This window comes from Nothobranchius furzeri, chromosome 18, assembly GCF_043380555.1.
Source record: "Nothobranchius furzeri strain GRZ-AD chromosome 18, NfurGRZ-RIMD1, whole genome shotgun sequence".
Taxonomy (NCBI): Eukaryota; Metazoa; Chordata; class Actinopteri; order Cyprinodontiformes; family Nothobranchiidae; genus Nothobranchius; species Nothobranchius furzeri.
The window spans coordinates 23383518-23510068 of NC_091758.1; the positions used below are offsets into that span (position 1 = coordinate 23383518).

At 42.5% G+C, this 126551-nt stretch overlaps 4 protein-coding genes across 10 annotated transcripts; 1 reads left to right on the plus strand and 3 right to left on the minus strand.

Annotated features, from left to right (window-relative positions):
• The first annotated feature begins 3163 nt into the window (after positions 1-3163).
• On the plus strand, positions 3164-17367 carry LOC107392088 (synaptosomal-associated protein 23). 3 transcript variants are annotated; one of them, XM_015969663.3, is made up of 8 exons: positions 3164-3297; positions 7740-7854; positions 12169-12210; positions 12383-12431; positions 12861-12978; positions 13466-13636; positions 15853-15997; positions 17291-17367. In XM_015969663.3, exons 2-8 carry the CDS (start codon positions 7798-7800, stop codon positions 17351-17353), a joined length of 645 nt encoding a protein of 214 aa, XP_015825149.1. In that variant the 5' UTR covers positions 3164-3297; positions 7740-7797; the 3' UTR covers positions 17354-17367. The 3 variants fall into 3 exon arrangements, with proteins under 3 accessions (XP_015825149.1, XP_015825148.1, XP_015825147.1); XM_015969662.3 differs by lacking the exon at positions 3164-3297 and adding an exon at positions 3358-3495; XM_015969661.3 differs by lacking the exon at positions 3164-3297 and adding an exon at positions 3976-4202.
• Positions 17368-20769: 3402 nt separating this feature from the next.
• On the minus strand, positions 20770-64077 carry sptb (spectrin, beta, erythrocytic). Of its 3 annotated transcripts, XM_015969660.3 has the most exons (37): positions 63879-64077; positions 59329-59592; positions 51241-51392; positions 50948-51121; positions 46961-47058; positions 46601-46681; positions 46404-46519; positions 46192-46304; positions 45933-46120; positions 45010-45127; positions 44408-44566; positions 43828-44130; positions 43493-43643; positions 42411-43281; positions 42170-42307; positions 41078-41837; positions 40691-40893; positions 40038-40128; positions 38663-38809; positions 36791-37057; positions 36266-36490; positions 35787-35876; positions 35260-35550; positions 34914-35044; positions 34606-34810; positions 32812-33035; positions 32520-32670; positions 30640-30884; positions 30293-30431; positions 29848-29932; positions 29574-29770; positions 29400-29482; positions 29258-29321; positions 28872-29122; positions 27933-28106; positions 21434-21476; positions 20770-21193 (listed from the first exon to the last, which is right to left on the minus strand). In XM_015969660.3, the coding sequence occupies exons 2-37, from the start codon at positions 59486-59488 to the stop codon at positions 21002-21004; spliced, it is 7080 nt and encodes a 2359-aa protein (XP_015825146.3). In that variant the 5' UTR covers positions 59489-59592; positions 63879-64077; the 3' UTR covers positions 20770-21001. The 3 variants fall into 3 exon arrangements, 2 of the variants coding, with proteins under 2 accessions (XP_015825146.3, XP_054598139.2); XM_054742164.2 differs by lacking the exons at positions 59329-59592; positions 63879-64077 and adding an exon at positions 56622-57355; XR_011517191.1 differs by lacking the exons at positions 20770-21193; positions 21434-21476 and having other exon boundaries at positions 28069-28106; positions 28872-29141.
• Positions 64078-66608: 2531 nt separating this feature from the next.
• On the minus strand, positions 66609-105947 carry stard9 (StAR-related lipid transfer (START) domain containing 9). Of its 3 annotated transcripts, none has more exons than XM_015969664.3 (32): positions 105741-105947; positions 101362-101431; positions 99590-99706; positions 88017-88133; positions 87843-87875; positions 87712-87773; positions 86237-86349; positions 84844-84986; positions 84604-84671; positions 84381-84478; positions 84088-84297; positions 83914-84011; positions 83747-83824; positions 83441-83518; positions 83167-83346; positions 80318-80369; positions 79951-80076; positions 79369-79451; positions 79194-79246; positions 78673-78866; positions 78083-78551; positions 71971-78006; positions 71676-71879; positions 71329-71512; positions 70985-71131; positions 70740-70830; positions 70366-70532; positions 69311-69375; positions 69008-69210; positions 68392-68471; positions 67907-68065; positions 66609-67478 (listed from the first exon to the last, which is right to left on the minus strand). In XM_015969664.3, exons 1-32 carry the CDS (start codon positions 105785-105787, stop codon positions 67359-67361), a joined length of 9945 nt encoding a protein of 3314 aa, XP_015825150.3. In that variant the 5' UTR covers positions 105788-105947; the 3' UTR covers positions 66609-67358. The 3 variants fall into 3 exon arrangements, with proteins under 3 accessions (XP_015825150.3, XP_070402937.1, XP_070402938.1); XM_070546836.1 differs by having other exon boundaries at positions 71329-71539; XM_070546837.1 differs by lacking the exons at positions 101362-101431; positions 105741-105947 and adding an exon at positions 101194-101300 and having other exon boundaries at positions 71329-71539.
• A 439-nt stretch (positions 105948-106386) lies between these two features.
• On the minus strand, positions 106387-117444 carry cdan1 (codanin 1). The gene is made up of 27 exons (XM_015969665.3): positions 117317-117444; positions 115830-116533; positions 115540-115740; positions 115250-115437; positions 114952-115147; positions 114743-114863; positions 114541-114650; positions 114186-114275; positions 113812-113887; positions 113511-113716; positions 113165-113306; positions 112942-113085; positions 112655-112821; positions 111863-111944; positions 111698-111787; positions 111555-111609; positions 111221-111357; positions 111034-111137; positions 108986-109135; positions 108772-108835; positions 108578-108656; positions 108030-108256; positions 107731-107838; positions 107573-107636; positions 107225-107436; positions 106809-106916; positions 106387-106718 (listed from the first exon to the last, which is right to left on the minus strand). Exons 1-27 carry the CDS (start codon positions 117392-117394, stop codon positions 106596-106598), a joined length of 4026 nt encoding a protein of 1341 aa, XP_015825151.3. The 5' UTR covers positions 117395-117444; the 3' UTR covers positions 106387-106595.
• Positions 117445-126551: the final 9107 nt, after the last annotated feature.

Below are 126551 nucleotides of genomic sequence, written 5' to 3' on the forward strand. Positions count from 1 at the left end.
GTTAACCGCAGCTTGAGCGGCTAATATCCTTGTTGGACAAGAGGAAAACGAAGAATGTTGGAGCACTAATCACATTTCTGAATGTACTGGGAATACCCGGACTGTGAAAGAATGCCAGATAGACCTATAGCTTGTGGTCTTTGTCCTTGCCGCTTTGGCCCTTACTTATGAATGAGGCCTTTATTTGTGGCCTCTATAAATAAAAAGTAATAAGATTCTTTGGCCAAAACTTTGTCTTGGATCCACTTTTTCAAAACTTTTATGTCCCTTATCCTGCAGCACTGCCGCTGCATTTGCTTGATCCTCTGAGTTCTCCGGTTTCTTTCTTTGGCTTCAGAGAAAAAGTGAAAATCATAACTGTGGGGCGCCTCTGCAGCTCACCTTTTAGAGTATGCACCCCACGTAGAGCTGCTGAGTCCTCCCACATCGGGCTGGAGCTTGATTCCAGCCCAAACCATTTACTGCATGTCACCCCCACTTTTCCCTGCTATTTCACCAGATTTATCTAATAAAAGTTTTGAAGAAAAAAAAAAGAAAAGAAAGAAACGAGCACCTGATCGGGGCATCAACTTCGCCAGAGAGACAAATAACCACAACATATTGAACCAGGATGCCACATTTCAGGATTTATTCTGCTTTTTATGAAGTATGTAGTCGAACTAGCTGTCAGCAGCGGTTTATTTTAACATTCATCATATCAATACGTGTAAATTTGCTGTTTTGAAATATAATTCTAATTTTTGCTTCTTGTCAGTGTAATTTGCTGTGCAAGAAACATTTTTACAAACAACTATTTAAACAGCCTGTCAAACTGAAATCACACACACACACACACACACACACACACACACACACACACACACACACACACACACACAATCTCTTTTTGCTGCAGCCGGCATAACATTTTAAATTTTTAATTGCAAAGATTCCCTCCTTTTCTAACCTTCACGGGTTTTCACCAGTCCAGAAAAAAAACTGCGAGACACAATTGGCATTTTTCCCTCGCACAAGCTAGTGGTAGCTTGAAACATTTATCAGCTTTGCTTTAAAAGCGTTATTTGAAACTACTGACTTGTCAGATTTGGCAGCATGATGCAAAAATAAAACGAATATAAGAAATGTTGTTTTGGGGGTAAAACTGAGGTGCATGAATAATAAATGAGCCTTGGCTTGCCACGTTTGGCCCTCCTGCGCAAAGCAGGCTAATGGCTATTGATGTCTCTAGTTTCAAACAAATTGCTTCATAGGAGAGCTCAATTCAAACGGAGAAAGAGTGGATTCCAGTGAAAAGGAGACGAGGGCATAAAATTATCTCTGAATATTTAGATGCACGCTTGGTCAGCCGATTCTTTGTCCTGACAAGTATCAGGTACCGGCGGAATTAGCTCAATGTAAAATTAAGCTCGATCAAGCAAGGCTTCGAAACGTTCCCATGTCTGGATCCTGGTGAGAGGAAAGATGGATGAGTGAAACAACTGGGGCAGAGCCAGGAATTAACAGATGTGCTGGTTAAAATCATGAGAAAGTGGTCTGGACTAAGTCACTGACACACACGCAGCTATATCTCTGTTCCCCTACTCCAGATCTAATTAAGCACTTGATTATTTTAGCGCTTTTCATTAGCTGGCATACACGTGGGGAAAAAAATTGGCAAGAATAAATCTGGCCTATATGATGTTGGTTTTGGCAGCACCCAAAAGACAAAGCCAGGAAATGCAGATGGCAACCTCTCTCCATTCTTTTCCTCTTTGTTTCTATCTGTCTCTTCATTTTATCCTCTGTTTCTTCCCATTTCTCTCAGACACATCATTAGGCTGTAGGCTAATCCATTCTCCTTCCCCCCCCCCCCCCTACCTTTGTCTCCTCACATTCAACTAACAGGCATGATTTAGGAATTATGGAATTAGGGCAGCACTCCCACTCTACTAATGAGGAACGGCATTGTAAAAGAGCTTGATCCTGAAATTTTCTAATACATGTTCTATCTCTATTCTTTCATTCACCACTTTACTTTCTCCCTCCATCCCTTTCCTGTCTCACTCACACATCCTCTGACATATTATACCTTAGCTGTAATTACAGAGGAAATACTAATTTTTAGCTCTCCAAGAGCTGTTGGATGTGGCGTGAAATTATGGCAGCAGGGGACTTATCTACGGAGCATTCACTGATCCATAGAAACACATGCATGCAAACACACAGAGAGAGAGAGAGAGAGAGAGAGAGAGAGAGAGAGAGAGAGAGAGAGAGAGAGAGAGAGAGAGAGAGAAGTCCAGATGGCTTATGTGTTATTGCTGAATAATGCATGCTATGTAGACTCTATAAAAGTTACATGGGCGGAGAGAGCCAGTCATCATGCAGGCACTGAGGGCCCTTTGGTCTGGGTAACTTTGCTGCATCATTTGTGCAAATCTGTAGCAACACATGGACTTTTCATCTGGCTGGCTGGTGTTTAGTTGTTTGGAAACGGAGATAGAAACACTTGCCTTTTAGACACTGTCAGCTGATATGTTGGTTGGCTCATTGCCTAGTATCTTTGGAGTCACCTTGAAAAGGCTTTTGTGGTTTAAAGCGTAAAGCTTGGGAATTACACAGCAGATTCATTGCTAGAGGCTCAGATTTCAGAGCATCGCTTAGAAGCTCTATGGAGAAAAATGTATCTGGCGTTCTGTCTTCATGTAAAATATGGGGGGGGGGGGGGGTCTGGGTGAAGGGTAAATGCTGCACTCATGTGGGGAACTTGAGCAGTGCTCTTTTTTTCTCCTCTCTGGAGTCCTATGACAGCACCATCCTGTGCTGCATTCAAGTACTCGTCGTTTTGGTTTTAGATCACCCAAAGCACAAGAAACATAACTACCAAAAGTTTTACACAGTCTGGTTAAATACAGTGTTTGTTCCTATAAATAAACGAATTTAATATGATTTTCATTCCTCTTTTTAAAGAGCTAAAACTAAATACCTTCAGATATAAACAAGCTATTAAAAAACAAATATGACTGAATTTTGATGTAGTGAAAATAATGTGAAATTTTTGAACGCAAAAAAGATTTATAATTATCACAGTTAGCTTCTGAACTATTTTAAACGTGTTTTTATTACTTTTAAGAACTTCTGAAGCGTCTCACCTTGAAGAAAGCTATATTTCCGAGGGTACATGAATGCACCAACCGACATACTTTCAAGTCCCCAGACGACGAACTCAGTGGAGGAATTCTGGTCAAACCAGTGCCAAGTTTACATACCGTGGCGAAAGGAGGAGTTGCGAGTTCGGTCTTTTCACAAGGAAGGTTAACAGTAAGTATTAACAGACCTGATAAGTATCTCTTAACGTTGTCCTCCCATCAAAGTTTGGGTGTTGTCGTTAGGGGGTTGACAGGGAAGCGGAACTAACAAAACTAGCAAGCTAACAGCACGTTAGCTAGGTGAACAAGTTGCCCAGAGGATCTATTTCCTTTATTAGAGCTGGGGAGCTACTGCAACTTTTTGGACAATGTAAGAAAACTTCATAAAGTTTTATTTTTCCTCTGTTTAAACTTATTTATGACGTTTTGATTATTGTTAAGGGCATAACTTTTGCTAACGTGGGTGTGTTATTTTCAGGCTCAGGTGTTTTGGTTAATATGTCTCTTTCAGCTGAACATCACCTGTTTCTCAGGTGATACTTTCTTGTCATGTGAGTGCACTGTTTTACAATATTTGACTTTTGTATTGCTCTTTTCGACATAACCTTTTGTCATGGCAAAGGAGTGGAAACAAAGTAGCTCCTATTTTAAATATTGCGGAAATAAATAGCCAGCTGTCAAGTTCACACTCAGTGTTTTGATACTTTTGGATTATTAGCGTCATCTATAAATCTGGAAATAAAAGGTCATGGTTCAGGCAATGGAAATACACCATGATGTCATTGGTCAGCTTGTTTTTGAACACTGGTTCTCGGTTTATTTACCTATTGAAATAAAAACAAATTAAACAAATTTCTTGTAAGGTTTTCTTATAAAGGTAAGCATAAAGTTGACCAGAGAGTAAAAAAAAGGCAATAAAAAATACGAGGTGAACGTGATGAGAATAAGAAAAGACGTCACTTTGTTCAGCATTAGTTTAGATCTGGAGGAACAGGTTTGAGTAGAATAACCAGAAACGCTTTTCTCTGTTGTTTGTCACTTTCTGTTGTTGCTGTGAGGAGTCTACAACATGAGCAGGTATGTCCCTAAAACTTCTGCATAAACCTTTACATGTGCGCCTGTTAATTCAGGTCTCTGGGTTATTTTCATGTCTATATTATAGTCCTCACTAAAACTAGATTATATTAAAAACTTAATTAGATTAAGTATTTTATAAATCCAGCATACCTGCTTGATGTGTGCTTAACCAGTTCCCTAAAAGGAGTTATGCAATATCTACACACGAGTCTGAGTTTTCACGAACATGGCGATCAATAACGTACGCAATACATCAGCTGGACGTTATCATTTGAATTTTCCTACACCTGAAGCATTTTTACCTGAACTTTCTTCTAATTCCTGACTAACTGAGCATGAAAAGTTAATGTTATTTAGAACGCCAACAAACACAGAATCACTGTTAAAATGTGTTACAACTAGAAAATGTTCATTGATTGGATTTACAGCACAAGCAGGTCTACGGGGTGCTCTAAATTCACTGGTTTTAAATTAATTTATAGGAATGCAGACAAATGACCACATTTATTTAAAGGGTAACATCATTAGAGAATCATCCATATTTGCTTTGTTTAATTTTTTGATAATGCAGCTCTGACCTGCTGATACAAATTTTGGCAGTTTGCAATTAACCCCATTTTACAGAATACATCTTTCAAATTTCAGATCAACGGCCAATCAACTGATTTGATTTTGGGGTGCGTCTCTAAACTTACAATCAGCTCAAACTGACCCTATTGACCGGTTACATTTCTGTTGTTTACAGCTCTTGTGTATTGTACGTGTAAATAAATTTAGTGTTGGAGTTGTAAAGTCACACCAGTGCTCTGGGAAGAAAGAAAAAAAACTGTCACGAGTTGTGTGAACCTTCTGCGCTGTGGTCTAATAAAAAAAGAAAACAAAAAATGCAGAGTCAACAACATTAAATCCCCCGAACTATCTGCCAAGTAGACTATACTTTTTCCGTCTCATTTTTTTTCCTGCTTTTAACAGGGAATCTTGAAGTCCAGAGGCCGTTTGCAAAACAGGAAAATGTCACTTGAACTATAAAGGAAAGCGGTCTGACAAGAGCAGAAACAGAAAAGCGGATAGAGCTTTACTTCCTCTATGTTATCAAAAACGTTTGGGTGGGAATAAAAAAACGGGCCGTGTTTATGCCTGTGTCAGAGAGCAGAGGCTTGAGCCTTTTCCTGTGACAAACTAGCTCTCGTGTCATGTGAAAAAGTCTGTTTAAGGCTGCTGCTACACCAGATGTGTCACTCCAGCCTTAAAGATAGTCTCTTTTAAACTGTTGTCATTTTTCTTGTTGTGATCCAAGTTATTAATACCATTTCTGGGCCTGGCCTCAGTGACACAACACCTATCACCTAATGCTAATCATCTGTCTTCATCCTCCATGTTTGCTCAGACTTTATGAAGTCCGTTCATGTTTTTGTTAGATGAAAACTAAATTCAGGGTGCGAAACGTCCGGACGTTGACGGTTCCTGCTGTAGTCACCAGCTTTTGATGACGGTGGCGTTTAAATTCAGATCTGGACAGAGCCTGCTCTGAGCTGTCAGCCAGTGGTTACGGTTATCCTGATTTGCTCAGCAGCTACATGTTGAGTCACCAAACTGGCGTAAGTGTCCAGCCTAAATGGGTTTAGCTGAGATTGCATAATTAACATTTAGACTCATGCATGTTGGACATTTTCTCCACTTCCTAGTGTCGTTGTTTCTAAAACAGAAGAAAACGGGTAAACAAAAAGAATAACTGATGAAATTAAAAGCTCAGAATGCTGAAAATAACCCAAACTGGTGTGCAAAGTTAAACAAACCGAGCAGAAGTCATTAATAATTAACTTATTACTTTGGGAGCCACCAAGAGCGACGCTGCACAGCAGTAATGTGGAAAAACAACCTCATTTTAGAAAGGAAAATAATCACATTGTCAAAATTTTACGACCTGCACATGATTTATTTATTCATATTTGTTTACAAAATCTGATCAGCGACATTAATCAGGCCTGACATTGTGTCTCTGTGGAGTTTAACACATTAAGGAAACAACTTCTTACAGTTTGAGTTTCTTCTTCACTCACACATCTCCCTGTTCGGCCCTGACTGCTTTAAGCTTTACTTTGTGCCGTCAGAAGCCACCAGAGCTGCAGTAGGGCGTAATAGTGGGAGTAAAGTATAAACATGTGAGGCTACTAATATCAGAATAATACACACAGCTTAAGTCACATCAGATGTGGCCTTTATTCATGTTTTGTTTACATGGCTGTGTCTTGTTTAGCGTTCGCTTTTAATGGAGTTCATGTCAGAAAAACACCGTCTGATGTTCAAATTCAGTCCAATTAGTGATGAAAACATTTATATTATGTTTCTTTGGTTCATGGATGTGCTTTACTATTTACAGGGTAAATACAAAACATTGTTACACACCTAACCCCACAGCATCTACATCTGTATAAACAATCATGCTTTTATTGATTTGTCACTCAGTAATGCTTAGGATTTTGATCATTTCTCTTTTTAAACCAGAGTAAACTCCCGTTAAACATTTAACAAGTATAAATTATCAAAATATCTTTTATTCTGTCTCAAGGCTGATTTCTTTATTTCAACCTTCAGCTTTCTTTTTCCTTCTCTGATGACTCAAGTAATCGTTTCAACTTCACTTCATCTTCGCTTTACACACACACTATCAGTAAGAACCATGTGTGTGTGTGTGTGTGTGTGTGTGTTCAGTCTCTTAATGCTACTTGAAGTTCAAACAGAACCTGCTTTGTTTATATTTTGCATTTTGCCTTTTCTTTCACTCCATAAACAGAGTAAACTAACGTGTTTTCCCTTAAATACTGGGGGGGGGGGGGGGGACACATAATAAATAAAATATCGGGCCATTAATTTAAGTTTGGTTTTGAGATTGTAATGTTACGTTTTGAAAACTTGTGTTCTGTTAAAATGACTGTTTTTTTCCATTTCTATGTTATTGTGTTAGATTCTGATATAGGATAAATGATCCCACAGCTGCTTTTTAGTCTTTTTTCATTTGTCCAGCTGTAAAGTATTCAGTTCATTTTGGGGCATTATATTAAAGCCAAGTCATCTTTGCATTTTAAGATTTCAAACCAGTAAGTGTTTTGTGTTCTTATCTCTTTAATAATTAATGCATCCAAGTGAGACATCAGTCAATAAATCATCCTGCCCGTCCGCTGGCAGATATTGACGAGTGGTGGATATATTCGTATCGCCGCACGTGTCAGCGGATATGTTGTGGGATGTTTTTGTAAAAATGGTAGAGGTCGGGTGAAACGTACGTCATTTAAACCCTTTTGTTTCAACAGAACGCTCATTAACCTTTTTTCATCACTTGAGGACTGTTAGCTTCTCATTCGTGGGTCAGAAAACTTGGCTATGTTTTACATAAAATATTACTTGTTTATTGAGTGTAATTCCTAAAATGTCTTTAAAATGTTTCATCTCCATCTACAAGAGAGCTGTTCATTCCTTCGTCTTTGTTCAGATACCTTCTGTTGAGCTGCTGTTGACTGAACTCTGGTTTTGTTTCAGGCCACAGAATATCGAGCTCAGCGCCAAAGGAGGAGCCGCCAAACAGGACACCAGCAACATGGCAGACATGAGTGTGGAACAAATGGCTATTAGGGCCAACCAGGTGACAGACGAGGTATGGAATCACACACACATACACACACACACGCTTGCTTAGTTTAAATGTACAATTAGTGAACGTTAAAAAGGTTGCGATAAATGTGGTTCTCAGGTTTAGAACAAAATCAGGATCTGCCCATTTGGAGAAGCTTCAGCAAAAACCAATAATGTATCAATAATCATTAATTCCATTTGACCGTTAGTGTTTAGTCATGTTGTCTTTAGGTGTACAGGAAGTCAACTCAACAAAGACTTGTTTGTAGGCAAGTCAAAGATGTTTCTGCATTTTAAAGGGAGCATGTTATGCAAAACTCACGTTTTTCATCCACTGCCGTGTGGGTCTCTACTGCCTCTATAAACACTCCAAATGTAAAATTTAAAAAAACTATTCATCAGTTTTCTGTCAGGGTTTGGTTTTCAGAATTGTGTGCCTCAAACAAGCGGGTTCAAAAAGTCAGACTCTTGTGCAAGAAAGAGCTGCTGCTAGAGGAGCAGTTGCTCTAGTTTGAGCCCCTCCTAGATATCAGAGCCTCTCGGCTTATAGTAGCCTGAGTAGGCGATGGGTAGGCGTGGTCAGCAACAACTTGTTTTCTTAAAGTGACAAAGCCTTGAAATGGCTTTCTGGAAGTTACTAAAAATGTCAAGAATCAAACAGCTGGAATATTTCTTACATTTCATCGATGAACAGATTGTTTGAAAAAAAAACATATTTTTACAAATAAGAGTTGTTTAGGGAAGTGGGTTTTGCTGTTGCTGTAACACAGGGCAGCAGTAGCTCAACAGGTTGAGTGGGTTGTCCAGTAATCGGAAGGTTGCAGGTTCGATCCCGGCTCTGGACAGAGAATTCTGCTGTTGTGTCCTTGGGCAAGACACTTAACCCACCTTGCCTGCTGGTGGTGGTCGGAGGGACCGGTGGCGCCTGTGCTCGGCAGCCTCGCCTCTGTCAGTGCGCCCCAGGGCAGCTGTGGCTACATTGTAGCTCATCACCATCAGTGTGTGAATGTGTGTGTGAATGGATGAATGATACACTGTAGTGTAAAGCGCTTTGGAGTCCTTACTCTGAGAGGCAATATACAAGTGCGGGTCATTTATCATATATAACACTAAAGAGCACACGCGAACACACACAACCATCGCAAATCCTGGTTCTTTACATCAGAAGTTAATCACTTTTAAATTGGGCCATGCCCCACATCTGCTACAGTTTTCATGCATATCAATCCAGAGGTTTTTTTTTCCTTGAGTAATCCTGTAAACAAACCATAGAAAACACACAGCCCTCCTTGGCAGAGGTTGTCATCCACCAACAAGCAACCAGGACAAGTCTTTCATCTTAGAAGCAAACCTTATTTTTCAAATGGAAATCAGACTGAGTTAATGCAGTATGAATATGCAATGTAGAAGACGCATATCCTTCTCGATAGCCCGGCTTTATCTAAAGATTAAAACAATCCACCACCTTCTAGTCTGCTGCTCACTAATTAATACTTCAGATCTCATTTGTTAGATTTACTCCAGAACTGATGCAGGCTTAGCTAATCGCTTGGTTTACAAATAAGAACCTTAAAGTGGTTTCTGTTATCTCATTCTCATCCATAAAGCAAGACTCTTCCTATAATGTCCAAAAGCTGCAGCGCAAAACCGTCACTCACCTGTTTTAACAACATTACAATATTTGCCGTGCCGAGTAAGATCAGCCTGTTAGGAGATAGTTTTAGTCGTAACTTTGCAAAAGTAAATTCTGGCATGAACTAGTAGGAGAAAACAGACTCGCACACATAATCTGGGATTGTGTTCTCTGACAGAGCCTTGGTGGGTAATTAGATGGAGATTGTGTCTGTTTATAGAGACGGTATCACAGGAAGTGTGAGAGGCTGGGAGCTAATTTAGTCTGATAGCTCCCCTACCTGTCGCTGCTCTTACAGTGCAGTCGGCTAGATTCGTTATTGTCTTAGAGATTGTTTAATCAGCACTTCAGGGCATCATATAATCAACCACCTGATTCAGATGGAGGGAAAGTGTTTAACTGTAGCTGTGATGTGATTTCTGATGTACAAAATAATCTTCTGGGCTGAAGTTTCACTGCTCTTTTTGATTTCTGACTCTTGCTACACGTCTCCTTCATCTTGTCTGCTGCTGCCTGGTTGGTTCTCCTCACCTCTGGCTCTGGGTAACTAACCACTCTCACTTTTAACACTGTACACGGATGAGAAAACGAGCATTAAAACATTCCCCAATGAAATATTTGACCCAGCTGGATCCAGATTTGTGTTATAATAGACAGATTCCAGCAGGAATAACGTTCCTCCTCATGAGTGATGTTCTGGATCAGTCAACAGAAGCTTGGCTGAGCCGAACACGTCTCACAACTCCTGTTTGTCTGCTCCTCGGCTCTCTGAGTGTGTTCAGAGCAAACAGCAGAGAGGAAATGAGGAATCTAGTCCTTGCTCATTAATCATCAGTCGCTCCCTTATTTCCTTTCTTGCTTCCTTCCTTCCTTCCTTCCTTCCTTCCCGCCCTCCATTAGCATCCTCTCCTCTGTGTTTAAGAGGTGAGGCCCACCTGACCTGACCACATTCCTGTTGGCTGTAAACACCTTTTGTCCTCCTGTAGGTTACTTTCGTCTCGGCGACTCTCGCCTGTTTGGTCACTACTGAGACATGACATCATGTGGTTTTCAGCTGCAGAAATATTCTCAAATATCAGACTTCCGATGGCTTTCTGTTTCATTCAGACTTTTATTATTGTAGCTGACAAGATAATTGGACACAAAAGAAATGTCCTAACCAGATATTTAAATAGTAATTTGAAGATTTATTGGTTTATTTTTCCAACCAGACATAATGATAATGAACAGAATTAAAATGCAGGCAATATCTCTTTCTGTTAGGCATATTCACACAACTGTCATTATTGGGACGATCAGTTTGGCGCCTCCAGCAAATAAAGTAAATAATCCACAAAAAGCTTCTGATCTTATAATAATTAGTTCTAAATGATAAAATCTCACTATAGCAGCACTGTTTAACACTTGTGTTTTCTTTTGGTAATTATTAAATATTAATTATCAGCTGCTTGTGTGTTTTTCTTGTCTGCTATTCAAAATTCTCTCATGTTGTTTTCTCTTTAGGATCCTAATAAATAAAAAAAAACACGATCCATCAATCAGAAACTGCTTGTAAACAGATTTATTCAAAAGCATCAAAACTTAACAAAGGCTAAAACTAAAAAGCATCTAAATGTTTTTACAAGTCGTTCTTTCGTGACCTTTGACCCAGCTCTCACCCTGGATTCTCATGTCAGTTCTCTTGTTCGCTCTTCCTTCTTCCATCTCAGGAACATTGCTAAGCTGAGTCCCATTCTGTCCCGCTCTGAACTTGAGACAGTTCTCCACACCTTCTTCTCCTCACGCTTAGACTACTGTAACTCTCTTTTCACGTGTCTGAGCAGAACCTCCCTGAACCGTCTACAGGTGGTTCAGAATGCCTGTGCTCGGCTTCTGACCAAGTCCTCCAAACACACCCACATCACCCCGCTTCTCCTCCAGCTTCACTGGCTGCCAGTCAACTTCAGGGTTCATTTCAAGATCCTGGTTCTGGTCTATAGGGCCTTACATGGACAAGTGTGGCAAGGTGGAGAAACGAGGGCCCAGGCGGGATTCGATCCCCAGACTCCCGGGTGAGAGTCATACGCTCTAACCAGTCAGCCAAAGGGACATCCCCTTGGCCACGTAGCCAGGGCGCATGATCAATCGGGACATTGTGACAGGACGCTCACACTGTCACACAAGCACCGTCATACATTGGTGATCTTCTTAGTCCCTACACCTCCAGCAGGTCCCTGAGGTCCAGTCACCAAAGCCTACTGGTTGTGCAGCGCACCAGGCTAAAGACCAAAGGTGACAGATCATTTGCTGCTGTGGCCCCCAGACTCTGGAACTCTCTCCCCCTGAGCCTGAGATCAGTGGACTCGGTGAACTCCTTCAAAAAGCAGCTGAAGACTCACCTGTTCAAGCTGGCTTTTGTATGACCTTCTTCACCACTCTCTCTTTATTCTGCTCTCCCCACCTATTCCACCTTCCTCAGGATCCACTGATTTCCCTCTTTCCTAGTCACTCTCTCTTTCTTAACATTTTTTCTTTTAAATCCCAATAGCCTGTTTTTGCTCATTTTAAATATATTTTTAAACATTTTCTAAATCCTTTTTTATATTTTAAATTTTTGTTTTTGTGAAGTGCCTCGTGATTTTTATCTTGAGAGGCGCTATAGAAATTATATTTTCTTCTTCTTCCCTCACCAGCCTCTGACACCTTCTGTTTTTTCCTCCACAGTCACTGGAAAGCACACGGAGGATGCTCCAGATGGCCGAGGAGGTGAGACTACCGACACGATTATGTGTTTTAGAAAGCAAGGAACCCACATTTAATCATGACTTAATCACTATAATGGCCTTTGAGTCTTGAGTCGCATCCAACTTTAATTATTTTATTCTCTTATTATGTGCAATATCTAAATTTGTTTTGCTGTTTTTCTTTTCTCTTGAAGAGCAAACAGACTGGCGCCAACACCATGGTGATGCTGGATCAGCAGGGAGGTAAAGACGCTACATTTAAATGTAATATCATGCAGGTTTTTTGTGTTTATTTATTATGAAGTAACATTTGCAATCTTAATAAAGGAAAAAACTAAAGAAAAGGTCAGTTATTAAAAAAATTAGAGTTTATTTGTTCTCACTAAATAGATGGGTACTAGAGAGGGGTTGCTACTAGCTAGAAAACTGAGGAAATATACAAATTTAGTTGGAGTCACTGAATTTGTGCAAGTTGTACACGTAACTAGGACATATGCGGTTTAGAATGTTTTGGCAAGCAAAGTCTCATTCATGGGATATTTGGGATTTTAGCCATAAAGGACAACACCATATCTTCTGAGTTTGAGGGAGGAAACCTCATGAAAATAATTATTTGTAGGATTTAAAAGGGAATAAAGTGAGCCTGACATGTTGTGTCCTTGTGTGATCCAGAACAGCTGAGGCGTATAGACGAAGGCATGGACCAGATCAACGAGGACATGAAAAAGGCCGACAAAAACCTGGCTGACCTGTCCAGATGCTGCGGCCTGTGTGTCTGCCCCTGTGACAGGTACACTACACGCTCCAGGTGGCTCACAGCTCCATAGTACTGCTACTGGGAGGTCACATGGTTGGTTATAGAACTCTTATTTACTATTTCACTTTACTAACAATCACCTGCCTGAAACAAGGCCGGTGTAGTTAGAGCAGAAGTTAATATTCAGCTGAAATCTGATGGTAAAAAGTCTCTCGAATGTGAAACGATGGCTGTGTCGTGGTTGGGAGTTATGTTGGATCGTTTTTTTCTAAAAGATCATGTTTGGTTCTAAATATGGAAAAAATCTTTTTAAAATGCTTTCGCTTTGGAGAAGAGGAAACTTTGATTACCGTGATATAAGGTAGGGAGTCTTTTGTCTTTATTGCTTTATTGATCAGCCTCTGCAGTGGTTGACCATTAGTTTTACATGGCTCCGTCTTTGTGCAAGCGTGTGTGTGTGTGTGTGTGTGTTTAGATAAGCAACTTAATTTTTTCATGTATTCTAAATTTTACCTTCCAGACATTCATCCATCGAGAATGAATCTCGTTACAAGCGCACGTGGGGAACTGGATCGGAGGGGGGTGGCGACGGCAACAACTCAAATGTGGTCTCGAGGCAGCCCTCGGCTGTTCGCAATGGCCAGACTGTCCAGGTGCAAGCCTCGGCCCCGTCTGGTCCGTACATCAACAGGTCAGGTTCCTTTGTGTTCCTAAGAGTTCTGTTGGGTGGGGCAACAAACATTTTTGGCAGGCACTGATTGTGTAAGTTGTCCCACCTAAAAAGATGAGAGGTCTGTAATTTACATCACAGGTAAACATCAACTGTGAGAGACGGAATGTAAAAAAAAAAATAAAATTAAGCAGGATCAGTCCTCCTGTCCTCTTTGCAGAAGAGCACCCCCAAAGCATGATGCTTCCATCCCCATGCTTGGGTATGGTGCTCTTGGGTACAACTCAGCATTCTTCCCCCTCTAAACATGGCAAGTGGCGTTTATACCAGAGTTCTATTATGGTCTCATTTGACCACAATCCTCTTCTGGATCATCTCTGCCAAACTTCTGACGGGCCTGGACATGTACTGGCATAAGCAGGTGGACCTTTTGAGCACGGCAGAATTTTAAATCTGTGATGACAAAGTGTATTACTTATGGTAACCTTTGTTACTCTATCTGCTTCCTCTTCAGCACATCCTGAGCTCCTTCAAAGGAATCTCCTACCATCTTTATGCAGAAGACATCCAACTGTACATCTCCTTTAAGCCCCATGAGACATCTCAGCTGCAGATGTTACACACCTGCTTAGACTCTATCAAAACCTGGATGGCTGGGAGCTTTCTTCAGCTGAATGAAGATGAGACTGAGATCCTCATCTGTGCCCCAGACAAGCTGGTTCCCAAAGTCAGAGACTCTCTTGGTCAGCTTACTTCTCACACCAAACCTTCTGTCAGGAATCTTGGCGTGACCTTTGACCCAGCTCTCATCCTGGATTCTCATGTCAGTTCTCTTGTTGCTCTTCCTTCTTCCATCTCAGGAACGTTGCTAAGCTGAGTCCCATTCTGTCTCGCTCTGAACTTGAGACAGTTATCCACACCTTCATCTCCTCACGCTTAGACTACTGTAACTCTCTTTTCACGTGTCTGAGCAGAACCTCCCTGAACCGTCTACAGGTGGTTCAGAATGCCTGTGCTCGGCTTCTGACCAAGTCCTCCAAACACACCCACATCACCCCGCTTCTCCTCCAGCTTCACTGGCTGCCAGTCAACTTCAGGGTTCATTTCAAGATCCTGGTTCTGGTCTATAGGGCCTTACATGGACAAGCACCATCTTACATTGGTGATCTTCTTAGTCCCTACACCTCCAGCAGGTCCCTGAGGTCCAGTGATCAAAGCCTACTGGTTGTGCAGCACCAGGCTAAAGACCAAAGGTGACAGATCATTTGCTGCTGTGGCCCCCAGACTCTGGAACTCTCTCCCCCTGAGCCTGAGATCAGTGGACTCAGTGGTCTCCTTTAAAAAGCAGCTGAAGACTCACTTGTTCAAGCTGGCTTTTGTATGACCTTCTTCACCACTCTCTTTATTCTGCTCTCCCCACCTATTCCACCTTCCTCAGGATCCACTGATTTCCCTCTTTCCTATGCATTTTCTCTTTAACATTTTTTTAATCACAATTGTCAATTTTTTGCTCATTATAAATAAATTTTCAATCATTTTCTCAATAATTTTTCATTTAATTTCAATTCCACAATTGTTTTTGTGAAGCGCCTCGTGATCTTCATCTTGAGAGGCGCTATAGAAAAGATATTTTCTTCTTTCTTCTTCTACTGTGGTTCCAGGTCTCTTCAGGTCATTGACCAGTGTGCCCCCCCCCCCCCCCCTCCCCTTTCCAGGTTCAGGGAGATTGTATTTTTTCCCTCATTTTTTAAAAATTGTAGCAAAAGCTGATCCCTTCTCACCAAGCAGCTCGCTTATTGTAGGTTGTCTCGTCCCCGTCTTGCGCAGGTGTGTAATGTTGTCCTGGGTGTCGTTAGACGGCTCTGTGGTCTTGGCCATGGTGGAGGTTGGAGTCTGAATGTTTGAAGGTGTGGGCAGGTGTCTTTTATACAGAGAATGGGTTTAAACAGGAGCCATAAGTTGAGGATAGAAGAGGTTCTGTAAGGGACAGAATTCCTTGTTGCTTATTTTCTGCACCATTACAGCAGTAAAAGTCATACAGTGTGATTTATGTTTATATTCTGTCTCACAGCTGAAATGTAAATGACATTATGATGACAATTACAGATCTCTTTCATCTCTTAAGGGGGACATCTTGCACAACCAGTGGTTGCCAGATCCATTTGTGCCCTTCTGACGGTGAGATTGTGACGTTCCTGTTGGATTCTTAGGTGTTAAACTTCATGTCTGATGTGCAGGATAACCAACGACGCTCGAGAGGATGAGATGGAGGAAAACCTGAACACGGTCGGCAGCATCGTCAGCAACCTGAAGGACTTGGCAACAAATATGGGCAACGAAATCGACAAGCAGAACGTGCACATCGACAACATCACTGAGAAGGTGAGAGCATTTTTAAAATTTTAAATAGGCACAATAGTAATAACGTAAAATGTTATTATTGTTGGTGAATTCTTCTGTTCATCATTTTACTCCTTTGGAAAACAAACAAGGAGTTAACACCTGCTGTAAAATGACACTAAACACAGCAGTTGTTTCACATCAGCGCTGTAGAGTGAATGAAAGGTGCATCATCACAGGAGAGTCCCCAGTGGTCCCAGAAGAACCCCACTGTGGTCTAATACCAACCTCCATCTGTGCTGAGGCACGATGCTGGAAGCATCACATTACAAACAGTTTGGGGGGGGGTGACGACAAACCATCAGGACAACTCTGGACCAACTTCAGGACGTGTCTCTGCCTGTCCTGCAGTGGCTCAGCCAAAGCCAACACTTTAATCCCTAAATCCCGCCAGTGTGCTGATTCCTGAGGACGGCGGTTCGGAGTAGCTCTCCATCCAGCCTCTGGGATTTTAGGATTATTTGCCTGGAAGTATGAGATGAACCGGCCAAACGCGGAAGCTGGATCAGGACTTTTCCAGGAGACTTCTTGCTTAAGGTGTTCAGTCGGAACACTTTAAAGAAATGGCAATTTTATCTAAATTTGAACAACACAATGAAATGTGGAGGAGAATCGTTCCAGACTTTTGCTTTTCTGATGTTTGTAAATTCACATATTGAGATAGTTGGTCATCTGATTATTTCATTAGATCAGCAACCTTCCTCTGTTTATGTTTATGTATTTAGCAGACGCTTTTGTCCAAAGCGACTTACAAGTGATAATCGGCGTGTTGCCCTTGAGGCTAATAACAACAATTACAACAACAACAACCAATTTCCAGTCAGTCGTAGGTGGCAGTGAGGCAGCATGATGAATCATGGAGAGGAGGGAACAAGGAGTGGACAGTAGAGAGGGGGACGGGTGCAGGGAGGGTGCTAGTTTAGAAGATGCTCTCTGAAGAGCAGGGTCTTCAGGAGTTTCTTGAAAATCGAAAAGGAAGCCCCTGTTCTGGTAGTGCTTGGTAGGTCATTCCACATTTGTGGAACGATGCATGAGAAGAGTCTGGATTGTCCTGAGCGTGGTGTAGGCACTGCTAGCCGACGATCCTGTGATGACCGGAGCGGCTGGGCCGAGACGTAAGCCCCGACTCTGTGCTGCTTGATTTCAGGAAAACATGCAGATCCGTGTTAAGATGTGCGTTTGTGCAGAGAAAAGCTTTTGAAAAGTTATTTAAATGTGTTTGCAGATTCCTACAACATGACAGTTTGTTTACATCTTCTGTTTTCTCTCCTTTAGGCCGAGTTGAACAAAATACGCATTGACGTAGCGAACGACAGAGCCAACAAGCTCATCAAATAAACACAGAATCCTGCTCCTGCCTGTTTCCTCATCACGTCCTGTTGCTACGTACATGCACATTGTACACTTCTGCACATGCACACACACCTTTTCACTGTTTAATGAGCTGGGTCCTGGAGACGGCGGCGGCTGCATTGTGTCGGTGACAACCAAAGAGGGAGCGACTGAGCGCCCAGCACAGAGTACACACCAGGCCTGTGACTACATATCACATGATATTCACAAAGTCAGCTGTTTTCTTATTCCTGTCTGTCTGTCTGTGTGTGTGTGTGTGTGTGTGTGTGTGTGTGTGTGTGTGTGTGTGTGTGTGTGTGTGTGTGTGTGTGTGTGTGTGTGTGTGTGTGTGTGTGTGTGTGTGTGTGTGTGTGTGTGTGTGGCTACTGAGATGCTCTCATCACAGCTAGTTTCTAAAGAAATCCAAACACACAAACCCGATTAGTTATCCCGCTCACTTCCTCCTTTTGTTCCATCGTTAAATGTATGGTTGTTGTTTTGAGTTCATATTTAATTATTCATGAATTAAGCTGTTTTTTATAACTATTCACTCGTCGTTTCTGCTACTTTAGATGTAATCAATATTTCAAAAAGTCATCCTAAATGCCGTGCTTTTGGAGTGAGTTGTGGCAGATCTTTTTTATGCTGGAATTCTAATCTGATAGAAACAAGATGTGTTTTTTGTTGTTGTTTGTTTTTTTTAAGCTTCAGACTGATGGGAAGTCGAGGTTTGACCTGCTGATGCACGAAGCCTTACAATCTCTTGTTTCTTTTGCTTCAAATGTGACAGAAGGTTCTGGTTTACTTTCTATCAACACGATAAACACAGCAGGGCTTTAACCGTTGTCTTACTCAATGTAAAGTCTCATCAGGTTGTTTTCTCTCTGCAGTGTTGATGTAAATATGAAATATTCTCTAAGTGTGTATTAAACATCGGCAGTCGCTCTTGTTAATCCACTTTCATCTCTTTGTTACATCTGAGTTAATCGAGATTAATAGCTCCCTAGTGGAGATTTAACGGCTCCTATATAAATCGGGTTACAAGTGGAAAATTAATATTTGTTAAACTTATGAAAACAAATGTTTTCTTGTATCATTTGTCATATTTGCATCTCACCTAGACATCGTCTTTTTGCCAAATGCTGCAGCTTTCTGAGGATTTAGGAGCTATTTCATTAAAATGTCCTTTGTTTCTGCTTTGCAACTTACAAGGTTGTGTTGTAACAGCCGTTCGATCACAGAAATGCCTTAATCTGTTTTTACTACAGTGAAATAATCACTAAGTGGTAAAACAGCGTAATTTAAATTAGTCAGGGTTGTCGTCGGGCTGAGGGATTACTGCTGGCAGCAAGATGTACAAATAAAGTCGGTGTGGAAGTGAAATTTGTTTTCAGGATAAACGCGGGAGCTGAGGAGGGTCTGTTAAAGGTCTCACTGGGTAGAACTGGATGATGAGTAATATTCCTCTTGGCTTATTTGTTTTGAAACCAGGGAGTTGTTTGTCTGCGCGGCTGCAGGCGCACACCTATTGAGTTTGTAACAATTGAAATGAACTGCTATCCAGGGCTTTGTCGTGCTACAAGTGATCATCTTCAGCCTGTTAAGAGCGAGCTGAGATCTAATTAGCCTGAAGCCGCCTCGCTGTCATCTGTGATTCTTTTTCCACCAGACAGCTGGATGTTAACAACCTTTTTACCGGAGAACCGTCTTTTTCTCATGCATGCCTCTGTCGACTCGTCTGTAACCAATAAATGTATCCTGAATTAAAAGTTTCATTTGTTTTTCTTACTGGCAAATAAACCAGACCCGTTTCTCTTTTAAACTTTATTCTCTCAAAACATTTGTTTTTTGTCAACATGTCTGAATATTTTACAGAGCTATTGAGTACAAAATGCAGATTTATAAACCACCGAACAGAAAAGGTGAGGAGAGTGAAGGAATAAAAGTGGCTGAGGGTGAGAAAGTGTCAGGATCAAAATAAATGAACTATCCAAACTATTTCCAGGTGCGTTCATGGGAGAATTAAACTTCTGGTACCTGTAGGAAATGAGTCATTTAGATGGATTTGTAAATAAAATAGACGAGATCATGATGCTGCAACATCTTCTGGAGCTGAATGATGTCATTTATGGCTTTTGTAGAGGTCACTTGAGTGAGACGGCTGTTTAATCCATAATACAAGACGACGATGGTAATCTGAGACTGTTCATCATAACATCTCCTTATCTGTTTATAGATGAAAAATCCTGTTACTGTACATTAAAAACTCATTAAAATGAGCTGAAATTATGTAAATCCTGATCATACGTAAACATTTGATTGTCTTGCATTAACTTGTCTTATTAATAAACCCAACCAATGAGGTGGCAGGTTTTTTATAAAGAATGGATTTTAATTTGGGAGGTTTAACATCTCAATATGATTATAAGTGACTAATTTACCTTTCAATATGCAGTTTTTATTCATTTCTGACCCCATACCAATTCAAATCATTTTGAAATTTAAATGAAAACAAATTGACCAAAAGCAGGTTTTCAATCTACAAATGTAACTGAAATCAACAAATCTATCTCCTGTTACCATGGATCTCTACCTAATAAAACATATTAAATCATTACTATGTTAATTCATCCAGGCATCATGCTTCACAGCAGAACCCTGCAGCAAAGCTGTGTTTGTAAAAGTCTGAGCTGCTGTTTTCTCCGCAGCATCCTGACACAAACGCTTGTTTTGGCGGCAGAGGCTACATTTTCCCAGCCTTGGTGTTTTTCAGCTGAACCGTGGTCTAAAAGAGATTTTATTTCTCATGCTGCGCCACGTTAAAAGTGTCCTGCCTCGTCCTGAAAATCTATTCACGTTTGCTTAGTTTATGGAACCCCCCTCTCCACTTTATGCATGCTAGCGTTGTGTCACTGCAAGCACGAGTCAAACACAAATAAGGCAATTCAAGTGGGTCAAGAATACCATCATAGCACCAAATCAAACCAACGTATAACATGCATCTCTAGCTATATATAGTGTATATGTTATTACATAGTTATAGAGTTTAGTAGACAGGTGTGGAGTATAGTTTAAATCCACAGATCAAACTGTGTCACATGACTGCTTGTACACACTCAGTTTTTTGTTTACATGAGTGTAGCTGGTGTGTGTGCACGTTACAGCCCTCCACTCTGCAAATCTGTTTCAAATCATCAGACTCTAGTAGCCGCTAACAGCTCACGCAGCACAGTATTACAGTTCACAACCATTTTCTCAGGCAGGCTGATGAATGTACCGCCCGGACTCTGGGGTCTAGATGCCTCCTTACGCCACATTTATGACAAAGCAACAAACTGCAGCTAAACTAACAAAAACAAATTTTTGCAAACATTCTTTGGTTGAGTGTGAAGCATCCCTGTGCTTTAATCGATGCTCTAGGTGAGTTAAAAACAACACAAAAAGAGAATACAGAAAAAGGACCTTTGGAATCGTACACGGGCTTAAATACAGGCAAAGGTGACGGCTTCCACTCAAACTTCACGATTTTTTCATTTTCACAAAATAAACATCTAGTGATTAAAAAGCTCCACTCTGACTGATTGTACATAAATTCTACTTTCTCCATCCAGGTTGCCTAGGCAACGCTCCCTCCCAGCGGCCGGCTCGTTTGTTTCACTTCTTCTTGGCAAAGCGGTTGAACTTCTTCTCCTTGTCTTTCTTGGCAGAGCTGGTTTCAGGGGGTGTAGCTGAGGAGGGGGGCGCGGGGAGGCTGTGGGTTTTGGCCCCCGAGGGCCCTAGTTCCTCCTCTGCTTCCAGGGTCTGAACGGCCTTCTCCATGGCCTCGCTCCAGCGCTGGAGCTCTTCCTGGAATCAAAACACACAATGCATCGTGTTACAAAGTGAGCCGTGTGTGTGTGTTCCTGTCTTGTATTTGGATGACTGAAGGAGTTGGGGTGTTTGTGGGATTAAATCGAGGTAATAATCTCTTTTGTTAAACTAATTTAAAAGAAAGGATTCACGATTTACCCTTAAATGTATTATGAAATGTAAACATGTACCTGCTGTAACCAGGGTGAGTTTGTGTATTTGATGTTTTGAACTTACGTCGTCTTTACACTGGAACAAATATTCACTTCCATCTGCAAGACTGAGAAAGGAGGGAAAATCTGAATTATTATTAAGTTTTGATTATTAGAAGCACGTTTATTCCTTTAGTTCTATAATTCCACATTTATCTTAAATTACACACCTGTTCCTCTAAAGCAGACCTATTCAAAAGGTGGCCCGTGGGCCACATCCAGCCCGCGGGCCCTACCCAGCTGGCCCACCTCACCCAATCCCCCAACCACCAATGGAAAAAAACTGTTGAAAAACTGTTTTAGCATGCAAGTTTCTAAATTCCCACACTGATATTGCACTTGAACACAACACCATTTTAGCAATCACAGACATATTTACGTAGACGCCCCGTGGACTGGTGCTGTCTATTGGAGCTGCCATAGTGTGGCTTCTACATATTCATGTGTATCTTAGCAGTGACCCAGCAATGACCCAGCCCTGCCTGAATGATTCACCTGCAAGATGTCACTAACTGGTCAGAAACGCAAAATTGACTGGGAAAATAGGCGATTTGGATGGACAAATATGTATTTATTTTGCCTGACAGACTTAATGCTAAACCACTGTGCTTATTATGCCACGAAAGCCTGTCTGTATTGAAAGAATACAATATTCGGAGACACCACACGGAGAAACATCAGGCATTTGGAGCTCAATTTCCCGAAGGAACATCAGAGAGGGCTAGCAAAGTGCAGAGCCTGCTAGCATCATACAACTGGAGCTCTTCTACAATAGTAAGGACATGTACTGCACAAGAAAAAGCAACTGCGGCCTCTACGCGTGTCATTGATTTTAGCAAAGAAGAAACGGCTCTTCACTGACTCTGAAACTGTTAAAGAATGTATGTTAGCCTTTCTGGACGAGGTGATCAGCGATGAGAAAATTAAAACAAGCGTGACTGCTGCAGTGAAGAGCGTGCCTTTGTCAGATACATCAAACATACAGCGAGTTGAAATATTAGCAGTGGATTTGTTTGACCCACTTATCAAAGACCAATGGTCTGGACAGAATAAATGGACTCGCAGCGCGCTGGTCAGCTGTTGCACCGGGGATGAAATCCTTGCACTGTATTGTACACCAGGCAGTGTTGTGTGCGAAACTAAGTGGACACTTCAAAACTGTAATGGACAATGTCATGGCCACAATAAACTTCATTCATGCAACGTCCAGCCTTCAACACCGTCTCTTTCGGCAGCTGCTTTCTGATGTCTCTGCAGAGCACAACGATGTGAGGTGGCTCTCCAACGGTAACTCTCTGGAGCGTGTCTGGGAGCTTAGGGTGGAGATAGAAATGTTTCTTCGTGGGAGCAAACAAAAAAAAGCAGAGGCACACGTGACCCGCTTGATAGACAACAGTTTTATGTCAGATGTATGTTTTCTGAGTGACTTATTCAAGCTTAAACCAGTTAAATCTGGGACTACAGGGGAGAGACAAGACGGTGATTGAGCTTGTGGAGCAAACAAGCGCCTTTCAGGCAAAACTAAACGTGTTCGCAACTGACTTGACTGGTGAAAGAATGCAACATTTTCCCACACTCTGTAAAGCCACCTCTCCTCCGAAAGTCACGGCAGAAATGACAGGTTTAGTCGCGAAACTGAAGGACAACTTCGCCAGTCGCCTGGAGGATCTGTCACTTCCTACAGAGGCGATGCAATTAACGAAAGATCCATTTGCTGCCATCGCTGAGGAAACATTGTCCATCAAAGCTAAGGAAGTGGTCTCTTCTATCGATGAGGGACAGTTCCTGCTGGAGTTGGTGGACATGCAGTCATCACTTAAGATGCCACAAGAGCTGCGCACAAATGGCCCCGCTAAGTTTTGGAGTCAGATCAATGCCCATCAGTTCCCAAACCTCAAGAATGTAGCTGTGACTGTTCTCAGTTTGGATCACCTATATTTGTGAATCCAGCTTTTCCCATATGAATGCAATCAAAACAAACCTGCGCTCCTCTCTCACTGAATCCTTTCTGCACTACTGTCTGCGCATTGCACTCAGCTCCTATGAGCCAAATATTCCATTTCTTGTTCAAAACAAAAAGTGCCACCTCTCGCACTAAAGTTGCAAGAATAACGGTCAAGCTATGGTTATTGTTAATGTTTATTTAGTAGCTGCGACTGAGTTATTGCAGGTTAATAAAACAAATGTTTGTATTACCAGCTCTGCAGCTGGTAAATTAATACAGATCATTAAAGCAATAAAAAGACATTGTGCATTGCCTTTTTTGTCATTGTATTAGTGATAGAGGTAATATCGGTCAAAATAATAAAATTTCATATTTAAACGTTGTCTGTAAAATACATAATAAAGATTTGGGTATCCGGCCCAAAGCTGATCCACGATTTTGAAATCTGGCCCAGTAGGGAAAGTAATTGAATAGGCCCAAGGCTCTTCCTCTTTAACAGAATTAGTACATTCCTCAAAATAACCGTTGACCCCTGCCCTCTGGTGGAGGATCCAAGAACTACAGGTGGCAATAATAATTAGATGTTTAATAGGCTAACTGATCAGCCAATCAGAAGACGAGGTGAGAGGAGAATGGCCAACTGGTTCTAGATACTAGAAAGCTCTGAATCAAAGGAAACGAACTCTTCATATTGATTTTTAAGTTAAATGAACCCAAAAACATCCAAGCTTCTCTTCACGTATAACTTCAGTCATCCCTCCAGACACGCAGCAGCTTTGTTTTATTTGGCATTTGATGCGAGGCTCTAAAGCTTCAAATGTCACCTGAAATCAGACTTTTCCAGCAGGTCCTGGGTGTAGAAGTTCTTCCCGTTCTTAGAGATTTAAGATGTTTTCCACACACAGAGTTTAAGCTCCACACACTCTTCCAAACGTCTCCTAAATTTTGGGGGTTTCATGTCTGCTTTGGATGAATCTTCTGCCTCTTTTTGATGTTTTTACTCACGATTTGCTGATATTTTGTGAAGTCGGTGCAGCCTGTTCTGTCACTGGCTGTCAAGGGACCCTAAAGCTGAATATTTCCACCCCTGTATCTAACGGCGGGGAAAGAGTTTTTGTCAGAAGGATCTCGTTTTATCCCTGGATTCTTTTCTCCACGAGCTGAATGCTAACATCACCTGTCCGCAGTAGTTTAGCTCATCCTTGTGATGGATCTACAATGGAGAGAAAGGTTTGTGTAACGATCCACCTTCCTGCAGGTCCTCTGGTTTTGCTGCTCTGATGTGCAGCTTTCAGTAAAAGCCTGATTTACAGTTTTACTTGTCTTCTGCACGGCTGAAACCACAAACTGGAACAGTTCTGACACTTTCATACCCCACCCCTGCCGTGAAGACGACATTTATCTTAATCTTTAAATCCTCTGTCTGCTACTGAGAGGAACCCCGAGCTGTTGGAGGAAGTTTAAGCCCTAAGCTGTAATTAGATGACACGTCCTATTGATATGAGACACGCTGATATTTAGGTTAGATGTCTTATGCATTATTTAGGTTGTGTAGAAATTAATTTTAATACAATATTTTTTAAGTTTCTGAAAAAAATAAAAATATGATTAGGAGGTGTTAAACAGCTCCCAGCATGCATTTCACCCGAGAACAAGGAGCTGAGTTAAGCTCAAGCTGGAACAGACATTTAGATGTAATAATGTTATATTACATTACATTACATTATATTATATTACATTACATTATCCATCCATCCATTTTCATCCGCTTATCCGGAGTCGGGTCACGGGGGCAGTAGCCTAAGTCTAGAGGCCCAGACTTCCCTCTCCCCAGCCACTTGGCCCAGCTCCTCTGGGGGAATCCCAAGGCGTTCCCTGGCCAGGTGAGAGACATAGTCCCTCCAGCGTGTCCTGGGTCTACCTTTAGGTCTCCTCCCAGTTGGACGTGCCCAGAAAACCTCACCAGGGAGGCGTCCAGGAGGCATCCTGACCAGATGCCCGAGCCACCTCAACTGGCTCCTCTCGATGTGGAGGAGTAGCAAATCTACTCCGAGCCCCTCCCAGATGACCAAGCTTCTCACCCTATCTCTAAGGGAGAGCCCAGCCACTCTGCGGAGAAAACTCATTTCGGCCGCTTGTATCAGCAATCTCATTCTTTCGGTCACTACCCAAAGCTCATGACCATAGGTGAGGGTAGGAACGTAGATCGACCGGTAAATCGAGAGCTTCGCCTTCTGACTCAGCTCTCTCTTCACCATGACAGACCGGTACAACGCCCGCATCACTGCAGATGCAGCACCAATCCGCCTATCGATCTCACTCTCCAGTTTTCCCTCACTCGTGAACAAGACCCCGAGATACTTAAACTCCTCCACTTGGGGCAGGACCTCACCCCTGACCCGGAGAAGGCACTCTACCCTTTTCTGAATCAAGACCATGGTCTCAGATTGAGAGGAATTACTTACGTTACTTTTTGCGTAAATTCCTTTTTAGAAATAAATCAGTTTGAATTAAACACAAAAGAAATAAACTACATGACCTTATAGAAGAAAGTCAAAAATGTTGAGCTAAAGTTGTTTTGAATAAAATAATTCACCTTAAATAAAAAGCATGAAGTTGTGCTTTCAAAATATAGACGCAGTGATAAGAAGTTGTTGGTTTTCTTTAGAACTGTTTCTGTACAGAGCAGATGAGCTCATATAATATTGGCTCAACAGTAAAACATGATTATTGTAACCACTTTGTGACATTTTGACCTACTTTTAGCTCATCTAGATACTGGAATGATGGGAAACAACCGACATCCATCCATGCACTTAATGCAAAAGATTTGCACAAAAACTGCCCTTTTCTTGTTGCTAGACTGCAGAAACATTATTCAGGGTCTTGTTATACCATACCATACCATACCATCTTTATTTATAAAGCACATTTAAAAACGGCATGGCAGCCGACCAAAGTGCTGTACAGAATAAAAAGTAAAAACACAACATAAAACAATACACGGTCAACAATAAAATGCACAACAAGGCAGATAATCACGGTCAATAAAAGACACATAATAAAATAATTAAAGTCAGGGATTTAAGAATGCCTGGTCGTAAAAGTGAGCCTTAAGCAGCGATTTGAACCGGAGAAGGGATGGGGCCAGCCTCACTGAAAGAGGAAGAGCATTCCAGAGTGTCGGAGCAGCGTAGACAAAAGCACGCTGCCCCCGCGTTTTGTATGTCATTGGTGGAACGCGAAGCAGCAGGCAATCAGCAGATCTCGATGCCCGGTTTGGCACATAACGAGTCACAAGGTCCGACAGGTAATCCGGAGCCAGACCGTTCAGGGCCTTAAAAACAAAAGTCAGGATTTTTAACTTGACTCTGACGTTTACGGGTAGCCAGTGGAGCCGCGCCAGTACAGGTGTGATATGGTCTCTTCTAGGGGTGTTTGTTAAAAACCTGGCTGCCGCGTTCTGTACGACATGAAGCCTGTTAAGAGCGGAGGCAGGTAAGCCAATTAGAATGGAATTTGCATAATCCAGTCGGGAGGTGATAAAAGCATGAATTACAGATTCCAGGTGCGCTCGTTTCAGGATCGGTTTTAAGCGAACTAGTCTGCGCAGCTGGTAAAAACACGATCTGACCACTGCGTTAATCTGAGGGCCCATGGAAAAGTGTGTATCCAGTTTCACCCCCAGGTTGGTAACACACTGCTTGAGGTCATATGGGAGAGTGGCCAAATCAGAAGACATGTGTGTGGTTTTGTTAGGGGTCATCAGGAGTGCCTCAGACTTAGAATCATTCAGCTTAAGGAAATTGTTGGCAAGCCAAACCCTCACTTCAGCCAAACATTGGTCCAGAAGAGAGAGGGAGCCTGGTTTGTTCAAAGCCAGGTAGATCTGGCAATCATCTGCATAAATCTAGTCTGTCATCAGGAGCCACGTCAGGTGGGCTGAAGAGCCACAGGTGGCCCCAGAGTTTCAGGTAGCAAATCCACGATTTTGGTGAATTTTACTGAACCAGAATAATCAGGGACCTATAGATAGTTTCATAAAATAAATGTATTTAGTGAAAACTAATGAGCATTTTAGTGTTATGATCTATAGTGAGGAAAAAAAATCTAATCCAGACATGATTTCTTTGTATTTCGTTTGGGAAAGGCCTCTTGCTGAGTGCTGAATGAGACCGACTTTCATATTTCTGTTAAAATGTAAAAAAACAGAAGTCAGATGATTTAGCTCTAAGATCAGTTTAAACAGCAAGACTGCTTCTGTCAAAAGCCGAAGAGAAGAGTAAATCAAGTCTAATTTTCTGCCCCCTAAAGCCTTCAGTCTACAGCTGATGGCTGCAGTAAGTGAAAACAACGGGTCGGGCTGCAGCGTGGGGCTTAGTGTGGGACGGTTTCTCAGCTGAGAGGTGAAAGGTGAGGCTGTACTGTTCTGGATGCCTGTAAGCTCCAGAGAAACCTCCAGAAGGTCAAAAAGCTGTCAGATATTAATAATCATTTTTTAAAAGCACCTTTCTTTAAAAGCAGAGCTTCATCAGACAACAAATAACACAGCTCAGGTAACGACGGGTGGGATTCTTACTGCAGCTTAGCAACGTGCTTCTTCTTCTTGTAGCTGGTGAGGATCTCCCAGCCGGCGTCTCTGAGAGGCAGGGGGTCCTCGCCGTGGTACGTCGTCCCATGACCAAAACTTTTATGGTCCTTGTAGACTGAGAGCTGACCGGACTTCAGCACACAGTAAAGGTTGTTCCACGACCTGAGAACCGGGAGGAAAAGGTTTTCTCAGGCTCATTCTGATTACAATAAACAGAAAATATGTCAGGATCTTTTCTTCTTTTATTCAGTGGAAGTCTGGGATTTTATGTAGAACAGCACAGAGTTTAAAATAAGTAACTTTTTGACAGTTTATTTGCCAAAAGTGTTTTTTTTGTGAGTAATTAAGCTTTAATTACATGAAAGAACAAAAAATTATCTTTTAGTGTCTGAAATTGTTCCTTAAAATGTTTTGACTAATTTTTAACATGTTTTTTTTCTCTTCAACTTTAACAAAGAATAAAATATATTCTTTATGAAACAGAAGCAAAAGCAGATTTTAGACTTCATAATTCTTGAAATGGCAAAAATGTGTCAGCATCTCAGTTAATAATAATTACTGTTGAAGTAGCCTTTTTAAAATGAAGCACAAAGCCTGTTATTTAGGATTTCTAACTACGACGTATTTCTAAAACACATTGTAATTCACTTTATTGTTGATACCTTACTTATTAATAATGTTAAATATCACAACATAATAAATTACTACATAAACAACAGCTGTTTCTATTATATCTATAATATACATTTATTTAACTACATTAAACTATTTTTTCCCACAAGAAAAGCAACAGTTTGTTTATTTTAATAGAAAATATGAGCAGATTAAGCTGGAGAGGTGGGGAAAAGTCTGTTTTTGCACCACAAAGCCCACAGACTGAATGAATAAAAGTAAAAAGCTGAAGTGGTTTCCTTCTGTGTGACCCACCTGTTGGAGGCCTTCTTCCCCGAGCCCTCTAAGTCTTGCTTGCGGCACAGCGTGCCCTCCTGCAGCACGGCCAGGCTGCTGAGAGGTTCTGTGGGCATGGTGGCCGCCCTCTCGGGCTCTTTAGGTAAGACTAGAGAGAAGGAGGGCTCCAGCTCCAGGGATGCACTCTCTCTCATCTCTGACTCTATGGGCACCGTGGAGTCACCAGCAGTCCCCTCCTGCTGGCCTGAACTGGGATCTGCTGCCCCAGACTGGAGCAGGAAGAAGAAACTGATCAGCGGATAAATGTGGGAGATTGTTTAAGCATTCAGATCTACCCGTATCATACCATAATCAAAAGGAGCTCTTACAAAAATGCAGCTGTGGAGAGTTTGAAAGTGACTGACCAGAGTTTGCTCCTCGATGGTGTAGAGTTGTGAGGATTCTTCTGCAAAGCCAGTGTCTTCCCTCCTAGGAGAAAGAGTCGCCAAATCAAAGGTTTAAGATCTCATTGAGCAGATTTGATAAAGCCCGTGTTCCTGCTCGTACCTGCTCTCCCTTTCTGAGCGTTGCTCATCTTTCATGAACTGCTCCATCTCCTGTTGCTGCTTCCTCAACGCCAACAGCTCCAGCTGCAACACGGCGATGAAGTCAGATCAGTCTTCAGCAGTTTTACGTCCCTGACACGTCTCCAAACAAACAAACAAACAAACTTGTCCGTACCGTGGTGAGGCGCTCCAGCGCAGAGAAACGTTCCTCCCAGCTGGCGGTGGATTTCTCAAAGTTCTCGTGCCTCTTGAGGAGCTTCTCGACCTCATCGACGGTGTGACCCAGGTCTCTGCTAGTCACGTAGGGCTCCTGAGCGACCAGCCAGGCCTCGGCGACGGAAGCGTCCCGTGCGAACTGACACACTTCCAGCACTGGACACAATCAAGTCGGCAGTTAGAGGATCGTTTTAATAAAACGGCTAACGCAGGAGGTGTGTAGCTCCACTCACAGAGTCGCAGCCAGTCCCATCTGTCATCCCACTTGAACATCATTTCCTTCCTTTTCTCAATCAGCTGAACCAGCTTCTCTTTGATCTGAAACAAGCAGTTCATCCAGCTGCAGTTACATCTCAGCAATACTGAACAACTCAGCCGAGGGCCTTCTATTATTCTCCATGAATTAGTATTGTGAAGTGATTAACGGTTCGGTACATTCAGGAAGGGGTCAACTGCTCATTTAAATTCTTTGGCTTTTTCTATTTCTAATTAGTGTTTTCTTTTTAATCTCCCCGATGAACGTAAGAAGAGTGAAAGTTGTTCTTTGGTGGTAACCAATTGGTTCCATTGTGCCAGACGAGAACAATTACTCCCAGAAAAGTAATTAAATCTAATAAAAACAGCGATTGAACACCTAGCCGGGGATGAAAGGAGCCTTCTCTGCTGCTCAGGGCGTACCTCAGCAGGGTCTCGGTGCTTGCGGTTCAGTAGGGCCTTGCCCAGGTCGATGCAGTCTGTGAACTTTGCTCCTCTGGCTTCGATCTCTGAGCGAATCCCCTGGTGGTACTTCTGCAGCAGCTCCACGGACGAGACATCCCTTGAGAAAATGGAAAATGTGTTAGCAGGTACAGAAATTTATAAACATTTTCTATTGTTATTGACTTAAAATAATATTTAGGCTGTAACATTTGGATTTGGATCTTTTTCCTCCTTGTTGAAGCCTGGAAGACACAAACGATCCCCCTTTTCCACAGAAACATCAACCAGGGAGCATTTGCTTTTAAAGCTGAGTCAGTTGTGAACACCTGGGCTTCTCTTGAGTCTCGATCTGCTGGATGATGCTCTCCATCCAGGCCATCAGGTCTCGGACCATGCTGAAGAAGCGGAACTTCTCAGCCGTGTCCACCAGCTGCGTCCGGCGACCGTCTGAGGCATCGAGCAGACCTTTCCAGGCCTCCACCACCTCCCTTTCGGTGGCCTGAATGGCATCTGCTCGGTCTCCGGCGTACTGGGCGTGAAGCCTTGCAGCTGTTTCCTGGAACAGTTGAACCTGGACGAAGAACACGGCTGTTAAACGAAATTATTTACATGTCCGGGCTGCAGAATAAACCCCACATTGCCTCTAATGGTGACTTTCATCCCGCAATAGCTGTAGGAACAACCAGCTGAGTGTTTTGAATATTAACCCTCTGGGGTCCAGGGTGTAATTTGCCGTTTTTGACTAATTTAGAGTTTTCCTTTGTATTTCCAAAAAAAAAACCATAACCACTGCCTTATGTGGTATCAATCTTTTCAGCACAACCAGGACTTTATCAATCTATACTTATTTTTTATATTTGGACATAAAGGGGTTGCATATTAGACCTTAAATCACTCAAAAACATAAAATCCGAATTTTTAAAAAGTTGCTTATTTTACTGGGAAACCAACAAACATTTATGACGAATGTTTTTCATAATTCAGAATGGTAATCTAGACTGTACATTTATAAAAAAAATATGACTAAATATAGCAAATAACAAATAAATAAAAAAATTATTAGCCCTCTGGGGTCCACGGTGTAAATCACCGTTTTTGACTCATTTTGTTTTTTCTTTTGTATTTTCTAATAAAAACAATAAATATTGCCTTATGGGGTATCTTTTATTTTTCAGCACAACCTGGACTATCTGAATGTATACTTATTTTATTAATTTGGCAATAATGTACATGCATTTTGGAGTGGGGAGTGGCTCTGTCTCATGCCGCGGAGATCGAGATCTGATAGCTGGGCGGCGCCGCCCACTCCTCTTGTTGGATCTCGGAGGAGCTGGATCTCTGCCTTCATCTTCCACCTCATCATGACCCAACTCTTCTATGAGGAAGGATGGATCTGCCACATCATCATCAACATCCTCGCTATTTGCCTCAGACTCCGGCTGCGAGTCTCCGTCCACGTCCTCTGCTTCCAGTTCAAAAAACAGCCGTACTATCTGAACTGCCTGGTGGACATTTATCCTTCTCATCATCCTTTATATAAGCCTAATAAAAGCCTACTAAACTGCAGAGACAATATATCTGTCCGGATCGCTCCAAAATATGAAGTTTACCGTCAATATCTGTCTAATTGTTTGTTACTCCGTTCGCTCCACTCCTTTCCCCGCGAAGCGGCTCCTTTTTGCGCACATCTGGTTACTCGTGCGGCCTTCCTATCTCTCTCTCGGCTACACAATGATACTCTTTATCAACTGAATATGTGAGACTTGCACCAACAGCAAAAGGATTTCATGTTTTTGTGGGTTTTTTATGTTCACAAGCACATTCCCTCTCACGGATTACTAAACTGCTGTTATCAGATTGTCTAAAAATAGGTCGTTTCTTAGTTTAGTATAACTCCGCTTTTACGTTGCCTATTAACAAAAATTAAAAACTGGGGTGTAGTTTATAATCTCCTTTTTAAAGCTGAATTGAAACCGAAACTAAGGGAGGCGGAGTCTTGCTGCTACAGCGTCCCAAATCAGACCTGTTCAAAAGATGCGGATACGCGTCCATGGACCCCAGAGGGTTAACCTCATCCCCAGTCATTCAAACTTGTCACTTTTTTGCAGGTTTTGCAGAACTTTCTGCCCGCATCAGATGTGAATCATCAAAGCTTGTGGCGTGCTGCGTTCCCTCGGAGGAGAAAGGCTTCGCTGGTGTGGTGTACCTGTTTGCCCAGGGCGGTGATGTCTCTCTCAAAGGCAGCGTGCATTCTGTGGAAGGACTCTGCTTTACTGAAATCTTCACCCACGTCTTCAGGCAGCTCCTTCTGCTTCTCCTGGATCTGAGTCACCAACTCCTTTCCATCATCAAAGTACCTTAGATTAAAAAGTAAATGCATTCCTCTCTTAGTCATCATCCAGCTCACCATAACAGAGGTTTTATTTACAAATACATTAACTTGTTGCCATTTTCTTCCTAAAACTGGAATTTCAGGATTAATCTGCAATATTTCTTACTTGAGAAGTTCGTAGGAAGCCGTGAGGAGCTGAGAGCGGGTGTCGATGAGCTCCAGCAGGTCCGCCCAGCTCTCGTTGATGCCGTCCTTCCACTCTGCCAACGCAGCTGCCTCGCTATGTCCACCTTCGATTAGCTCGTCTATCGTCTGGTTGACCATGTCCACTCGCTCCTGGCCCACCATGCCCGTCTCCCGGGCAAAGTCTCTGAATTTATCCCTGAGAAGCTGAACAGAAAAGATGGAGAATGGTTTTAAAAATTTAAAATCATTCATATTCATGCACCAGATAAATAATACATCAGCAAAATTGTCTCCTTATTTTTAATGTATCACCTTTGTCAAAGAGAATCAGTATAAAGAAACAAGGGGACATGTTTAGAAGACACATGGAGTCTCAGCAGGTATAAAATCTAGACGTTCGTATCAGTGAACATGTCTGTCGTGTCTAAAACAGACTAAAAAGATAAAGAGCTGAGCTGTGAGGTGGGTTTAGCCGTGGCTACAGAACCATCAAACCCAGAAAGAGGGCTTTGATGTCCTGGTCCACCTGGGATTCATTTTAATCCCTACTATGCTCTTAAACTGTCCTGGGATCAGATTCAGGGCTACACTGTGTTTGGACTGAAACATCAGACTATCTCCGTTTTATGATGTTGGTTCTTCTTGTTGGACAAAAATGGCCCATTTTACTCCTCTCTCAGGCTCTCGGCCATCTCTATCACCCTAAAGATGGATGCAAACAGCAGGATCTGGACCTGTGGGAGTTTGACAGTAAAGTGTAATTTATTTTTTTCATGCCTTGACACATAAAGAGTTCTGGTTTCATACAGGAATACACACCTTAGATCACAGGTGTCAAACTCCAGATCTCGAGGGCCGCTTTCCCCCATGTTTAAGTGTTTTTCCATGTTTCACCACACCTGATTTCAATCAGCAGGCGATTACCAACCTTCTGGAGAGCTTGGAGCTGCTGCACAGGTGAATCAGCTGTGTTGGAACAGGGAAACCACAGAAAGATGCAGGATACCGGCCCTCGAGGACCGCAGTTTGACACCTCTGCCTTCGATGAACTGAAATTAATTTGTGACATCAGAATGATTCAGGTAAATGTTACAGATGCACCGAAAAGCTAAAATAAAAATAAACGTGTTTCTACAACTTCTATCTCCTGTGCAGCAGCAGAAGCTGCCTTCAGGCTTCTGTTCTTATTGGATAAAAACCTGAAAATCAGTCATTCAGAGTTCCACTTGTCCCTTTTAACCTCATTCTTCTGGATTTGTTTTTTTTTATCTTTACTTCTAATCAGCTTGACTTCATGACATGTGAAGTATTGTTTGTCCTCTATAAAAACAAAAACATAAAAACATCAATAAAGTGTGTGGCACACTGGTGTGTAAACACACACACCCTCTTGTTCCTGCAGGATCACAGATGAATGCATGACATGACGCTGAGGTTTGTCATCGTATGTTCCTTGGCTCTAGGCGTTACCGTGGTTACATTTAATCTTGTATTATTAACAGGTTTGGAGTACTTTTTCATTATAATTTTGAGGTGATGCAGAACAGCAAAGATCCTCGGTGTGACTGGCTTCAACAAGGCACTTTATGAAATCTGCATTTTTAACTCTGAACTAACAAATGTCCTCAAACAAATCCTCACAGAACTACAGAAGTCCAGTTTTCTGTTCTCTGAACCCGCTAGGCTTCTCTGTCTGAAAAGATGCAACAAGCACCCCATTCACAAGTCAATTTCACATTTTTCCAGCTGTTTCTTTTTGATCCGTGTATGTTACCGTGACGTGGTCCAGGTCTTGTCCCATCTCCTGAGAGGAGGCCACCACGTCTCTCTCTGCAATCCAGTGTTCCAGGTCCTCCACCTCTCTGCTCAGAAGGAAGTGATGATAGGTGAGGTTCAGCTTCTTCCTGCGGTCCTCTGCCAGCTCTCTCAGACCTGCATATTGCTTATCCACTTGGCCCTGTCGCCTAATGATCTCCTCGCTGCAAAATCACACACAGACAACAAAAAAGAGAAAAAAAAAAACGTATGTCAGACTGGGTTAACTGTCTGGGAGTCGACGGGTAAATGAAGATGCAGACAAACCCGTCAGGATGGTCCTCTGCAAACATCCTTTGGGCTCGGTCGGCCAGCCTCCGAATGGAGGCAGAATAATCGTCTACTGCCTGCTTCAGGATCAAGTGGCGCTTTAGCATCAGCATGGCACTCTGCTCATCCTGGAGAAGAGGCAACATCCAAGGTGAAGCATGAAGATAGTCAAGAAGAACAGTAAATGAGTTAAAGCAGGAGCATGAAAGCACAACAGATTAGTCTCAGTGAGCGGTGCGGTTTAATCGTCCTGATATATTAACGCTGACTGATGAGCTTGGTAGGATCTGATTGTTAAACATCTGTGATGACCCCACTGACCTCCTCCTCTCCTCTTCCTCACCTTGGCCTTCTCATCAGCAATCATGTAGAGCTCCTGCTCCCAGATCCAGGCCTCGGCCTCATCAGCATCATTATAATACTGCTGGGCCAAGTTGGAGCCATTCAACCTCTCCCGCCACTTGGCCATCTCCTGCTGCAGCCGCGTCCACGCCTCCTCCAGCTCGTTCAGCTGGTCCGTGATTCTCTCCGCCTCGGGTCTGTCCTCGGCGCCGGCGGCAGCTGCCATCCTCCTGCCTCGCTCAACCACCTCATCAACGCGGGGCTGGTGGCCCTCGATTTCTCTCTGCAAAGTCTGATCACAGATAAAAGCAACACATAGCGTAGCACGTCATACACGTGGATGAATTCATGCCTCCAAATCAAATTGGATCAGTTTAGAAAACTTTAAGGCACTTCCAAAAACTCTATCAAGTCTTCTATTAATATCCTGCTGTTTTAGCTGGACGACACCTACGAGCAGCTGTTGATTTATCATTAAAGTAAATCATTTCCACCTCAGAAGACCTCTGTGCTCAGAAGAATCCCCACCTGGTTCCTATTTAACAGCATCTGCACGGTTTGGAGATTGTTGCCGTGCTCTTGTGACATTGCCAGGGGCATCCTCTCCTCAATCCAGAGCTGAAAGAGACGAAGAGGAGGGGGAGAAAATAAGGAGATTGTGACGATAAAGAGAATCTGAGAAATTGCTTTACAGAGCTGTAAAAAGAATCTCCACAGCCATCTCCTCTATAGCGGGGTTTTAGCCCGCCTCAAACATATGAAACCGTAAATCTCTCAGTTGATCTCTACACCTGACTGTGGATCTTAGCAGCAAAACAACAAAAAAGGGATTTTAAGACTTTATTTTAAGAAAGAGTAAAACACCTGTTGAAATCCAGGCTTTATTCATCACATCCAACTCCTAATCTGACCCTTGTTATTATAATTTAGTGTTATCAATCACTCCGAGTGAACATTCGGGGGCTTTGATGCTTTATAATTCTCTTTAAAATTGAAGGTATGCTCACAAGCTCATCGGCCAGGTCTCTGTAGAACTGATGGATGGATTTGGCAGCCTCCAGCTTGCCCCGGCGCTGGGACAGAGGTGTGAGGAGCTGCTGGAACTCCCTCTGCAGGGCTTGCTGCTCCGCCTCCAGCTCCGGCTGGTCTTCCTTCCCGCCGCCGTGCTTCCTGACGGCTTCCTGGAGCTCCTCCAGCTCCCGGGCACGGTCACGAACCTGGTTCTCTGTCATCTGGCACGGGAAGAAAAGATGAATGGCCTTTCAGGAGCCTGATCAGGATGCAGCGGAGGATAAAAACTAAAAGCTGTTTCTAACTTTTATGTGTTAAACTAAACTTTGAGCCATTTTATTTATTTATCAGTGTCCTTATCACCTTGACATGTATAGTCATTTTTATGTTCTAACACACTTGAGTTTTCTCCAACGGTACATTATTTATTCCAGTGATTAAAATGTAGATAAAATATGAAGAAACCCTGAAAAAAAGGCAGAAATAGTGAGTATGTGTCATTTTCTAAACCGTTTACAGACCTGGTGCTTTTTAAGCAGAATATTGGCATTCGTCAGGTCCTTTACATCCTCGTCTCCACTCTGTAGGTGCTGCTGAAGCTGGCCCAACCACTTCTTCATATCAGCCAGGCTCTGGTCGAACAGCTCCGAGCGGTTGGCGTCAAACAGCAGCCGAGCCTTCTCCTGAGTGGTGGACTCCAGTTTGTCCCACAGCTCATGAAGCTTGGCCAGACGCTCCATCACAATGGGCTCAAACTCAGGCTTGGACTCCATCAGCTCCTGACCTTCCTGAGACAACACGGGGTAAAGAGCTCAAAATTACAGGAAAAATGACATCTTCTTCATTTCTTTCTAGCGGTGCAGCAGAAATTGGTACGTTTAGCTCAACAATTTTTTTTCTTCTGCAATTCATTGACGATAAGTTGATAAGAATTTCTGCTAGAAGAAGTTTCTCATCCTCAAATATCATCCGTTTTCTTCCAGAGCTAATTTCACCACCTGTGAAAGAATATAACTTATAAATACTTTTGTTCACACTTGCAGATTTTTAACTGTAACTGAATAACACCATTCTGCATTTTAAAGCACATCGTATAAAGTGTGCGATCTTTTTTCCACCTCAAATCTCTGAACTACTGCAACACTTCTAAACATTTAGAGGTTTTTATTTGTTATTTTAATAGAAAAAAAAACGTTTTAACACCTAAAGGCTTTTCTTGAAGTGTATTTTTGTGGAGCTTCCTGTAGATAGCTTCCTGAACATCTTCAGTTTGTGTCCTCCTGATGAGCTAACAGCTAGTCAGAGGGCTGCCATGGTAACCCTTGAGAAACCCTTTGGAAATATGAAACATTGAATGTATGACTCAAGAAGCAATTTTGCAGATGCTAAAATGGATTGTGACACCAATGTTACCCCGGGTTTTTAAGGGTTAAAACATTTCCTAACCTCTAAATGTCACAACAGTTCATGCAAATGTTCGTTTGCCTTTAATTGTTTTTTTACATGAGTTATTTTAAAGAAACACAAAAACCAGCAGGAGCTTCAAAATGCAATTTGGACCAACTGAGGGTTAAATCCAGCAGGACTTTTTTTCTTCTTCTTTTTTTACCAAAGCAGACACATTTTTGAAAAGAGGAGACTGTGAAAAGTTTTATAAAATAACTTTTGCACTGTGGTGAGACTTAATGATGTTGTAAGTAATTAATCTGCTTGTGTTCCGACTAGCTGTTAGCTCATCAATCCTGCTGGTCATAAACCTTATTTCTCCAAACTGAGACATTCAGGAACGCATCTCTAGTGAGTAAGAAGGTAATTACTCATAACTTCTACACACAAATACATCAAAATGGCTAAAATATCCCTCTGCACATGATTTAATGACTATTTAACTACACAACATGATAAATACTTGGTAAGTGAGTGATGTAATCTTAACCCAACAGACAGAGGCTTCTCTGTCTAGATTACAGTAAACAACGCTAGCTGCACTGCAGAGAACCACAGATGCTTTAAATCACTACAGACTCATCCCACCCAGGTGACTGACTGACTGTTGCCCCTCCCCTCAGGAGAAAAGTCCATCAGACTGAGCAGCTCCTTCCCCAGAGCTCTAGACTCCATTACATCCCCTTCACTCAGACACTAAAACCTCTGAAGACAGCAAATGAACCTGCCTGTCGTTTCTACCTAAGCTAACACTTTACATCTTCACGTTACCACCGCTACAAGCAGATTAAAGGGAATTATGTGCTTTTAATATAAATTATAACACTGCAAATGTTTTTCTTTTCATCTTGTTATATGTTGAATTTAATTAGCTTTGCTGTTTTCTTCCTAGCCATGGCTTACAGCTCAGGTGCACCACTAAACACAACCTCAGAGCCTTTGCTGACCTGGTCTACTTTGTTGAGCCAGTCCTTGTTGGAGGCCAGCTCAGCCATGAAGGCCTGGTGTTTGAGCCATTTGCTGTGGAGGTTCCTGGCCTCATCATACGAGGTGTCCTGAGCAGTCAGCATCTTCTCATTGATCCACACAGTCAGCTGAAACGTGACAACAAGTGGGGTAGATTACAGAGTGAAGCCCGGACCTTCTGTGAGGGAACAAACTAAAACCCATACAAGACCGGTAAGATCTACGTACATCAGAACTGACCATCTGACCTTTACCCTGGACTTAAACAAGGATAGTTTTAATAGTGCACTGTGTATGGGGCGCTGACTGTAAAAGAAATAAAAAAATAAAATATTTCTGTCTAGATTTTGTGTAATTAGCTTTCGAGCTACGATGGAAAATCTGGAAAACAAATTAGCTTAAAACAAATTTTTCATGCCTCCTAACATTAATCTAACACGGTATAGCTTTGATTACAATCTGGAGAGTAAAAAAAAATAATAATAATAATTAATAAAGTGGTTTGTCTAAAAACCTCTGCCAATAACACGGCTAAGTGAACCCCACATTTGGACTGGTGGTTATCTGTTTCACTGAACCACAGCCTTTACTTGGGTCCTCCACTCGTTACGCGCTCACTCACGTATTTAGCAACAGAGCACCACTGGTGTGAAAAGGTCTCCGCTCAATAAGATCAGAGAAGGAGAATCAGACAGCGGCTACCATTTCAACTTTAGGACAAAATGCCAGAGTCCCAAAAAGAAAAACACCATTTGAAGTCCCGGACAGCAAAAGGCGTTTTGGACCTAGAAAACGGCGACTGGTGTCCAGCGCTCTCTCGTTTACTCAGGCAATGCAAGTTTTGGTTCTGGCAAATATGGCCCAGGGACGATACTCGACGGGACGGGTGACTGTTATGTGACCATGTTTGTGTTTAAAAGCTAGCTTGATTTGTAGATTTGCTATTGGAGCTTTAACTTAACTCAAATTTTTATCCCCAAAGGGGAAATTACTAAATTACTTCATAATTTTAGACTTGACTGTAAATATTTATTTCTAAAGTTACTTCTTTAAACGTAAAATTGGGACTTGCTAAATAAATGTGACTAAAAAGCTAATTTCACACCTAATCTTTAACGCTAATGAGTAAAATGTGACTAACTAAAGCTAAATGTATTCATTTACAATCAGCACCCCATAAGCAAAAGACTCATTTTTATTTTTTCTCATTTCAAACAAGTTTTAATCATTTTAAAAATCTTTTTTTTTTTTTGTTGTTTTTTGTGAAGCGCCTCGTGATTTTTATCTTGAGAGGCGCCGCATAAAAGGTGGTTTTCTTTCTTTCTAAAGCAATATGGCAACACCTTATGAACTCACATCTTGAGTGTTTTGCAGGAAGTGTTGCAGGTCACGGTTATCTCTGAGCTTTTCTGACACGTCTTTAGCTCTTCTCTTATTCTTGTCACGCCTGTAGAGCAAAAACAGAAGCAATGATACATTAGGTACAGTACAACAAAGTTTCAGAGTGAGAAATTAATCTCTTTATCTAACAAATCTCTCTGTGATAAAACTCTAGCAGCATACAGTCCACGAGTGCTCCTTTTTCTTTTAAGAAAAAGTCATCATTTCTTCTCTCTTCTGCACTGTGAAGTAAAGCTCTCACTTTAAGATCAATATCCATTATTGCATGTGCCTGTCAGTCAAGCAGAGCAGCTCCCATGTCCTTTCTACAGACTTCTGTGAAAGCTAACAATAAAAAAGCTTTCCCAGCTGAGCCAAAACCCTGAAGAAAAGATGATTTCTGAACATACCTGTGAAGGAGCATAGAGAGGAGGCTTTGGGATGATTAAGATTGCATTTTATGGTAAATGGGTAATTTAGCATATGTAGACGTGGTTTTTAGGGTCACTTGTTTATCATCTCAGTGAACTTTTGTGAATCATTTGCAGATAAATCGTTTTACTGGCTCTGAAGCACTGCAGTATCTGGTATTTGTTCACTACTCAGCCATAAACAGAAGGATGAACAACCTGTCCTGGATGGAATCCATTTTCTCCTGAACCTTTCCAGAGTACAGGTTGTTGTTGTCCACCAGCCGCCGCCCGCCCTGCCGAGCACCGTCGACCTTGTCCTCGTTGGCCTCCATGGTGCTCACAAAGTCCTCATGCTTCTTCAGAGCCTTCTCTGCTCCAGCCAAGGTGTCAGGCTTGTCTATGTGAGCAAGGGTGTACTCCTGCAGCAAAACAGACACAAAGAGTTAAAAACTAACAGCAAAGTCAAGAAGAGAGCCAAGAAACATGAAAAACGTCTGGGAACCGACTACGCTGCATTCTTTCACTCCACATTCTTTAACCACCCATGCTTTACAAGTCACCCCTGTCTGCTTGACCCTTTAGACTAAACTTCCTGTGCAGTACCTGGTTGTTCAGAATGGCCTCTACAGCCTTGCTGTCCCTCATGAACTGCTGAAAGCCCAGACCCTGGTCCAGGAAGTTTTTGCGACTGTCCCACATCTTCTGGAGCTCATACCAGCCTCGATCCAAGCCCTTCAGCCTCTGCTCCAGCTGCTGGTACTGAGGATCGTCCTCCTGACCCCGTGTGACCTGAGCTCCAGTGTCCCTCACACGCTGATAGTCCTCTTCATGGTTGTTGATGTCTTCACGCACAGCGCTGTGAGTGCTCAGCAGGTCCTCAGCCTCTTGCAGCGAGGTGGGCATTTCCTCCGATGCCACAGCCTTCTGGGTCTTGAATAGCCAGGACTGGAAGTCGTCCATTTCTTGGAGGAAGGTCTGTAACTTACTAACCTCACCTAAAGAGTCCTCCCTGTCCTTCAGTGTCTTCTTCAGCCTGTCCCAGGCTGCATCCAGCTCTCCTCTGCGGGCCAAGATATCTCCAGCATTTTCCGGATGGTCCTGAGCCAGCCGGTCAGCCTCTTTCCTCAGGAAGGAAAGCTTGGCGTCGATGGCGGCCAGATCTCTCTCTATGCCAAACAGTTTCCTCTGGATTGTCATGACAGCCGCCAGGTCGTTGCCCAAGTCCTGCGTGGATTCAATGATCCGAGTCTTTTCTTTTATCCAGGCCTCCGTCTCGTCACACTCCAACCCGTAGTTGTGCAAACTAACAGCAGAATCTACTTTCCTCTTCTTCTCCTCCACCATGGCCTTGAAGGCATCCCATCTGGAAAAAACACAATTAAATTACTTTAAAGTCGTTGTTTATGTTCTCGAGTAATGCTTTATCTCATTATTCTACATTTCCTTCTAAGAATATTAGCATTTAATTTTAATCAAATGCAAATTTTGTTGAAGGACTGAAGGTGTGGATAGATTTTCCCCTTTAATAAATAAAAACTGTTTGTTTTCTTTGTTTGATACCTTCTTTCATCTGCTCATCTGCAACATTCAAATGCAACAAAACCAGAATAATTCTGTCGGGTGGCAGAAACTTTCTTTATGTAACAAAGAGGATTAAACACATTCTTATATATAACTGCTAGAGGGAAAAAGCACCTTTTATTCAGTCGTGTCTGGCACTCTTTGATCTCTCTGGTTCGTGGGTGTCTGCTATCCTCAAGCTGTTTCACAGCTTTGTTGACGTTGTCGACTCTCGACTGAACGTTTGCCATATCTTGAGCTAAAATGCTTAACCTGCAAACGAGACAAATGAGAGCTAAAGTAACAGAATCAAAACAGTTTTAGACAATTCAAGTCCACGGTCCACTGAGATGCTGCCGATCAAACTGGTTCACACCTGTTTTGGACTACTTCCAGATCCTCCAGCTTCTCAGGCACTTCTAAGCCCACTAACCACGTCTCTTTCTGGCTCATCCAGAGCTCACACGAATCCGTCTCGCTGAAGATCGTGTACAGAGACATGGTGTCATCCAACTTGGACTGCCTCAGGTCAGCCAGAGTCAGGAGCTCCATGTAAAGGTCCTTGATATCCTTCAGACGTCTCTGAACATCAGGAGTGTTTTGTAGCTCCTCTGGTAGAGCGTTGGCCTGTTTGGACAGAGCGTCAATGGTGCCTCCATTTTTGATAGCTTCGTTTCTCAAGCTGTTGTGATTTTTAAGTTGCCGCTGAGTTGTGTACTCGTCGTGGCCCACGTCATCGCTGCTCATCTGCCTCTTGGCGTCCAGCAGCCAGGCTTTAAGTTCATCAGCGTCACCCTGAAACTGGAAGAAAGTCTGGGTGTCCTGGAGGTTCTGCTTTCTAAACGCAGCCAGCTCCTCCAGCTGCTGCCACTGCCTCCTGATGTCGTTCATGCACTCTTGAATCTTTGGGGAGCCGAAATGCTTGGCTTGGATCATCTTCTCCCCTTCAGCCAGGACCTGCTCCAGATTGGCACGTCGGGCTCCTAGCTCATCCTCAAAGGCGCTGTGTTTGCTCTGGAGCACCTGCACGCTCGTCAGGTCCTTGCCGTAATCAAGGGTCGAGAAAATCTGCTCCTTCTCCCTGATCCAGCTCTCCAGCTCTGTCACCTCCCACAGGAGGTTCCAGAAGCGGCGAGACTGCTCCAGTCGAGCTCTTCGCTGCGCAGCGAGAGAACAAAGCTCCTGGTAGCACAGGTCCAGATGCTGCACCCTGTCCCGGATCACCTGAGGATCACATGGCTTATAGCCTGGAGGAAAAAAACAAACCCCAACAAATGGTTACATACCACATTCTTTTAGATTTCATGTTTTGCAAAGAAATAAAATATTTACTATATGAAGTCTAGTTTGATATATTTGAAATAACCCTCAGAATACTTTTACTGTAGAGTCTAATGTATTTTAGGCTTCCGATGGAATGAATGAAAGCTGCTTTTTCCTGGAAGCTTTTGCACTCACTGTCTCCATTTGCAAACTTCAGAGCAGCAGCGCTGGTACTCTGTACCCTCTCTGCCTGCAGAGCGATGTCCTTCTCTAACAAAGCGTGTTTTTGTAGCAAGTCCTCCACCTCCAGCAGGTGTTTCCCAAAGTCTGGGGACAGCAGCCTAGCCTGAAGGGAAAGTGTTGGTTTAGAGGAATGTTTAGAAAGAAGATGTCCTCGCGTGTGTGTGTGTGTGTGTGTGTGTGTGTGTGTGTGTGTGTGTGTGTGTGTGTGTGTGTGTGTGTGTGTGTGTGTGTGTGTGTGTGTGTGTGTGTGTGTGTGTGTGTGTGTGTGTGTGTGTGTGTGTGTGTACCTTCATTTCATCCATCCAGCTGATGATGTGCAACATCTCCTGGAAGATCCTCTGCAGGGTCAGGTTCATATCCAGACGCCCCCTTCGAGCCTTCAACAGCTCCTGCAGGTAGTCCCACAGACGGAGGATATTGTCTTTTCTTACGTCGATCCGCTTGGCGTCATGGTAACGCTCAGACTCCAGCTCCTTGGAGATGTTCACCAAGGCCTGGACGCGTTCTTCGTATGCAGCGATGTCCGTCTCAATGGCGTCGTGCTTCTTCTTTGCTGCTTCTACTGCTGACAGGTCGTAACCAAAGTTATCCTGCAAAAAAAAAAAGAGTTTTTAAGTACTCCAATAATAATGATGACATAGAGGATTTGTATGAAACAAATGGTCAAAAAATTTTTATTACTATTTGACAATATTTAAGCTGGCTTGAACAATTTGTCTTCACTTTTTTCCTCTGGTTTTGATGATCTGGCATGAAGACAAGCAGCTGTTGTAATTAAATAAAAAACAAAAACGCAGCCGAGACTGACACCAGTGTAATAAAACAAACATCCACTGATGTCCTCCAGTGGGTTTTCCTTTGACTAACCTGAGCCACTAGTCTCTGGTTCTCCATGAGCCAGGTCTCCCTCATGGCAGCCTTCCTGTCGAATCTTCTCGCCATCTGTTCCAGCTTCTCCTGCCTGATCAGCTCGTCTCTCAGGACGCGCTCCCGCTCGTGCTCCGCCCTCTCCAGACGCTCCCAGGCCTGCACACAGACGAGGAGAAGAAGCAGCGTAATGGTTTGCTGTCTTCGTGAGCTCAACAGCAAGGTGGTGCTGAAATATTAAGGAAACCAGAGGCACCATCCTGCTTGATCCCATCCTCTGGGATGTGACAGAACACCTGGATCATGTATAACCAGATGTGTGCTGATACTTTTTGTCTTGGACATAATGTAGACACGACTCAGAATCAAACAAATTCCAGACGTGTTTTTTTACGCTTGCAGTCAGATTTAATTATCTTTAAGAGATTGCGTTCATTATGATTACATCGATTTGTTCTATAATTGATAGCCTGAGTCTAAAAGTTTACTAATACAATTATTTTTCCTGTTTTAATGCTGCAGTTGCCTGAGTCCATTTTGAAGACACAAAGGGGCTATTTGTATTAAAGCGGCTCTACATTATTTGTAAATTAGCTTCTCACCTTGTTGATATCTGAGACGAGCGCTCCCTCTTTAGGCGTGTAGACCCTCTGGTTGTTGGCCCTCATACGACTCTGGATGCTGAAGAGCAAAACCTCGAGGTTCCCTTTCTCCTGGAATCTGAGGTGGGGAAAGAAACAAGAAAAAGCTGCAATTTAGACAAATTACGGGGCAATATTACATTTGAAAATAATAAAGTCGCAAATAAATCTAACTTTATAAAGTAAAATCTAAAAATTACATCAAGTGTAAATATATAAAGTTCAAAGTTGTAAAGAAAACTAAATATTTAAAGATCGTTATGAAGAGAAATCTAAATTCATGAAGTTCAATTTAAAGATTACAAATCAAATCTATAAAACATCTAATTATTTAAACTCATATCTAAGTATATGAATACATTTCTAAACATTTAGAATTATAAATAAATATGATCATGTTAAATCTACACTCTAACCCGAGATCTAAATATTAATCTTATTTCAAACTAAATATTTGGTTAAGCTCTTGTTTTATGGCAGTTTAAATTTAGAATTTCAACTTTTTCTTTTCATCTTTTTATTTTTTGTATTTAGGTTTAATTCTAAATACCCATGTTAAAATTATGAAGATGTATATGTGACATTAGCTTGACATCATTATTTTTAATAATGACTAAAAATTTCGAGATAAAATTGTATTTTTCTAAATAAATGTGGTGACAAAGTGAATTTTTACACAGCGTTTGTACTGAAATGAGGAGCTATGAGAAAATGCAGCTGGTAAAACTTTACGTATTACTTTATAACTTGTGCCCCGTGTGATACAGAGTTATGCCTAAATCCAACTTTATATCTGCAGTAGAAATAAACAAAAACATCTCCAAGTAATTTTAATGATCCAATTGTAAATACAAAAACAAAGTGGAATTATTTATTTGGCTCACTTGGGCGGCTTCTCAACAGTACGGTAGGTGTTGAAGGCCTGAAGCTGCTGCTGGACTCCTGATAGAGAATTGGCAAGTTTCCTGTTGTTCAGCACAACGATGGTCTGCTCGATCCACACCAGCAAGTCTGACGCCAACGTCTCGTACTTATCAATCATCTTCTCTGTCTCAATAGCCTGATCCAGAACCTGGAGAAGAACGGAACAGATAAACACGGGGTGCAGGCTGGAGAAATTACTGTTCCTGGTCTCCAGCTCACCTTTCCAACTCTCTTTCCCTCCACTGCCAGCTGCTTCATCTTGGAGAAGTAGTGATAAAAAGCCACAACATATGTGATGATGGATTTCTCATCTGGGTTCTCTGTGAAAACATCTATAAAACAAAAAGGCTAACAAGTCAGTTGCAGCGACTAGATAGTCAAAGTGTTTATTTTCCACCAGGCTTCGTGCCCAGCGGTCATCAGTCACTCGCCTTCTGGGTCTAAGAGTTTGGTGACACCAAGCTTCTGCTCTGCCACATTGAACGCGTTCTGGAGGTTGTGGGTAGGATTGGACCTCTTGAGTTTGTTGTAGTCCACCACATCTGGCCTAAGAGAGAGATAGGAGGGCAGAAAAAGAAAAGATGAGGAGAAAAGACGTGAGTCGTTGTCTCCATTAAACTCTGCTTACCGATGTTTGTGTATGAGAGCGTTGAAGGCCATCCCGTCTTTCCAGCTGGTGGTAAAGTTGGTGATGTTGACACTGGGGTATCTGTCAGAAAACAGACGCGAGATGTCATTTAATGAACATAAAAATCACTTCAATAAATAAAGCATCCTGCTCTGGTGAATTGCAATTTGCTCCGTGGATTTGGTGTTTTTAACCATAAAATTGTGATGACACAGACTCAAATGTGTTTAAACAAGTAAAACTGAAAGTCATTAATTGTAGCTAACAGCTGTACACCTGCTTGCAAACATAAACACGTAACAATTCCCGCTGGATACTTACAGCAGCTTGGTGATGCTACAGATCACACAAAACACTTACCCTGCAGTTTTCATCTGACACCACAGAAGAAGAGCATCTTTAGCAGAGTGTGTCTCCTTCTGGTCGGCCTGGCCCGTTTCCACGATGATATCCTGGATCTGGTGAACAACAGCAAGCACAGCTGGATGATGAATAATGAAACTTATCTTAATTTCATTTTCTTTGCAATCAGAGAAAGATATGATGTCACCTCAGTAGGGAACATTTTGGCACGTTACTCATCTTTTTGTCTTTTCTTTGTGTTAAACAAAACCAATCTCAACTGATATATCATTAATCGTTTCAGTCAGGCTGGATCGTCACTTATTAGTGATAGAAAAACGGGTGATAATGACTGAAGAGCTCCTTTCCCCTCACAGTGGGCTCGTAATTAGAGCGGTGATGTGATACGAGAGACAAGTCCTGAGAGAGCGCTAAATTTAGCCAGCTTTGGTTCTCCTTGGTTAATAGCGACTGAAAACAGACGGGACTAGCCTTTTTCTTTTTGTTTCTGTTTTGAAAAAGGCTGGAAAATGCAGCACATCCTATTGTTTCAACCCTCATCTAAAAATAACCAAGCTGCTGTCAAGTTAAAAATAAATACATGGCCCCTCTAAGAAGATAAGAGCCAGACAGATGTGTTTGATGAGCTTCTAACAGCAGATGATAACGACTGGAGCCTGAAGGCATCGTTTCAGGTGGAACAGTCAAAAACTTCCTGCAGCTCCTGGTTTAAAGCACGGCGTTGTTACCTGCCTGTGGACATAAATGTAAGTAAACAATGCAGCATCTAAAGCTTATTTATTTCACGGGAGTAGCAACAACAAAAGATGCTGCAATGGCTAATCTGCTAAACAAGCTAGCTTAAAGTCTTTTGTTATGCCTTTTAACAACGTTCTAATGTAGTATAGCTATAAAAATATTGCGTAGAGTTTAAAAAAAAGAAAAAAAAACATTTAATGAAGTGGTTCTCTATTATTTGTCTAAAAACCTTGGTCAATGTGCTGGTGAAGGTTCTCATTAATCCAGGTCATGGTAATCCAGAAGGGTTCACATGAAGGCAACTGGACTTCTTTGGTTTCTTGAAACCGTTTCACTTCTCATCCAAGATTTGTCAATTCTGACTGGAATATGGGAGCGTCAAGCTTATAAGCAGTTATTTAACGAGCAGAAACCACTCTGGGTACTCCTCCTCCATATTCCAGTCAGAACTGACAAAGCTCCTCGGATGAGAAGCGAAAGATCTTCAAGAAACCAAAGAAGCCCAGTTGCCTTCATCTGAACCCTTTTGGAACCTCAGTCAATATTGTGGCTCGGTCCGAAACCATAGTTTGTACTATCCGGTTATCTGTCTCACCAAACCACCACAGTTCCACATTTACCAGGGTCCTCCATTCGTAACGCTCCCGAGTAATGTGCAACATAACACCACTGCTATGAGAGGCTCTCTGCTCAGTGATATCAGAAAAGGAGAAACAGTCAGCTGCTACCACAAACTACCAGAGTCCCAAAACCAAAAACAACATTTGAAGTCGCGAACAACAAAAGATGTTTGGATTTAGAAAATGGTGACTGGTGTTTAGCGCTCTCTCATTTACTGTGGCAATGTGTGTTCCCATATCAGGGGGCGTGGCCTAAGGATGATAGCCAACAGGAGCGGTGAGAGGTCGGTGACTGTTTAGGTTTAAAAGCTAGCTTGTTTTTCAGATTTGCCATCGCAGCTTTAAAGAAAGTGATGCTATTCAGCTAAATATAGATGAAAAAAATGTTTAACAGTAAGAAAACACAAAGTTTTGTTAATGTTAACAATTGATGTTATGTGTGGAATAACATTGGAGTGGAACATTATATTTTATGCTTCGTTTGACACAATAGAGAAAGTGGGGATTGAGCATATTGTAATGGCCCCTTTCGATTCTTTATTCTGGGTGACTGTTGACCATAATCCACGGCGTGCAGCTCAACTCCCCTCAGAAGTCACAAGCTCTCAACAATAACTCTGTTTTCCCTCCAGAACTCCCGCACTCCCTCCCGGTACCGGAACTTCCCCCCAAGAACACTCGCTTCAAAATAAAAGTCTAACATAAACAAAACATAACTGTTACAATATCATGGGTGCAACTTTATTTTCACAATCTACTTGCTAAGTCCCTTAATTATGTTTCCGTTTGGTTACAATTTCCCCTGATTTGGTGGCTACCCCTAAATTTTCTTGGATTTCATGTGAAAACTGAAGTCAGAATCTCACTGGGCTGCAACTTTGAATGGTTCTCATGAGGGAGTTTCTAAACTGTCTTCATACATAAACAGGGTTCTCAGTTTTCTCTAGGGAGTCTTGCAGCAAGGCTGCTGGTTCCTGCTTGTACTTGGACTTTCTGCATGGGGCTAGCATGTTCTCCCCACGCATACGCGGTTTTATCCGAGTACTCAGGTTTCCTTGCACAAACCAGCCATGTGTCTTCAGTTGAGTGGAGACTCTAAAATGTCCCTGGGTGTGATGGAGCCTTTATGTATCCCTGTGATAGAGTGGTGACATGACCAGGGTGTCCCATCGCCATCAGCTGACTGCTAGAGATAGATCCCAGTTCCCTGTTACTCTAGGGAGGATGAAGTGGTTTAGATAATGCATGGATGGGCATGTTAGTGGCAGAGTCACCACACACATTTGGGGCGACGGTGGCACAGGAGTAAAGTGCTCGCCTTGCAATCGGAAGGTTGCAGGTTCGAGCCCCGCTCAGTCTGTCGCTGTTGTTGTGTCCTTGGGCAAGACACTTAACCCACATTGCCTGCTGGTGGTGGTCGGAGGGACTGGTGGCACCAGTGCTCGGCAGCCTCGCCTCTGTCAGTGCGCCCCAGGGCAGCTGTGGCTACATCGTAGCTCATCCCCACCAGTGTGTGAATGGGTGAATGACTGATTGTGTTGTAAAGCGCCTTGGGGGGTTCCAGGACTCTAGAAGGCGCTATATCAAATACAGGCCATTTACCATACAGGCCACATTTGGAACCCAAATGTAAATGATTGCAAAAACAAACAAAAAAAATGTTAGCAAACATCTGTTGGCAAGGATGCCTAAAGCATCTTCATAAGCCTACAGGTTAATAAGGAGTCATCTCTGCTATGGGAAGAAGCTTTCGTTTGTGCACAGAAGACACGCTGCATCCTTTCAGCAATTCTCCTGGTCTTCATCCAAGCTGGGTTTCTGGTCCAGCAGTTTGTCCACTTCTTCTCCCAACGCCATTCTGCTTCACGTGTGACGACAAAACGAGCACAAGACTGGGAAGAGGTCTCCACATTGGCACAGCTCAGATTTCTCGATTGTTGGGCATAACTGTTACGCCACTGATGCACCTCAAAAGTTCTCAAGTTTGCTATTCAAAATTTTCTGGACATTCCAGAAAAAAATCTTTGCATATCTGTATTAGGGATTTTTCACCCGAGGTCCTGGGGCATTTGTGCAGCATTCATGCAGGATGTAAATGTTTCAGTGGAAAGTTTAAGTATTTTCTCACAAGATCCCTCCTAAGTTTGAGCCTCCAGAGAGCGAAGCCCGCTCACTAATCAGCTTAAACTGAAGGGTAACTCAGAGTAATTTCGATTAATTTAAGAGAACTTTTTCAAATATCCTGAACAAGTTCAGAGCCCAACAACAAATGCTACAACACAACGGCAAAACTGTGACTTATAAAAGGAAGATGAGAACTCCTAAACATTTTGAGAGATTACTGAAACGTCCTTCACAACTTGTCACCAACGGTAGCAGCCCAGTGAGATACTGGTTTTAGAACAGGCTCAAATGGGAGAGGATGGATGGCAGAAAGTCCACAGTTAATAATCTAACGATGTTAAAAATGACAGTGATGAACATTTATCTGTCCTATGTGTCTCGGTGGTCGGTGTAGCATCGCCCTTACACGCCGGAAGGATTTCACGGTTTATGTAACGTTCAGTTTTGGTACATTTTGTTGGACTTAAAGTAAAAGTTAAATTCAGAATGGGTCCAAGTTAACCTGGAAACGCAGGATGATGGTCCAGATGAGGCCGAGGATGAGGCGATGGTTTCCATCAACTATGTCGTGTGAGCCCATGTTCTCCAGGTGAACCCGCTGCTCTTTGAGGAACTGCAGGGCCTTGTCCACATTTTCCAAACAGTGGATCCGCATCCGGCCTTTAGTGGGTTTTGGCTACAGAGGAAACAAAGCAGAACAGTAAAACATGAAAAAGGGAACGACTGAAAGGAGAGTGAACACAAGAGAATTTGGAATGATGAGAAAACACAAGCTAGAACAGCTCAGCTGCCCACCAGTCGTTCTCCTGACAACACCTCCAGCAGTTTAATGAGCATGCGTCCGTCGCGCAGGTCCAGGTAAAGGTCAGAAATGCGACAGCCCACTCGGGAAAGGATGGAGTTGACCCATTTTGTAAAGGTCTTCTTCTGAACTGCCTCGCGCTCATCTGATGAGGGTTAAAAAAGAACACGAGTTTCATAAATAATGCACAACCCTCATAGCTGCAGAGCAGCAGCATCGAAGCTGGTAGGAATTTACTGTTTTGCACAAGAGCACTTCAAACGGGAAGACGCCTGTGAGACTGAGGGAAAACCTGGCAGGAGTTACAGCTCATCTCAGAGTTAGTGTGACGATATCTGCCTCAGAGATGGAGAAATCCTGCTGGTTAAAGGGATCTTAGGTTAAAAGTTACTTGTTCTGTGCTGTAAAAAATAAAACATCACCAGGCATTTGTTTTAGCATGGCAGCTCGTTCTACATGTCTCCATCTAGCTCCTCCAATTTAATGACATAACAGTTCAGAGTGCAAGAATTTCAGTTTGTTAAAGTGCTGAAAAACATCAGTTTGTCAGGCACTACTGAGGCGAATGAAGTCATTATGAGACCATATTAGTTTAACTAATAAGTATCTGGCGGCTTTATTATGACTCATTGTGTTTCTTTGAAATTTTGCTGATTTAATATCCGCCATCACAATAAAACACACAGTGTGTCTCCTTTTTGTCCTCCAGACAGCTTTTTGTCATTAGCATAAAGAGAGTTAAACATTAAATCTCTGTGAGCTCCTTCACGACTCCGATCTTGTTTTATTAAATACAAATCACAATAAAAAGTATCAGTGCGTGTTATGCACAAGCTAATGTAACTTCAGATGCTTTGACATTGCCTAGAGCTAACACAGAGAAATTATGTCAAAGCTTGCTGATAACACTAACCTGGATTTCACACACAGAGACACTGTTAGACACGTATTCACATACACAGCTTCTCTAAGTTTATTAGGCCACTGATGAGATCATCAGCTGTCCCAGCCTCCTCAGCTTTGGTCCAACTGCTGAAGACTGTCCTCTGTTCGTCCCCGAGATGAAATTATGTTGAAATTTGATAGTAAAAAGAAAATTATTCCTTAAAGCTCTTATTCACTCATTATTTCAATACACTTGATGTGGTTTCTGGTGTGTATGAAAAGCCAGAAGGAGTTTAGCCACGTTGCAGAGCTACTAATGCTAACGGTCAGCTTCTACTAGCCAAGACGCTCTCTTCTGTTTCCTGGAAGCTAAACCAACGACAGCCTTCACCGTCGTGAGCCAAGATGGATGAGTCCATGAATGCTAATTTTCAGTGTGACGTAGATCTGAGTGGCTTTCGTGGACCCGAGCATTTCCCCGTCTAATGCCAGAAATAGGTAGAAGACTATTTTCATGTTTGTCCTGCATCACAGTGACCAATCATATTTTCAAAATAACAAGTAAAAACAACTTCTCAGAGATCTTGCTTTTTAAGCATGAGAAATTCCTGCTGTTTTGGTTGAATAACCAGTGAGAGCCCAGAGAACATGACGGGGACACACACACACACGTCCAGTTCAGTGTCTGTTAAATCAGACTCAGTTAAAGCCACGTTTAGGTTGACAAATGTTTGTTAGCTGTGGTGGCCCCCTTGAATTGTGTTGACTCCAAAAGTCAGTTAGTTTGTAGATGTCCATCTACAAATATGGCAAATATCCCTAGTTATTTCCTCAGAGTTTCAGTTAAACCCACCCAGTGGTTCATGAGTTATTTTCTCTCAAATTAAAGATTATTTTTAGCCCAAAGCTGCAAAAAAAAGAGAAGAAGAATGAAAAAGGAAAAACATGTTGGCAGAAAAGACACGTTAGGGGTATTGAATTATCAGTTAAGAAGGGAAAAATAGAACAAGGTGAGATGGAGCTGGAGACAGAGTTTGCACAGAAGTAAACCAGGCAGATTGACTGACAGCCTTTCTGGTTTAGAGTACAGAGCCACAGCTAGATAAACAAAATCACTCACAGCATCTCTCCTGCTGCTAAAAACACACCTCAATAAGCTCCAGCTGAATCCTGTTCTCTCACAGAGGAAGTAAAAGAGTTACTGTATGTAAAACACATGATGCAGCAGGGTAGGGTGAATAAATCATGCCTCACACTGCTCCCCTCAGCAGAATAACGGCACACAGCACTGCTCCATGCATCCACACAGGCAGCATGAAAAAGTAATGGCAGTTATACATGCAAATAAGTCAAAGCTGCATTAGTGGCACAAATGTTTACTGGGACTGTCAGAGGAGCAAACACAGACAAAAAAAGAAAAGACTGAGCAAAAAGCCGTGACAAATCCTTTCTGAACTCAGAGGGTTTTACAGTAGAGGCATTGAGAGGGCAATCAGAGTACATCCCCACAAAGTGCTCTCTGTTGGCTGTATCACATCACCAGCGGAGACCTTGAGAAGGGGCAGCATGCATGAGCCTGCTGGTCATAAAGGAAGCTACGGGACAACGGGAGGACCGAAGCTGTTGTTTGGATGTTCCTCACAAAGTTCTGAGTAAACTCAGTGAACAAAGCCTTGAGCGCCCTTTTGAAAAACACGCTGTTTAATCCTCTAATTCCATCTGTGGTTTTGCAGAGCTGCAGAAGATTAAATCTTACCAAAAAGATTCTGTTGCATCTGAGATCTCAATATAAATGGATATTAGTAGATTTGCTCTATTTCAAGTATTTAAGGATTTAGGTACACATTTATTTATTCCTTTATTTACACACAATCACAACTTCACAACACAATCAGTCATTCACACATTCACACGCTGATGGAGATGAGCTACAATGTAGCTACAGCTGCCCCGGGGTGCGCTGACAGAGGCGAGGCCTGTCAAACGCAGGCACCACCGGCCCCTCCGACCATCACCAGCAGGCAAGGTGAGTTAAGTGTCTTGCCCAAGGACACAACGACAGCATTCTCTGGTCAGAGCCGGGATCGAACCTGCGGCCTTCCAACTGCTGGACAACCAACCCGCTCTACCCCCTGAGCTACTGCTGTCCCAACAGTTATGAGATAAAACTCAGTTATAATAAATCTGTAAAAACTCTCCCCGATGATGAAGTTAACACCAATATTTTAGTATCCGAATAAAGAAACAGGAACAAAAATACTAGAAATTCATATTACCAAGTGATGGCAATATAAGGAAAAAGGAGCATGAGAAACTAGAGAGGTGCCAGGGCCTCAATGACGAACTTGAGAAAGCCTGGAAAGTGAAGACATCATGTGCTCGTGTCATCGGGGCACTAGGGGAATAACGCCCAAATTGGAGGAGTGGCTAAAGTGGATCCCAGGAAAAACATCAGACATCTCCGGCCAGCAAAGTGCAGTTCTAGGAACAGCTAAGACACTGAGCAGAACCCTCGAGCTCCCAGACCTCTGGTAGAGGACCCGAGCTTGGAAGGATGAGACCACCTGGGTGAGATGGGAATTTTTTATACAGTAAGGCCAAAAGTTTGGACACACATTCCCATTCAATGTGTTTTCTTTATTTTCATGACCATGTTGGACTAACTCCGTCAGTTAAGATACCACGATGGACTAAATCTGACCAGGATCAGTGTGTTTCGAGCCAATTCTCTTCTCCTGCTGTGTTTTCTACAGTAACTTTAGCAGTATATCTGACATGAAGTACTGCTACTAAAGTACCAGCTGTGTACTGAACTGATGGTAACTTCTAAAATGATCTGAAAAAGAAGGTAAAAAAAAAAACCAAAGCTAATTTTGTTTGCTAGCTCAACACGTCAGAGTAACGTTTGGTTGTTCTTATTTAAAGAGCAACAGTTGGATTGTTCATTAGGCAAAAGTCTGGTTTTTGAACAAACTGCAGCAACTCTTGTGCTCCCTCTAACTTTCTCCAATCTTGTTCTAAGTACAAGTTTTACTAAACATGTGTTCCACTCAGTAATCTCTCCTCCACTCAGACTCCGGTGAAAGCCCCATGACTTATTCATGCTGATGCCTTTTCCCTGTATATAACTTGGTGTAACTTTTTGGTTCTCCCTACCGTCAGCGTTTACTGGGCGTGGCCCAGTGGATCCACAGCCCTTGTTAAACGCGCCTGAGTCATGGCAGTACCAGAGCAGAGCGTGACGCCATGACCGCATGACAAGAACACGACAATGAACTGAAGCTCTGCAGGCTTTTCTTACACGCTTCCTCCAGACGTGCTCTCAAAGATGAGCCGTTTGATCCGTCAGGAGATGAGCCGTCCCTCCGCAGCTGCTGAGCATCAGATTAATGTGCATCTGATGTTCCCCGAGTTTATTTACGTCAGCTGGAGCATTAGGAGAATTAGACTTGGATGCAAAAGAAGCAAACAGTAAAAACAGGCGGAGCAGGAGGGAGGATTTTTCATGAAAGGACGAGAATGTCACATTTTTGAAAAGTGACATGAGAAATAGGTTTAAAACCTTTTCTTATATTTATTACCTGTATTTTCTATTTTAACTCTTTTGACTAACTTTATTCTGATGAGATCTTTGAAAAATAAGTTGACATGACATGCAGCTGGTGAATCGATGCGCTTGGCCCGGCTCGTGACACGTCTTTGATTTGGGAAAGCATCAGAAGTTTTCCACTCCGCGTATCAGTTGCCTCTGCAGCCTTCAGAATCAGTCGATACTTGAAATGTAGCAGAGGCAAGAGGGGGGGAAAAATGCATTTCCCCTCTCCATTCCTGCATCGTCTCCTCCATTTTCTTCCTCTCACTAATGCACTCCTGCCATCAGGGAGTTGGAAAGCATAGTGCAAGCTCACAGAAATCCACTGCGGTGGCAGAACTTGCTCTTAAACCCTTAATAACACCAGCAGGATGAAGTTAACCCAATGGAACATTGGATTTCTTTATTTTTACACCCCCCAGTGCAATCATTTGGGACAATCATTGGGACCAAAACTCACGATTGTCTCATTTGGAGTAGCTTTCAAAGAAAAGAAAAAAAAGTCCACGTGGAGGAAAGGCGAGATCAATACAAATGTTTCTCTTGAACACAAATGTAAGGAAGACTGCAGAACGCTAGTCACAGACGAGGGTTTGGGGAGAGGAAGCATTACAACCACTTTGAGTGTTTGTAAATGAATTATTGAAGGCCAAGTTGGAGAACAGTTAGAGCTGAGTTCTTTAGAATAAATAAGTTATTAGCAAACGTATTTAATAAAAGAAACGCTAATGATGTTCACGCTCTGCTGCTTATTCACTTTCTTGAGTTCACACACTCCCCAACCCAACCACCCTACATGAACACAAACACATGATGGCAAAGGGAGGGGATGACTGGAAAAGTGTCATAACTCAAACACACACACACACACACAGTTCTGCGTTGAGGACCTGGTACCTTGCAGCTGCCTGAATCGTCCATCCAGGACGGAGTTGAAACAAATGTTGGACGTGCTGTAACTCAGCCAGCGCGCTCGCTTCATACTCTTGGCAGAGGAGGAGGAGGAGGATGAGGAGAGGAGGGGGGCAGGGTGAGGGTGAGATGTCCGCTGACGTCTGGGGGTGCAGGAGGAGGATGAGGATGATGAGGAGGAGACCCCTGAGGGTGTCCCCATGAGTGGGACATGCAGGAGGGTCCCGTTCCTCTCTGGGTGTTGATGGAGCTCCTGCTGCCGGCCATCTCTCCCCGTCTTCCTGGTCTCGGGTCTCAGGGCGCGGTGGACCGGTGGGGTGCTCCTGCTCCGGCTGATGCTGCTGCTGCTCAGCCCGACCCGAACTTGTGCCTCTTTCTCTGCTGGGGTGTAAGGCCGGCTGGCAGCCTCTCTGCCCCCCCCAGCGCTGCTCCGGATGGCCCCAGTCTCCCTGCTGCTGGCCTTTAGGCTGATCTTGACCTCTCGGAGTCGGGGCTGGCTTACGGGGGCGGTGCGCAGCAGGCACGGGCTGCTCATGTTGACCCCCGAACAACGTCAACAACAATAAACCTCCTCTGGAGCCGGCACAGGAGCTTGGCACTCCTTTTCTCTTCTCGTCTCTTGGCTCTCTGTCCTCCTTTCCAGATCCCTCTCGCATTAACTCTTGCTCCCTCCCTCCCTCCTCTTCCTCTTTGTTTCTCAGGCTCTCCTCACCGTTAACGTGATGATGCTCTGCCTCCACTTTCAGGCGGCATGGGCAGTTTGCTTTGTTTCAGGGTGTGTTTTTTTTTCCAAGCCTCATCCATGCATACAGTATGTTTCAATACTTACACGTGTTCCCGTGCCCCCCCTCCCTCCCACACAGCTGCTTCGTCGCTGAACACGAAGTACACAACTGGTCCAGCTCATCAGGAACTCATCTTCTTTAAGCTCCTGTATGATGGAGAGTAAACGACCGGATGTTTGATACGTCTCGGAGCACATTTCTGAGTTTACAGCTCCTCCTGCACCTTCTTCTGGCTGCCTGACAGGAAACACTGATTGCGTTACAGAAACATCAGTGCAGCGGCACTCTTCTAGCACAATATCATCAACCAGCACTCTAACAGCAGCCATCATCATTTAAAGAAGGCAGGAAAAGGTTTAGGAGCTTCACCTGATAAAAGCCTTGGATGGGAAACTTCTTCTCACCTCCATGGTGTGATATATAGAACTCCATTGGTTTGAGATCCAATTGCAACTATTTCCTGTTGTCTTTATCTGATCAGTTATATAGACTTTGCAGAACATGGTTGAAATGTGATTTTCAATCGGCTTGCAAGCAAAACGGCTTTTTGCTGTAAAGCTCGAAGCTCATTTAGGTCAGTGAATTGCTTCTGAATACAACACAAACACGCAAGAACAAAAACAAACGTTATAGTCATTTTCTTCTCAATCGTCTCGTCTCGATGTTTACCGGAAACGGCGGCCGTTAAAGGTTCGCCGGTGTGATCTAAATTTAATTCTGTTTACCAACAATTGAAAACAGATGTTAATATAATCGACCTTGATTATAGGAGATGTTTAGCATCTTTAAGCCTTTTTGTTTTGGTTGTTCACTCCACAGTTATCCGAGTAAACACCCTCTACATGGCGGCTTTGCATTTTACTGAAGAAGCTCTGATAAACTAAACGAGTCGATCGAAGCCAAACAGCAGCAAACAAAGCGAGTGAGGGTCTAAATGCAGCAATTAGCAATTCGCTTTGCAGGATGTCTGAAACCGGGGCTGCACATTATAATAAAATATTGATCCAAAAGTTGCACTCAAAAAGCAGCTGATTGTGTTTTTTTAGGCCACGAACTCACCGTTGCTAAACAAAAAGCTATGTGGACGTTTTTACCTTCAAATAGGTCATTTATGATGTTATTCAGACTTTTTTTTTTAATTATATTCCGTTGATTTAAGATAAAAAGAATAATCAAATATCGGTGCCTCTCTAATGTCCATGAGTGAAATCAGGATGGAAACACTCCTCTCACCTTTTGCCTTTTACTCCTGAGAGAAAAAGAGACGATTCCTAATGTTTGAATGTCAGAATAAAAGGAAAACGCCTCTTCTCCTGCACAGAGCTGCACTCGTGTTTCACACACTCACATCTGACCTGTCCTGTGTCTGCAGATTAGTTTACATGAAAATAGCCTGACCCACTGCTGTTACGTGTCCTTCTGCTGCAAAAAAAAAACACAGCTATTTTAAAATCACAAACAGCCTGCCCACAGGTGGGCCACAGCCTAGCAGCTTAGCCAGAAATGCAAAAGATCTGTGCGATGTGAGGCAGACGGGCAGGGCAGCTGTCCAGATCGGTCAGCCTGTGGACAATCTGGGAATGTGCAAGTGATCCCAGTTGCTTGCAGAGGGTGTGGAGGAGTGGCGGGGCTCAGCTGCTTGGGAATGTGTGTGTGAAAGCATGACACAAACACAGACACACACACAGCTATGGCAGCGAGTGCGCTTCGGAGCATACATTTAGCTCCAAACATCACCTGTGGTTTGAGATTCTTTGAGTGAAGGTTATTGTTTTATTCAAACTCATTGAACCCTGTCAAAGTTACACAGACGCTCATCCTCTCTGCCCTTCTCATGCTGTTAAAAAGTCTGTCATCTCAAGAATCCGTCACAGAGGACACGGGCTGTTTACCATGCAGGCACTCACCTGCGAGGGCCTTGATGCGCGAGCGCTCAAACAGCCTGGCGGAGCTGTTGTCATTGTCTAGTTCCTCTTCAGAGAGGTCGAAGCGGGTGTTGATGTGGCTGTACTGCTGCGTGATCTCCACGTTGTCAAAATCTGTGGTGGAAGTTGTGGTGGAAGTCATGGTGGTGGCCAGCGTGGCAGGTGGATGGGGGGGGGGCGACAGCTGGCGTCCTCAGATGTCCTGAATGAAGAGGAGGTGGACGGATGGTGAATACTGACGGTGGTCTGAAACAGATAAAAGATGATTGCATGATGAAAATAAAGAACTGACTTCATCACTAGGAGAAAGGTTCCCACTGAGGAATTTGGGAGTTCTAAACCAGCTGATAGTCAATAAATCTCCATTCCCGAGATTCCTCTGGAAGGTTTGCTCGTCCACCACCTTTCTAGTCAGGATCATAAACTGGATCATTTTATAAACCAATTTTTGGAGCGCCATAACTACAACCCATCTTACTTATGAGCCTCTGTTCCTTTTTCCACAAGAAAAGGAGACAAGCTCCAAAAACCTCATCAAAGAGACGCTTTTTGGGATTTAGACACAAGAAACAAAAGCTTCTTAGATGTTACAAAGTTTTGTACTGTGAAAGTCTCAGCTTTGTTGTTGTTTTTGTGAAGCACCTCGTGGTTTTACCTTGAGAAGTGCTATAAAAACTGTTTCTTCTTCTAATTGATGAGTTACAGCTATTTTGTAGTCTTAAGATGTCATTTAGTCTTGGCAGCCATCTTGAATTGAGTTAATCAGCTGAAGATTTACATCCAGTCACAACCTTAAATGGCCTGTATTTGTATAACGCCTTCTTAGGGTGCTACAAACCCCCAAGGCGCTTCACAACACAATCAGGCATTCACCCATCCACACACATGTTCACACGCTGGTGGGGAGGAGCTACAATGTAGTCACAGCTGCCCGGGTCGCACCGACAGAGGTGAGGCGCCGCCGTCCCTCTGACCACCACCAGCAGGCAAGGCGGATTAAGAGTCTTGCCCAAGGACACAACAGCAGCGTTCTCTGGTGGGATCTGTGATCGAACCTGCAACCTTCCCATTACTGGAAAACCCGCTCTGCCTACAGAGCTACTGCTGTCTTTCTGATAGTTAAATCTGCTTCTGAACCAGAATAGAATTTTTAGACAATTTGACTTAAATTTACATAATCTAGCATGAAAAGGAGGCCCCACCAACTCCGTACACCCAAACTATAAGCTCAATTATGTGTCACTTTGCAGAACAGTGACAGACCACAGTGTGTGTGTGTGTGTGTGTGTGTGTGTGTGTGTGTGTGTGTGTGTGTGTGTGTGTGTGTGTGTGTGTGTGTGTGTGTGTGTGTGTGTGTGTTCTCTGCATGGAATGGTGGGTTGAAGGGCAGTCGCTCAGATAGCTCTATCTGTATGCAGCATAGCTCTCTTATCATGGTGTGTGTGTGTGGGGGGGGGGATAACCCCTCTGTAGAGCAGAATGTGACAAAAACCGCCTTATTTTGAATGATGCAGCTCACGTAGGTTACAATCTAGTGTGTGTGTGTGTGTGTGTGTGTGTGTGTGTGTGTGTGTGTGTGTGTGTGTGTGTGTGTGTGCGTGCGTGCATGCGTTTTTGATTGTAAGGATCTGCTAAGAAAATCTGTAAAGTGAGATGGACCACTTGGATAAACGACCCTCTAACAGATTTAAAACAATTAATGATGAATTAGGTTTAATTTAATCAATGATTTAACAGGTTCGTTTGAATTAGTGAGGTGTGTGAAGTTAACAAATGTTCCTTTCGCAAAACTGCCCTGAATCTCAAGCCCTCAAAACGCTAATAAGCCTCTTTTTGCAGAATTATCATTGTGATGTTGTTCATTTTATACTTATTTGGCTTGTATTGCTCGTGCAGAAAATCTGTGTAATTTACAAGCTGATAATTAAATGATGTGTGTGAAAAAAATCATTTTTTAGTAGATTTTTAGAAAAGAAATTCAAGCCATTGAAGAGAAAAAGGTTGAATTTTCCAAATGGACATCAAAAAATACGTGCAAGCGGCTAAAAGAGTCACTACAAACATTCACTAAACTTCCTCCTTTCGGTGAATTCACACAACTAGTGTGTTTGTTCAGTGTATGCAGAGAAGAGGCCCTCAGTCGTGTACAGTGATGCCATTGGACAGGTCTCCCTCCTTCTGCTGTGTGGTATCAGTCCTCTGCAGAGGGCTGTTATCAGCGCCGAGACGCTCCACCCACCTCCGGGGGATCCCCTTATCATCCGGCACACAACCTCACCAGAAATACGGCACAAACCCTTCTTTACACACCTCTCAGACTCACATCCACAACCTGTCAGTCGTACACAAACATTTATGACTCTAATCCGGTCTGAGAACTGACTCCACATGGCCGGTAAACACCAACGGCTGCAAATGAGCTGTAAATTCTGAGCTACCTGGACGGAGAGGAGCTGCTCCTGAACAGTTCGGCGACAGAAAAGAGTTGACGGACACCCCCGTGGTGGCCTTGAGCAAAGTAATCTGTTACAAACCTGTCTAACAATAGGTCATCCTATCAGCTGGAAGCTCAAACAAACATGGAAAAACAAGATGTAACGAGATGACAGCGTGTTGCACACTTTTAAATATAAAGCTTGCAGAAATTCACAATAAAGCCCCAACTTTGGACTTTTTAGTTATTGCAAAAAGTTTTAATCCTACAAACCCATCTAAAATGTGTTTTATTCACTATTTGGTTAAGTGATCATACAGAAAAGTAATTGGTAAACACATTTCCGGTCAGTTTACTGACTATCTGATTTTTTAATGCTTTTTAAAAATAATTTATGAATCATTTAAAACGCCAGCCTTATAAGTGATTCCAAACATTATCAATTTACAAGGACATAGAAGGACAATTAATGACACTAACAAAAGCAGATGGAGGGAATATTCTATTATAAAATGTGTCCTGCTCCCATTTAAATACGCAAAAATAATAATTCTTCTAATTTCCTTGTTTCAGAGGACATAAGAAAACACACTTAACTTAAATCAAACCATTGTTGCAGTTCTAAAGCGTATGACTGATATGACTCTTTTAATTTTTCTGCCACTTATATTTACATATTTACCAGTAGATTCATGTTTTAATAGCTGAACATCGTAAAACCAAGAGACTCTCTTTAGAAATAAAATTTCAAGAGAGGGGATAAAAATTTCAGCCGGAATTTTCTTAAGATTCTTGTCGTTTTCTTATTTCTAAGATTCTGAACATGAATTTGCTTTTATAAACACAATTCTGTGGATACATTTAGGTGTGACTGCATCACAACCAGCAGAATGACTGGTGTGAACATCAAAGCAGCACTTTTGTTGGATTTCCTCTTTGGGAATGTTTCGCCGATGACCCAACACCGCATCAGGCAGCTCGGAGAAAACACATTATTCTGAGCAGAACTGAATTAGATGGGCATGAAATATGAGAGTGGTGTTTGGGTGTGGTGAGAATGTGTGACCTGCAGTCTGTGCATGTGCTGGAGAAACTCTGGCATGCAGGCTGAGGAGAGACAATGTGAGACATAAACACAAACCGGGCTGGAAGTTAAAGTTCTCCAACTAAACTGGAAATATTAGGAATAGGCTGTTGGGAATAATCCTAACAGTACATTGATTATATGATGTGATCAGTTTTGTTTAGACTCAAACAATGGAGAGCCTGATCTTGAAAGGTTGCAAGAAATCAATAGTAAATTATTCCTGGAGTGTGTTTACACTAACGCCTAGTCCAGATGGGGCGACACACACACACACACTTGTCCTTTTAAGGGGAATGAGCAGAAGCGTCTCTTTGGTGTGCTGGGAATCTTTCATTTCTATCAAAACTCAACAGTGTTTCCAGTAAAGGATGAAAAATGCACGACTAAAGGCCTAATCTGGGCGAGAGAGAGGTCCTCCAGCCTATGATAGTACACACTGAAGGTGCCTGTCTGGTCTTCACTTGTACATTTCAGTCTCCTGTGACCTTGAAGGTAACTTTAGAAGGATTCAGATGATTTTAAGTACAGAAAAACAAAACACAGGCTCATATAAAGTAGAAAAATATGTTTAAAATACATCCATCTGCATTGAAAGCGGTTAAATTACACTTTGATAAAAAATACAAAAGAGGTGATTAATGTACATGTGTGGAGGTTTTTTTTACCTAAATGTATCAAATTTTTCACTTTCATGTTACTTTTTAGTGTGATTTTAAATCTAAACAAACTAAGCATGTCCTCTTTAATTAGAGGTGTGTCCTTGCAAGAATGGTGCGCACTTTACTGTGGCGTGAAAGATAACAAAACTCAATTAAAAGCTGCTTTGTTTAAGAAAAAGGTTTCTGACTGAATAAAATGCAGCAAATGACAGAAAACTCAAGTTTAAAGAAACTCTTAAAAATGGCAGCCATGTTTAACAGGTGGGAACAAGAAGCAAAACATAAACATTTGGGCCAAATACGTTCATTTGACTTGATTCAGTAAACAGAAGCGAGTTTAATTCAGACTTACTTGTTTTTGTTTTTTCCTGACTTGTGTTTTTAATCTCGCCAGTAAAGCAGTTATAATCCCATTGAAGCGGCGGGGTCAGAGCCTGTGTGGGCGTCCTGAGCGCGAGGAGGTCCTGCTCGGGGAGAGAGGGAGAGGGGCTAAAGGCTCCGCGCGCTCCACGGTCATTCCCGAAAGCCTGCGACTGACCCACCCTGTCGGGTTAAAAATAAAGTACATGATCTGTGCGCGCGGGGTACGCGCATTCCTGACAAGAGCTGGTGACTCTAAATGGCAGAGACACTTCTGATCTCCCGGTACCTTGATCACCCACCCTCCTCCTCCTCCGCCCACCCGGAACGGGTCCAGGGTTGGCCTCTAATCGCGCGCGGACATCACCCACCCACACACACACACACACACACACACACACACACCCACCAGACCCTCAGAAATGTCACCTCCACCGTTCTCTCAATAGGAAATTACACTGAAAGGACATTTAAATATCAGATAAAGGTAGGCCAAGTAAATAAAAAACATTTCCAAGAAATTATTAGAATAATTTTGGTGACAAAGTTATGTGAAAAAGTTCAGAGTAAAGTCAAAGGTCAGACTTTCTCCTGCAGGATTTCCAGCTATAGAACTGAATTCATGATTCCATCTGTAACAGCCAGTGGTCCTAAAGCAGCAGAGCTGCCCCAGACCATCACACTACCACCACCATGTTTGACTAATGCCATAATGATGTTTTTTTAATGCAGTGTGAGTGGAAGACACACCTTCCAGAAAACTACATTTCTGTTTTGTCAGATCACTGAATATTTTCCCAAAACTCTTCAGGATCATCAAGGTGGGTTTTAGTAAATGTGAAACAAGCATTTATGTGGTTTTTGGTCTTGTAGCGTTCCATTTTTGCACCGCGTCTCTTTTTATTGTTGAAACATAAACTGACTTTAAACTTAACCCTCTGATGCATGAATTATGAGATCTTCAACCATGATTTTTTAAACAATTTTTTTCATTCATCTTTAGGTGTGAATGAAACAAATTTCAACAAATATTTTTTGTAACATTTTGTTAATTTACAAATAATTTATTACATGTCCATCTCAGTGAACGGTGTGCATTCTGAACATGAAATATGGTGGCTTGCCTTACTGAAGTCCAAATGGAGGGGCTCACATACAATAAAGTCTTCAACAGCTGTGCTTAATAGCAAAAATAAATAAATAACAATTCTGAGTACCTGTCCACTGTAGTGACCATTATGCATCAAAGGGTTAATCAAGAGACAGTGCTTTGGATGTTCTGAGGTATTTTAATGTTTCATTTTTTAATAACAGGGCACAATGCTTTGATTTTTTTAAGATAGCTTAGCGTACTTCATGCTGTCAGTGTCGTGTTCTGTGTCCCCTTGGTCCTCAGCCCCCTCCTGTTCATCCTCTGCGTTCCCCTCATGTGTCCCCTTGTGCTCTGTGTGTCCTTATGCTTCCCCAGCCCTCTCCAGGTTCTCCTCATGTGTCTCCTTGTGTTCCCCAGCTCCCTCTAGGCTTCCCTCGTGTTTCCTCCTAGTCACTCCCATGTAGTTCCTATTGGTTTGTATTAGTCCTCCTCACCCCTCTAGTCATTAGTTGTTTATCTTTGCCCTTAGTCTTTAGGTTGAGTTATTTAGTGTTTTATAGGTTATGGTTTATCTTCCCCTCTGCTTAAGTTCTTTCCCCATTTAGTTTATTAATGGCACCTGTCTTCCCTCCAGACCTCACTCCTCACACATGTCACCTGTTCCCCTGACTGCTTCCCTCTGTGTTAAAAACCCCGTCTTATCCCTCAATGTTTGTTGGTCCATTGTGTTTGTGTCAGCGTTGTTCTGTTCCCTCTCAAGTTTCTCCGAATCTGTGCTCATGAGTGAGCTTTTGTTTGTTTTTGAGCGTTCAGTGTTTTTGAGATTCTCTGTTTGTTTGTTTTTTTGTTTGTTTTTTTGTGCTTTGGACTTTTGGCGCATCCTCCTTTAAATGAAGGAATTATTTTTCTTTAACCACCGCTACCCTGAGTCATTCTGGGAATTCTGCATCTTGGGTTCAAACCTCCTGCTCCTCAACATGACAGTCAGATGTCTGATATTGTCATTTGTTTGCTGATATGAAACATTTTAGAGTGACAAAGAACAAAAATTAAAGGAATCTAAAAGATCAGTATTATTTTTCTAAGCACTGTAAGATAACTTCTTTCAACTAAATTAAAATCGAAAACAATCAAATGTTTCTATTTAAAAAAGCAAAACATTGTTTACAACTACTGTATTTATTGTTTTCATTAAAAAACAGAACAAATGATTAACCACAGGACGCATCACACGTATAACAAAACACCTGTGCAACACACCATAAATAACAAGTGGAACAACATATTTCAAATTGTATAGATCAAAATAGATATTTTTGTACAAAAACTGATTTTTTATTTTTTGCTTCACTTTTCCTTCTTTGGTTGCTCTGAAACTGAGCCTAAGCTTCCTGAACCTCACAATAACTAATATGGCTTCATGACGAAGAACTCCCATCTCTGATCAGCGTCTGCATAGAATTAAATAACGTACAAACAAAGCAATGCAACACAAACAATTAGCATAAAAAGTCATGTGCAAGCAGCTGCAAACCCAGCACCAACCGTTACAACATCACTACAACTGCTAAAAACGGTATTTCTAAACCAGAACGGAAGAAAATGCGAATGGAAAACTACAAACATTGATTTGACTCTTTTAGTTTGCTCCATCCAAAAACGTGACTTTTCTTCTGTTTCACAGCTAACTAGTTCTTCAGGGTGGCATTGGTAGTACTCACAAAAATAAACACATTCAAGTGCAGTTTTTAACTACATGAAGCTACTTTCTCGTGCAGGTCTTAGCTTTTGTTGCTAGTGAACTACAGAAAGACATTTTCAGCTAATTAAAGTCATTTCTGGTCAAATCTACATTGCTCATAGAAACAGAACGAATCAGTTTGTGAATAAATAATTGCTCTGGGTAGAAATGAAGTACATTTTTTTATCTTGAAAAAGTAAAAACTTGGTGTTGGTGCAATAAAACAAGAAAAGAACCGGCTTGTGGGTTTAAAACACTGGAGAAATTGTAAATTTAAGGCACTATTATCTCCAATTTTCTTTAATAGACTAATAAAAGTCTCGTGAACCCTGGAAAAGCTAAAAAAAAAGTATTGCAACATGGAAAGTTTGTGTCTAAACATTTTGATGAATCTTTGGTCAAATAGATTTCTTTTTTTTTAAGCCTTCATATACAAATATAAAAAATATATAAATATTTTATCTAAAAAATGCTTCATAGAAAAAAGCTGCTACAACATTTAGTAGGGAAATGAACCTAACAGTGCCTCTAAAATAAAATAAAAAATGTCAAGTAAACAAGATTTAGGTGTAAATTTAAAAGACCGGCTGACTCCAGGCTGAAGGGGTTTTGGTCTGAGTGCTCACTGCTAACGTGCATTAGTGTGTTTTGTTCATTTGTGACGAGAAGAAGACGTCAAGATCAGCAATGACAGCTGCCTGTCTCTTGGCAACAGTGTTGAGAAGACGAGGAGGAAACGACGGAGTCCCAAGGTCCACCTGAACAAAACAAAACGGCACACTTAACTCACACCAAGTACTGTGAATGAATAAAAAAACAGTAGAATGTACGTAGTAATCAACTACTGAACTGTGCCTGCATCAGCTGCTGAAGCCATAGATGTAAACTTGGGAGAAAAATGACAAAAAGCGATCTGACGAGCCTTCAGCTCAATGAAAGTAATCTCATTAGCAAAGAGGGGTCTGCCAACAGTGAGCTATAAACTCATTCTGCTGTAGATCAGCACTGAACCTCAGGGTCACGCCAGAACCAGCTCCTACATCTTCCTAACGGGAAGCTCCGGTTTCCTGGCTCTTCCTGCACTTTCCTTTGAGTATACTTTTTTTAAACAACAACACAAGAAGTTATCACATTTATAAAATGTTAGTTAGAGAAGATTGGGGCTCCTAACAGTTAAACGTGTTACCTGTAGCAGGTAGGTGACCCTAGTGAGCTCTTGTCCACGACGTCTGACTGGCTGCAGGATCCAGCAGCTGGGCATCATCTCCCCTCGGATGGCGTCGACACTGGGTCTGGGCAGAGACTCCTCAAACACAGACTGCATTGCCAGCACGCTTAGGCCACCCTGAGGCAGAGAGACAGAGGTACCATCAATAAAACAGCTGGCGCTGCCTTTGAATCAGCAGAGACGAGCGCAATGCTAAAAGCCAACATCTGACGTGGTTAAACACACACACACACAGACCCTCTGGGTCAGCAGTGCTCACACTGTGGTCAGTGAGCATGAAATGTATCTAAAGAGCGTGTTCCGCATTTTGTGGTCGAACTACTGTTTACACGGCAGTTTAACCACAGCAAATAAAATTTCTTCCCTTGAACCAAAGCATGCAAATCATCTTTAGCGTGAGGGCGAGCAGCTGTAATCACCAGAGCCGCTGCAGCTGTGCTTACCTGCTTGGACTCGGTGCTGATGCAGCAGAAGTCTCGTGGCTGGCTGAGGTGACAGGCGGATGGATCTGTTAGGATGTAAACTAAACAAACACAGACACAAACGAGTCAAAAGGGCTGTAGTAACAAACGTGTGGACAAAGTATGAGTTCAGTCGGAGTTGACACAAAAACGAACAAGAAGAGGTAAGATGGTCATAATGATGTGCTGTTTTAAATTCACACATAATGCAGGTGTGAAGGTGGACTTTAACAAGCCTGGCAGTGATGAATACGGCCGCGCTTTACTGTACTACACAGTCAAAGGACACAGATGCAAGTGAGGGGAATTTGCAGGATCTATTATAAAGCCGTGCAAAAATATACACAGATCTGCTGCAAAAACAACAAATATAAATATTATTCACAAGTGCATTTCAGCAAAAATGCATGTTTTGCAAGGTAAACTCTTCCTCAGAATACGTTCGACTTATATAACACAAATAAATCTTTTTTATTTACCTTTATTTTCCTCATAAGATCTGACCTTTTAAAGTTAATATAACTAATATATTAATGTGTAGGCAGCACATCAATGTTTTAAAGTTTAATAAATAATCAGGGTGACGATATTAGCTTACCCAGCTGAGTGCTGTCATCTAGTGGTCGTGTCCACATGGAGCGGACAGACGGATTATACAGGTGGCTTTTGGACATCTGGCAGATTATATTCCACAGACCATCCAGGGGTCGGTCCAGTTCCCCAATCCCCAGAAAACTGTGAACAGACGGGCTGGAGGAAGGCTTGTAGAACACCTGAATTCCTCGTTCCTCACCTTGGTATCTAAACACATAAAGACTTGATGCATCAGCACATAAATCATGTCTGTGAAAGTGAGTCTATCTGTCATTTCACAGTTTGTCTCAAGTTTAAATAAACTTACTTCCACTCTCCTGTGGCTTTGCCCGTCAGCAGATTACCCAAATTCCCGAAAGAGGCCGATCTGACCTGGTGAGAAAAATATCAGATATTTCAAATATTATATAATGCGTGCGTGTGTGTGAGTGCATGTGTGTGTGTGTGTGTGTGTGTTTGTTAGTAAAATATTCCATGAATCACTTGACAGAATATAAGCTGTTAGTGTGCAGTTTGGAGTTAACTTGATTCAAATTGGCCGACAAAGCTAACTGACTTTAGCAAATCCAAAAAATATTACTGTTATTGAAAAAGTTGGCTAACTCCATGATCAAAACATTAGAATTAAATTATATGCAACACACAAGTTGTATGTGCAGACCTTAAAAGTAAAAAAAAGCTGCCAAATTAAAGCTAGAATGATTTAAAGATCCAGCCATCCATTCTCGGCCGCTCATCCGGGGTCGGGTCTCAGGCCAGCAGCCTAAGCATGACTGATGACTTAAAGAAAACTTAAGAAAAAGAAACCACTCTAAAACTGATCAGGTACCAAATTAAATAAGAAATGTAATAACATCACCAATCTCGAAATAAAACATTTATTACATCAACTTTAGAAAATGAGAAGAATTTTTGCTCAAGACGACTTCCCAAATAGTCTAAATCTGTGAAAGTAAAACGTAATCGGGGGTGATCACATTTCACTAAACACCGCTAACTACAGCAGTCAATAAATCCATCTTTATATTAAAATACACATTTAGATTACCCACTTATCCTCGCAGGGTCGCGGGGGGCTGGTGCCTATGGGGTACACCCTGGACAGGTTGCCAGTCCATCGCAGGGCAACACAGAGACACACAACCAAGCACACACACACACTCACACCTAAGGACAATTTATAGAGGCCAATGAACCTAACAGTCATGTTTTTGGACTGTGGGAGGAAGCCGGAGTACCCGGAGAGAACCCACGCATGCACAGGGAGAACATGCAAACTCCATGCAGAAAGACCCCAGGTCGGGATTTGAACCACTGCACTACTGTGCAGCCCAATTAAGTTTTCTTGTAAAAGGGAATTACCTCAGCCAGAACCTGATTGATGAGACTAGATGTAATGTCCTGATAGGTTGCTGTTACAGAAGAGGCGGAGGCAAAGGATGCAGTGCGTTTGCGTCCGAATACTGGCGGTGATGGAGAGGAAGCCATCAGTGGCTCAAAGTCACCAACAGGAGGTTCGAGGTCGACATCTGATAAATAAAATGTAATATTAATTTATCATGTGGACACAAATGACAGGAAGAAGAAAATTAAACATGAACACGCCATCACACGTGACACATCTAGGGTAAAAGTCTGTAAAATTAAACGTTTCTCATAAAGATCAAATATCGAAAGCAGAAACAGTTGCCGTCACAAGCAGTTCTGGTCAACAGGTGAAGGTGAATATTCGTTACCTTGAGCTGACCGCCACGTTAGCTTTGTTTTCACCGAGTCACGTGTAGCTGGGCGTGCCCTAAGCGCCTTTTCTTCTTGGATCCCTGTGATCTAACCAAGAAAGCATCAATTACTTAATGATGCTTATAAAAACAAAGAAATGAACACTTTAAACACACAAACTTAAGTTGACTAAAATTATTTTGTATCAAAGTCTCTTGAAGATTAGATTTCTATTGAAATGCTAAATAAAAACTAAGTGAACCTTTCGGTTTACGGCAGGTTTGGTGAACTGCTGCAGCTGAGGTGTGTGGCTGCTGTTGTATCCAGATGTTGGTCCAGAGGACAGACTCAAACTGGACCCTGTGCACAACGTGCTGTTGCTGATTCTTGTCCGATGCTTCAGGTCATCCTGGTAAAATAATTAAATCAGTCAAGTTTCCAATGTTAACATAATAAATCAGCTCATCCAACCAAAGCACAAACCCTCGCGATGCAGATTACTGATGTTATTCAAAGAAGAGGACTCCACAAACATTTAAAACATACCTGAAGAGAATTGCTTATTGTTCTCTACAGATATGACCCATTAATAATATACTGGCAGACCTTGATTTCCTGGGACAGAGCAAGTTGCTGCAGCCTCCTTTTCTCCAGCTCTGTCCTCTCTCTCAGTCGTTCTCTTGCTTTTGCGATCTCCGTCCTGGCTTCTTCCCGAGCTCGGCCGTAATCCCGCAGCAGCTGTTCAATGTCAGACGGATACGGACTCTCTCCTCTACATGGCTCCTGTAATCTATGGTGGAGATTGTGGTGGACACATCTAAATGCAGTTTGAAATGGTCAGATACAGTCAATAACATTTGGTATGTTGACTTTTCCTCACTTAGACACACTTACATCTAGGATTAATACATTAATTGCACTATGACCTGATAAAACCAAGAGTCTAGTCTCACCTGGTGTTGTCTATCACCTCCTGGCGAAGCTGTTGAAGGTACTTCTTGCACTGAGTGGGAATAGCTGTAAAGACCTTAGAGGAAGAAACGGTTTCTTGAGGAAGGGAATGTGGATTTTTGCTGGGACTCAGACTGCGAGCTCTCCGATACATCTGGAGGCGCTCTTTCCTGTCCTGCCTCAGACCCTCGATGCTCAGACGATGTCTGAGACAAGAAAAAAAAAAAGAACAAGGGCTTTGAGCAGATTTCAAAGAACCAGAGCTGGTGTTTCCGAAAGAAAGTGTATTGCTTTTACCTGTCATACAGCTGCTGGTTGGTAGGAGCTGAGGTCCGTTGCTGCCGCTCCTCTTTGGACCGCGGGGAGGGAATCTTCAGCAGAGCATCCGTCTCTCCCAGCCCATAATGGACCTTTGCCTCCTTTAGCTCCACAGTCAAAGGCATCAGGCTGGGATTGAGGCTGACAGTTGCCATCACCCGCTCCCTCTCCTGACGTAGCTTCATTATCTCTGTTGCTCTTCTGTCCCTCTGAGCCACGGCCTCCATGTTTAAACCAGAGCTCTCCGTCTCACCCCACTCAGGACAGTTTCTGTGGTCAAAACGTGGAAGTAACGTCTGTTTGTTTGGGTGTTTTGACCGTTGATGATGGTGGTGGCGGACTCCTGACCAGTTGGTGAACTTATCGTGCATGGGCAGGTCTTCTGGGACTTTCTGACTGTCCTCATGAGGAGACACACAAGTGGAAGGTTTAGCGTTTACAAGGACTTCTGTGCTGCACTCACTTGGTGATTCCAGGTCATCCTCAAAGCAAAAGTCCCCGGAGCCAGCTATGAAGCTGGATTTCTTCTGTTCCTGCACACCGCTCGGACTTGGTGTGGGAGAAATAGCGGTGCTCCACTGTTGGGGCGTTACCTGCTGTTTGGAGCTGCACCGGTGGCTGCACTCATCTTTGAAGCACATGCTTCTCTTTTGAGCATCTGCATATTTATCCAGTGATAATCTGGGGCTTGAAAGGCTCTTTTCTGATTCTGGAGGACTGGAGCAGCTCACTTCACTCACCCTCTCCAGAGATACAGTTTCTGATTTATTGGAGGAAACCTCACAGTCCTGTCTGGGACTTTGAATGGCACCTGAAACAGAGGGAACTGTAAGGCTGCCGTCCTCTGAGGGATGGGTTATTTTTTGACTCTTGCATTCTGGATGACAGTGTGATTGTTTCCCTCTCTGTCTGAAACGTGTTCCCATGGTAACAATGGGAGATGATGCACGGTCTGTGTAGGTAGCTGTTTTTGTGCACAGAGCAGAAGGATGTTTTGATGAACAAGGGCTGTGATTACTTTGGCAGTACTTTTTTGGTGATCTATTTTGGATTTCGGATATGGCAGCACTTCTCCAGCTCGGAGACTCGGGATTGCTGAGCTTTGAGAATCGAGATGAGGCAGATTTTACTCGTCTGTGACAATCAGCTGCACCTTTTGTCCAGGGTGATCTGATTGGGTCGGGATCTGAGTGCGAGGGAGCAGACTTGTTCAATCTCAGGTCAGGTGTGCTCTTAATTCTTGCACATTTATGCTTCACACAGTGTGTATTCTGCTCAGAACCGATCACTTTCACTACCACGTTGATTTCATGAGAATTGGATCGCTCTCTGACTGCTGGCGCAGCTGCAAACTCTGTCTGAATCCCAACATCTAAGGTTGTGTGAGTGGAGCGGTCCCATCTGGTAGAGGGGCTGTTCTCAGACCAGCTGATGCTCCTTGAACTGGTCTTGTTGACTTCACCCGTCCTCATCCCCTGGACGTCCCCTAGCAGGTCTGAAGTGCTGTCGATCAACTTGGTGATGTGAGCCGACATGTTTTCCATACTGGCCCACGTTGGGGATTGTTTAACATCCACTTTGCCTCTCCGAGATGATGGAACGTCCGTTTTGCTCCGTTTGTGATGATCTTTACTTTTGAAAGCACTACCGTTGCTTCTGCAGCACACCATCTCAAGCTGACATTCAGTTTGAGTGCCGAGTTCATGCGTCCTCCACCTCTGTGCTTTTATCGTTGACTCTTGCTCAGATGAACAAACAAGCATGATTTCGTCCACCTGACTGGAGTTGTTACTAAAACCACCAGGAACATCGTTACCGGAGCAACTGCTGTTTAGAGTCTGACCGGCTAAGCTACTGCGCTGCGAGTTAGCTTTTCCCTTGCAATCCTCGATGCTGCTAAGCGTGCTGGAGAGCCCCTTGTTGGTTGCGTGGGCACTCAGGTGGGAGTTGAAAGGGGAATTATGTCCATTTAAACCATTTTCTGCGCTGCAGCACCTTGTCATTTGTTTTTCCGAGCCGTTTAAAAGCGGAGATGTAGAGGACAGATCGGCAGCGCTTCCGAAAGCCGGGTTCCTGTAGCAGTGCTGGTTTGAGTCATCACACTGCCACTGATGGACGAATGGGTTGATGTCACTGGAATCAAAATGAATGGGGGAGTCTTGACAGTTTAAATGGCTTCCTTCACGTTTATTTCCACAGAGGCTGAATTTTTCTGCTACCGTTTGCCATGAAGCCGCTTGAGGGGGTGAAGGGTTCCTTTCAGAGGAGTACTCATTATTAGATGTACCTCTGTTTCTATTATGAACCTTCAATTTAGATTTGACTGCAGACACTGGAGCAGACCTTTCCTCATCACGAGTCTGACTGACATCATTCTCTGCACCCAGCTTAACCCATTTAGAGGTTAACCTGCTGTGATGCATTCTAGCTCCCAGTTTCTCCACATCTTCCTCATCGGATGACTTGAGAGACGAGTCAGAGGAAGAAGTGGGACAGGTTTTGATGTTAGACTTCCTGAACCTCTTGATTTTTTTATTGACTGCAGAATTCCCTAACATAGCTCCAGCTTTATTCATCGCGGCCTCTTTAGACATCATTACAGAATGACAACAGCTCGTTTTAATAAGTCTGCGTTCTTCAGGCATTAAGAGTTCTTCAGCAGATACGTGTGGATTTTCTAACCCAGCATTTTTTAATTCAAAAGCTTCATTGCTGTCCACTTGATGGTGCTGGTTGAAGCTTCGTGGGGAACTGGATGGATTTTTACATTTTTCTTTGTGGTTCATGTTGAAGAGAGAAGTCTGAGCCAAGGTCTCTGAATGTGAACGGCTGAGTTGATCCTGAATTATGAAAGATGGTCTAGCCCCTGATTTATGAAACATCTCATCGTTTCCTTCATGGACAGGATTAAGAGTAATCTGGATGTGGTTATATTTGTCTAGCGATATCACATCAGCTGGTAAATTATTGAGCCCGGAGATTTCATGGCTGTTTTGGAAATGCTGAAAGATCTTTGGTGGATTTTGATTGGATGAATTGTTATTAGGTGTAGCTGTAGGATGAAAATCCTCTAAAGCAGTAATCATGGTGGAAGATGTTTCTTGGTTTAGTTTCTGAGGTTTTGTAGCTGTGTGTTTGGTCTGAAATTGACAAACGAGGTCAGCATTACAACCAGGGCCATCTGATCGGATCTGGTTGTCCACTTGATCTCTCATGACCACATTACAGGTGGATGCAACACTTTGTTGATCTTCATTTGTATTTTCTTGAGAGTCAAAACATTTGTGTCCAGTATTCAGTTTGCTTGTCAGGTGCTCATTCATAGTTAACACATTTTTGCTCAGCCCCGTCTCCACTGAAAGATCTCCGCAGAAGTTCTGGATTTCTTTCACATCGTTGCCTTTTTCATCCCTCAGCTGCTCTCCTGTCCATCTACGTTCATCACGATCAGAGCAGCAATGAAGCACATATGATGACAGTGTGTTCAGACTTTGACTCCTGCTGTTTCGGGCTCCATCTCTGCCAGTCACTGACAGTTTCATGTGTTCTTTTACCACTTCAGAGATTCTCAGATCAATTGCGCTACAAATGGCGTCTGATTTGCTTAAGTGTTTGGCACTTTTGCAGCTACCCGTTTGACATTCTCCTTTTTCTGTATCTTCCAAAACTTCCTTGTGTGTTACATCCCCCTTTTCGACGTGCTCATTATTTCCTACCGTGGCATCACACTGTGAACGCTTGTCTCCGTGTTTTAGGAAACACTCAGAGATCTGACCATTTGGCTCCTGTTCTCTGTTCTTGATATTAGTAAATGGAAGCACATCTGAAGCTGCGGTATCTTGTCTAGCATTGCCATGATTACAAACACAATCTCGGTCGTCGTGTTCCACAAAAGATCGTTCTCCTTTAAAGTCCCTGCTGTTTTTATGGTGCCTCGGGCAAATACCACCCAAAATGTCACCCGGTGTGAAGGAGAAAGTTTCCAACTCCCCGTCGTCGCTCCGTTTTGGAATTTTCAGGCCTCCAATAAAAGCAATTTGTTGGTCTTTGTTCCTTTTTCTGGAATTTTTACAAGTCGACTTCACAACATCCTGTTGCAAGGCAACAGGCAGCTCGGTGCTTTTGGTTTCAGTCCGTTTACCTGTTAAATCTTCTGCTTTCTTAAAAAAACTTTGTTGCACATCTGTAACATTTGTCCCATCAGTGTCTGGGGCTGCTTTGGCTGAAGGCTTAATCTCATCCAGCACTCCCCCGTAATTAGATGAACTTGTATAGAAATGCACAGCTGCTGGAAAACTTGAGCTACGCATGTCAGAGAACATCGAGGACATTGTCATGTTGGCAGCCACCACACCAAGTCCAGCCGCAGACACGTGAGATTGACCCGATGTTTCTTCTGTAGTTTGGTGTGAAGACTCAGGTGCGCTTGTGCCGCAGCTTGAACTCCTTGAATCTGTAACTTGAATATCTTGCGACTGTTCTATAAAACATCCTGCATTTTTGTGGGTTTTTGAGATCAATAAATCTGAAGTTGGACGATCCTGCGACTCTCTTGACAGTTCAAGGACATTCTCCAGTGTTTTGACATTAATCATCGCAGAGCTAGCGGGTATGGATGTTTTAGATCCACTCAGTGAGTCTGAGAGTTTTGTCCCAAAAGGACTGGGAGTTATTTGTTTCTGTAAAAGCGGAGAGTTCCTGACAATCCTTGGACTTTCAGCAGTATCAGCGTAGGACCAGGTGTCAGTGACTACCTGCAAATCTTCCCTCACACTGCAGCTGATTAGAGAGCATGGGCTGTTGGATAAAATGTACGGCATATTCCTGAAGTCGTTTGTTATTTTATCCACAGCATCTCTTCCCCTGGAATCAGCAGCTATGGAGGATTGAGAAAGAGATGTCCTTGTTGGATCTGAGGAGGCTTCTGTTGGGGTTCCAGGTGGTTTCAGAAATCCAGGCTGTGCTGCAGAATCTCTCACCAGGGAATAAGTTGGTACCACTGTTTGTTTACATCTCCTCACTGTCGTAAATTTTCCACTGATCTCCATAGTTAAGGAATCTTTAGACAGTTCACTGTCTTCGCTTTCTGCTTCGCTTGTTTCCTCGTATCTCAGCTGCTCTGCTAAGGCTGTTGCATAAGCAGAGGACAGGGAGTCGAGGGAGAAAAGACTCTCACAGTCTGATGTCCCTTCATCTCTTTCTCCCCACTCTTCGACCCATCGAACCAGTCTCTGCTGGTGAGCCATCGGTCCACTGTTCTTGTTCATCAGAGCTTCTGTGCTGTGCCACCGCCTCTGTCCTTGGTTCTCAACCGGAGTCCTCTGATCAAGCTCCTCACATGAAATGGCTGTTTTAATGATGCCTTCGCTTTGATTGGTCCTTAGGTTCTTGTCTCCTCTTTGTCTCCAGTAGAATTTATTTGCTATCCTGCTGAGAGGCTTAAGGACTCGTCCTCCCTTCACACCTGAAGAGGGTTTCCTGAAAACGTTGGACAGAGCTGTTTTTAATCTGGGTCCCACAGAATGAGACAAAGCTTTACTGATGATCTCCAGCCTGTCTTTATCTGTGCAACCAGAGTTCTGATCAGAGCTCTGATCATTTGGAAAAGAGTTCTTCTCAGATCCAAATCTGTCTGTATTAGAGATTCGTATATTTTCCTTGCTCACTGGTAGCAATGAATTAGAGTTAGGAGGTGATTTCAGTGTTAGCGCTGTCTTCTGGTCCGGACTGTTCTTAAAAGACACATCTCGTTTTGGCAGCAGAGGTTTTCTCTCCGACTGTCCCAGACATGGCTCAGCTTGTGGTTCTTCGTTGGAGGTTTGTCTGAAACTTTCAGAGATGCTTACTTGATTTGGACCAAACTGATGTTTTCCAGAGAAGACAGAGCTGGAACAACTTTGGGTTCTTCCTCGAGGAAGACATTCATCTGAAACCCACTTCCTGCCGTCAACAGACTCAGACGCTGTGAATGTATTTAAAGGCCGCTCGGTGGATTTGTTTCTCCTGAGGAAGTGTCTGTTGATGGGAAAAAAGAAACCAGATTCGATTATTTTATTTCATTATTTTAAAGGATATGACTTCATGTACTTACCTGAAGATTGGTGTGTGCTGAGGGTAGAGACGAGACAAAATATCTGCTGAAAACGAATGCCTTCGGGGAACACATTTTTTTTCTTTGGGTTTTAACGGCGTCTCCATCTCAGGAATCTCCTGACTGTCCAGTCCTGAGGGAAGAGACTTTTCCAGCTGCTGTAACCTCCACTTAGCGTCCAGCAGATGCTGCTTGTTGGCAATTTTCTTCAGCTGGTAGAGGAGCTTTTTGCGGCGGAGGCGGCTCTTGGCACGTCTGAGGGAGTGATGCTTTAGCAGCTCATCCTGGACCGTTTTCTTCCTGACCCTCACCACTTGGGATGGATAATCCAAGCTAAGATCCTTCCGATGGCCAGTGAGCTTTTCCAGAAGAGGAGCAGGGAGGAGGTTTGCTTGAACTCCAGAGTCCTGTGTGAGTCTCTGCTCTGCTGTTTTCAGGCAACGTTTCTCTTGCAAAATCCACATTTGGACTGGTGTTGAAACAACAAAGCAAATCTAAGCACTAGGAAACCTTTAATTTTTATGTCTTATGAAGCTAAACTTTAAATCTGACTTTAGATTTCAAAATACCCGCGCAGAATAAGCACTTACACTCGGCGTGCTGCTGTTGGAGGTGGTCCTGCTCTTTTTCCAGGTCTCTTTCTGCTCGTTTCTGCTCAGCCTGAATCTCCTGCCGTAGACTCTCCACATAGCGTTTCTGCTCCTCTACGCGCTGCCTGGCTGTAGACTCCTCAGTGGGAGCGAGGCAGGTGCCCAGCTGCAGCGGCAGCGTCGCTTCTTCAGCACTACAAAACAAACACACCATCCACAGAATGAGAAGTGATTAAAACATTGAGAAAATCATGAAGTGATCCAGGAATAATTAAACCTAGAAGGATGGTTACTGATGTTTTAGCAGCATTGGACTAAAAGCAAGCGTCAGCTGTAACTAAGCAACTACTGAACTGTAAACAACTAGCTGAGACTGAGAGGGCTAATGGAAACATGAAGCACTGACCTATTTCTGCAGTGAGTACATTTCTATAACTCTTATTAAATATGTTCACATAGAGCTGACAGAAAACAATCCCTACTGTACAAAAGTCTGTTTTTCAGTTTGAGACGGTATTTACTTATCGGCAGGAGTCCGGGGGCAAAGATCCACGTAGGTGCCTCCTTCACTGACCTGAAAAAAGCAAAGAAAATAAATTTACCTCCATTGTTAAGTGAATATCTGCTTATCACAAATATTATCCCGACCGTGATCTTAATTAGCATCGTGTTCATTTCCAGGTGAGCGGCACCTACCCGCCTGCGCTCCCGAAGGATGGCCGCCTCTGCTGGGTGGTTGAAGCGGAACTTATGCACGCCTCCCAAGGTGACGACTGTTCCTGGAGATACAGGAACGTGTTCATCACACGCTGCTCTCAGCTTGTTGTGTTGTGCGAGCAGACAGCGCAGGTGTGTGTGTGTTTGTGGGAGGATTCCAAACATATTGAAGTGTGTGTCGTTTATTTTATATAAGTGTACATTGCCCTATATCTTCAGATGAATCACTCTGCACAGATGTAACTATACACTCACCTGAATCTGATATCAAGCTCAACGGTGTAACAACAGAGGTAAAAATCGATTTCAGCCTAATTTTCTTTGTTTTTGCCCTTCTGTCAAATAAACTACATTTCACTTATTTTACAGCATGTGATCATAACTTCTGTACCAGTTTGAGTTAAACACCCCATTAAATTAAGATTACATAAATTGCTCAGGTCAGATTAAAACCTGCAGAAATGTTGCTTTTTGTGTGGAAAGAACACAAGTTATCCAAGACTCGGAACAATGAGAACAAACTAGTTTTTATTGGTTTGTTTTATGTGGACACAAACTGACCTTGAGCCAGCCTGCAGGGCTCAGTGACCTCTCTGTCGTTGAGCAGGCAGACGCAGCCCGGCAGCGGTCTGAGCGTTACCACACCCCCGTGGTTTTCAATCTCACATCTGGCTCTGCCCGGCAGGACTACAAACAGAATTCAGAGAGAGATTCATACATTTTGATGCAGAAGGCTGTGCTGATGCAGCCGCTGTACTGCTCAGCACGGCTCAGGGCAGCATTAAACAAAAGAGTAACTTCACGTTTCACCGTTGTCTATGGATAGCAGCTAAAATTTAAAATCACTTGATATTTCCTATTCCATTTGGTAACACCGGACATAAATGCTGGTGCAATTTTTGCATTTATAAATTAGTTAATCTAATACCTCTATGGGGTTCTTCAAATTGATCTGGAGGTCCGATGTGAGTGATTCCTTCCTATAAAAATAAAATAAAACCGGTTAAAATTATTCTGCATGATTGTTTCTGCAGAATATTCAGCAGTAGCCCAGATGCTGAAACTTTAGACTTTAGAGAACACGACTAACAATTATTACAAAAACCTGAAAACTTGCTAAGCAGCAAATATAAGAATCAGTCTTTTAGTAGCTGCAGTGAGCAGGAAAATACATTTTCTACATTATAAATAATAAAACACCTATTAACTTGTTCCTTCTGGAATGAGTTGGTTCACAAGATCTGAACAGTTTCAGTGTTTTCTTATTGTATTACGTTCGTTTCTGCTTTGCTGCAGCTGAAAAGCATCATAAATATAAGCAGACCGATGCAACTAAACAGCAGGAATGTCAGCAGAAGAAGAGTTGAACACTGACAGTAGCAGGCTTCATAAACAAACATTACTACGTTTCAACTTTTCTGTTATTTTATAGCAGATGCCTAAAAATGACTACTTTTCTTCTCCTAGTTAAATTGATCAGATGACATCAGATAAACAGATCCATCAAGGTTTCATCCCATACTGCGTTAACACAGCATTTCTATTGATTCAATCCAAGACAATGAGTTGGTCGAGCTGTGCACCCCCTCATCTGCCCTACGTTTACGTTACATGACAGGTAAAAGACCCGCTGAAGAGGCTCTGGGGGTTGAACTCTAACCCAGTCACCTAAAACCAGTTCCTCTGAACAGGAGCCCCAAAGACTCAAAATCTGACATTCACTAAGATAAAAACTGTTTTGCATTCAGAATCTGAATCAGACGGCTTTATTGCCATATGTGGGAGACAGGTTCACAACATTAGGAAATTGTTGCGGTACTTGGTGCAAAAAATAAGAAATAAGCACAATAAAATAATAATATAGAGAGGTTATAATTAAGGAAATGGCTAATATATGCTAGAAAGTGTAAGTACTGATAAAGCCAAGCCAATTTTTTTGTACAGCACCTTACAACAGTGTAAAACTGACCAAAGCGCTTCACAGAAATTAAAATATATTAAAAACAATACACAACATAAAAATGCTTAAAAACTGAAACTAAATGTAGAGGGGAAGAGGGGAAATGAAGAAGAGAAGAAACTGTTCTTGTGGCGAGAGGTTCTGGTCCGAATGGGTCGGAGCTTCCTGCCAGATGGTAGCAAGTCAAAAAGACTGTCGAGGGTGAGACTGGTCAGCTGTGACCTGCACGCCCCAATGTCCTGGAGGTGTTCTAATCTACAGCTACCCTCACAGAAAAAAGATGAATAGTTGTATTTATTTTTCTGAATTAAAGGAATTAAAACCTCCTTTTGATGGTGTCAGGACCACACGCGTTCCCACGTGGACGCAGCTCTCCCAGTGGAGGAACTAGCATAGTCATCAGGGGTCTCATTTATCAAACATTGTGTAGAATATTTACTAAAATCGTACTTCAGCTCAGCAAAAAAATGTACTTACGCCAAGTAGGTTTGTGATCTATCAAACTTGGAGTACGCACAGCTGCACGCAATCTCCGCTTCATAAATCAGAAACTATCTACAAATGTTCTCAGCTGCTTTTTAGTCACATCCCGCCCTCACCACGCCCACTTTCTGCCACGAATGGTCAAGGCAAAGTTCCTTGTGGATCTCATGCATATACATAAGCCGGCTTGTTGCAGCATTTCGATCACGACCGCAGATCAAGGAAGCGCTATTTCACAAGCAGAAATTGAGGTACTTGTGGGTGAGGTGGAGAAATGAAAGGAAGTACTTTTGCAAAACAAATAAGAGAAAATCCACAGAGTGGCACAGCGTTGCTGAAGCCATCAATGCTGAGTTCCTCAGAGAGATCTGTGGCGGATATAAAAAAAGTGGTCCAATCGGGATTTGATCCCCAGACTCCTGGGTGAAAGTCACACGTGCTAACCAGTCAGCCAAACGGAGATCTCCCTTGTTCAGGTAGCCAGGGCGCATGATCAATCGGGTCACGGTGACAGGACACACACACTGTCACAGACGCATGACATTCTGTCTCAATCTGTCCCCCCGCTGATTTTCTGCATTCCGTATTCTGCGCTTCAGGCTGTGTGTGTGTGTGTGTGTGTGTGTGTGTGCGCGCGCGCACATGCGTGTGTGCGTCTGGGGGGTCTTGTTCTGTGTGAAAACGAAGCAGTACAAGTGATAATGCTGCAGGATTTCATCCTTTTATCCTTCTCAGCAGCAGCACTGCAGGTGCTCTCCATGTCCAAAATGTGCGTAAGCCAGGTTCTTGGTCAACTTAAAGTTGCACACATTTTTCCTCTAAACTTTCTTTCATAAATCCCAAAGTTTGCGTGGAAAGTTGCTTACGCAGTTTTCCGACCCCGTTTTGTGCGTAAGCAAGCTTGATAAATGAGGCCCCAGGCCTGAAGCTACACTTGTCATTGTCAGAATCAGGACAGTTTAAGCTTCCCGAATCCCAGCCTCAAAACAAACAGCCTGCTATCCATCCAAGCTTCATACACTTCAGAAAACACACACTGACACACACAGAGGGGGAACTGACAGGACAGTGGGAAGAGAAGACAAACGAAACCACCCTTAGTCATTTCTTACCCGAACAGAGAGAAATGCTAGTGTGAGGAGAAGGTTTGAGTCAGGACAGCTGACAAAAACAGAAATCATAGCTTTTGGAAAAGTGGAGCAAAACTATATTAGTGACATTTTGCTTCCCATGAACAAATTTTTAGTTTTATAATGTTTAAAAAGAAATATAGAACATGTGTTGTAATAAATTGTTAAAAAAACATATATAGTTCTTCTATTTGATTGTCGTACCCTGAGGTGATAAAAGACGACCCCAGTGCTGAGAACGTCTCTGTCCAGAGAAACCAGGTGTGGCTGAAGCGAACTGACGAGGAAACCAGCCTGGTCTCTGTTGATGTCCACACTATACTGCTCTAGCAGCTCCTTCTTGTCTCTCCAGCTGTCTGACCAGTCCTTCGTCAGCTGTTCCACCTGCAACAAACGACATTATGTCATCAAGCAGACGCGTTCAGGGTGGCGATCACTAAAACCAGATGCGTATGTAAGCATGTTGGGGCTGTTTTACCTTTAATTCGTTCTGTAGCACGATTTCAGAAAGACTTCCGTCCCTCTCATCACTCAGGGACGGACTGAGGTTACGCTGCTGCAAGTTCATGGAGGAAAAATGATCAGTCATCAGACAGCACAAAGAGAAAATGTCACACACATCAAAACACTACCCAGTGTTTACCTTAGAGGGCTCTAGAAATGTCGCCCTCAAATAAAGTGCTGCATTAAGGCTTTGATAGAGAAAACACCATTCTTTGTGAGGGATGTGAACTCGGTGGAGTGCTTCCCTACGAGAGTTAGTGCTAGTAAAAGGTCGCCGTACCATTTCAAAGCCGAGCAGCATGCTCTTCAGTCTGTCAATCTCTTCTCTCAGTTCTCTGATGAGACGAACGTTTGCATCCTGCAGAGAAACCAAAGTGTGTGTCAACCCACAGAAAACACTTCGATCCAACAAAAGAACACAGCGTTTAACCCTAAACGACCTCTGACCTCGTTAACCCGAGGCCTGTTGACAATGTTTCTGGCATGAGCGGCGTAGCGCAGGGTGCTTAGGGTCTCGTTGTAGCTGTGAGCAGAGGGGGAAACCGCTGAAACACAAGGACACACACATATGAGCGTCCATGGACATGAATGGATACGGTAGTTTAAATAAGTGGCGCTCACTTGCAATCATGATGGTTTTGGAGTTTCCACCCAGACTGTCCTTCAACAGCCAGGTCAGAACCGAATCTCTGTAAGGAATGAAGCAGTGCCTTCGCCCGCCGCCTCCTCCTCCTGACAGGGAGCTGCTGTGGCTTCCCAACGTGCTCCCGTCACCCTCGGAGGCCACACTGTTGATACTCTGACAGCTGCTGGACATCTGGGAGTTCTGGGCTGTGGGGAAGAAACATACGTCTGGGAAAAAATGATTCTGATTTTCCGAACTTAAACGGTCAAACGGTAACTTTGTTTTTTACCGAGAGCTGAAATGACAATTCCCAAAGTAACCAGTGACTTGTTGATGTTGGAGCCTTCTGTCAGTCTGTCCCTGCAGTAGTTGGGATCTGCTCTCTCACTGTGAGATAACAATATATGAGCCTCCTTTTATATTGATTCAGAAAACCTGAGGACAGCAGTCAATATCCACCAGGGGGCACTTTGTGTGGTGACTTTATGAGAAAAAAGAAGATAGAATCGTACCTCCCAGCTAAGTCCACCAGGTTAATCTTGCTGACAGTTTCTGAAGGAAGGTTATTTTCTAGGACTGCCTGTAGAGAAAACAAGAGTCACTGTGCAGAAATCTAATAAAACTGAAAAAAGACCTTTAACCTGTAATCATTCTACAAACTGTCATCATGTATAAAAATGAATACCAGTTACTGGCCAAACTATTATAGCTTGACTTGATGAAGTCAGAGAGACAGAGAGAGAGAAGAGGACCTGTGTGTACTGGATGGTAAAGATGGCGTGGGATCTACTACTGGCGCCGTGGTTGTGGGTCGCTGCCGTCATCCGGTTAGCAATTCCTTCCTCTAGAAGCTCCATGGCCTGTTTGCTGTCTGAGACCACATGCTGAGAAAGCTCTGAGTAGAAAAATCACTGTTAAAATCTAAAATAATTACAAAAAAAACAGAGATGTGGCCTTAAAGCAACTTCTGACCTTATTAACAGGCTTAATGTGGAAATTATTTCCTAACTAGGAAAACTCGCTGTATCAGTGATCACAGACATATAGTGTAATTACCCATGATACACCAGATAATTTATTTTTCTTTGGTAAATAAAAAGCAAATGAAAGAAATGAAGCTCAAAAAGCACTAAAGAAACGTGCTTATATTTATATTTCAGGGATGTGTGCAACCACACACACCCAATACAAATAACAGATGTATGACAGCATTTCCTTTTCATTAAGATTGTTTGTCAACATAAACATTTGAAGAGAAAAGGCAAAAAACAGGAAGCGTTTTTCATCAGCATTTCCTTTGTGGTGATGACTAACTTTCCTTCAGATGCTCTTTAACTTCCATTCTTGAACCAGAGCGAGTTTTAAAGCAGTAAAACATGTGTGCTGATGAGCATGAGCACACGTGTTTTACCATAGGGACTTCTTGATTGTGTGTGTGTGTGTGTGTGTGTGTGTGTGTGTGTGTGTGTGTGTGTGTGTGTGTGTGTGTGTGTGTGTGTGTGTGTGTGTTAAAAGGCTCTGCTTAGAACAGAAAGGAAATGACTTCACTTCCTCTGGACAGCTGGGATTTCTCCAGACACGGACAATGAGTGGATGTTGGGATTTAAACACAGAAACTTGGATGGTTGAGGAGGAAAAAGGGGGGGAGAGAAAAAGGGATGCAGAGTTGGAGGGAGAAAAACTTAGCCTGGCAAGCCAGACTACATACTTTGCAAAGCAAGAATTTGGTCTAGTTCACTAGGCTAAGAAAAACTGGCTTCATAAACCAAACTTACCAGGCACGAGCATTACTCATAATACTACAGTTTACGCTACGTATTTAATTATGAAATGCATTGATAAAGAAGTAACGGGTAGTCATTTCACCAGATCATGGCAGGTAAAAAAAAAATTTAATTCCCAGAAAATTCATTATTCATAAAAGATTAATTTAAAGGCTGAAGACGTCTACTTAAAATGATAAATGACTATTCTACCAATTTTTCACCAAAGGTTTATTCAGTGTGTCGGCGTTTTGCTGCAAGAATAAAAAGAAAACTCTGTTTTGGGATTATATAATCTAAATCTAACATCTGCTGAAATCTGCTGTTAAGCTACAGGAAGGGAACCACTCCACAGGTTACGGTGTAGTTAGATATGGCTCACCTTGTACGTAGGGACCTTTCTCGGGATGTTCTCTGATTCTTAAGGAAACTCGGTTTTTCTGCCCTCCTTTCTTGAGCAGGTCTCTCACACGCTCGTTATAAATCTCCAAGAAGCTGCAAGACAAGAGAATACCCGGAAGTTAAACTTCAACGTGGATTATTAATTCTGGATTTTATTTGTTGAATTAATGAGATGCTTTCTGCAGGTCTAGATACAAGCCTAGCAGTTATATGTTTATGTTTATTAATTTAGCAGACACTTTTATCCAAAGCGACTTACAATTTATAACCTATAGGGCATGTTGTGATCTGTGGGGGAAACCGGAGTACCCGGAGGAAACCCACGCATGCATGGGGAGAACACGCAACTCCACGCAGAAAGGCCGCAGCCGAGTTTCGAACCTGCAACCTTCGTGCTGCGAGGCAACAGTGCTAGCCACTGCACCACCATGCAGCCCATATGAAAATTATATGAAAATTCATCTGTTAACATTTAAAATTTTCAATGAATTTCTGGTATTTTGGAAAAGTAAAAGTAGAAACTAATGGGACCATTGTGATTAGGGATGTCCCGTTCCAATATAGATATCAAAAACACTGTATTGGATTATATCGGACTGGATCAAAAATCTCCGATATCAGCAGTTCTATCCAGCAGCACACAGATCCAGCATGCAAAGTCCACATGATCAGAACAGTGTGTGCTAGCAAAGCAGCAAGGAACAATATCGGCCATGTGGCTGTATTTTCCGTTAAAGTCCGAAAAAGACATTTTGGCTCAGTGCAACACTTGTCGTGCACAAGTTCCCTGTGGTGGAACAGAACCGGGGGAGGGGTAATACATCCAACCCCATCGTGCATTTGAAGCAAGATCACAAAACATTGCATGAGGATTTTATCAGCGTGTGAAATAGAAACTTTAGACACTCAACTTGTAGCAGTTTGTCAGTGAACAATATTCTGTTTTTTCCTTATGTCCCTAACCTCAGCTGTTCACATTTATACAACCAAATGTTTTTTATACTAACTGAAGCTGGTTTTTGTTTTTGTTTCAGTAAAATCACTTGATCAAACCTTTTATATATTCCACACTATGAAGTAGGTAAAAGTATGTTTGATTTGTGCTGATACTTCAGATTGATATCAGTATCGGTCAATACTGAAAGCTGCAACATCGGTATCGTATTGGAAGTGAAATAAGTCGTATCGGAACATCCCGAGTTGTGATGTATGAGAACAAAGGGCTTTGTTTTTTGTAAAAATGGTCACATGGATTTTAGGATCTTTAAGTTTTTATCTTTGAATAAAATGTTAATAGTTTTTCCATGTGAGTAACAGCAAGCAAAAACGCAAAAAAACACAACATTTTAACAAACTAAATGGTGATCTGAGAGTAAGAAAGTCCTTTTTACTCAAGATTTTCTTGTTTGTTTAACCAGAATAAATGTAAAATATCAAAGCAACACAACCACCCACCTGATTTCCACTCTGCTTGAGTTTTGGCCAGTACTAAAAGTGTCTTCAGCACGAAAGAGACCCTGAAAGGTAAAATCAAATTATAAATAATCATAAATGTGAGAACTTCCATTAAATGTAATCTGTTTTACCTGACAAATACGAGGAGTCAAGCCAATGGAGTCCTGACGAAATAAAGAGGATAAGCACCATGAAGACTTGAGGCAATATGAAACATTTTTATGTAAACGATATCCTGTAATATTTATTCATGTGAAAAATAAACAAACATCATGTTGGGATTCCAGCACTACATGGCTCCTTACCGGCGTTCCCATCATGGTGTACGTCTTTCCAGATCCTGTTTGGCCATAAGCAAACAGACACACGTTATAGCCTTCAGACGCTCCAGACAGCACAGACACACCCAAGTCCTGGAACACCTGAGGAGATAAACACACTCCATCAATCACAAATACACAGAAACATCATATAAGAGCTATTTGAAGGCACACATATACCGGTAGATATTTTTCCTCCAAGGTGTTTAGGTGATTCAGAAAAGTGTTGACTTTAAATAATAACGTAAACATATCTGAGGTGTTTGTTGAGGTGAAGTGTTCACAGAGTTACTGCTGATGGCCTTGATCTGAGAAGCTGTGTGTTTTCCTAAAGAGTACACTGAGCTGGTGACAATGCAGTGGCACCAGGCCAGTGGTAGTGGGGGGTTGTGTTGCTTCCTGATCAAGTGTTTGCGTAAGAAGCAAGCAGGCCAGCTAATACTCTGAGAAAACAGCTTTTTTCAGATGTGAGGGTAGAAAGAGTGGGTCAGGAAAATAAAGCTGGTCTAAAAAGCTGCGTTCTTGAGATTGGAGATCCTGGAAAGCGCCATGAAAAGCAATCAACTGGGGCTCCATGTTTTTCTTTTCTTATTTGTACTCGTTTGAGCTCCAGAGGCAAGAGGTTATAAGCACAAGACTGAATGAAACAACTTTAAAGTTGTTGCCAGGTAAAGTAACCAAGCTTTTATTTGGGGATCCTTCTGTTGTGGTATTCATTTCTCTGAAAGGTAACACCCACCTAAACATTGTTACAGGACAAAGAACACCCTCCCATCCCAGCAGCGCTCCAACAGCTGGACCACGTCCACCGCCACTCTTTGAGACTTGAAGCGCGTTGAGCACTTAAAACACGCAGGAAGCACATCGACTCCTTTCTAAGACCAACAGAGCCGAAAAGTCTTGATGGGAATGCTACTAATGTAATGTTCAAGCATTGTTTTGTTTAAATCACATCATACTTCATCATATCAAGCTCAAGTTATGACTCCCTAGTAACATCACAGTTGCATGGATACAGTCAGGCTCTTTAATGTTTAATTATTTCAAGCTTTTAAAACAACTTTAAGAAGTTTGTAAGGTTCAATTAATTTATAAATGCTAGAACATCACATCACAAAACAGTCTCAAGCACTGTGCACAACCTTTTTTGGGTTTTAAAAGGATGATAAAATGGTTTATTCATTTGAGTCTTGTCTTATCAAAGCTAAACGTGTTGTATCTCAGTAACAGGCTGTTCATACTGCATAGCTCCAAAGATGGAGGGATGGATCTTGAGCTCTACATGTTGAAGTGTGTCCTCCAAAATTCTCCACTGGCTCTTTTGTCTTTGAGTGAAAATGTGCAAATATGTATAAAGTGTTGCTGTACGAGTGTGTGAATGAGAGACACACCTTCAAAGTGTTTTGAATATTCAAGATCAAGTACAAAGAGCTGTGTACTAATACATGATAAGGCTAATGCACGAGGCCTCAACTGCAAGCAGAAAAATGTAGTCCAAGACCAACAAGGGCTTTAGGGGGCAGCAACCTCATCTAGACCAGATCTGAGACTGGGGTGAACCGAGCTATCGGCCCCAATCTAGGGATTTTTTCAAGATCAGAGATCGGCCAAAAACTGTAATCAGTGCGCCCCTATTTATTGTTAAAGTAAATCATTGTTATTGAAACATTTTTGGAACAAGTGTGTCAAAACGAATACAAAAGTTTTGTTTCCAAAATTAGAAAAATGAAAGTCTAAAGGAACAAGCATGATTTTGTAGTTCAAACAGCATTGCTATACGTTCCTTTATATTTGAGAACATTATCTCAAGTCCAGTTGAAACTGGTATTCTTTGATGAATGTTCATATTAGTTTTCTCAATAAAAGGAAATTGAAACATTGACGTAATCTGATTTTAGTTAAGACAAAATCGGTATCGGCAAGTCAGGTTTTCTCAAGATCAGTGATCGGCCAAAAGCTGCAATCGGTGCACCCCTATCTAAGACACAGATTCAACCTTTGAACCATAACATACCTTGGGATCAGTGAGGGGTCCCCTTCCCTGGGCCCCTGGGCCAAGATTTAGCCATGAAAACTGTCAGATGTAAACAGTGGAGTAAGCAGGAATGCTCTCAAACTCAACCTCAGAGAATGAAACACAGAAGCATGTTCAGCATACCTCCCGCGTGTGTGACAGCAGACATGAGACGCTCTTGGCTCACAAAAGAGCAGGAACATGTTTTAGTTATTTAGCTGAAAGAGCCTAAACAAACATGAATGTGTTCGGTGGTCGTCTCGTTCTTGAAAGTGTGTGAATCGGGTTAGAAATAAAGGCAGGTTTTATTTTTTTCACGCTGCCTTTGTTTAAAACATCTTAAGGGCAGTAAATCTCCATACAGACGAGTTTTAAAATGTTTGCCTAAACATCTAAATCTAGACCAAAGCAGCATCTCTTTTCTTAACTGACTGTCTGAAAATACTAACACAGAATAGAAAACTGTGGCACGGGTAATGGAAATCATGACTTTGAATGTCAAAGCTTGCTGTCTGATGGGATTCGGACCACCAAGTGTTACCCCCCGCCTCTTGACTGAATGGAGACTTAAGCGCGAAGACAAAAGGCAGATCCACCGCTGTCTTGTCTTCATCTTAAACCTCAAAAACAGACTCTCGCCTTTCCTCAAACGCTGAATCAATACAGCCCTTGTTAAAGCTGACCCTTTAGACTCACTGTAGGACGAGGCCCAGGGTCACCTAGGGCTCTGCATAAAGGGCAGGAACGTCACTCCAGTGGTCCACTTATTACAATAAAACTGTATTTTAACATTATTAGCACTATTCTTCACCATAACCTGCTTTTTCCAACTCCAAGTCAGCAAAACACTAAAAATGATTCTTAAACAAAACAATAAAAAGTGATATCAAACCCCAGTGCCTGAGTATGTCTAGACATGCTAAGTCGGGCTATAATAAAACAACACTATTGTTTATTATCACTGTCACATCAAACTAAAATCATATTGTCATTTGTGCCCTTGTACTCAGCCTGCCTAAATGGAAACAACGGCCTTCTGTCACGGCCTCCTTCCATAGTTTCTATACCCCACAGCACTGGGAGGTATTTTTATACCAACAAAGCAGGTAGGCTAAGAGAAAGATGGCATTGCGGATATGGAAATGTGCTCCAGACTCAAATTAAGCAGGAGAAACAGCCTTGAGACAAATTTATTGAGCCAGAGCCACAGAAAGAGCCCAGACTGAAAAACACACATGGGGCAGACTAAACAGCTTCATGCACAGGAAGGCTGTTTTCACCATTGGACCAGTGCACATTTGTACGTTAATGTCTGTGTTGGGGTGCCAGCTTAGAAGAAGCATCAGAAACAAAAGGCTCAAAGTTTGCTTCCTTTCTTCAGTAAAATAATGGCTCAAACAATCCAATAACAACAGGAAACAGTAAAATATAGAATTCATTCATAACCAGGTCAACTAAACGAGATAAAATGGGGACTTTAGACCTAGTTGAGGTATGTTAGGAGCTTCATAATCATGTCATAAAAGTAGAAATATATTTAAGAAAACAATAAGATGACATGTGATAAAGAAGACTAATCTGTTTGGAGTGAAGTGAAAGTAGTCCAGGACAAATGCATATTTGATAAGCATTGGAAAAGAGGGAAAATCTGAAAGAACAAATATAAAAAGGGCTGCTAATGTCATGAGCCGGGGGTGAGTACTCATCTCTCTACATGAGATCTCTGAGTTGTGTCTTGCAGGAGAGGGAGCGGCAGCTGCACCTGATCAGCTAATCAGCGGGTTGGCTTCTTAAGGAAGAAAGTGACACTACTCGACGCCGGATGATTGTTGCTGACTGGTAGTTTCCTGCCCTCGTACTTGGCGCTTGGTTTTTGTGAACATTGTTACGTGTACCTTTTCCTGGGACTTTTGTGACTTTACGTCTCTTGGATGTCCGACCTCAGGTTCTCCTCATCTCTGGATTATTCCCTCACCACACTCAATAGAGCTCCGGACCCCACGTGACTCTCAGTTAGTGGACGCCATTTTGGCATGCAAAAAAGGTAAACAAACACGGATGTAACCATGAACATGAACGGGATCCGCTTGGATTTTACTTCGTCGGAGTTTACTTCACACTTTAAAACAGAAGAAATCGTTTTATATAGTCAGAAATTAAATAGACTAAACATCTCCGACCCTTACCGTGCCCCTGGGATACTTTTTAAAAACACCAGAAGCTGTCGGAGCGGACTTCTTACCGGCACAACACCGGACCTGGCCGGGGGAACCCCTTGGGATTCCCCCGGCCGGAGGAGCTGGGGAGAAGGTCTGAGACTCTCGACTCTACTGCCCGCTCCGACGCCAGAAGCTGTCGGAGCGGGCTTCTTACCGGCACAACACCGGACCTGACCGGGGAACCCCTTGGGATTTACCCGGAGGAGCTGGCTCCGGCGGCTGGGGAGAGGGAAGTCACGCTACTGCCCCCGCAACCCGACTCCGGATACGCGGATGAAAATGGATGGACGGACAAATAACAGATTTACACGTAAGTAGTCTCGGTGAGACAGATAATAGCGATCCAAAGTGCTTTTTATGTGTGATCTGACAATTGATCAACCATTGCTTATAAATTAAATACAGCTTAGCCGGTTAATTGCTGTGATCATAAAACACGTAAACGGCAGCACGCAGAACTCACGAGGCAACGTTTTACGTGATGTTTACTTGCTGCTATGAGTAATAAGACAGAAAAGGCCACGCCAAAATAAGTTTAGGAAGCCCACTAAGAATCATAATAAAAGCATTTAAAATAAATACCACACACAGTTGAGGAAACGTTGGTTTAAGTACCTGATATGAAGCGATCGCTGCATAAGCGAAAACCTTTACTCTCGGGATCCCACAGCTTCATTTTCGCCCGGTCACTAGCGCGTTTTATTACAATGATCCAATGTTTGCGGCGCTCCGGATCTTGGGGAATCCTGTAGATGGATCATTCCTTATGTCGTCCGCGTCTGTTCTGCATCCTGGGGCACAACAGGAATCTACCATATTTCCCGTTTGATTGAGTTATCTGACAATAACAAATAGTCCAGCTGCCGGCTTCTGCATGCCAATATGGCGCCGTTTCGATTTGAACTGTTGCATGCCGGGAGAAGTGACGTCAACTCCCGGAGCTCTATAGGACTCTGCTCTGCTCACATGCCACGTCATCCATTCACCTCTGACCAACCCGCTCTCCAACGACTACCCGCTCCCTTTCCAGCTCTGGAACCGCTCACCTTGATACCCCTGGCTTGTTACTCATCCCCTCACTCGTTGAACTCATTTTACCCCAGTATGTCCCCTCACTCATTATCTGTTGGATTTAAAGTTCTCAGGACTCACTTCTAATCTGCTCTCCCCTCCAGACGCTGCGTTTCCCATTTCCCCGTCCACTGGAATTCCCAGTACACCCTCAGTTACCGTTATCCACAAATAAAAATATTATTTTTCATTATACCGTCTCATGGGTTGATTCTGCATGTCTTGGGTTAGACCCCTTCCTCAGAACATGACAGCTATTAGAGAGGAAAAAAATGGTTATTTTCTTAAATGAGTTAAATACTATAATGGCTTGCTGTAGCAGTGCCAAATCTGATTTCATGAGGCTTGTTTTACTCTGAGTTCTGTTTAGCTTAGGTGTGTGTGAGATGTTGTCATGGGTGATGGCAAAAGGCCAGTAGAGTGAAACACATTTTCAAAGCCTTGTTCCTATAGGATTAGTAATATTTGGAGCAAAAGACACAAAAGTCCAAAAACATTCTCCAAATAAGTCACCTAAAAATAAAACTCTTTTATCTGATGCTGCAAAGTTTTACTGTCTGCGTCCAGAGGTGGACAGCTGCAGCAGAGGCGAGGGTTACTCAGTTCTTGTCCCACACTATCCAACTGGGTCACACAAACACAACAGCTGGGCTCAGAGCAAAACTAAATGCCTTTGTTTAAACGCAGCAACCAAAAAGTCACAGGAGATCCCTGTCCTTCCTGAGAGGAAACTGAAACTTAGAGGTGAAACAGGGAGAAAGACAACCCAAAGTTACACTCAGCCAAAGGAGACAGTGAGAAGGAAGCTGTTTGGCCAATGTTCAACAATGCTCTCGTTTGTCGCACTTGGACTAAATTTGTAGGTCACATTAGCATGGAAGAGCAGAGGGGTTATGAGCAAGGGAGGAGGTCCGCAAAGCATGGGTTTCTCATGATGGGACACATGGGAACAAAGGAGAGTGGAATGTCAGATGGATATTTTAAATGAAACTGAAGGCAGAGGGCAGTCTAACGCTCCATTTTAACACACTCTCCTAATGCTGACACAGGGGCAAAGGCTGGACTTAAACAAATAAATAAAACCATATCTGGAAACAGTTTGGAGACGTGTTTCTCCTCCCCCAGCCGGTGTTAGAGGGGCCAAAGTAGAACGTTGCAGAGCAGAGCTGCAGATTAGTCTTTATGGCATGGAAACGACTTCACCACACTTCAGACTGATCGGTCCCTAGGGTGATCCCTGTAGGGTACAGCTAATAGCATAGCTGCCCCTGCTAGGAGATAGCTGCTGCTACAGTACTAACGGCTAGCACAAACCCATTCCTTTATATTCAATTGTTCTTATAATCTGTGACGGATTATAATCACACTTGAGAAAACTAAATCAAGAGATTGCTTCCAGGATTTATTGTTGATTCCAGATGTGCTGCAACTGCTTGTCATCTACTAAGAGGCTAAATGTGAACCTATATGTAATAATCAAAGCAATTAAGTCCCTGTCCTTGTGGAGTAGAGACTCTGGGTCTTAAACCAGAACCAGGACGTTTGTACTTAACTAACCGGGTCTGATTTTGCTCCAGTCCCGTGTTGGTGATGGGGGGGGGGGGGGGGTACTCACGTGTGTGGGATTACTCCAATAAACAGAGACAGTATTCTTCCCCACTCTACTGCACCGCTGACCCACAGACCCAGAAACACTGTGAGCCATCAAACCTTGCACTGTACTGAAGGGGTCAGAGACAAGAAAGGGAGGCGGGGTGAGGAGACGGGCCCGATAGCTGGTTTCGTTTGTCAGTGAAAAACAACTTTCTGCTCCCAGCTGAATCCTCAGCAGTGACGTTTTTACACTGAAATTTAACTGTGAAAAATGACTTAGTGAAGCAGCTGTGACTTTGGCAAATGAGAGCGAGCGGCTGCCGAGGCACCCAAGGACTCAAGGAACTCACATCCTCACTCTCTCCTCGGTCCTAATTATTTCTCTCCTGTCCCTCCCTTCTGTTTTTCCTGCCATAAACAAGTTTAGTGTTGTTAAACTGCGGATTAAGTAAATACACCTTTATTGGTATAACATCCTTCCCAGGATAAAAAGACTTCACAATAGACATGTGAAACAAATGTAAGTATTCTGACCTGTATCTGAGCTCTACAGAAAAGCAGCAAATTACTCAAACAATCCAAACAACACCTGCTGCTGCTATGATCCACCATTACTCACCTGACAGAGTCCTCCTATTTGCTCACTGCTCACCCTATTTAAAGCTGTTCACATTCAAACAAACCCTTATTGACAAAAGTGCACCTCTATTGTCACCAATGATTGAATCCCCATTATCCATCAGTGATGCGCTGACATGTACAGTAGACAGGTCGGGGGGGGGGGGGGGGGGGGGGGGGGGGACTGGTTAGATGGTGCAGAACCGGAAAGGCTCCTGACTGATTAATGTGTTTCTCTGCATCATGTCCCTCCTTTGCTTCTGTCTTGGTCTTCTGAGGAATGTAAGAGAGTCTGTGCTTCTATTTTATTTGTTTGACGAGTATTTTGGTAAAAAAAAAAAAAAAAAGGCAATGGGTAAAAATCTAACAGGTAAAAACAGCCTCACCTGATTAAACTGGAAACTCCACAAAGATTAAATAAAGTTTTATAATAACAAAGTGTTACAATCCACAGGCTGAGCTATAACAAAAATATTTTCACCCCCTCACAGAGTCTTTCTGTTTTTGCTTCAATCTCTGCAGAAAAATGTCAATTTCAGACAGAGATCATCTGAGTAAATACAAATGTTAAAAAGTTCCTGTCCTTCTTGTTAAACCATTAAAACCTGTGATGAGGCATAGTTTGGAAAGCTGGTTCAGTGACATCCTGAAGCACAAAGTAGGCTGAAAGATCTCAAAATGTAACAAAAGACCTCAGAACATCTAAAGCATTTCTCTGCCTTAAGGTGAAGGTCGGAGGTCATATAACAGTGGAGGGTGACATTCAAACGAGAGTTCAAAGGTAAAAATCTCTGCTGACCAAAGACAACAGAAGGGCCAGTCTCACAACATCTCAATTCTTTGGACCGAGGACACAACAGCGGAACTTTTTGGGAGACGTGTTTCCTGTTTCATCTGATCTAGACCTGACACTTAAACATCACAGCAACAGTCAGACACAGTGGTGGTAGAGTGATGGTCTGGAGCAGCTTTGCTGATGGAACCATGATTTCTGCTCTCTAATAGCTTTTTCCACGCAGGTTGGTTCGCATAAAATTTCCCCTAAACAAAATTGTTTGAAAACTTTATTCTCTATTTGCGCAGATCATCTTTGTTTGAATAAAATTTAAAATTTGTTTTCCACTCTAAAACATTTAAGTGTGACATAAAAATCAGGGTTCAGGGCAGGTCACAGGACTGAATCTGCTCTTTTAATGGTTTTTAATGACACGTTTTTAGCCTGTGACATGGAACGATGTTGTCCTGCTATTGCTGGACTTATCTGCAGCTTTTGATACAGTTGACCACGAAGTCCTTTTGGACCGACTACAGGATTGGGTGGGGATAACTGGGCAGGCCCTCCAATGGCTTCGCTCCTACCTTCATGACAGGACATTTAGTGTTCAGATGGGTGAGGTGACATCACCCTGCGTGAGACTTCGTTGGGGTGTGCCACAGGGCTCTGTCCTTGGTCCTCTCCTATTTGCAGTGTATTTGCTTCCTCTTGGAGTCCTCCTTTGTCAGCATAATGTGAAATTTCATTTTTTTTGCTGATGACTGCCAGATCTATCTCCCTCTTCGACATGGGGAGGGTAGATCTATTTCTCCTTAATTGGACTGTTTGAAGGACATAAAATGTTGGATGGCTTCTAATTTTTTGCACCTAAATGAGAGCAAAACAGAAGTCATAATACTTAGTCCTGGCAGAAGAAATGGCTCAGGTGCTGATATTGACCTTGGCCCATTGACCCCCTATGAAAAGAAAATAGTAATTTGGGGATAAAAATTGACTCCTCACTTAATCTTGACACACGTAAATACAGTGGTGAGGTCCTGTTTTTTTTAACCTGAAACGACTATCCAGGATCAGGCCTCTGCTGTCCAGAGCTCATCTGAAGTCTGTGTTGCATGCTTTCGTCCTGTCCCGTCTGGACTACTGTAACGCTCTGTATGCTGGTCTGGGCCAGTGCACGGTTGCACGGCTCCAATTCGTACAGAATTCAGTGGCTAGGTTCCTGACAGGTACTAGATGTCGAGAGCACATTACCCCAGTGCTGGATGCTCTGCATTGGCTCCCGATGCAATACCGAGCTAAATATAAAATCTTAACTCTCGTTTATAAGGCCCTCCAGGGCAGTGCCCCCTCTTACATTACTGCACTTTTGCACAGGTATGCTCCATCTCGGTCTCTTCGCTCAGCCGAGCAGGGACGTCTGGTGGTCCCCCGGTCGAAATATCGATCGAGGGGTTATCGTGCATTTTCTGTTTTGGCTCCAACTCTGTGGAATGAATTGCCATTGAGCATCAGGCAGGCATCGTCCCCTCAAGTCTTTAAGTCTCGTCTAAAGACTCATTTTTATTTGATTGCTTTTCAGCGCTAGGGTTCTTTGAATTGCCCTGACATTATGGTTTTTAATACTTCTTCGTTTTGATCAGGATGCTTGACCTTATTTTGTCCACCATTTGTTTTTAATTGATTAGTCTTATTCTGTTATCTCTCTGTATTTGTAATATTGCTTGCTTGTTATTTTATGATTTTATGTTTTTATCTTGCTTTTATGCCCAGGTACTGGGAATGTTTTTATGATGATGCTGTTCAGCACCTTGGGCTTCTGATAACGTTGTGGAAGGTGCTCTACAAATAAAATTGATTGATTGATTGATTGATTGATTGATTGATTGATTGATTGATTGGTTGGTTGATTGATTGATAAAGAAAAAACAGCAAATATGTCAGGGAGCAAATACTTTCTCACAGCACAATAGGAGGAACTAAAATGTTACTGTATGAAGCTGAAGCTCATCGCTGTGCCACAAACTATCGGTCTGGTAAAATAAAGTAAAATAATATTTTTGTGTTATAAAGAAATGTGTGAATGTGCTTCAACAATTGGGCTGGAAAAAAGACCAACACAGGATTTTACATTTAAGAACCGTCATCCATAATGCATCATTTAAATATTTTACACCATGAACACTATTCAGCAAAGATGTGATGTCATGGTACACAAGCTGCTTTGTTAGAGATGATTCTTTGGATTCTGTCGCAGGAAAAGAGGTCAAATTTAAATCCAGCAATTCTGTCTTTTGCAAGGGCCTCATCGCCCACCCCGGGGCATGAAAGGAATGCCTTGTTGCAACCAGGCTGCTGTGAGAGGACGTAGTTCTGATCAGAACAGAGGCAGTCAGATCCAGAATCATACAGAAGAGAGAAAAGAAGGAGAATGGGACGTAGGGCCAAAATGTCTGCTGTTATCGGTGCAGTGTGCAAATACCACAGCTAAATGAAATCCACACAAAAGAAGAGGACACAAGCAGAGAGGGTGTGGCTGTCCTGCAAACTCCAGGAGCAAAGAATGGAAAAAGTGTCCTAAATATAACGCCAGTGTTTATGATTAGCTTTAAAAATGTGATTAATAAAAGTACATTTCTGCATGGAAAATGAATCTAAAGGAGCTAGACATGGAGAATTTCCCTGTAATGAAATTAGGCACTTGTTATCTAGGGTTCATCTCAGGTTCCAGAAACCTCCAATCAGAGCCACACAAAGATATCTAATCGCCCCAATCACAGCCAGGACATGAAAGCTGCCTGACTCCAGCCACACAATTTCTGAGGCAAACAGACTTCTGGGTAACAGACAGAGCTGATATCACAATCCCAAGTGGCCATCTGTGTAAAAACATACACCACACTAGTTGTACTTTGGCCACAAGAGCAGTGTTTCCTCTGGGCTCCTCCTTTGGAGATCGTGTTTGTGTGATGTCAACTTGTGGCCAAAGCTACACAGATAACAGCTCTTAGAGCAGGACACACCAACAAAAACAACCCAAAACACATAAAAAATGTTTACATGTCACCATTAAACCTGGCAGTATAATAAATAAATCATTAGTAATGGATCATGTGGCTATATCACAATCAGAAATATTTAAATTGCAAGAAAAAAATCAAAGAAACTAAGTTTAACTGCTCACAATATAAATAAGGAACTGAGTAGGTGCACACCCAATTAAAAAATGTGTAAACAGTGAACATTGTAGTTTGTGTGGTCAGTAGATTACCTCCTCCTGTGCAGCGTAGTGAGGGTCTGCCGGGTCCACAGACCAGTAGCAGTAATCAAAACAAAACTCCAGGAGCTTCTCCCTGGAATCCACAGATCCCTCCGTACATCCATCCAACTTCAGGAAAGAAACAAAACACAACTCTTACTAAATGTACCTGCGCTATCAGCACTTAGCATAACATTAGCGGCTAGGGTCAATCAGTCCATGTGTGGTTCTTTTTAAATGGCAATTACAGAACGTCCCTCCATAGTGAAACTGAATTTGTGTTTATTTATTTAATAACAAGTTAAGGAAAAAGATGCAGCAGCTAAATTAAAGAGAACATAGTAAAAAAAATATAAGCTAGCACAACATATTTTATCTATGGGACTACTACAGGATGGAAATGCAAGCAGGCTGTTTCCATTCATTAACACAGCTCTTCCTCCTCCTTCAGTGCCTTATTCGCTTCGGCGCGTCAACACTTAACACTGTTCTGCTTACCGAGAGCGATACAAGCACTGAGAACGAAAACAGCACAGCAGCATTTAGTGTTGCTTGTGAACAGCTGTTAAACTAGAGAACAACACGGCATCGCAGCAATTTTTCTAAATCACTGCATTCATTTGAGTTGAGTGAAACTCAGATGTTTCACTGAATGGATTTAAGATGTAAGTAAACTGGTTGGTGCAAGTTTGTAAAGATTAAGCAGAAACCCATCAATATCAAAGTATCATCTTCTTCCTTCTGTGGTGTGGCTGTGAGAGACAACCATTTACCCCCTTTGGTTTATTACTACTCAGATTATTAGGTCTTTTATAGTCACCATCAAAAACATTTTCCCCTTAATTATTTCTGCCTGTGATCCTCCAAAACTGCCCCACTTTTTCCATACATAATTACTCCCGTGAGACCCGGAGAGCCTCGGAGTTTTGATCCTTTTCCGAGGCAGAAGGAGGCCATGTGTGGCTTGTCTCTTGTCACATCATTTAGAACCGATTTTTCTACCCCCACACCCAACTCTTCTACAGGAATCCATGTTTAGAAATAGAAATGTAAACAAAGAGGGTTTTCGTCAAGAAGCAATCTAAGACAATAAGTACTTATCAAACATGAGCGTGTGTTCCTGCTAAATTTGAGTTTTTACACATAAAGTTTATTCATTCTATTCATGATTACATAAATTTTAAAACTTGGATATGGATATAGTTTGATTTATGACCAACAACATGGTCAGAACATCTTAAAACTGGGTTATAAAGGGAAAAAAATGAACAGACAAGGCTAGACTGAAAAAGCAAGCTGGTAAAGTAGTGAAAGTGTCGCCTCGCAAGAGGAAAACACTCATAATTATTTCCAAATGTGAGAAACTTCTATTAAATCTATAAAAACCAACTTCAAATATAAGATTACAGCATAAATCAACAACAAATTAAAACAAGAACCAGATTGAACGACTTAATTAACATCAAAGCTCCTGTTTCTTCTGTTGTTAGAGTCGTTTTCTAGGAGTATGTTGTAATTTTAACTGTGCAGGGTTTCAGACCACATGTGGCCGACAGAAAGATACTCTCGATCCATGTGTGTGTGTGTGTGTGTGTGTGTGTGAGCTCCAAACACACCATCAACAACAGTGACACCAACCAGGAAAAGGCTGATCTGAGGCTATAAACATCCTGTTGCTCTGACAGATAACCTCCTTCGTCCTACTACTGATTCATTTTGGTCCTGCCAACAAACCAAAACAATTCAATCAATAAAAGTCACGTTCTCTGTGTGGGAAAGCTCACCTTCACATTTTGGATTCGCACAAACTTATCCTCCACCTGAACTGCTATCCTTCCTCCATCGGTGCTCTCCCTGTGGTAGAGAAAAATAAACCGACTGTGTTTCAGGTGATGTGATCCACTCTGATGAAAACAGCAACATCAGGAGGGAGAAAACAATACCCCCCCCCCCCCGCCCCACACACACACACACACACATACACAGGAGAGATGATAAAATCTAAAGAATGTGATCAGTATAGATCAGGATCTGACCGAAAACCGGACACGGAAATTCCCTTTAGGACTAAGCATTGCATTATTACCGAATGTACTGTTTCTGTTTTGCTGAGGCGAGTTTAACCGACGCTGTCCAGATACATTTAGGAGGACTTGAGGTCATCCCATAACAGGTAACTCAATGAATATTTGTGTGCATCTGATACATGAAATTCTCACACAAGAACACAACTGACCAGTTTCAGATTTCATGAAAGTAGACCCCAGTGCTCCACTTTCACTAGGGAGGCAGCTAGAGCCGTTTTCACAGATTTGAGCGAGTGCACTGTTGTGTGAGCACAGTCATGTGTGTGTGTGTGTGTGTGTGTGTGTGTGTGTGTTTCAGCAGCTGGACCAAGTTGATCTGACGCAACACATGGAAAACCGGAGGCATTAAGAAACTGATCTCCGGGAGTGACTTGGATCTCCAGGAGCGATAACGATGGTAAATGCTGCCTGTAGCACAAACGCTGCTTCTGGGGGTAGGAGCAGATGAAGAGGCTGTTGTGCTCTCCAGCTCTCTCTGGGCTTCAACACGCGGAACTCATTAGGCCTACCCCAGCTGTGGCCCAACCCAAAACCACCAACCTTCGATGCAGAACTCCAACCAGCGCAGCGAAGACGACGCTTTGCCATGAAGCATAGAAACTTTACTTAAAAACTAGAGATTTCACAGTTGGGTTACATGTTTCTTGCACATGGCTGCATTCTCAGGGGAGCCCTGATTCCTACTGGTCACTTAAAACAAAGAGTAACACAAATGTGCAACCAGCTAATGCAGCTAACCAGCAGTTCCAAATTTACAGGGAAGGATTAGAAGACGGTGAATCCATCATGATAACAGGGTTAGTGAATTGGGAAGAAATGATTTGCATGACAGTGCACAACTGATACAATAAATGTTTTTGTTATGCAAAATATGAGGGAAAGTGCTGAATGAATCACCATCCTGCCTTTTATAGCTGGAATGAGGCTTTGTTTTAGAACCAAGCCCCCACAAAGTGGCACAAAAATTGACTCCAACCCAGAAGTACCAAAAATTGCAGTTCCACCCTCATCCGCTGGGGGCTGGTGTCAGAAGCGAGCAAACCCTCATTGACTCCCATGTTAAAAATACCGATTTCACAGCAGAAATAAACATGTTTACAGCCTGGTACCAAAACATGTTTTTGGTTTAAATTATCTAGTTTACACTCATGACAACTCTGAGGGGGGGTGAATTTTTTTCTCACTCTTCTGTTTAAGTGTATTAAAAGCCTAAAATTCTGTATAATTAATGAGCATCAGACCCACGTGACCACAGAGATAGCTCCATGGAAAGGCCTCAGTAGAGCCTCGGTCTGGCTTGGAAACTGTTCCGGGATTTTGAGTCTCTGTGTTTGTGTATTCTTGTTTGGATATTTTTTGTGCAACTGTTGGACAAAATGACTTGCTGTGGCATTAATTGAACTAATAGAGCGTCCAAGGAGTCTCCACTTCATTTTTTTCGGTAAGTAAAATTATATTTATGCATTTTAGGTCACTGCTGAGCTGAGCTTAGATTTTAACATGTACTGTTTAACCATGAAATTTAAACGTAATAGGGTAAAACCCAGTGCATTTAACATAATGCTGCACTTTAGAAAATGAGTTGAAATATAACATGTTGGTGGAGCTGGGTTCCGACTATCGGCTTGTGGAGCTCTTGGGAGACCGATGTTTTCCACCCGTTTCTCCCCTCCCCGCAGCTCGGCGCATCTCTGTCTGATCGCGTCTTCTGTCTGCTGCGCGGGCTGCTGGCTTGTGGAGCTCTCGGGGACCTCTGTGTTCCACCCAGTTTTACCCAGCGGTCAGCCCGGCGTATCTCTGACTCAGAAGCTCTGGTGTTGTGCACAGTTAACTCCGGTTGTAGCTAGGTTGCTACCTCCGTTAGCTTAGCTCCCACCTCTGCGTTAGCTTTGGGTTAGCTTCAGGTTAGCTTGTAGCTAGTTCGACCGGGTGTCATCAGTTGATCCCAGCCTTACAGCCCCACCCTCAGCTCCACCTCTCTTCCCTTTTGTGGCATTGTCTGGGCTTGACGGAACCTGTGACACGGTCAAAATGGCGGTGGTGGCCACCTCCCATTTTAGCACAAAAACGTGTTATTGGAGCCTATGGAAATGAATTTTCCAGTATATATGTCGATGTTTAGAACCGTAGTGACCTGCAACTTAACCAGTCCTGCAGCCACAGAGCTCATACACGCATCACAACAGCACAGAAACCTGTTACCCAACATGCCATTCCAACTGGCCCAAAACTCTACAAAGGGGTACTCCAGAGGGGTGGAGGAACTGTACCACCCAAGCTCCTTTAGTTTGAAAAGTTATTACAGCACAGTAAAATGTGACTTTCCCCATATAGGTCTCAGACTACACAAAGTAAACATTTGTTCATGGTGCATTTAAAAGACAGGTAAGGGCATATGCTGGTGAAGGTTTTAGGTCACATCTTTCTACATTTAATCAACACGACTCTCTCTCAATAGCAACTAACAACTCATCAGGAGGTAGAGATTAGGGGTATTCAGAGTAGTTTCTGCTCATTAAACAACAATAGACAGCTACAGTTTATAAGCCTGACTCTTCTATTTTCCAGTCAGAATTGACAAAGCTCCCCGGATGAGAAGTGAAACGTCTTCAAGAAACCAAAGAAGTCTAGTTGCCTTCATCTGAACCCTTCTGAAGTATAAAAGCATACGATAATTGGACTTTGATATAAATTAAATTAATAAAGATATAAATAGATCTTCTACCAGATATACCCTAATTTTTTGTCATAATTTGACATGCATTAGTTCAGGCTTGGAGGGCCGCAAAGTTAATCTGCCCCGTCAAAACCAATTTGTTCCAATTGAAATCAAAGAGCTATATATGACAGAATACAAATTTTCTCTAACTTAAAATCCAAAAAGTAAAATGTGTCAAGTGAAAGATCTGTTACTGTTAGAATGGATTTGTGCTTAGAGATGATGAGTTCAAAGTCCATGCAAAATGTCATTTCTTTTAAACACTGTTTGGCAAAGATGCATTCAGGGGCCAGTGGGAGAGGGGTTTTATTTTTCAGATTTGCCGATGATAAATTGAGTCTGAAAAGGGTCTGCAGTGGTGCGGGATCGATCCATGTTCCAACCCTCACCCATGGTCACCTTAGGGATAGGGTGAGAAGCTTGGTCGAACAGGAGGGGCTCAGAGTAGATCTACAGCTCCACTACATTGAGAGGAGCCAGTTGAGGTGGCTCAAGCATCTGGTTAGGATGCCTCCTCAATGCCTCCCTGCAATTTTCCGGGCACGTCCAACTGGGAGGAGACCCAAGGGACATGCTGGAGGGACTTTGTTTCTGGGCTGGCCAGGGAACACCTTGGGATTCAGAGCTGGCAATAGTGGCTGCAGAGAGGCAAGTCTGGGCCTATCTGCTTAGGCTTCTGCCTCTGCGACCTGACCCTGGATAAGCAGCTGAAAATGGATGGAAGGTCATAAAATTGGCCAATCGTGCTGCATACTGGCTGATTCCCATCTGCAGACCATATTTCTAGTGTACCTCTTAATGTTTATGGGAGGTTATTACTGTGTAACAAAATCTCTCACAACGTTTCACCCAATTTTACCTTCATCACACAACTCATTTATCTCACAGAGGAGTCCAGTCAGCTTAAAAACACTCCCATCAGGACAGAACGGTTTGATCATTGGAAGATAAGTGATTCGCTTGTTTTTATTTAATAAAATAACACAAGAAACCAGATATTGGCATGACTACAGCAGATGTATTTAGACTTTAAAGCATTTATTTTCACTCTTCGGACCCAGTTGTAAAAAGCAACAACTTTGACGTAAATCACGTAAGAGGTTTTCACACCTAACCACAGACACAACTGCTACAGTTGTTTTCCTTCACCATGTGCACCACTTATCACCACTACTGCGGTTGGTTCACTCGAGTAGTCCAGCTCAAAGGCAAATTATGCCTGTTTACAAATGACTGCAGCCAAAATGACGGACACCACTCACCAAATTAATTCATAATAATAAAAAATATCAGCGACACAACTGTGATTCGTTTAAGCGTTAAAATGAGCTAGAAGTTTAAAAAAAGACAAACTTACCTCGCGCTCGGAGGTCGCACCCGAACGGCAACTTTAACATTTGCCATGTTCTTAATGAGGTTTTAGAGAACCCAGAGGTCCAGAGTCGGTATAAAGTCACTTTTTGTCCGTCAACATAATGATTGAGGTGTTACTATTTCGGTAAAAGGAGGATAAAGCTGCTCGGACATCTTCGGGTGTGGTTCGGAGGGCGCGCGCCGACTTTCTCAAACTCTTCGGACACTTCCTCGCGGAGCGGACAAGGGCTGGAGGGAGGAGATGCTGCTCACTCACTCCTCCCTTTAATCTGTTGGGATTTGAATTAGAACAGTTTTAAATACGAATGTGACTTCTTCTATCCCACCATTATTACTTTTTTCAGATACAAAGATTATTTTCTCTCTGCTTTGATTAAAAACAAAAAAATAAATTAAAAACCATACAAAACAAGACATCAGAACAAATCTTTATTACATATTTTATTTTTCTCATAAAACATTTCGGCCTGAAAGATGCAGGAAATGCAGTTCAACATGAACAAAATGGATTACAAACGCATTGTATCATTTATGAAATAAACATGCATTCACTAGTTAAGGTCAAAGGCAGTGTGTGAAGGTGCTATATTTTATCAACTGATCACCTTGTTTAGAAGAGAGGAGTTCATATGAAAAGTGAGCTTTGACTGACAGGGCACTCCTACGTTGCTGGTAAACAAGTCTGAAGTTTCTCCAGGTTGACGTAAAACAGTTTTGGTAAGTTGTGCGTGTAAAATGAAAACAGAAATCAGTGAGATGCGTTTCCCTCTTGGACCATGCATGTGCAAAAGTGAAACAAGACACCATGGTGAGCTCATTCACACGGGAAGTCCTGCTGTCATGTTGCGCCCTCTAGCGTCTGATGTGAGATCTGCATCGTGTCAATGCACTTCTGCATCTCCGACAGAGGCGGGAGGACTTTCTCTCCTTTTGACTGCAGCTGAAAATTCTCTATGAGTTCCTGCAGCAAAACAGAAGCATGCAAACAATGGAGGAAAATTAGAGGACAAAACTTCCAGCAAAAAAAGCTAAGAAACATTTAACGCCTCACCGCTGGCAAGGTCGAGTCTGTCAGTTTTATCCAATGAGAAATGACCTCTTCCTCACTCAAGATTCCTTTGTCAACCAGCTTTCGAACAAGTAACAGGTAGTTGGTCCTCTGAAAAAGCAGAAAAGTGCATAACCAAGTGTTAAAAAAATGGTCAAATGTAGCACACTGAATACTGTGGAAAGGTTATGAAGAATACCAATGAAACGAGGTTATGTCTGATGCATTAGCTACATATTACACCCCTCCTCTAGTCTTCATGTGTTTTAGTTTATTCACAGAAGATTCATTAGAAGCGTTTCAGCTCAAGTTTAATAAAATGTGACTTTTACTGAGAAGTGTTTGAATGTAGTGAGGAAAAAACAACAAGCAGCATGGTTATACACCTGTATTAGCGGTAGCAGCGGTGTGGTACAAACCTCCGTGTTGCCGGCCTTCAGCACAGCAGTGATGGTGAGAGGGGTGAAGAGCTGATGAAGAGGGGAGGACAAACGGCAGTCTCTTCCCCACAGCTCTGCAAGCTGCTCCAGTAGTTCTGACATGGGAGGCTCTGACCCTGAGCCGCTATCGACAACGACCCCGCCATGTTCGCTGCGCAGCGACAAACAACGCACGGGCAGCTCTCCAGACACTGAAGAGACAAACAACAATCAGGCCTGAGATTAAAAAGGATTGTGGAAGAAAAATAACACATAAAACATGTTTTTTTGTACCAATTACTGGGATTACTCCTTTCATAAAAGATTAATGATCAGACTGCCTCCTACCCAGTTTGCAGGCCAGTAGCACGGTGCAGTTCAGAAGCATCTGTTCAGATGTAGAAGTCAGGAACTAAATACAGATTGAAAAAAAGGAGTAGAGTGTGATCCATGCAGACAAAAATCAATAAGTCCAGCACAGGTGTTTGTCTGATGTACTCATGTACCTTTCTGCAGGTCAGCGTGTCTCCTACTCTGTGTATAAGAGTTCTAAGGTGAGAGCCAGTCGGCAGCTCGTCATCAGTCCTGGGGCCTACGGCGACGCTCAGCAGCTCCTGCATTAGAAAGAAAATATACACGTTCAAATTTGGCTAAATGTACCGATCATGAACACAAAGATGCAACAATTAAAGTTTAAAACTAAACAGAATATATAAATGTATTCCTAACAGGCTTCGTTTTCAATTAGAAGCTTTTATTTTGAAATTCCAAGGATTGCCCTTCAGTTGCAGCAGCTGAAGTGTACCTTAATCTCAATAAGGATGTCTGAGGGTAGAGGAGAGTTGTGTTTACAGTGAGGAGGGCAGCACATCACTCTTTCACTTCCTTGTTTCTTCTTGGGGGTAGTCGACTCTTCGGGGTGGACCAGTTCAGCCACAACGCCGTCTACGTCTGCAGTATCGGCAGCCGCGGGGCTTCCGAGGACCTTGATCACTCGATCATACTTGCTCCTCCACTCCCGTCTTACAAGAGCTTCACAAAGAAGACAAAGGGTCATCTTAGATGCATGTCCCCAGGAGAGTTCTTACTTTCTAAATGCCTCAGAGATCATGCCGTTACATGATCTCTCCTGTTTGGTGTGTTAACTAGACGAGTCACAGCTCAACTAATTTAGGTCCTCCAAAATACCAGTTTAATTTTGTACAGGTGGCTAATGTGATCAAAGAAGGACTGGGTTTATTTACAGGTATGTGTAATTTATCTTCATCCTTCTTAAATGTAGTAAAAAGGGAACCAGCTCTGTGACGGTGAAGCCATCAAACCTGCTCCTTAGCGGAGTCTTTATCTCACTACCTGTTATGTTGGCAGAGAGCCAGCCACACGCCTTTTCTGCAGCAAGACGTTTGGTGATGTTTTCAGACGTAGTCAGCACCTGGAAAATATTTCAAAAACATTTATTATTGAGTAAAAACCTGCATTGTGTGAATTGTTTCCTAGTTTGAAGTGGCTTTTGTTTACTTTCAAAGGGACTTTAGTCCTGAACTTACCGTGGGTGTCGTCTCATCGGGGAGCAGCACACGTATGGCTTCAGGGCTCTTCTCATCGCAATATCTACAAACAAGCCAGAAATGATCACATAAGTAACCACGTCAATCAGCAGCCATTCTGTTGGATGCAAGTTACAAAATCTGTCACAAAGATCTTACAATTCTCTTATTTATTTTGATTCAAATGAACAGAAGAATAAAAGGAACCCCGTACTTGGTGGCTTTCGCCAGGGCCTCCAAACCGGCTTCACACAGCCGAGCACAGATGGATTCATTCAGCATTGAGGCATTTGAGTTTGGCGACTCCAGACCATCCCTTAGCATCTTCTCTCCTCGCTCCACCAGCTCTCGTACCAACGTAGCTCTGTCAAAAGTCACCCACATAAAGAAGAGACCCTCGCAAACTAAAGCACCCTCATTTCATCTTTGTTAAATGGATATTTCAGCCGTTTTTCTGTGTAAAACTAAAAAATAATCGCATTCTTACCACCTGTAGAAAGCTTCCCGACTAGTGAGCAAGCTGCTAGCTTGAATGTAGCCAAAACCACAGGCGTACCACCGCTGCCGTAACTCAGCCAATCTCCAAAAGCAGCAACATTATTCTATTAATCTTTATCCCAGATGTGTAAGTGCCACATAACGTCTGAGAAGCTGACGGGTGCCCTTTCCACCGCCCGCAACGTGGCCCATTTTGGGCGTGTCCCAGAAGCCTAGTGACTCGTCACCCCTAAATGTACACTTCGAGTCTTTTCCTCTACGCTTCCAGAACGCATCAAGATAAACGGATCAGGTCGAGCCGGACAGGACGTCAAACACGAGCAGTGTAAGGCATCCTGCAACTTTCAAAGTAAAAGACGTGCAGATTTCCAGTTGCTTAACTAGTAAAATATGTCATTACCTGTGTTGCCTCTACAGTTGAAGTAAACAGAACAGAAAATCAACCACAGCCCTTTTGGATAGACGCTGCCCTCTTTCTCGTTGCTAGTCATCATGTGAACTGGTGAAATCACACGTGATCTTAAAATTCTCTTGATTTCATGACCTCATGGAACTAGCTGTGTGGAACGCTTTGCTGCATTAAACACTCCCGAGTGGGAAGGGACGTGCTGCTGAGCTTAGAAAATGCTCCTATTACGTTACTCACACTTAAGCCAGGGTTAGACGGCTGTTAGTTTTTCATGGATTTACATGGAAGTCTGCAGCACTTTGGGTGCATCCCGGAGTCAAATCCAGTAGGGATTTTTAATGATTCCTGATGCTTTGGACCAACGCGCTGGTATTTGAGGAGAAACATGAGAAGTTCTTGTAGGACTCAAGTCATGGCAAGAAGTGGTACATTTTCTATAAGCTGGTGATATTTCTGTAAATAATCATATAATGCGCATTTGACAGGGGTCTAAAATGTTGGAAATCATCTATACACCCACTTCTCCTCCAGCTTCACTGGCTGCCAGTCAACTTCAGGTTAATTTCAAGATCCTGGTTCTGGTCTATAGGGCCTTACATGGACAAGCACCATCTTACATTGGAGATCTTCTTAGTCCCTACACCCCCAGCAGGTCCCTGAGGTCCAGTGACCAAAGCCTACTGGTTGTGCAGCACCAGGCTAAAGATCAAAGGTGACAGATCATTTGCTGCTGTGGCCCCCAGACTCTGGGGCTCTCTCCCCCTGAGTCCGAGATCAGTGGACTCAGTGGTCTCCTTCAAAAAGCAGCTGAAGACTCACTTGTTCAAGCTGGCTTTTGTATGACCTTCTTCACCACTCTCTCTTTATTCTGCTCTCCCCACCTATTCCACCTTCCTCAGGATCCACTGATTTCCCTCTTTCCTAGTCACTCTCTCTTTCTTAACATTTTTTTAATCACAATTGTCTCTTTTTGCTCATTTTAAATATATTTTTAAACACTCTCTAAATGCTTTTTTATATTTTTACATTTTTTGTTTTTGTGAAGCGCCTCGTGATTTTTATCTTGAGAGGCGCTATAGAAATTATATTTTCTTCTTATTATTCTTCTTCTATTTCTCCAAACTGAGGCCATTCAGTAAAGATAATGTAGCAACTGTTTATCACCTAAACTCACCTGAGAATGGCTGAAATATCCCTTTAACTGCTCATGTGAAAGCCTTACAGTATTAAATACTAACACGGATCCAACATAAATCACAACTATAACATCAATCAGTGATTTCAATATCTATAAGTCATCCCTGCTGGCGGGTTTAGATCCCCGGGAATCACACTCATCCTCCCATGATGCTAACTTCATGTGCTTGACGGCGTTGGATCCAACCCTCTCGGCTACAAACTCCACCGTGCGGCGCAACGACGGCGGCTGGTTGTGAAAGAAGGCTTGCTCCAGATCCACCTGTCACAGTGAACAGCCTTGTTCAGACACTCCCATGTGGGCAGTTTAAAGTCCTTCCCACTCAGAACGTGCCGTTAGCTCACCTGTAGTTTCTGCTGCGATCTCATGGCGGTTGGCGTGTCTTTGAGCTCAGCAGAAGTGGGGGTGATTTTACGAATAATTCCTCCACTTCTGGCTGTGCTGCCGGACACAAAAGCAGCCAGCAGCTTACGAAACTCACCTGAACAGACAGAAACGAGGCAGAGAGCATTAATCCCCAGCTTTAATTGGACCATCTAACTCTCTCTTGGCTTGTTTGTGGTGAGAATACACACACACCAAATACAGATTCAGACCCCCCCCCCCCCCCCCTAAAATGCACATGTAAAAAACACACAAGGTGACCTTTACCAAGGAAATATATGAACCTCTACGCACCAAGAAATGGACAACACGTGTAAAGAAGTCGCTGATCCACCAGAGGAATGCAGTCCTGCAAGTTAATGAAGAAGCATTCACATAAAAACAACAGAGTTACAATTTTTAGGCTAAAACCTGCAGGAAAAAACAAAAATGCTCACAAGTCCTGCAGAACCGGTGACACCATCCGCCTCCCTGACGGCTGCAGTGAACTCACAGGTGAGGAAAATATCCTCAGGAATCACTGGAATCTTAGAAACATAAAAAACACGTTAGCAAGACACAAATCAACCCCACACCTGACAAACACGCGTGTCCCGCCTTACCTGGAACAGCCACCCTAAAACAGACACCAGCAGAAGCTTGTTCAGGTAACACATTTCCTCACTTCTGTTCAGCTGCAGCTTCCTGCAAACAACAAGGCCACTATTTAAAATGTCATTTACCAAAAGTAATCCTTAGGCCTAGTCCACAAGTAGCCATTTTTTTAAACGAATATCCGCCCCTCCAAAAACTTGCATCCACACCACCTCGTTTAAAAAAAAAAACTCTGTCCACACGTACCCGGATAAATACGTTGTTAAGGACATGCCAGACCTGTAGGCGGCAGTACTTCCCCCATTCTTAACCTCGTCCTTCATCTGTGGTCTTCAGCAAGGAGCAGTAATTCCGCTTGCAAAACAAACAAGCAAAAAGCGCTTGGACAATTGATAAAGCGAGCGCAACTCTGAGGGCATCCATGCTGTCGGCTAGTGTAAACACAGGTCGCACACGTGATGTCAGCATTTTTTTGTCGCGGAAAGTGACGTTGCGGACCTTAGAACTCCGGTTTTGTCTGTCCACACGCAGACACCCAAAACGGAGAAAACGCAGATCTTCACTTTGGCCGGAGTTTTTAAAAAGATCCGTTTTCGTGTGAAAAAACTCCGTTTTCGTGTGGATGACAGGCCAAAACGTAGAAAAATATCTTCGTTTTGGCAGATCCCCGGCTACGTGTGGACAGGGCCTTAGAGAACGTTCTCCTTAACTATCTAGTAAAATTACGATTCATGTCTACGTGTAATGAGTAATGATTAGAATAGACAGCTCTGAACATGTACAAATCAGCAGAGTCAAACCTGTAGAGGAGAAGCAGAGAACCCAGAGTGGTCCGGTAGCAGAGCAGCAGCGGCCCGATGAAGTCCAGCATGGAGAGGAACTCCACCAGCCAGGGCACCGTCAAGATGGTGCGCTTCCTCCTTATGCTGTTATTCAACACAGCGCACACATCCAGCACCGGAAGGCTCTGCAGAGCCAAGGAAAATCACAACTATGATGAAACAGTTGAGTGCGGGGAAACCCAGATGAACACATTAGCGTTGCCTTCGTGCCGTCAAGTTTTGTTTGGCGATGAGTTTGCCGTCACCTTGCTGCGCAGAGCTACGGACGTCTCCTGAATATCTCTGGATGGCCTCCCAGAGGTTTGATAGGGGAAAAAGGAGATGAATCCCAGGAATTTTGCAAGAAGACGAGCCAGGAGAAGCACCGAGGAGAACCGCTGCTTCTCATCCTGAAAATCAGATGAATTATTGTGATAACAGCATTCCCGTGATTCCAGGGTTTACCAGAGCTGCTCGTGAACACCCTACCTGCTGCTCCATGTCTCCATCTTCCTCCTCCTCCTCTTCCTCTCCATCCCCGATGGGAGCAGCAGGACTCAGTATGGAGACCTCATCCAGCTGGAGGAGCTGCTGACACAAGCTGTCCTGTAGATGCTGGTTCAGCTGGCAACTGGTTCGCAAATAAGGAAAATGGATCGGAACATTTTTGCTGAAGAGAAATGGTTCTGTTGTTTTCAGGCTGAACAAAGTTCATCCGTTCTGACTCGGTTAAGAGAGGAAGTCAGGATTCGTCTCGACGTACAGCTAGTTTTTATCTAACGTGCCAAGTCTTTAATCATTTATTTACATTTAGTTATTTAAAAGATTGTCTCACCAGCTAGCTGTTTGTATAAAGTCTCTGAAGAACTCTTGGTGACCAGGAAAAGACGGAGGAGGACAGGGACCGACGACTCCGTGAGGCTGAATGAGTCGCTCTTCCAGACGCTTGAGGCGACCCAGGCTGTCAGCTCCCAGCATGCCGAGCAGGTCGGCGTCGGCCGCATCTACGGAAGAGCTGCTCGGACGGGGGCCTTTACACACCTGGGAGGGGAGGGGATAAAAATCATGAACATTGCTTTTTAAAAAGAGGAATGTCGTGTAGCGGAGGTTAAACTGCTAATGAGACGAACGTTTACCTGAACAAGCTGCTTCAAAAACAGGCGGGCAAAATGGGAATGATTTCCTGCAGAGGTCAGCTGACTCATTATTCCTCTGAGGGGTAAAAAAAACAAAAAACTGAATATTTAAAATTATTCATTAAAAACTTCAGAATCTCAAAGCTTCAGATTTCTCAATCATCAGGTCAGTTTGACGCTTGAATAAAGTTTTTTTAACAGGATTGTGTATTAAATGTGCCAATTCTAACTATATATGGGATGATTAAATGTTTTTAAGACTTTGTTGGATGTCTGAAGACAGGAAATATTGTTAAGTTACTCAGAAAATAACATAAATTACCTTTATAATTAGATGTAAAAATTAAATAAAATTAAAAACTAATTGCACTTGCCTGATTCTGCCTCCAAGTGCAGCATCAAAGCTCCAGCCTGGCTCTTTGTGAAGGTCCTCCCATTCTCGCAACACCTCGTAAAAAACATCTCTGAAAGGAGAAGCATGAACACGGCAAACACAGGGGAGAGCAGGATTTAGATTAACACGCATTAAGATTCATTTTAATTAAAAACAATTTAATGATTTAATCCCTAATGTAAATGTACTCGTTCTTTTGTTGTCTTGTAACTTACTGAATATCTTTGCTTGTATTTTTTTTCTTTTATCCAAAAATTAACTCATCAAAACTAAATTAAACGTTTTTGTTTGCATTTCTAACGTGTGGAGATTTTAAAGTGGAGTTTAAAACACACCTTTGCTTCTTAAAGGTGTGGAAGGCCTTGTCACTGAAAAAGTTAGAACGGTTGTCAGTAGCAGGCTGGAACGGGACTGAGTGAATGAACGTGGATGCTGAAGGAGACAGCTGGAACAGAAACGTTACAGAATCAAGTGTTAGGAGCATCGATTAGTGCACGTGGATAAACGTAGCAGCTGTGCTGTTCAGGTGTGTTCTACCTTGGCTGTGCTTCTGTCCTGAGCCTGAGTGAGACGGTCCCTCAGATCCGGAGAGAAACAAGCCACTCGTTCATTCTCCGCCAGCAGACGCAAAGTGCACTTGTCCAAATGAGCGATCAGCCTACCAAGTTTGAAAAACAACCAGTTACGAATCATCAATGGTTTTAATCTGTAAGAGAATTTAAGGTACGTTTTTAAAAAGCACCCACTGAAACTGATTCTCCAAGACCTTCACAGCAAAATAGACACAATTGTGCACCTGTCTCAGGTAACACCTTTCTAGAACCTCTGTATTTGCTGCACACAAGCTTTTCTGCTCTTCGTTGTCGTGTGTGTGATGAGCCCAAGACGTTAGCAGCTGCATCACAAAGAAGAGCTCCAGGAAAATGTTTGGCACCAAGTTTTCTGCGAGAAATGAAAACATTTTAAAATGACCTTTCTGCAGGATTTATTTGTTACTACTGAGCTTGATATGAACACCAGCAGCACCACCTGGTGGCCATTTACCAGAAATGCAGGTGCAGTACAGTTCGACCAGAACATCCAGCTCTGAGGAGAACGTGACTTTCGAAGGTTCGGGAGATGTCGGCATGTCTGACGTCACTTTAGATCCTGTTCTAGCACCGGTCTTGGTGGGGGTGCAGGGGTCCAGAGCGGACAGCAGAGGAGAGGCCACCTGCTGGGCTCGCTTTGTCCTACAAGTACGAAATTAACATTATGCTTTACACTTTCTTTAGTCACTGTCTAATAAACACATTTTGAAATCCAGAAGCCCAGAATAACAACACCCCACTCACTTCTCTCGCTTGAGTAACTCCCGTTCTTCTTTCAGGCGCATAGAACTGCCCGCGGTCATCAATCCGTCACTCGCCTCTGTTTCTAACAGCGGGCTAGAAGCTTTCTGGAACGGGGTGGACGTGAAACACGTTTTTGGTTTAGAGTGTGGGCGATCTCCGCTGACTGGTGTTGGGTTTATTCTTCTTGATGGTTTTGATGTCCTGGAAATCCATAAAGGTTGCCAGGCAAATAAGAAAAAGACATAAAAAAACAAACAAATTTGGCTATTTTGATATTTTTGTAAACTCACGCGGGGGAGATGGGTGAGGATCCAACAGGAGGGAAGTCCTCCAGGTTATTTAGATTGAGCTGGCCAGCAAACGGAGGGGAAACCTGCTCACCCATCCGGGTGTGCCCTCCTCCTACCCCTCTTGCAGATCTTCTCCCACCAGCCTCCCATCGCCCTGCTTCATTACTGTGAAGATCTCCACGCCCCCCTTCATGTCTCAGCTGACCTCCCACTGCTGTGCTACCACCACCCTTTTTGCGCCCCTTATGAGATTGGTGGTTTGGACTGTTCTCAGGGGGAGAAAACATGTAGTCTCCAAGACTGACTCTCTGGCCACATCTGCGCTCAGAGCCTGGTAGCCTGGGCGATGGAGTCCGTGTTGAAGAAAAGGAGGGGCTACTGAAAGCACTCACACCACTCAAACCTGAAGGACCGGCAGCTTCGGACTCACTTCCTGGTGACACCGAGGGGGCTGGAGAAAACAGCTGCACACGGCTGGCACTCCGAGAACCAGCACCAGAACTCGTAGACCTGCCGGCCAGCTTGTCACTGAAGCCTTGAGTCCTTGCAGCAGGTCTGGGGTGACTAGGGGTCTTAGCTGGAGTGGCAGGTCCATTGGTGAGTACTTGGCTGCTCTGTTCTCTCAGGAAATTTAAGAGGAAAGGGACAAATTCCAGTTTCTGAACTGTAAACTCCGGTTCAGTGAAGGACTGATAATCAGCTCCCTTTTAAAAAAGAAGAAACAACAGTTAGAAACTGGAATATGACAAATACATCCCTTGAGAGATAACAAATTGATCAGATTCTAGATTAAACTGGACGAATTATGCAACGAACTATCTGGATACACAAGTATCGACTGTGGTGGCCTGGGCGCTCCAAGGGGTGTTCTTAGGCGTTGGTGAGGGTTTCCTCCCTCCCTGGGCGCCCTGGGTTGGTGCCTTGGTCGCTGCCGTCGATCAACTACTGCCGAGGCAGATGGCTCACCTGATGGCACGTCATTCATTACCTAACCCATCTGAATTCAGCCTAGTGTTTACTTACGCAGTTTTTTAAGTTTTGTGTGTGTGTGTGCGCGCGCGCGCCTGGGAAAAAGGTTGTGGGATGGGGGGTGTGCTGTCATAATAGTTTTTATTTGTGCGGAAGGGATGGAAATATGGGTTATATGGAGTCATTTTAATCTGTAAAGCACTCTGAGCTGCATTTCCTTTTGTATGAAAAGTACTATACAAATAAAGTTTGATTGATTGAATAAAAGCTTCAGTTGAAAACGGTGCGTTTTATTTCGCTTACACGAAAAACCAAATCGGAAGTGGCTGATTAAGGTCCACAAGTCTGTCGTGGAGACCATCTGAACCACAGCTAATGTCACCCGTTAGCTTGTTTGCAGCGAAAAGTTTTGTTTACAATCACACAGACGAGCCATGTCATCTCCTAAAACAAGCCACGTTAGGGCCCGCTAGTAAAAACTGCTGCTCTCACATTGAACGTGACTGTTACAGACTTACCTCAACATCCTTCAACCAGCCCAAGACAGTATTGATGTCCACTTTACGCAACATGAGCGATTCCAAAAGAGCCGCCATTCTGTTTAGCGTTTAGGGCGGCTGCGGGACAAGGCAAGGGGCGGGGCAAAGGCAAGCGCATGCGCACTGCGAAAGTTGTGTACTTTTCCCCCAAAACTTTATTAAGATCTATCAACATAGACATAAACTCATTTACCCATGTGTTTAGGACTTGGGCTCATAAATCTGCTGGAAAATGCTACATTTTTTCTTATTTGAATTGTTTCTAAACTTTAATGAGGACTTTAGCAGTGCTGCCATTAGTTGTAAATGTAGGTAGTGCCCTTACCAAAAAGTAGTATATGCAAGTGTACTTATTAAAGTGTACTCATTGTAAACTAAAAATAAGAGTGGACTCTTAGTTTACTCCAAGTGTACTTACTTGGAAATATACTTGGTAAAGTTTGTTACTTCTATTTGGTTTATACTAAAAGTACACTAAAAGGCTTGTAATAAGAAGTATACAAAAGTCCAAGTACATTTAGATCATACTTAACCTTTGGACTGATATACTTAAGTAGTAGTATATTAGTAGTACATTTTATTTCACTTATATTAAGTGCAAGATGTATATAATATTGTGTTTGCAAATCCTATCTTACAAGTTTTTGGCAACAGATCAGCTTCTCTAATTTTATGAAACTGTTGTGATTTGTTGTTTCATTTCAGGCAGCAAATCTTTGTGTCAGTGTAAACATAATCAGCAATGCACCGCAGGAACCCTGTCTCATTACTGAGAGTACTATTATCAGTGCCTTTGACTTTTTGATGTTAAGTTAGCTAAACCTCAGGATAAATATAACGTTTTGCCTCTTTGCTTGTGTGTAACTAGAGTGGTGTATTTGTTGGAAGAAGGACAATCATCAGAATTCCTAAAATCTACTAGTCTATCAGTCTATCATACACGTCATCTTTATTATCAGAAACTACTGTATGTGTACAATGTTCCAACTGAGACATCTTTTGTCAGTGTGCCCCAGGGTAGCTGTGGCTACACTGTAGCTCGTCCCCACCAGTGTGTGTGTGGGTGAATACATTGCCTTGAGGGGTTGAAGAAGCCTAGAAGGCACTATATCAATTACAGGCCATTTACCATTAATCAAATATAGCCTCTTCCTGACAGTCAGAAATGAACAACTATCGTTCTTTTAATTCGCGTTTTCTACTTGGAAAGAAGAGATCCCAAGCATACTGCAAAAGGTCAGCTGTTTAGGCACATCAACGGTCCTTATTCCTTTTCTCACTTGCTTACCAAAATTTTAAGTTCCTAGACTTTTTCTCAGCCCTTCTTGACACAGTTTTTTTTCCCTACAAGTAATTCCAGGGTTTTAGCAATACTAAAAACAACCATCAGGTGTCACTAAGAAGACAGAAAAAACATTCAAACTTTAAAGGTGCATTTTGTAGAAATGAAGTAAAAATTACATCCTGTGGTAAAATTTGGTTACTATAACCACTTTAAACAACTCTGGAGATTTTTGATGGCCATCATCAAATTGCAATTGTTGGCATTGCAGTATTAGCTTGCAGGAAACACGGAAACCCCACACTCACTGATGGTAAACAGTAGTTACGTCCCACTTCTTTTGTTTTGAAAGGATAAAAACTGACAATCCCCGCTGGAGCCAGCTGGATATGAAACATGTTTCAGTATAACCTTCCTTCCCAAATCATTGAAACATTAGACTCTTTTTGGATTTTATCACTGTAAACTTCTCACCATGTTCTTACATACTGCACCTTTAAATGGTTCAAACAATGGCCTCAGTAATGAAACCACAAACATGCTAAACCAAAAGCCAAAGGCTTGACACCTTTCATGGCAATTTTAAGGTGAGATAATCCTGTGTTGTGAAATAATTTTTAAACTATTTTCTAATCTGTGTATTTGGGCATCAGTTGTGTGAAGTATTCAGATAATGCTGTTTTGTTTATACAGCTTGATGAATTAGAAGATTCTCTGAGACTTTGCTATCAAATAATCTCACATGTTTGACAACTTAATTTTAAATTTCAACTTTTGCAGTCATAAAAGTAACTGGCATCATCAGAAAATAAAGCTTTAATTCATAATTACTCAAAACGTTCCCTTATCATTACAGCTAGTCTTTATTATTAACCTTTGAAGTTAAAGGTTTTACTCATAACAGATTGAATGTTGTTGCTCAAAAATTTTAAAGTTGAATTAATTTGCATCAATCTGTTTTAGAGGAAAATATTTATAAAATCTTGGTTGACGTGAAAAGAACTGTAATAATTATTTTTATTAAATATTTTTTAGCTTAAATAAAAGCTGATAACGTGTGTTATTTAAGAGTTATGAAAGGGCACAACATCTGCAACAGATAAACTTGGTATCGTCAAGGAAAGTCAAAATGTATTTTTATAGAACATTTCAAAGGCAACCGCCGTTGCCCCAAAGGGCTGTACCAAACATTACATTGATTAATTTGACATAAGTTATACTGCTTAGTTAGGCCTTAAAGGTACAATAAGTATGAATTTTACAGTGAAGTAATCACAGTCTAAAGTCTCTGGTTACACTGAAAGAGATTTCCTTCTCAGCTGGTTGGGTGGAGGCCATAGTCTCTAACATTATGAGAGCCTGCTGGGTAGTGGAGCCTGTGCCAGCTAAGGCAGCAGCACTGGCAAAAAGCTCCAGACTTCTGAACAGTTAGTAAACGGAGCAGCCCAGAAATTATTTCTTGTCCCCCTAAGAATCTAAGACACCCTTTTGTTTCACTCTAATATCTGCTAAAGAAGGCTAGAGTCTAATGTAAATCTAACAATGCTAATGGTGAATTGGCTCTAAAAACAACTCATGCTGCTTTTTTCTATTTCCAAACAACTCAATAATACAGTGAAATATATTTATCTACTCATCAACTTACTGTGTGTGAATCGTCTACACCCATCTGGAATCTTCTGGTGCTGATCAGTAACTGCTAACAGTCAACAAACTCAGAGCTGGAGTCACTCATTTGTTTTGAAACATGGGCTGCAGTACTCAAATTTGACCACATGGTGTTATACGTCATTTATTCTTCATGTGCCTTTAATTTTCAAGTTAAAACTCTGTAAACATAAACAAGTCAGACAATTATGAAAAGCTTTTTGTGTAAGGAATGTGATGACAGGTGACAGAATATTTAGTCTCTTATAGAAAAAATTCTGCCAATCTGCCACCACAACGCAGGGGGGAGCCTTATGGGCTCGACACACGGGAGGCGACAAACAACCGCGATCAGCGAAATTTGTCGCTTTTATTACCTGACACACGGGAGGCGATCCGCGGCAGCGGCCAGCGGCAAAGCCGTCTACGCGTTCTGTTCCATGGCGAAATCAAAACTTCCGTTGTTTTGTTTGGCTGTGTCAGGTTGGAGGGAATTAAGGTTATTTAAGCGGTTCAGAGTTAAATAAGCGGTAGATATGATGTTTCACAAGGTGCTGCTAGAGTTATGTGAAATCTTACTTCTGATTTTACTATATAAAACATAATAATAATCAACTTCTCCTCCATGTTTACTCGGAGATGTACGGAGCATCCTGTCCGCTCATTGGTCAGTGAATGAAACCTCCGTTGATTGGTCCTCGTCCGAGCTACAGCGATGAAAAGTTGAAAATGTTTCAACTTTCTGGGATCGCGTCGCTGGGTCGCCTGTGCACGACACGTGCACGAGCGCAAAATTTCACACGCACGTTTTTCGCGTTTCGCTTAGGAGGAGAGAGACCCGCGATTATCGCTTTGTCGCGCATGTCTCATTGAAAATGAATGGAGGAGAGGCGATGTCACCTCCCGTGTGTCGAGCCCATTATAGGTAATTTATAATTGGTCAGACCGTGGCGGTAATGTAGTGCAATCGTGTCCTTTTTACAAAAGATTACGTAATGGTGGAGTATGGGCATAGGGAGCATGGGGTGGACTTCCATTTAACTTGGACATAACTTGCTTTTTATAGCAATCAAAGCCAAGTTTATTATGTTTTTTCGACATACAGTCTCTGGTGATGTGACCTCCAGCTCTAATGGAGAGACTTCTGGAGCTCTGCATCTCTCCAGTTTATCATCTCAGCTGTTTTTTGTTAGTATGAGGATTGCTGCAAAGACACTGACACCCGTCAGTGACTCAATGCAATTTGCTGTATTCCTTATATACAAAACATTCTTCTGATTGGCTTAATGAACTGAAACGTATTGGAATGAATACTTTGCGAAGTATCGAGAGATGACTCTTTTTGTGATTTGGCGCTATATAAATAAAACTGAATTGAATTTAAATGAATTCTGTTAACAAAAGCGTAAGGCCCATGTTTACTTTCATTTTCAATATAGTTGCCGGTGTTATGTCGATATGAGTTCCCCCCGTCGAGATCTGTTTCTTTTCCACCCAGCTGCGAGCTTGAACCATCGCACCAACATGGTATGTCTTCTTAAAAGGGCTTTTTGGATAAAATGGTTTCATGAATTAGATTCGGGTTACTATGTTGCATGGAAGGAATAAAATCTACATATAGTTTTATATTTTAACCTTAGCGCTGTTGCCAAGCAGCAAGAAGGTCCTGAGTTTGAATCCGAGCCAGAGGTATTTTTGCATGGAGTTTGCAGTTTCTCCCATTGGTTCTCTCCAAATTTAAAAGACTTCAAAGAGTTATTTGGGAATGTTTTTATTTATAATTCACACAGCTGAAGGAGAGCTGTATAAAAGATGGATGCTGTTATATGTATATTTGTCTAGTGTGCAGGATTATATACAGAAACATGTGGAATGATTCTGTCGGCATGCAGAATGAGTATTTCTTTCATAACCAGTTTATAAAAATAAAATACAAAATAACTTTTAAACAAAAGGAAAAAAACACTGTACAAAGCATTGCTATGATACAAATGAAAGAATAAACATAAATAATTACAGTTATATACAATGCAAAATTCCAACTCGTTACATTCTTTCTTTGAGACTGTACAGTTACATTTGAAAAACCATAAAATACAAAACACAAAAAATATCAAAATTCAAATTAATGGATGGGAATAAATAATCTCTGTAAAGTTTCTATAAATATTAACAAGTAATCAAATTTTATTACATTAAAAGTGTACAATTAGACACCCAAAACAATTTATTTCCATTTAAAAAAAGACAAAGAAAAGTTACCTTTGGCCTTTGGGAACCAGAAACAACAAACACCAAAATGCTACACAAATGCTGCAACTACACACACTGTTAATATAAAATAAATAAAAACATGAAGAAATCTGATTATCTTGTAAAACCAGCAGCATTTTTAGTGTTTCTTCCATCCTTAGCATAAGTTATTCTTTAACAATACAGATTTTTTTTTTGTATTTAAATACTAATTTATTTATTTTTTTGCTTTTGTTGGTTGACAGAGAAGGAATTTAAAGATCAGTTGCTGGTAATATGAAAATCTGCTGAGTCATCTGTGTGTGCACATAGTTAAAGCACAACAAAATTAAATCTACCAGGTTTCCATTACTTAGATTATCAATGATCCACTCATACAGAAGTTGGCGAATGATGGGACGAACAGGAATAGTGGAGCGTGTCGTTAAGAGACTAGAGAGAAGAGCCATGAAGGCTCGGTTCAGCCTAACAGACATGGCTCAGTCATCCCTCGCTATGCATGGAGAGGGCAGAGAATAGAATTTAAGGCAGTCGACTGACTGAACGCTGTCTGCCTTTGGGATGAGTCATCAATCTGCAGACTAATCTGCATGAACTGAGGAAAAACAGCAGATATCCACAAAGCAAACACCCTTTCATCTAATCAGTTCCAACCACATCAGAAAAATTGGTCAAATATTCGACTATATTTATTTTGTCTGTGAGCGCAGCAGCGTCTTCAAAGTCAAAACAAACTCTTACGACCTTCAGCCTTTTCTCCTGCTATCCGTAACATTTTGTTCATCGTGCCAAGCAGCTACACGGATCCAGAGGCTGTCACACCCCAGCAACTAATCAGTGGAGGAAGTGCATTCACTTTACTCATTCTACAACTTTAAACAATGGAATGAAATGCTAAATTGTGTGCATTTTTTTACAGCAAATTCTAATAGTTGTGTAAGTTTTATTTTTTATTTTCTGTGTGTGGAAGGAGCAGCTATAAAAGAAGCCGAATGCTGCAGCTGTGGTTCCCAACCTGGGGTCCACGATCCCTCAAGAGGACCCTCATAAGATTAAAGGGTTGTGAGGACTATATATAAAACTTACATTTTTAAAATCTCAATTACACACCCATTAGTATAATTACAACTCTGTTTAAGAGTTAAAACTGCGTATTTCTGTTTAAAGTTTGCAAAGAATCCCTTTTAGTATACGGAGGCAGGAGCTAGGACCATCAAGGGGCCACAATATTTATAGAGGCGCCAAGTATTAGTCCAGCATCTTTACACAAAATATCACGCTAAGAATTATTAAGAATTAGAATTATTAAGAATTAAAAATTGGCTCATTAGTGCCACTAGCGTTTGGACTTGGAATTGCATCCTTCTGTAGTCTGATCATCGTGCAAAGAACAGATGAGTGGGAGGACAGGAGCGTTTCAGGGGGCCAATCAGATTTCAGCAGGGGCCAATAGGGAGACTAAGTCACGCCCATCTACTTCCGGACAATGGGTCCCTGGAAGAACGAAATAAATGAATGCAAGTCAATGGGTCCAAAAGAGCTATTTTCTAATTCCGCTTGTTATGTTCTATGGATTTCACATATGATGTCTGATGTCCAGTGAATTTTAAATAAGCTTTTTGATACCAAGAAAGCATTTATTTTCAAATGGGGGGAAACGCTATTTTAGGTTTTGTGTGAAAATAAGTCCAGGACTGCAAATGTGCTTCACGAAAGTGACGTCATCGAACCAGACACGGAGAAAACAGAGGGGAAATGGCTGTAAGTTCAGCAAACTTTAAATCTTTCCCACAGGAGGAAAGAACCACCGTAAATCTGGCCATTTGGTAAGTAGCAGCTACGCTAGGGGAGAGGAGATTATGTGGTGATGTTACATATGTGATGTGCCGATTTCTAGTTTATAGCCATGCTAACTACGAACTTTTACAAGCTGATAAATCTAAAAGTATGTGACTGACATGGTTGAAACACCCATCATTACTTTTCATTTAAACTGCAGTACAACATATGTGCGATCCAGGATCGGCATGAGCCGACTGGAAAGGGAGGAGACTTAGGCTCCCTACGCCCCTGTGGCCCCATCCCTAGAACCACCAATGTAGGAGTTAGGGTCGGGGCCCTTGGCTTTTCCTGACCCCTAGAAAGGGGTCCTCAAGGAAAAAAGGTAGGGTACCACTGTCCTACAGGATGTTTAACAGGAAATGGTTGTTGAGGAGTTCTTCAGTGCAGCAACATTTTTCTTTGAAAGAATGTAAAGAAAGTAAACTCCACAGCTTTATGCCAGCATTTGTATCTCAAAAATAATACTAACTTGTACGGTAGTCTCATGCCATATCACAACTGAATGTATTGAATTTGGAGTGTTTATTTAGGAGGGCTCTGTGCTACTGACACAACAAATCTGAGTTTATTGTCAGTAGATTTGAACACATTTTAGCCATTTTTGTTAACATCAGTTGGTTATTGCAGCCATCTTGAATTATCTTGGATCATAATCGTTAGCAATAAGCAGCTCTCTGCAAAAATATGATGGGGTGCATCTTAGCTACTTTCACACAGCGTTCAGGATCAACACCAGTAAAATGTACTACATGTTTTCTAAGTTGAGTTACCCATAGATTCTGATTGGATCTTGAATTAAGTTGACTCCAAACATTTATTATTTGTGTTTTACATCCATTGATTTACTTTCTGGACGTTTCATTAGAATCTGTTCTATTGCTCATGAGATATTTCGCTAACAAACAAAGGAATTAACACGCACAAAGAAAGCCTTTTAGTTCTGGATAAAATAAATGCGAACCTGTTTTTAGTCAGGTAAGAGTTTGATAACGTGACCTGTGTGTACACAGGAGAGCTGAAACCCAACAAGTGTCTCCACTTTAACTTTACTCAATTCTGCTCAAAAAGAAAAACAACCACTTGCTACCTTATTTACAATAAAAGGGTTATCATTTAACTGCTGGCAGATGTCTGTTTTTGGCTCTTTTGCTGTAATTTTTTCTATTTTTAACACCAGAGTGAACCCTCAAGCTGGCCAAGTGTAAAGGCACACGATGAGACAAACGCATCATGTTTCAGTCTGCAACACCAACAGGATCCAATAATAATAATAATAATATTCACGTCATTCAGTGTGACTTCAAGATTCGCTCACAGCATCACAGTAGGCACAAAACGGTGCGCGCCATCACGCACTCAACATGACTGATTGTACGAAGGGTCACACTGAGCACTCCCTTTAATTAAACACTGAAAGCTGCTCTGAGGGACGCCAGATCACACACTGAAGAAGCAGGAGCCAGAAGCATAGCAAACAAAGCATCTAAATAATTACCTTTAAAAAACGATTAATTTAGCAGAGATAAAAACCCCATACCCTGCTCGCACCCTCCTAAATGAGAGGAGATAATGTAGTCAACATTGTGAACATTATTTCACTGAGCTGGAATCGGAAATTCCCAAGTGCATTTATAGTAGGGCTAAAAAATTAAGATTACTATGGGTTTATGTGTCCAATGGTGCAATCAGTTGCTTTTTAGGTGTAATATTTCTGCCTGCAACATGAAAAAAAATCACTTTTACTCATTTTTTCTTGTGTCTACACCGGAGGTGTCAAACTCATTTTAGCTCAGGGGCCACATTGAGGGAAATCTAGTCCCAAGTGGGCCGGACCGGTAAATTAAAAACAACTTCAGATTGTTTTCTTTGTTTTAATACAATCAATATAAAACAAAGCTGGAGCCTGAGGACAGTGTATCCAAAATAGTACAAGTACAACTCCTGAAGTGTACTTGAAATTTAAAAAAATAAAAAATCTATAAATTAAAAAAAAACATTCCTTAGTGATTCAAAGAGCTTACAGATCACATGGCTAGATCAGTTTCATGCATCACTTAAAGTATATTTGACTCATTTTACTTTACATCTTTTAGCTTTCACCAGCACATCAATATTAGAAGTCACATCCTGAGTGGCAGCCAACTTCAGGATGTGATTCAAGTTCTTGTGTGAGCCTTGAGCACAGCTTTG

Bases quoted from the DNA above. Each gene is read 5' to 3' on its own strand.
- cdan1 (XM_015969665.3), bottom strand. From the start codon at position 117,394: ATGGCGGCTCTTTTGGAATCGCTCATGTTGCGTAAAGTGGACATCAAT. The intron at 114,651-114,742 runs GTAGAACACACC...TTTCTGTTCCAG, and splicing joins AGGACAGAAGCACAGCCAAG to CTGTCTCCTTCAGCATCCAC. The intron at 107,437-107,572 runs GTAGGAGGCAGT...TTGTCTCTTCAG, and splicing joins GCTACTGGCCTGCAAACTGG to TGTCTGGAGAGCTGCCCGTG.
- sptb (XM_054742164.2), bottom strand. From the start codon at position 57,171: ATGAGCAGCCCGTGCCTGCTGCGCACCGCCCCCGTAAGCCAGCCCCGA. The intron at 37,058-38,662 runs GTCAGCAAAGGC...GTGTTGTCTCAG, and splicing joins GGCTCAACAAAGTAGACCAG to GAAGGTCAGGAGCTGATGGA. The intron at 32,671-32,811 runs GTAAGAAATATT...TTTTAATCTAAG, and splicing joins GCTTCCTACGAACTTCTCAA to GTACTTTGATGATGGAAAGG.
- stard9 (XM_070546836.1), bottom strand. From the start codon at position 105,787: ATGGCAAATGTTAAAGTTGCCGTTCGGGTGCGACCTCCGAGCGCGAG. The intron at 78,007-78,082 runs GTAAGTACATGA...TCCCATCAACAG, and splicing joins CAGCACACACCAATCTTCAG to ACACTTCCTCAGGAGAAACA. The intron at 68,472-69,007 runs GTAAGCTAATAT...GTGTTTGTTTAG, and splicing joins AGATGACAGCACTCAGCTGG to TTTACATCCTAACAGATCCA.
- LOC107392088 (XM_015969661.3), top strand. The intron at 7,855-12,168 runs GTATGGAATCAC...TTTCCTCCACAG, and splicing joins CCAACCAGGTGACAGACGAG to TCACTGGAAAGCACACGGAG. The intron at 15,998-17,290 runs GTGAGAGCATTT...TCTCTCCTTTAG, and splicing joins TCGACAACATCACTGAGAAG to GCCGAGTTGAACAAAATACG.